Below are 131,756 nucleotides of genomic sequence, written 5' to 3' on the forward strand. Positions count from 1 at the left end.
GGAGAGAGTTATTTATATATTGTCTTTCTTAAGATTAATTGTTAAATGAGCTAACCCCCAAATATCTATTTTTTCCCAAACAGTATTGGTCCTGATGGTTTAATCAAGGTGAGTGACTTTACCCAAAACCCCAGTGTTCGGCTGGAATAAAAGCACAGTTTTGGCAATTTTAAAGGAAGATACAGAGACGACTGTGCTTCAGAACGACTGAACCGTACACGCCATCCAATGTCAATTTTCCTGTGAAACTGGTACACACTAATAAACGATTAGGCAAACATATGAAATCAGAAATGTGTGGAACTGTGATGTAACATTGTTGGAACCAAACACGTCCATTAACAGAAGATTAGTTTTCTTCCCACATGGATACTGAGTAAAGTGGCTGATGACGCATTGATAGAAAATGCATCTCAGGTGAAAGCCAGGCTGTCAGATTTTCAAAGGTAGAATGTTATCCAGACAGTTTTGATGTTTTATAATTGTTAGGCATAATTTACATGAGTGGCTTTTACATGGTCAATCCATGTTTTTACCCGTTTATTTCTTCATTTGTTGCTTTGAAGGTCATTCATTCATTCATTCACTCACTCACCAATATTAATTGAGGTTAGCTGTATGCCAGGGATAGGATTGCCAGACAAAATACAGAACACCCAGTTAAATTTGAATTTTGGATAAAGAATAATGTTTTAGGAATTTCTGTTTTATTCTTTTGCTACACCTAGCAACCCTAGCCAGGAACTATGCCGGCTTCTGGGCCTATACAAATAAATCATATGTGAATTCTGCCTTCTAGGAGCTCACAGTCTAACGTGAAGATAAGACACGAACTTAAATCACTTTAACGTAAGTGGCCCTGAGAGATACTAAAAAAGCATTTCAGAGATGATTATTGAAGTGTCCACATTAAGGTGCCTGACACCATATCCAGATGTAATGAGACCCTCTCAGGAAAATCCCCTGCATGAGCTTAAGACCTTCTGACAAGGTCACCAGAAGATTTTTCTTTCTCCCAGGAAGCAATGAGAACCACAGGCTGTGTGGTTATTGTTCTTAAGGCCAGGTCCCTCCTATCTGTAGTATTATCCCCTCTTCAGAGTTTTTTTGTATAAAAATCATGTTTAGGTTGCTTTTTTCATATATATGCATCTCTCTACTGAACTGGGGACAATTTTTGTCTATTAGTGTCTAACTAAGTAAAAGAAGATTGTGATAGGATATCACCACAGGCCCTTGATTTTGACCTAGAGTGAAACCGTAAAAGGGGCTGAAAGGAAGTCTACCCCCACAGTCACCTGTCTGTACGTGCAGGGGGCGGGGAACAACTACTCCTCCCCGCGGTTTGCCGTCAGCCAAAGCAGCCCATCAGTTGCATCCACTCTGGGACCTTTGGCTGTTTGAAAGGCTGAAGCACTGCAGGTGAAACCCTGAGCTGTAATTAACCAGGTTTAGAGAATGAGTAAAATACTTTAACCTGCCTCAGTCTCTCTGTTTCTCTCTCACTGCAGTCAAAGAATTTAAATATGATCTGGCCTGGGAGTGAGGAGTGAATGGGAGCAGAGGGAACTGCCCCAATGTGAAAGACCCTAAGACAACAAGTTCATAAAATAATAAAAGTTAAAAGATCCTTTGTACCTTTGAGAAAAACAGCTTGAAATTAGAAACCAAACCTCAGTAGTCCTGAGCATAATCCCTGAAGAGTGAAGCTAATGAAACCCCAGCTATCAGAGTGAATCCTGAACACAGATATGAAATCATTGATGATACTATAGCCATCGGTTGAGACTACGCGCAATTGGCAATACCAGCGGGGCACTGCCCATTGCTTGTCTTCAAAGCCACCACTTGGTGTCCGCCGTTTTCCTCCTCTCCTGCTCTGGCTCACTGTGGCGATGCTTCCTATAAGCCACTGATACTGCTAAGCCACAGATGCTCATCAGGTCCCAGCACGTCTCCCAAACCAGCCTGCTTCAGCAGTCACCCCAAGGGTGTAAAACCTTTCCCTCTACCTGCGCTATGCTGTGTTAACAATACAAAGAATACCGTGGTGATGATACTAGCCAACATTTATTAAGCACTTGCTATGTGCAAGTCACTGTGGACAACACTTTACATACATTCTCAAATTTTTCTTTATGACCTGACCTTACGAAGTCAGTACGATTATCCCCATTATATAGATGAAAAAACAGTCTTAGAGAAATTAAGCTATTCATTGTCACTGGTAAGAAGGAATTTGAATCCAGGTCTGTCTGATTCTAAACTGTGCTGCCCTGTATGCACACTGCCTATGTTAGTATGGAGGTTCCCCCAGAAACAGCCTCTGAGACAGGGATTTACGTGCATGCAGTTTATTTGGGAGGTAATCCCAGGAACAGTGGAAAGGGAGTAGGGAAAGTAAGATGGTGAATGGAAGAAAGCAAATAGAGGTGTGTTATCAATCCAGTTATCCCTGGAGCCCAATCCTGCTGGAGGACTCTGGGAGACAGTGCAGAACACACCTCAGAGCTACCCCAACCTGAGGGGTGAGGCAGTTCTCCATCACTGGCTAAGGGCTGCTTCCTCACCCTGTTCCCATCTGTCATTGACCGAGGGCTTCTTCCAGGGCCACTAACTTGCTGGCATTAACAGCCTGCCCAGCTCATGGCCTGAGCTTGCTCTTTTTGCTCCAGAAAAAAAGCTCTTAGGTAGGAAGTCACATTTGTACACAATAAGCAACCTTTTTTAGAAAAAAGTATTTATTTATTCATTTAATTTTTGGCTGCATTGGGTCTTCACTGCTGCGTGTGGGCTTTCTCTAGTTGCAGCGAGCGGGGGGCTACTCTTTGTTGTGGGGCACAGGCTTCTCATTGTGGTGGCTTCTCTTGTTGCAGAGCACAGGCTCTAGGCGTGCGGGCTTCAGTAGTTGTGGCTCGTGGGCTCTAGAGCCCAGGCTCAGTAGTTGTGGCACACGGGCTTAGTTGCTCCGCGGCATGTGGGATCTTCCCAGACCAGGGCTCGAACCCGTGTCCCCTGCATTGGCAGGTGGATTCTTAACCACTGCGCCACCAGGGAAGCCCCAATAAGCAACCTTTGAAAGCATGTGGATGGGTGCCAGCAATCTCTGCACAATGCCTTACAGAGATTTTAATAATTTTTAGCATTTTAATCACTACTGTTTCTCTCTTTCCGTAAGGGACAAGTCCATAGGGGCTGCAGGGCAATAAGTGACTGACACTGTGCTGTAGTAAAATCACACTTGACCTTCAAACCTGACACATTGTCCCAAACCAGCTACTTTGTGTAACTTCCCTAGATGAGATCATTCCGAAGGGGCTCTCTTGATCCTTGCTGCGTCAGACCCATCCCACTGGCCTTCCTATCATGACCAGAAATACCCGAATCCTAGGATGACCTCAGTTAAGCTGTCAAACTGAGACCCCTGCAACATATGGTTTGTATTTCTCCTTTAAAAAGAACAACACTCAGGAAGCAATAAAACCAAGATTTTTTTTTAAGAAAAAGAAGTGGGCTCTTTCTTTCCTAAATTAAGCTATTTTGATTAAAGTGAAGACTGCAGATACTTTTAAAGCTTCTGTTGGAAGTGCAAAGATTATGGCTCAATTCCATTTTCTCCATGCTCCATGCCCTCTCTCTCCTTGATGCTATTCAATCTGGCACCTCCTTCTCCCTTGTTAACCAACAGCTTCCAAGATCACCAGGGCCCTGTAGCAGAAGGCGCTGGACACTCAAGTGTGGAAAGCTGGTTTTGAATTATGTAAGAATAGGATGCTTAACCTGAAATTCTTGGAGAGGCTCCCGAATGCCTCTGATAAAATTGTATACATCGATATGTTTCATAAATGTGCACATTAGCATTTTTCTGAGGAAAAACTATACAGCTTTTAGCAAATTCTCAAAATTGAATAGGATTTCAAAAGATTAAGAACCCTTGTGTTAGAATTAATTCCAGATGTCACCAGATGGCTTGAGGAAAAGCAGTAGGGCAGTCTCAGATCTTTCCAAGCAGAACTGAGCTCGTGTTCCTAACATTTAATTTATTATTCAGTCCACAGCTTTTGTGAATCTTGTCTCCTAGCTACAGATCTTAACTGTGTTTTTAGTTTGGATTTTTATATACTTTGCAACTTTGGTGTTTTCCTATAAACTGGAACATGGTTAAACATGAACAAAGGTTTTCACACTTTAGAGGCGAGCTGATCGGATAAAGCCACTGGTCCGACATACTAAATTACAAAATACTGCCTAGACCAAGCTGAGTTGTTAACCATGATACAAAACTTCGCTATCAGGGGTTACCTGGTGGTGCAGTGGTTGAGAGTCCGCCTGCCGATGCAGGGGACACGGGTTCGTGCCCCGGTCCGGGAAGACCCCACATGCTGCAGAGCGGCTGGGCCCGTGAGCCATGGCCGCTAAGCCTGCGCGTCCGGAGCCTGTGCTCCGCAACGGGAGAGGCCACAACAGTGAGAGGCCCGCGTACCGCAAAAAAAAAAAAAAAAAAAAAAAACTTCTGTATCAGGCTCAAAGGGCTGAGTCCTGAATAATCCTGAGTCTTGGAGCATTCAAGTGGCTGGCAGCCCCAGTGCAAGAAAGCAGCCCAAGCGCTGGTTGGTTCATTTATTTACTCAACAATTTAAAAATTCCTACTCTGTGCGAGGCATTGTGCTACGTATTAGAGATGCTACACTGAATAAGTGTCCTGCTTTCATAGATATTAAATTCTACTTGGGAAGACAGACATTAAATAACTAATCACATAAGTGAAAAGTGATGCTGTAACAGCACAGTATAGGGGCACACGAACTAGGTTGCGGGAGTGGGGTGGAAGGAAAGGCTTTCTTGAGAAAGTAACCAGAGAGCAAACTCAGAAGCCTATGGCTTCAGTTACCACAGATGACTTGAGAAATGTGTTTCTGTAGCCCATATCTCTCCACCAAGCTCCAGACTCAAAGGACCAGTAGCCTACTTGATATTACTTGTATGACTCCAAGGCACTTCTAATCTACATGCCCCAAAATGAGAGTTCCTAGTTTGTAATCCTTTTCATAATAAAATGTTGGGGGGAAATGAGTTCATAAACTTCCCTCCTAAATATCATCTCTCCCACTACCCATCCAGATGCAAAACCTAGAAACCAAGGCCAATGTAAATACCTCCCCTTTGCCTTACTTCCCAAATTTATCACTAAGTCCTGTTCATTTTACCTCCTATGCTTCTCTCACATCTGTGCTCTCACATCTTCCCACACACCACCCTCCATTCTAGCTACTAACGTATTTCCTCTGGACAATATGGTGGTTTTCTATGAGTCTGATCGTGGTAGGAAACAGAAAACACTCTCAGCTAGACTTCTAAAGACAGAGTTGTGGATGAGGAAACCAACAAGGAGTGTTCAGACACCCAGAGAGTAGCAAAACATTATCACCCTGAAGGGACAAGGGGAGCAAATGTTTTATTGGAGCCTGGAGAGAACTGGAGCCCAGTGGCTTCTCTGAGTTGTAGTCTCAGAGAGCCAAGGCATCAGCCAGAATGGTGCTAAGAGGGGAGGAATTCTCCAATATCTCTCCTCTTTCCCTCCTATCTTCTGCCAGGTGGCTCCTATTGACTAAACAAAACCTGAAGCTGAAAGGCAATTCTGAGTGATGCCATCCTTGCACACAGCTTGTGGGAGCCAGGGAGGGCAAAAATCTCCCTGTCCTCCAAATACTGCATATCTATGCTCTGACCATTGATTGATGTTTCTGATCACAGAGGTGCAGACAAAGAGGTGGGTGGCCACTGTTGTTGCACATCCCTCCATTGTTGTAAGCCCCTCCCCCTCTGGTTGAAGTGACTCATGGGATTTAAAGGGCTGGCACCCTTTCTTCCTCCTTTCATTGTTCTCTTTTTCCTCTTTTGAGAGTCAGACATTAAAGACTGTGATATTCAAAAGCAACTATTGTTGCTATACAGGGAAAATTAGAATGTGACCATGCATGCCCAGGCAAAATCTTAAAGATTCAACACACACACAAAAACGTTAGAACTAATAAATGAATTCAACAAAGTAGCAGGATACAAAGTCAACACACAAAAATTAGTAACATTCCTGTACAACTAACAATGAATAATCTGAAAAGAAAATTAAGACATTTCCATGTATGTACAATATGGAAATTTCCACTATGTATAATATTATACATACTATAATTCCATGTATAATAGCCTTAAAAAGAATAAAATACTTAGGAATTAACTTAACCAAGGAAGCGAAAGACTTGTACAATGAAAACTTCAAAACAATGATGAAAGAAATTGACATAAATAAATGCAGCACATCCCATGTTCATGGATTGAAAAATATTTTAAGATGTCACTATTACCCAAAGTAATTCACAATTCCAATCCCTATCATAACCCCAGTGCCAGAGATGGAAAAACTCATCCTGAAATTCATATGGAATCTCAAGGTACCCTGAATAGCCAAAACAATCTTGAAAGAAAAGAGCAAAGCTGGAGGAGTTACATTTCCTGATTTCAAACTTACCACAAGGCTGCCATAATAAAAACAGTTTGGTACTGGTATAAAGGCAGATAAATAAACCAATGGAATAGATAGAGAGCCCAGAAATAAACCCTTACATACATGGCCAAATAATTTTTGAAGGGTGCCAGGACCATTCAATGGGGAAAGGACAGTCTTTTCAACAAATGATGCTGGGAAAACTGGATATCCACATGCAAAAGAATGAAGTTGGACCCTTACCTAACATCATATATGAGAATTAACTAAAAATGGATCAAAGATCTAAATGTAAGACTTAGAAGTATAGAAATCTTAGAAGAAAACATAGGGCAAATCTTCATGACATTAGATATGCCAATAATTTCTTGGATGTGACACCAAAGACATAGGTAACAAAAGAAAAAAAGGGACAAATTGGAAACTTTATGAAAATAAAAAAACTTCATTTTTCAAAAGACAGTATCAACAGAGTAAAAGGGCAACTCACAGAATGGGAGAAAATATTTGCAATCATATATATGGCAACAGATTAATACCCAGATATGTAGAGAACTCCTAAAAATCAACAACAAAAATACAAACAACCCAATTTTTAAAAGGGCAAAGGATTTGAATAGACATTTCTCCAAAGAAGATATGGAAATGGCCAATAAGGACATGAAAAGATGCTCAACATCACTAATCATTAGGGAAATGCAAATCAAAATTACGAGATACCACCTCACACCAGTTAGGATGGCTACTATTAAAGAAACAAAAAAACAGGGCTTCCCTGGTGGTGCAGTGGTTAAGAATCCACCTGCAAATGCAGGGGACACGGGTTCGAGCCCTGGTCCAGGAAGATCCTACATGCCGTGGAGCAACTAAGCCCGTGCACCACAACTACTGAGCCTGCGTGTCACAACTACTGAAGCCCACGTGCCTAGAGCCCATGCTCCACAACAAGAGAAGCCACTGCAATGAGAAGCCCACGCACCGCAACAAAGAGTAGCCCCCGCTCACCACAACTAGAGAAAGCCCACACACAGCAACGAAGACCCAACACAGCCAAAAATAAATAAATAAATTTTAAAAACAAAAAAATAAACAAAAAACCGAAAATAAGCATTGGTGAGGATGTGGAGAAATGGGAACCCTTGTGCACTGTTGTGAAGTAAATCAGAAAGAGAAAAGCAAATACTGTAGGCTAACGCATATATATGGAATCTAAAAAAAAATAAAATGGCACTGATGAACCTAGTGGCAGGGCAGGAATAAAGATGTAGACATAGAGAATGGACTTGAGGACACGGCGGGGGGGGGGCGCCGGGGGGTGAGGCTGGGGCGAAGTGAGAGTGGCATGGACATATATACACTACCAAATGTAAAATAGTTATAGCTAGTGGGAAGCAGCAGCATAGCACAAGGGAGATCAGCTCAGTGCTTTGCGAGGACCTGGAGGGGAGGGATAGGGAGGGTGGGCGGGACGCTCAAGAGTGAGGGGATATGGGGATACATGTATGCATATGGCTGATTCACTTTGCTGTACAACAGAAACTAACACAGTATTGTGAAGCAATTATACTCCAATAAAGATCTATTTAAAAAAAGAAAATATCATAAATCAAAGATGCATTTAATACACCTAACCTACTGAACATCATAGCTCAGCCTAGCCTACATTAAACATGCTCAGACACAGTACACTGTAGAGTATCCATCGTTTACCCTCCTCATTGCGTGGCTGACCGGGAGCTGAGGCTCCCTGCACTGCCCAGCATCATGAAAGAGTATTTTACCTCATATCGCTAGCCTGGGAAAAGATCAAAATCCAGAATTCAAAGTACAGTTTCTACTGAATGCATATTGCTTTCATATCATCATAAAGTTGAAAAATCCTTAGTCAGACCATCATAAGTGTGGACTGTCTGTACACAGTTGGAAAAAGTCTAGAAGGGAATGCACCAATGTTAAGAGTGGTGTTCCCTGGGTAGTGGGATCATGGGTGATTTTTATTTCTTATCTATAAGCATGTATTAATTAATACATGCTTTCTTAAAATAAGCAGGTATTAAATAAGAAAAATCAGAGTAAGTTTGTTTTTGTTTTTTTTGCGGTACGCGGGTCTCTCAGTGTTGTGGCCTCTCCCGTTGCGGAGCACAGGCTCCGGACGCGCAGGCTCAGCAGCCATGGCTAACGGGCCCAGCCGCTCCACGGCATGTGGGATCTTCCCGGACCGGGCCACGAACCCGTGTCTCCTGTATCAGCAGGCGGACTCTCAACCACCGCACCACCAGGGAAGCTCCAGAATAAGTTTTGACAAGTCAAGTCAACTAAGAAAAACATCTGAAACCTCAGGTGAATATGTTAAACACTTATAGAAGAGGGATGAAGAAGGGAGAGGTTTTCACAATTTAATCTAATTCAAAGCTAAATTTATTAAATACCTCGTTTCCCCAAATCACTCAGTATGAGTGTGCAATATATTGGTGGACAGATTTCAGTTTCTGGGTTATTTTAATTCTAATTAAGACTTTCAAAACGTAGATTTTTTTCCTTTAAAAAAATGAAATCAATTGGGTTATTAATTTTTCCCCAACTTGATTTAAAACATTAACCCAAAACTAAATGCCTTAAAAGAACAAAGCCATTCACATTAAAATTCGTGCAGCATGCCAATGGTAAGAATATTGTTATTCTTTATTAACAGTGATTACTTCCACTGAAGAGTAAACAACTATGCTTGGAAGTAAAACCAAAATCGCAACTAATGAGCGCCGTTCTGAGATCGAGGGCCACAAAATGAAAAATTTGCAACTGTCATCAGAATTACGCAGAGATAACGAGACCGAGGATTGATTTTTATTGATTATCAAGAACAAATACATTCAAAATGGTATACTAAACACCAACTAAAAATACAGTCAAAACCCAGAGCCAGAGGAATTCCTTCAGAAACCTGTTCGCCCTCTACAGCAGTCCCTTCCTCTGGTCCCGGCGGGTCCCCTTCGCCACTTCTCCCAGCTGATGCAGGGCAGCGCTCCTCCATGGAAACCCTCGCTGCAGGGACGCAGGACGCAGAACTCAGGTCTCCCAGGTGATCCGAAATCCCGCTCAGCCCAGCGCTCCAGCTGCTCGCCCGGCCCTTCCCGGCTCGGCCTTGCCCCGCCCCCGCCCCCGCCCCGCCCCGCCAGGCCCCGCCCCCGCCCCGCCAGGCCCCGCTCCGCCCCGCACCTGGCCACGCCGAGCTCGCCGGCGTTCTGTGCGTCTCTCGCCCTCCGCCGGAGTGTGACGAGCCGGGGTCCGACAGGGGCCTATTGCGCAAGCGCAGGGCTGCGGACTGCGGGTAGGAGAGGTTTGTTTGCGCGCCGGAGACAATGAGGCGCGGCGTTCGGCGGGCTCCTTCCCGGAAGCGGAAGCTTCGGGGGCGGGCCAAGGGGGTTCGGGAGTCCGCGGCGGTTAATTCCTTTTACAGTGCGGCTCTGCTTCCCTCCGCTTGGGCTTTTCTGAAGCTGCGAGGGATGGTCAGGTCCGGATCTCGACCGGGCCAGGTGAGGTCTGCGGACCTGAGGAGTCCACTGTGAGGGTGGAGAGGGACGGAGGGAGTCCTCGGGCCGGGAGACGTGCAGAGCTCCCTGGGACAAAAAGTAAAAACGGAGACAGTGCTGCCGCACTAAAAATAAATGCTGGGAGAGGAGACGAGGCGGGGGTGGGGTGGGGACCTAATCGTAACACCCTAACACAGCCGCTCTGCCCTTAGATGTATATTCTGTTGTAATCGTTGGGGTCCACCTGAGCGCTGGCTTTGGTGTGGGCCCCGGGTTCGTGTCCAGCCTCCGCCGCTGGGTGGGTGACTTGACCTCCTGGAGTCTCAGGACGTTGTTGCATCAACTACAGGTTCTCGGCTTTTCCAACAAGTGCCGCTACTAGCTGGATCTTCCGTCACAGTTGCTGGTATTTTACTACTAGTTAAAAAAAAAAAAACCACAACTCTCCCAGTTAGTGTCCCTGCATTTAGCCTTACCCCTCCTCAAATGCACGCCCCTCATCGATTCTCTTTTCTGCTTAAAACCCAGCTCTGGAACACTTCTTCCTGTTTTTTTCCCAAGATAAAATCTCAGTTCTTTGGCCTGTCCACACAGCCATTTTTCGATCGGGCCCGTGCATTCCTTACCAGCCTCCACCCCCATTCCAGTAATACCCAGAGCTCTTCACCTGTGTGTTCTCCAGTGCCCTGGGCGCCCGTGTTCTCTCAGGCCTCTGTGCCTTTGCTCTTTGTTCTGACTAGAATGCCCTTCTCTGCCTGAAATCTTCACTTTCCGTCTCTTGTCCCTCAGCTCAAGGACCACTTACAGAAGTCTTCTCTAACACTCTCACATTTCCATCGTTTGGGTGCCCCTCAGCGCCCCTTTTGTGCCCTTGCTAACCCTTATCAAGCCATTTTTCAGCCTAGAGACATTGCTCGGCTTCCTCCGCTACTAAACAGTTTATCTCTGTATTTTCAGGTAATCAGTCAACCAATAGGAATCAGTCAGTCCTCACTCAGACCCTCTACTTAGACTGATCTTACTCCTCCTTAAGTATATCCACACATGCATCCCTTTGTTTGGTCTTCCTTCATTTATCAACTCACTTTTAATGCTGTCGTCCCCATTAATGTGAATTTTACATTTTTTTTCAAAACCTGGCTCCAGATTTTCTTCCTGAGTACTTCCAGAGCAGCCCCACCCTTATAGATCTTTCTTTTATATTGAATGAATGCAGAATACGTGCAGTCAGCAAGGGGGAAAAACATGGTTTTTGTAGTCACAGTCACCTCTGGATTCAAATTCCAATTCTGCCACTACTGTCATAGTGATAGAAAGCAAAGTACTTTTTATTGCTCCGAGCCTCCTTTTCCTTATCTATAAAATAGGTGTAAAATTCTGCCTCAAAGAATTGGGGAGATTAAATGAGAGAACCTGATAAAACATCTGTTTCACACTTGGCATGAATTGTGCAAACACAATTTAGCCCCCTTAAAAACAGTTTATTACCATCTCAATCATAGTAATAGCAGCTAACATTTGGGTAGCACTACTACAGATATTACATGTAATTTCTCATTTAATCTTCACAACAATCTTAGGAGGTAGATAACACTCCTCATTTTATTGATGAGGAAATGGAGGGATGGAGACTTCAGATAACTTCCTTGCAATTACACAGCTGGTTAGCAGTGGAGACAGGATTGAGACCCACATAGCTGGTGCCAGAGTCCATTCTTTTAAACATTACTCTTTTAAACATCTCTTAGATATATGACTTTGAACAAGCCACCTTTCTGAAATTTAGGTTCCCATCTCACAGAAGTAATAACAACTCACAGGGTGTGGATTAAGTGGAAATGAAAGGCTTTAGTACACTAAATTATTCTACAAATGTAATTTTATCTTGCACTTGTTGGTAGGAGATATGACTCCTAAGAAATATTTACGATTTTCTCAAATAGCAAAGTAGAAAGTTTAATGATAATACTTAGCGGGAGTAAATGTGAGATAAAGCAAACTGATTCTGTCATGCATTGCCATTTGGGGCACTTGTTTTGGAAAGTGGTTTTGCAGTTTGTATCTAGGTCCTTTAAACAACTAATAACCTGTTACCAAATAATTAAGCTTTTAATCTTGAATGTGAAAGCCTATTTTCAGTATATGAAAACGTTTCAGGTTTGTTTTTTGACTGTGAAAAATATGAAGCAAACCAAGGGCATATTATATTACTTCCACTCAAGGAAATACTACACAACCATTAAAAAATTTGAAGACTATGTTAATATGGAAAAAGACTTAAAAGTAAAAACACAAGACTCAAAATTGCAACTATCTAGTCATATGAAGCCCCAGTAGCAAATAGCACAGCTATTGCCTAGATCTTGGTTTTTAAATACTGTTGTCCACTAAAAGGAACCATGACTTTTGGGAGAAATGGTCAACTCTAGAGCTGAGACCTAGATATATAAAAATAAAATGGAAACAACAGAGTGAAAAGGCAACTTATGGAATGGGAGAAGAATTTGTAAACCATATATCTGATAAAGGGTTCATAAACAAAATATATAAGGAACTCCTACAACTCAACAGCAAAAAACCAAACAACCTGATTGAAAAATGGGCAAAGGACTTGAATAGGCATTTCTCCGAAGAAGGCGTACAAATAAATGGCCAACAGGTATATGAAAAGATGGTCAACATCACTAATCAAGGAAATGCAAATCAAAACCACAATGAGATATCACCTCACACCTGTTAGGATAACTATTATTAAAAAAAAAGCACAAAACAACAACAGCAAAAAACAATCCAGAAAATAACAAGTGTTGGTGAGGATGTGGAGAAATTTGAATCTTTGTACACTTGTTGATGGGAACGTAAAAGGGTGCAGCCGCTATGAAAAACAATGTGAAGTTTCCTCAAAAATTAAAAATAGAACTATCATGTGATACAGTAGTCCCCCTTTGGATATTTATCCAGAAGAATTAAAAACAGAATCTTGAGGAGATATTTGCACTCCTGTGTTCATGTAACATTATTCACAATAGCCAAGATGTGGTAACAACCTAAATGTCCGTTGATGGATTAGTGGATACCCAATGGCATGTATTCAGCCTTAAAAAAAGGAAGGAAATCCTGCTATATGCAACATGAATGAGCCTTGAGGCTACTATGCTAAGTGAAATAAGCCAGTCACAGGGCAAATATTGCATCATTCCACTTATATAAGGTATCTAAAAATAGTGAAACTCATAGAAGCAGAGGGTAGAATGGTAGTTGCCAGGGGCTGGAGGGAGGAGGAAATGGAGAGTTGCTATTCAATGAGTATAAACTGTTAATTATGCACGATGAGTAAGTTCTGCTATAATCATCATACTATAGTTAACAATACTATGCTGTACACTTAAAAGTTTGGTAAGAGGGTAGATTTCATGTTACCACAATGAAAAAAAAAACTGGATCAGGTTATTGTAAGCATTAGCTCAAAAAATAATGGGGACATGTTGAAAAGATAGAGGAGCCAGTTTGAAAACACTCCTCCTGACAGAATCTGGGACAAGTTGAGCGTTAGTATAAATAATGATAATAATGCATCATAACCCGTTAAGTAAAATAGGAATCAGTAAGTCCATACTAACAAATGAAGAAGTACTTCACTAAGGTTGAATGCCAACTAATAAATGTAGAAGGAATGATGTAAGTTAGAAAAATCACCATTTGACAAATGATTAAGGCAAGAATCCTCAATGGATGCTACTGGACGAAAGTTTGATTAATAGGATGTCTGTGTAATTTCAAAGTATCTCCCCACAAAATGCTTAATATTTACAAAGGTAAAAATAGTAACCTTGTAGTGAAAACTCTGATAGGCACCATCTTTAATCAAACTTAACATCGCCAGTAATGGGACAAACTGACATCATATGCCTGCTCATATTGTATTGAGAAGGATACAACATCCCTTTTGTGGTATTCCTGCCAAAAAAGCACAACCTGAAACTAATCATGGGAAAGCAGACAAGTCTAAATGTCCAGAGGGACATTCTACCAAAGTAACTGCTCATACTCTTTAAATATGTCAAGGCTGTAAAAGACAATGAATGACAACCCGAGGATCTGTTCCAGATTAAAGGAGGCTAAAGAGATAGGACAACTTAAAATGCAACATATGATCCTCGACTGGATGGGGGCCAGAATTTTTTTTCTATAAAGTACAGTGTTGGGATAATTGGCAAAATGTGAATAAGATCTGTAGATTAGATTATAGTATGGTTTCAGTGTTAATTCCCTGATTTTGATAATTATACTTTGGTTATATGAGAGAGTGACCTTGTCCTTAGGAAATATTTAGGAATAAATATTTTTTAATAAATTTATTTTATTTATGTTTGGCTGCGTTGGGTCTTCGTTGCTGCGCACGAGCTTTCTCTAGTTGCAGCGAGCAGGGGCTACTCTTCATTGCAGCGCGCGGGCTTCTCATTGTGCTGGCTTCTGTTGTTGTGGAGCACGGGCTCTAGGCACGTGGGCTTCAGTAGTTGTGGCATAAGGGCTTAGTTGCTCCCCGGCATGTGGGATCCAACCGGACCAGGGATCGAACCCATGTCCCCTGCAATGGCAGGCGACTACCCAACCACTGCTCCACCAGGGAAGTCCCAGGAGTAAATATTTAAATATAAAGTGGTATCGTGTCTGTAACTTAATCTAAAATGGTTCAGACAAAACGTAATTATATACTTTTTTTTTGAGAGAGAACATGGCAGATGTAGTAAAATGTCAGCAGTTGGGGAATCTTGGTGACATGTATATAATTATTTGTACTATTATTTCAAAATAAAGAATACAAAATAAATTTGAAGGAAATGTGCCAGTGTGATACTGTTACAGGGTGCTTTATTTTGGTTAATTTTCTCTGCCTGCTTTTCTGTAATATAACCTAATGTGTGTGTTTTTTGGAGAAATGCTATATATAATCTTACAATTATGCCATTATTTATCTCAGATAGTATACTAATTTTAATTTTGAAAGATAATTATTGTGGTAGTTGTTTTTAGACCTAGCAGCACAATGGTTTGGCTTTTTATTGTGGTCCTGACCAGGACACCAACATAGATATTGTGAAAGGAAAGACCCTAAGGGGGTCATGCAGGGGCCAGTGGAGCTATGTTATATGGGATCTTACTTCCGCCAATGTTGGTTCTCACTGCTGGCTTTATGACTCCATCATATTCGAAGTTATCTGAAGGAGAAGTAAAACTTTTTATCAACCCAATTTAAAAAAATGTATTCTCAGTAGCATTCTTAGAAGGAGAGTGTACATATTCAAGCAAATAATAGAATATTGTATAACTCCAGAAAGTTTAATAGTTAGTGTTCAAAGCTGTCTTGGAATGAAATATGTAAACATGTCAAGAAAAATCCTAAGTGTAACTGCGAACAGTGACTACACCTGAAGGCTAAAATGAGGGAGTGAGTAGGGAATTTGTGTCTTTTAAAAGTTATATTTTGAATAGAGATTATATGATATAAAGTTTTTAAGATATAAAAAGGTATACCATGGAAAGTTTCCCTTCTTGCTCTGTCTCCCAGATTGTTTCCCTCCCCAGAGGCAACTACAATTAACTATTTCTTTTGTAACTCTCAAGGTATTGGATGCATGTAGAAGCAAATTTTTTTCTTTATTCTACACAAAAGGTAGCCCACCTAAGGTATTTTTTAAATCAAAAATTAAAAAAACAACATATGTGTTTAAAAAAGATTGAGAGAATGAGATATAGATAAAGAGGAATGGTAGAGTTTTCATGTGCTAGTCTTGTCAGGCATTCTAAAGAACGTGGATAAATAAAATCAGAGTTATGGACTCTGCCCTGTATCTTGAATTAACTTGTATGTTTTGAAGAACTGGGGAATGTAAAACATGTTCAGCGGTTGAGTATAGTCCAAACTTACTATAGTAGATACTTCTGATTAAAATAATATCTCAACTTCATTTTCAGCTTAAATAGACTTAAGACACAAATGTATGTGTTGTTTGCTTGACATTCTATATAGAACAAATTATAAGAGTTCAGTTGTAATTGTGGGTTTTATTAAAAATAGCATGGTACATATATAAAATGGAGTATTGGGGCTTCCCTGGTGGCGCAGTGGTTGAGAGTCCGCCTGCCGATGCAGGGGACACGGGTTCATGCCCCGGTCCGGGAGGATCCCACATGCCGCGGAGCGGCTGGGCCCGTGAGCCATGGCCGCTGAGCCTGCGTGTCCGGAGCCTGTGCTCCGCAACAGGAGAGGCCACAACAGTGAGAGCCCCGCGTACCGCAAAAAAAAAAAAAAAAAAGGAGTATTATTTAGCCTTAATAAGGAAGGAAATTTTGTACATGTTACAACATGAAGATATTGTGCTAAGCAAAGTAAGCCAGTCACAAAAGTACAAATAGTGTGTGATTACATTTATATGAACTTCCCAGAATAGCCAATTAATAGCAACAGAAAGTAGAAGGGTGGTTACCAGGAGCTTAGGGGAGGAGGGGATGATTAATGGGTACAGAATTTCAGTTTGGGAAGATGAAAACGTTCTGGAGATGGATGGTGGTGTTGGTTGCTCAGCAATGTGAATGTATTTAATGCCACAGAACTGTATACTTTAAAATGGCTAAAATGGTACATTTTATTTTGTGTATGTTTTACCACAGTAAAAAAGGGAACGGAAACAATGAATAACATTTCAGGTTTTGTCCAAACAGCATACTGAGAATGTAATAGAAAAAATATTTGTATATATACTACAATATAATGCATTATGTCATAGGTATTATCTTCAGGAAAGCACACTGGACCTGCTAAATTAACAAATGGAAAGAAAGGGTAAGTACGTAAAGAAGTTTACAACTTCAGGAAATCTCAAGAGATTTTCAAGTGTTTGGGCTAGACTAAAGTTTTCCTACCCTGGAGAACTAAATGGGTCTCTACCTTCACAAAAGTCTGGGGAGGGACTTTTCATATCTTACCCATGTTGATCATTTTAGTCTTTACAATCTTCATAAAGTCCTGCATAAATCCATCTTTTACATGGACAAACTTTCTTATCCAACCTTCACTGGAAAGAGAATGTCTATTTATAATATATTTTGGGAAAACAACTTTTTGTGTCATATGTAAAGATATTAACAAACTTGTTTTCTAGGACCCATTTGAGAAAGATAGCTCGTCTTAATGCAGATTCTGGCTATCCCACTCATTCTGATTCAGAAAGTCAGGTAAGATTAAACTGAATAAATACAATATATGCTATTTTAATTAGTTTTCAGGTAAAAGCTAAGAAGTGGGAATAAAAATTCAGAAGTAAAGTATTAATTGCTCTAATGAAGACTTTTTACTTTAAAACAAGTCTTCTACCAATAATAAATTGCTTCTAAATAGGGAAATTTTTAAATTACAGAATTTTTTTTCCTGCATTAAAATTTTGTGTACAAATTTCTAAGTGACTTTCTCTTTGCAGACTGAAACTGTACAAGGGCTTGATGGTTGTGCTTCTTTGCTGTGGGACATTCTGAGAAATGAAGATTCAGGTTTTATTTTTTAAATGCTTCTTTGCTGATCACCTTTTCTCAATTAAGTAGTTCTTTTAATGCTAATGAGTTTTTGTTTTCATTAATAGTAGGTTCAGAAATAGCATATTCAGAAAATAGATATAACCCCAGACCTGTAGAAAGCAAACGATATGGACCTAAAAAGAAAGGACATGAAAAACATACTGTACCTTCTGTAGTCTGGAAGGAAATTTGTAAGTATTTTTTTCTCTTATTTATTTAAATATAATACTTAATTCTGGGGGTTTTGATAAATTATTGGGATTATGCAGTTGGTTTCATTTTAATAACATTGGTTATTCAGGTGTGTGTGTGTGCTTGTGCTTTTTTTTTCCCTCTGTTCAGCTTCTAATCACTGAGTAGTTACTTTCCCAAGAAGAAAAGTAGAAAAAAAAGTGGCTAGGTTTGTAGGTGGAAAGGTTCAAACTTACTTTGACATTTGGGAGGTATATAGAGTTATCTTTGTTCTCCCTGCCCCTTGTTTTCATAGATATTCACAAATTGGTTGGGTTTCATGTGTACATTCATTGTTTTAAAAATACTTTATGTATATTTTTTTAAGTAGGTTCAATAGCTCAATTTTTGAGCTGCAGTTAGAAGACATGGTAATAGGAAGGTAAAATTCCAAGTTGGATAAGATATGTAAGGAAAGAAGGCCTGCCACTGATTGATGGTGACTGTGGCCAAGGATGTTTTATACCCTCACAGTTAATCTTGCTGACTTAATTAAGTGTAATAATTCAGCAAGCAGTTTAGAATAATCGAGTTTTGATTATGCTGTTCCGTAGAGGTCTATAGAACAAGATAGCCCAAAATGGAAATGAAAAAGTCCATAATGGGGCTTCCATGGTGGTGCAGTGGTTAAGGGTTCAATCCCTGGTCCGGGAAGATCCCACATGCCATGGAGCAACTAAGCCTGTGTGCCACAACTACTGAGCCTGTGCTCTAGAGCCTGCGAGCCACGACTACTGAAGCCTGTGCGCCTAGAGCCCATGCTCTGAAACAAGAGAAGCCACCACAATGAGAAGCCCTCGCACCGCAACTAAGAGTAGCCCTCACTCATTGCAACTAGAGAAAGCCCACATGCAGCAACGAAGACCCAACACAGCCAAAATTAAATAAATAAATTTATTTAAAAAGAAAAAATAAAAGTCCACAATGGGAATTCAGATGGTCAAGAATGGAACCAGCTAGTTCCACAGTTCAGGTGGGCCAAAAATGTTAACACAGCAGTGCACGCTTAGATTCAGCTTAGGCAAGGAGTGAAGTCTAGACAATTATCTACAGCAATAGCCCTGGGTATTAAGAGATCAGGATCCAGGCAAAGAGGCTGAGAAAACGAGGGCAGAACATTCATAGGACTACAGGTTGATGTTGCAGGTGGTCCTGAGTCAGAGAACTAAGGCAGAGGAAACAACTTACTAACCTATCTTGGAGGCCAGTCACATTTAGCCTCGTATTGTCTTGACCTGCTCTGCTCAAGATGGCAGTCTGTAGCCAAATGTGGCCATTGAACATTCCAAGTATGGCTAGTACAACCAAGGAGCTGAATTGTAAATGTTATTTAATTTTACTTAAATTTAATTTTAATTTGAAAACTGGTACTTGATCCAGTTATTAGAAAACTTTTAAGTATGTTTGGAATAACAGGTATGTGAATCTACTTTTTTCAACTGTAAATTTTATTAAATCTAATACAGATCAAGGATTTCTGATGAAAATTTACCATCCAGATTGAGATGTGCTTAATAGTAAAATACACAGTATGCTTAGAATATTTAATGCAAAAAATAACTTAATGTTAATTACATATTGAAATGTTAATATTTTGGCTATATTGATTTGAATAAAGCATGAAAATTAATTTTACCCATTTTTAATTTTTTTAATATTGCTACTGGAAAATTTAAAGTTGCATATATGGTTTACGTTATATTTCTATTGGACAACATTCATCTAAACCAGGGTCAGCATACTATAGCCAGTTTTGCTTTATAAATAATGTTTAGTCATTTATTTTGTAAATAAAGTTTTATCAGAGCACAGCCATACTAATTCATTTATGTATTTTCTTCTTTTTTTTTAAGTATTATTATTATTTTTTTTGGCTGCATTGCGTCTTAGTTGCGGCACACTGGATCTTCATTGAGACACGTGGGATCTTTTGTTGTGACGCACGGGTTCTTCATTGTGGTGCACAGGCTTCTCTCTGGTTGTGGTGTGCAGGTTTTCTCTCTCTACTTGTGGCACGTGGGCTCCAGGGTGCGTGGGCTCTGTAGTTTGCAGCACGTGGGCTCTCTCCTTGAGGTGCTCAAGCTCAGCAGTTGTGGTGCACAGGTTCAGTTGCCCGGCGGCATGTGGGATCTTAGTTCCCCGACCAGGGATCGAACCCGTGTCGCCTGCATTGGAAGGCGGATTCTTTACCATGGACCACCTTTATGTATTTTCTATGGCTACTTTTGTGCTGCAGTGGCAGAGTTGAGTAGTTGTGACAGAGACAATCGACCCTGATAAACGTAATATGTTTATTCTCTAGCCTTTTAAGAAAAAGTGTGCTAACCCCTGGTCTAATTCTTAAAGTAGAAGCCCATTTTGGGGGCCCAGTGGACAAAGAAAGGAGTGGTAGCGCCATCTACCTATTCCTCCAGTCTCTTACTTTTTTTTCTCAAGGCAGGTTACTTTTTGTCCAGGGCTCCCTTTCTCAGGGAACTCTCATTTAGAATGTACATGGCTGGCAATGGTGCCATGGTAGCAACTTGTTGGATCCCAGCTTAGCTGTTTGTTATCAGAGTTCCAACAGAAAATAGATGGCTACACTCAAATTAAGATAATTCTAAGATGGTTTATTTGCAAAGAAACTCATTACAAAGATGTGACTAGAGTATACGGAAACCACAAGGGATTGTGCTAGCCCAGTGCTAGCAGCAGGAACAGAGCTTTTATTATCCTTAGGCCTTAAGGAATGAGGTGAGGAAGAGGGTACTGGGACTCAAGAGATACTGTTGTGTAGAGTAGGCTGCCTTGAGAAGAGCAGTGACAAAGCCAGCCCAAGGTGGCCTCATAGAGAGGGAGTTGGGAATAAATACTTTGAATTCATGCTTCTTCCTTTCCATGATAATGCTGAGACTCCCATTGGATTGGACCCAACTGGAACCCTGTTGTATATCTGGTCTGGGATTTGATTTCATTCTTACAACTAATAATTTAGCCTTACTGTGTCATGCATGTTGACAGGAGACACGAGCCTCTGGGTCAGAGACAAAGGACTTTATCACTCATGCACAGCAGCATATTTGTCTTGGTTCTCCCTTGCTGCCGTTTCCCACTGGGATGATGGGATGGGCCCAGGTGGATACTGCACATGCTGTAGGTTTATGCTTCAGCTGACGACCGCTGAGCTTGGGGAATCCACTGATTTTGTAGTAAGTAGTGAGCAAGCCTGTACTTGTCTCAGGGGGAAACATTACCTTATCCCTCATAGTTGCTCAGTACAAACACAACCCTGAGAAATGGCCCAGGTACAGAGCTTAGGTCAAGGCCTTACTTTTTTGGTAGACCCAGCAAAACGTGTAGGAGCAGAAGAGACCCATGAAGGAATGTCTCTTACCAATGTAATCCACACAGATTAGCATCCCAGAGAGAGCAGAGCAGGGTGGAGACGGGTAGAAGACGGGTTTGGGGAAGCAAATGAGAGGGATCTAGCATTCTGGGTCCCTGGCATTAAATTCTTCTTTGGATTAGAGTCAGATCAGCAGTTCTGGCCCGTGATCAGGATATAATCTTATTGTCATTTCCCCTACACTTTCATCCTCGGAAAGACCTATATCCCATAGGACAGTCTCCTTTAGGGTTGCAGTATTAGAAGTGGTTCTCATTGACTTACTCCTAAAGTTGACTCTTCAGAAGCAGAAGCCTCTTTCCCTTTGCTTAAATTACTCTTTTTTAGTTTACCAAACTGTAGCACTGTCTAGAAAGGATCATCTTTTTTTTCTTTTTTGTGGTTAGCAGCTGTTAACCAGTACAAGGTTTTTGCTCTGTTGGCACAAGTGCTCAAAATACACAAAAACCAAACTCAGCACTTACTTTCTTTTCCATCTCTGCGTAAGTGAGATAATCATAACTAGAACTTTAGGAATCTATTACAGCATGTTAACTGGTATCTATGTATCATTTTAACTTTAGCATACATTATCTTACTATTTGGTGTTAACTGTCTTCTGGGGCTTGGGCTCCTTACTTACTTTCTGTCTGGTACCTGCCTGATCACTGAGCGTCTGTGGAGTCACGCTCACCCACCCCGTTGCATACTGGGAGGAAGGAGGCAGAAAGGCAGTTCCAGAAATGCGTTGAGAGCTTGCTTGAGAGTGCTCCTGACACTCAAAGAAAAAAGACATTTTTTAAATAAGCAACTTTTTACATTTTGATAACTGTGTTGAATGCTGTGGGCATGTGACCTACTTTCAGTATCATGTATATATTTCTGCCCTCACCTTGGGGAAATAAACTGCTACAGGCAGAATATTTTGAGCTTTGATTGCCCGTATCAAGGCCAGGTGTTCTTTCACGTATTTCACATTATAATAGGCATCCAGCAGCTCTTATCCGCAGTAGATGTCTGTTCTGTATTTGGGTGGCAGGAATTATCTTACCTGTCAGACAATGCTTGTACATCCAAGCAACAGTGCTGTACAGCAGCTAAAATTCAAGGACAGAAAAAGTTTTGTGGACTGAATAAATAGTTATCACCTGACACCAGTTAGGCATTGCTGTCCTAAGCTGTTTGGTAAAATGTTTATGTAGGGTGCTTTTTTATAGTGAACAGGAGCAAGAAAATATACTTCATTTGTATTTGTGTAGTAACAGGCTTATTTTGTTGTTGTTGGTGTTTTTTTTTTTTTTAATTTCAAAATTGTGTATCCATTTATGGTTTTTAACTTGTCTTAGATAATTTGCTTTAAGATTTTGTCTCTTAAATACAGATATACAACATTCTCAGTAGAGTTTCACATAGAGTGAGTTAATAAAGGAGCCAAGTAAGTCATGTTTCTAAAGCTTTGAATTTTAAGAAGTGTTTGAGGTTTATTAATTTATGTTGGATGATGCCATCTGCTGGCAAAGGCCTAATATTGTAGCTCCTCTTTATCAGAGATTGTGAAAACCATCCCTTGAAAAGTGAATGAGTGCCAGTGCTTGGGAACTATGAGTGTAAAATCTGAGAATTCCTCAAACCAGACAATTCTTATCTTATGGGACCAAAAGAAACCCAGGAGCAGAAGAGAGACCTAGGAATCAGGAGGAAAGGCCAGGAGCAGAAGAGAGACCTAGGAATCAGGAGGAAAGGAAGAGTAATGTGCTGGATGGCCGTGGGCTGCCTGTGATCTCACCCTTCATCATTTTAGATTTCAAAGTTAAACTATTTTAGGAGGATGCTTTTCCATTTGATTTATCATAAAATTGTATTTCCACTAAGAAATAATTTTTTTTTTACAGAAATGTTTATTAACCAATTTGTTGTAGCTCATATATTCAGGGAGTGAAGAATAATTGTTACTGCATGTCATCTCAGAGGGCACATGGTTAGAGATATTTTATTGATTGCAGTTGGGAAGATTTGTGAATATGAAATATTTATTTGTCCGTATTAAGACTTTGTAGCCATTTGGTAACAGATATAACATTTATTGAGTTCTCACTATGTGCTAGACATTGATACTTTACATGTGCTGTTTACTTTTCACAACAGTCTTATGAAATAGGTAATGCTCTTATCATCATTTTTCTGATGAGGAAGAGGAGGCCAAGAGAGGTTAAATAATTTGCCAGAAGTTATTCAGCTAGTAACTGTTAGAGCTCATATTCAGGCCAAGGAAGTATGTTCACAGCAATAGATTATCTCAAAAGGAAGAGTATAGCCCAAGTCAAAATGGAAGCATCCAATATCTCCAACCATTTTCATAGTCAAATATTAATTTAGTAGTATTTTTCTATCTTTATTGGTTATAATATTTCATCTGCCTTTAACTTTTTGCTTTTACTTGTAGGTTTTATGCTTTTAGCAATGTTTTTATTTTCAATAAATTGTATATGTATTTGGGGAATTCCATACCATTTAAAAAAATTTAACTGTTTTCACTTTTTAAATAATTAAGGAGTAACTTTCATAAAGCAAGTGCATAAATCTCAATAAATTTTTGCATATGGGGTACACCCATATAGTCACCACCCAGATGAAAATATAGAACATTTTCAGTACCCTACCAGGCTCCTACCCCTCAGTATTCTCACCACCACCTATCTCCTCATCCTTGAGTAACCACTTTTCTGACTTCTATCTCCATTGGATAGTTCTGTTATTTTTGAACTTCATGTAAATGCAGTTGTACACTATGTAGTCTTGTGTCTGACTCTCACACAACATCATATCTGTTAATTTCATATAGGTAGTTTGAGTATATCAGTAATTTGTTCTTTTCCATTGCTGTATATTTCAGATGACTATACCACAATTCATCCATTTCTACTATTCATGGCTATTTGGGTGTTTTCAGTTTTTGGCTACTGCAAATAAAGCTGTTGTGAGCATTCTCGTACACATCTTTTAGTACAGGGGTCCCCAGTTCCTCCGCCCACGGCCTCTTAGGAACCGGGACGCACAGCAGGAGGTGAGCCACAGGCGAGCCAGCAAAGCTTCCTCTGCCGCTCCGCATGGCTCCCCACCGCTCCCCATCGCTCCCCACTGCCCTCCACCGCTCCCCCTGGCTCCCCATCACTCCCCATGGCTCACATTACAGCCTGAACCATTCCCCCGCCCGCCCCGGTCTGTGGAAAAATTGTCTTCCACGAAACTGGTCCCTGGTGCCGAAAAGGATGGGGACCACTGTTTTAGTAGACATAAACACTCATTTCTGTTACGTATATACCCAGAAGTGTAATTGCTATGTCATAGAATATATATTTAGCTTTGGTAAGCTTTTGCCAAAAGCTGTATATTTTTCTGAACTTACTTTGTACTCTGATAACCTATGATCTACCAAGAACACTCTCATTTCTATTAATAGTCTTTAAAAAAACATTTGGGAAGGGGATCTTATTAGACAAAGAAATAGATTTTGATAGTGATCTATAGAGTAGTGCTATGTAGAAAACTCTTGTTTTTCATGTATTAGTGTATTCATACCAGGTTTCTACTTTGTACTGCTTTGTACATAGATTAATACAAGACTCTGTGGGAGAAAGTAATGAAGTATAAATACAGTCCTGCCTAAAGAATCTTATAGTTTAGTCAGGTAGACAAGAGAATGAAACATAAGCAATATAGTACAATATGCAAGTGATATATGATTTGTATAGACAATATGTGCTCTGGGATGGTGAAGAGCAGTCACTAGACTAGAGTGACTGGAAAAGGCTTCATGGGAGAGAGAAGCCTTCAGATGAGCTTTGGTGAGTAGGTAGAATTGAATTGGAAAGAATGGTTCATCATGAGTAATGTTTTGGGAAAGTGAGAAAAGCTTGTTTTAGGTGTCTAAAATGGCCTGACTGGAATGAAAAATTTCTTAGTTGAGAGTGTTGGGAAGATGGTTGGAAAAGTATGTCATGGTTAAGCTTTGGAGACTTTAAATGTCAGGTTAAGTTCTTGTCTGAGAGCCAATGTGTAGATTAAATCTACTTTTATTCTCACTCTAAAAGCTCTCATTTATTTATCTTTATCATTATTATTGTCAAAGCATCAGAATTGTACAAGGTATCTGTCTTTTCTATTGCATTCCCCCTCTCAAGAGCATGAACTGGACAAGGAGCAAGGTGAAAGAGTTTTACTGGATTTTAGAGAGAAGTAACCCCCCTAAGAGAGGTCTTCGTAATTGGAGAGATTTTATTAGTAGTGTTTAATAAAGATTTTAAAGACATAGTGTAGATGATTTTTGACTGGAGAACCTAATTCATTACTTACTTTAAAAAAATCATTTGAGGGCTTCCCTGGTGGCGCAGTGGTTGAGAGTCCACCTGCCAATGCAGGGGGATACGGGTTCGTGCCCCGGTCCAGGAAGATCCCACATGCCACGGAGCGGCTAGGCCTGTGAGCCTTGGCTGCTGAGCCTGTGCGTCCGGAGCCTGTGCTCCGCAACGGGAGAGGCCACAACAGTGAGAGGCCCGCGTACCGCAAAAAAAAAAAAAAATCATTTGAGGTGATTTTCTTTAGGGGTGATAGCTACTTCTGAGAGTCCTTTTTTCCCTAATATCTTATGGTAAAGGTTTTTGAAGAATCGTATTTCAAGAACTTTTTTCCCTTCTTCCACATTAGTATCTTCAGATAATAAGAAACAGATTCCTAATGATGCTTCTGCTGGAAGTGAAAGAGACTCATCAGATATACCACAAAATTGGTCACTACAAGATCATTATAGAATGTATTCACCCATAATATACCAAGCCCTCTGTGAGCATGTGCAGACTCAAATGTCACCGATGAATAACTTGGCTTCAAAGAACAACCCTAATGGAATTCCTACTGCACCTTGCCACACTGCGTCTGGTTCTGGTTAGTATGAATGACGTTTTAAAAGGCATGATTATAAGCTCTAATTAAGTTGCCTGGTAATTGTATAAGCAGTCTGAGATGTGAATGACTTTTTTTTCCCTTTTCCCTTTTAGAATCTCAGGCATCTCCATATTCTAATTATAGCTTATCCACCTCTACCCCAGTCCAGTTACCTCAGCAACCACCCTGCCCTCCAGTGGTTCATTCTGTGAGTACAGTTTATATACTATATAAGTAGTAATTTGCTTTCAGAAATTGTCGTCTTGAGAGAAAATTGAATTTGCTCATTGTATCTTAATGCCCTAGGATGTAAAGACCAATTATTTTTTCAAGTTATTTTGTATTAGAAAAGTTTTACCTATTAATTGGGGAAGGGGGAAAGGGAAAGAGATTACTTGAAAAAAGAAATCACCCATACCTACCACCCAGGCATAATTGCTGTTAACACGTTGATAGAGCATGTTCCAGTTATTTAATTCTCTGTGTAGGTTTTGTTTTCTGGTTTTAATTTGTTAAGTTAGTTTTCTTTTAAAAATATCATCATAATTAAATTTTATAACGTTTTATATACTGCTTTTTTCACTTAACATTTTATTGTAATTTACCTTTTTGAAATTTTTAATAAGTTGTTAATACTCTATGTAGTGAATATACCATGGTCTGTGTGACTACTCACCTATGGTTAGACATTTAAGGAAGTTTTTACCGCTATAACATTTCTCTAAATATATTTGTGCAAAAGCTTTTTCACCTTATTTTCTTACATTGTAATTTCCCAAAGTGGAATTTTGTTTAGTCCCAAAGTAGACTAATTTTTGATGTCTTTAAACCATGTGTGATATTTGTAAACGATCTATTTTAGTCATGGCTTTATAATGTTCCCATATTGCAGAGGCTTTAAAAAGCTAGAATATTGTGCTGAGGGGAAATTCAGTTTATTTACTGGTAATCTATAACTCTATCCTGCAAATGTCATCTTCTAACATTTTTCATTTGAGTTTATTATAGTTAATGCCTACAAGTCAGTGCTCACATTTTTGAAGGCTTAACTTGTTTTTTTCTTTCTTTAGGAAGTTCAGACTGATGGTGACAACCAGTTTGTATCACAAGGTAGAACAATTCCTGTGGACTGTACTGATGATGTTCTAAGGAATTCCTTCAGTACTAGTCTTGGAGTTCCATGTAGCCTGCCCCAAACTGACAAACCAGCTACTCCAACATTTCAGCAGCTGGGTCTTGCTAATGGAATTCTGCCACAACAAAGAGTTCCTAAGGAACCAAACCTACTAAAGTATTTCCAAACATACACGAAACTGCTGGGTTCTCATCCAGACGGTCAGACTTGCTGCAGCCCCACCCTATTACAGCCAGATTTCTTGGCTATTAAAGAAGAAAAATATGTTAAAGAACAAATTGGAGAGGTCAGAAGTGAAAGAAAGGATTTAAACATACCCATGCAAGATACAAGAATAAAGGATGTGCAGAATGCAAAAAATGTGAACCAGAGTGCTGAAAAAGTTAGAACTATCAAGTATTTGTTGGGAGAGCTCAAGGCCCTGGTAGCAGAACAAGGTAGATAAAGACTTTCTTTATAATTTTCTGTGACACATCATTTATTTTATTTTTTTAAATAATTTTAGCATTAATTAATTAATTTTTAAAGTTATTTTTTATGGCTGCGTTGGGTCTTTCGTTGCTGTGCACGGGCTTCCTCTAGTTGCTGTGAGCAGGGGCTACTCTTTGTTGCAGCGTGTGGGCTTCTGACTGTGGTGGCTTCTCGTTGTGGAGCACGGGCTCTAGGCACATGGGCTTCAGTAGTTGTGGTGCGTATTCTCAGTAGTTGTGGCACAGGCCGTAGAGTGCAGGCTCAGTAGTTGTGGCACATGGGCTTAGTTGCTCCACGGCATGTGGAATCTTCCTGGACCAGGGATCAAACCATGTCCCCTGCATTGGCAGGCAGATTCTTAACCACTGCACCACCAGGAAAGTCCCTGTGGCATGTCATTTAAATTCAGAATAACTGACATGGAGTTTGTGATATTTTCCATAGAAATATGTCTTGTGCTAATGAGGAAATGAATTTTGTCTGTTTTATTCTTATTTTTTAGGTTTTGCTCCTCTTGTTTCCTGTGGATTTGAAATGTGCTAGGGAATATCAAACAGTCTTTTACTTGAAAGTGTGTATTCATTCTGCTTGATTCAAAGGACCTTGAAAAGATTCAACCAGTTATAGAGATAAACTTTAAGGGGTTAGAGAACCCTAAACATGATTAACTCCCTAGAATAGAATGATAATTTTTTCCTATTTTAAAAAGGTGGAGAAAATTTCCTCTCATCATTTCTTTAATAACCAACTGTTATAATGTTTAACAAATCTCACTTTGAGAAGGAACCTAAAACTTTTTATGCCCTTTTAAATTCACTCTTGGGATTTTTTAATTAAATCAAGAAAAATGTCTTGGGTGGAGTTAAGAGACATTTGAGCCAGGTCATATTCATATGTTTTCATTATAGGTGTATATTCTAAATAATGGCTTTCATTTGGAGTGAGTTACAGATTTGTCATCTAGAAAACACAGTAATTAATTGTGGAAGCACTGATTGAATACCTAATATTTGCAGGCTGACAAAAAAAGTACCAAATGTTAAAATTTATCTAAAGGATTGTAGCACTGTTGATCCAGTGGTTTAATATATTAAAATCTCCTGTGGTTTTAGACTTTAAGTTTGTTACTATTTTCTTAACCAAATACTTAATCATTGGTAACAATAATAATAGTAACAATATCATTTACTGAGCGCTTACCACGTGCCCAGCACTGTGCTAAGTGTTTTATATGCATTATCTCGTTTAATCCTCACAGCAACCCTATGAGGTACTGTTGTTATCTCCATTTAACTATGAAGAAACCTAGGCTTCAACAGTTAAGTAATTTGACTAAGGTACATTGCTAGAAAATGGTGGAGCCCAGGTCTCGGCCTCCAATGCTTACAAGTAAAACCCCTCTATGGAGGATTGGTAGAAGTCTGCTCTGTAATTGGGCACAGTTGTTTACTATGTGCATGTAAACATTCCATCAGGGTGTTAAAATACTCATGGAGTTGAGTAAATTTTTGTAACTAGAATACTCTTTACCTCTTTTGGATATCAGACAGTTAATACTATATTTATCAAATGTTTTCAGTTCACAGAAAATTTGAATAGAAATGAGGGGACAAAAATAAAAGGACAAAAGATCTAAAATCTACCTTCTCCCTGTGACTGTTTGCCACCTCCCAAACCATCCACTCCCCACAATTAATAACAAAAATGATAACTGCTTTTGATGCTACATCCAATGAAGTGTAGCTGATTGTGTTAACCTACTTTATAAAATTAAATAATAAAATCTTATCTTAGTAGACCTTTCCTCAATGTGTTGCCAAATTGAATCACCTAAAGTGAGTTATTTGTTTATGCCAGGATCAAAGGTTGTATTATAAATGTTAATACTGTAATTAATTATAGGAAACCCTTTAGCAATTATAGGAGTCTAATATATAGTCTTTTGGTAAATGTGAACTAGGAGATATATATAAACCATCTTCCTACTAGACGTTTTAACTGAAAAAATCACTGATATAATTCTGTGACTTAAGATTAATCTTTAGTTTACTGAACTTAATGTCTTTAGAATTCTTTTCAGTAAGGAAATGCAGGTGGCAGGAAAGAGGAAAATAGGATTTGTATAATAAATTCATAAATAACTGAGTTGAGTTTGTTTATAGCATGTATGTATATTTCTGAAATATTTTCTTTTTTAGTAATACATATGAATAATCTTATCCAAAAATAATTTATGATATTGTCTTTACTCATTTCTTCTGCCTTTTATAGAAGATTCAGAAATTCAGAGGTTGATTACAGAACTGGAGTTGTATATATCTCTGCTTCCAACAGTAAATGGAAACACAAATATTCAGGTTGAAATAGCACTGGCCATGCAACCACTAAGAAGTGAAAATGCTCATTTACGCAGGTAAGAATTGCTCTTTGAATTTTTTTGTCTCCATGCAAAGATGTCCCGTGGCCAGAACAAAAGTGCCTAATGATATATCTAGGGCTTCATAAGGAAAATAGATATATACTGTCTTACTGTGCTGCTACTTTTTCTTCCCTGTTTTCCAAATATTGCTGGCATTCTCTAACTCTTCCGTTACTTCTGCCCACTAGTACATATTTTTTTACATCTGTTATCACTTGGTTGGTAGTGAATGGAGAGGAAAATGAACTACCTCAAGGTATTTATCAGGCCAGTCTAGGCCATACAGTAACAAACTCCAAAATCTCAATGGCATAGCACAGCAGAAGTTTATTTCTCCCTCGCACCAAGACCAGCATGGGTCATCTGAGGCTATCCTGTGACTCAGGATTTAGGTTCCCTCCGTCTTAGGATCTACTATCTCAGTATATGTTATTTAGGAAAAAGAGAACATGGATATGGCAAACCAACTCTTACATGCCCTGGCCCAGAAGTATGATAGTCTCACTTCTACTTGTATTTTATAGGCTAAAATGAGGAATATGGCCCTGCCTAATATAAAGATCTGGGACATGAAATTTTCTCATACTTCCATATACTCCAAAGGAAAGGCGAACCTAATATGGGTGAACACCAGTCGCCCCACTACATTCAGACATAGGAAAAAACTCATTTAAATTCTTAGATAATTTTTCTTTTGGCTATCTTAACTTATGTTGATATTATGGCCTTAATTTGTTTAGAAAAGATATAAACCAGGTATCTAATCTTGAAATACAGAAATCACTTACACGTTATCAATAATATCTTAACTTTGAACATTTCGGTGGTGATCACCAAGCCCCCTGCTCCAGTGTCTGTCAGTACACTTTGCAGAGGATTGGAGGACACTTTCAGGTGCTTCTGCAGCACTGCAGTGTGTGAGTGTGCCCTGAGAGGGCATTATAGTTGCGTGAGCTATAGACATTGTACCAGATGGGAACTGCAAGGACCTGCATAATTTTAAAAAACTGGAAAGCAACAAAATAGGATTCCTAGTTGGAGGATAGCTTAAATTCATGGATCTGGAGCCTGCAAAGGCACGACACTTAGTGAGATTTACTCGTTTAGGATTATTTCTCTAAAGGTCATTAGTCTTTAGATACTGTGGTATATGGTGGGGTTTCTGGTTTAAATTCTAATAATACTGTCTTTAATCCTGACCTAAGGGATCCCTATAATAGCATTAGTTTTTCAAAAGCAACACCAAGTATAAATAATAATAATGGTAATAGCCAATACTACTACTAACATTTATTGAATGTTTCTTATGTGCCAGGCCATAAGACATAATATAATATATGCCATATATTATTCTTTATATGTCATCTCTTTAAATTCTTACAGCAGCTCTATGAGGTAGGTATTATGTTATTCTTATTCAGATGAGGAAACCAAGGCACAGAGAGGTTATGTAACTTAACCCAAGGTCACATACCTAAGATGTAACAGAGACAAGACTCAAACCTGGCTGGGCAGTTTGATTTTAGAGTGCATTGATCTTAATTTCTACGCTTCTGCATTGCTTCTGCTAGGAAGTAGAGACTAACTTATTTATGCTTCAGTATTTATGTGTATTTTGTGGAACAAAAGAACGTACTGTAATCCATTTAAAATAAACACATATGTTTTTAAAGGTATGACTATCAAATAGTTTCTTAAACAAGCATACTAAAACTTAGTCTCCAGATATTATCTATTTTAACATTGTGACCATGGGAAATATCAGTAATTGTTATTTATTTATATTCCTTAGAACATTTTAAAATTGCTTTAGGAGCTAATTTATAAGCCACTTAAGAAAATGAGACTTAATACTTTATTGGTCACTGCTTGTTGTTAATTTTTTTTAAAGGTATTAGTTTAATGTCTCACCTAATTCTTCAGACTTGGCATCAAAGCTTTTTGGCTGTGTCCTTAGAGGACAAAGATTAAATAGCATGCTACTGCCATTGTTTACCTGACCTTCTAAAATTGAAATTATTGAAAAATGAGGAATTTGTCAGATACTCTTTTTAGCAGAATGAGATTTCCAGCACAAGTATAGGAATTTTTTTGCCTCTTTGGTAATCTTTATTTGGAAAGAAACATCCATAATCTCCATTACAAATGAAAGTTGGAATGCATAGGCTTATTCAAAAGTGTTTTTCAGCTTTTTCAATCAAAAAAATTTTTTCTTTCTTTTTTGGGCATTTTGAAACTTCCTGTTCCTTTATGGCCAGAAAACTAATCTTTAAGGACTTTCTTGGTGTTTATTGCCATCATGTGGCTTAAAAAAAAATAGCTAGGTGCATTATTTCTTTGGCATTTGGGTCTGGGCAGTTTTTATGTGAGACTCCTGACACAGTGCTCAACATTTAGCCTTCCTGGTCCCTACCCATAAAATGTTTGTAGTACCCTGTTCACTGTGACCACCAAAAGGCCTGGCACATTCCAAACTTTACTGGGTGAGGGCTGTGGGGGTTCCAGTTCAGCTAGAGAGGGACTTTAATATTCAAAGGGCAACTTAGAATTCACGACCATTTCCTGATATTAGACTCAAATATGAGACCATTGTGTACCCACACAGAACAAAAGCTGAAGTGGATGTCAATGGGAGGAGCTGGAGTGTGGCCTTCAGTCTTTTGGCCTGATAATTTGACAAATGGTAACATAATTCTTCCAGATGGAAGTTACTAGAGGAAGAATAGATAGTTTGCTTTTATTTCACTTTTTATTTTTAGCTTTTTATTTAGTTTTTGAATTTTATTTAATTTATTTTTTTATACAGCAGGTTCTTATTAGTTATCTACTTTATGCATATTAGTATATATATGTCTATCCCAATCTCCCAATTCATCACACCACGACCACCACCCCCTGCTGCTTTCCCCCCTTGGTGTCCATACGTTTGTGCTCTATATCTGTGTCTCTATTTCTGCCCTGCAAACCAGTTCATCTGTACCATTTTTCTAGGTTCCACATATATGCATTAATATGCGATATTTGTTTTTCTTTTTCTGACTTACTTCACTCTGTATGACAGTCTCTAGATCCATCTGTATCTCTACACATGACCCAATTTCGTTCCTTTTTATGGCTGAGTAATATTCCATTGTATATATGTACCACATCTTCTTTATCCATTTGTCTGTCAATGGGCAATTAGGTTGCTTCCATGTCCTGGCTATTGTAAATAGTGCTACAAGGAACATTGGGGTGTATGTCTCTGTTTAATTTCTGGTTTTCTCTGGGTATATGTCCAGTAGTGGGATTGCTGGGTCATACGGTAATTCTACTTTTAGTTTTTTTGTTTGTTTGTTTTTTGGTTTGTTTGTTTGTTTTTGCCGTACGCGGGTTTCTCACTGTTGTGGCCTCTCCCGTTGCGGAGCACAGGCTCCGGACGCGTAGGCTCAGTGGCCATGGCTCACGGGCCTAGCCATTCCGTGACATGTGGGATCTTCCTGGACCAGGGCACAAACCCGTGTCCCCTGCATCAGCAGGCGGACTTCAACCACCAGGGAAGCCCTATTTTTCGTTTTTAAGGAAACTCCATACCATTCTCCATAGTAGCTGTATCAATTTACATTCCCACCAACAGTGCAAGAGGGTTCCCTTTTCTCCACACCCTCTCCAGCATTTGTTTGTAGATTTTCTGATGATTTCCATTCTAACATGTCTGAAGTGATACCTCATTGTAGTTTTGATTTGCACTTCTCTAATAATTAGTGATGTTGAGCAGCTTTTCATGTGCTTCTTGGCCATCTGTATGTCTTCTTTGGAGAAATGTCTATTTACGTCTTTTTGGATTGGGTTGTTTGTTTCCTTAATATTGAGCTGCATGAGCTGTTTATATATTTTGGAGATTAATACTTTGTCCATTGATTCATTTGCAAATATTTTCTCCCATTCTGAGGGTTGTCTTTTCGTCTTGTTTGTAGTTTCCTTTGCTTTTCAAAAGCTTTTAAGTTTCATTAGGTCCCATTTGTTTATTTTTGTTATTTCCATTACTCTAGGAGGTGGATCAAAAAAGATCTTGCTGTGATTTATGTCAAAGAGTGGTTTTCCTATGTTTTCCTCTGAGAGTTTCATAGTATCCAGTATTACATTTAGGTCTCTAATCCATTTTGAGTTTATTTTGTGTATGGTGTTAGGGAGTGTTCTAATTTCATTCTTTTACATGTAGCTGTCCACTTTTCCCAGCACCACTTATTGAAGAGACTGTCTTTTCTCCATTGTATATGCTTGCCTCCTTTGTCATAGATTAGTTGACCATAGGTGTGTGGCTTTATCTCTGGGCTTTCTATCCTATTCCATTGATCTATATTTCTGTTTTGGTGCCAGTACTATATTGTCTTGATTATTGTAACTTTGTAGTATAGTCTGAAGTCAGGGAGTCCGATTCCTCCAGCTCCCTTTTTTTCCGTCAAGACCGCTTTTGCTATTTCGGGTCTTCTGTGTCTACATTACAAATTTTAAGATTTTTTGTTCTAGTTCTGTAAAATATGCCCCAGGTAATTAGATAGGGATTGCATTGAATCTGTAGATTGCTTTGGGTAGTGTAGTCATTTTTACAATATTGATTCTTCCAATCCAAGAACATAGTATATCTCTCCATCTGTTGGTATCATCTTTAATTTCTTTCATCAGTGTCTTATAGTTTTCTGAGTATAGGTCTTTTACCACCTTAGGTAGGTTTATTCCTAGGTATTTTATTCTTTTTGTTGCAGTGGTGAATGGGATTGTTTCCTTAATTTCTCTTTCTGATCTTTCATTGTTAGTGTATAGGAATGCAAGAGATTTCTGCACATTAATTTTGTATCCTGCAACTTTACCAAATTCATTGATCAGCTATAGTAGTTTTCTGGTGGCATCTTTAGGATTCTCTATGTATACTATCATGTCATCTGCAAACAGTGACAGTTTGACTTCTTTTCCAGTTTGTATTCCTTTATTTCTTTTTCTTCTCTAGTTGCCATGACTAGGACTTCCAAAGCTATGTTAAATGATAGTGATGAGAGTGGACATCCTTGTCTTGTTCCTGATCTTAGAGGAAATGGTTTCAGTTTTTCACCATTGAGAATGATGTTTGCTTTGGGTTTGTCGTGTATGGCCTTTATTATGTTGAGGTAGGTTCCCTCTATGCCCACTTTCTGGAAAGTTTTTATCATAAATGGGTGTTGAATTTTGTCAAAAGCTTTTTCTGCATCTATTGAAACGATCATATGGTTTTTATTCTTCAGTTTGTTAATATGGTGTATCACATTGATTGATTTGTGTGTATTGAAGAATCCTTGCATCCCTGGTATAAATCCCACTTGATCATGGTGTATGATCCTTTTAATGTGCTGTTGGATTCTGTTTGCTAGTATTTTGTTGAGGATTTTTGCGTCTATATTCATCAGTGATATTGGTCTGTCATTTTCTTTTTTTGTAGAATCTTTGTCTGGTTTTGGTATCAGGGTGATGGTGGCCTCATGGAATGAGTTTGGGAGTGTTCCTTCCTCTGCAGTTTTTTGGAAGAGTTTGTGAAGGATGGGTGTTAGCTCTTCTCTAAATGATTAATAAAATTCACCTGTGAAGCCATCTGGTCCTGGGCTTTTGTTTGTTGGACGATTTTTAATCACAGTTTCAATTTCATTATCTGTGATTGGTCTGTTCATATTTTCTATTTCTTCCTGGTTCAGTCTTGGAAGGTTATACTGTTCTAAAAATTTGTCCACTTCTTCCAGGTTGTCCATTTTATTGGCATAGAGTTGCTTGTAGTAGTCTCTTACCATGCTTTGTATTTCTGTGGTGTCTGTTGTAACTTTTCCTTTTTCATTTCTAATTTTATTGATTTGAGTCCTCCCCCTTGTTTTCTTGATGAATCTGGCTAATGGTTTATCAATATTGTTTATCATCTCAAAGAACTAGCTTTTAGTTTTATTGATCTTTGCTATTGTAGTCTTTGTTTCTATTTCATTTATTTCTGCTCAGATCTTTATGATTTCTTTCCTTCTGCTAACTTAGGGCTTTGTTTGTTCTTCTTTCTCTAGTTTCTTTAGTTGTATGGTTAGATTGTTTATTTGAGATGTTTGTTGTTTCTTGAGGTAGGATTGTATTGCTATAAACCTGCCTCTTTGAACAGCTTTTGCTGCATCTCATAGGTTTTGTCTCATGATGTTTTCATTGTCAGTTGTCTCTAGGTATTTTTTTATTTCCTCTTTGATTTCTTCAGTGATCTCTTGGTTATTTAGTAATGTATTGTTTAGCCTCCATGTGTTTGTGTTATTTCCCCCTGTAATTGATTTCTAATCTCATAGTGTTGAGGTCAGAAAAGAGCCTTGATATGATTTGAATTTTCTTAAATTTACCGAGGCTTGATTTGTTATGCAAGATGTGATTTATACTGGATAATGTTCCGTGCGCATTTGAGAAGAAAGTGTAATCTGCTGTTTTTGGATGGAATGTCCTATAAATATCAATTAAATCTATCTGGTCTATTGTGTCATTTAAAGCTTGTGTTTCCTTATTAATTTTCTGTTTGGATGATCTGTCCATTGGTGTAAGTGCGGTGTTAAAGTCCCCCACTGTTGTGTTACTGTCGATTTCCTCTTTTATAGCTATTAGCTGTTGCCTTATGTATTGAGGTGCTCCTATGTTGGATGCATATATATTTATAATTGTTATATCTTCTTCTGGGATTGATCCCTTGATCATTACGTAGTGTCCTTCCTTGTCTCTTGTAACATTCTTTATTTTAAAGTCTATTTTATCTGATATGAGTATTGCTACTGCAGCTTTCTTTTGATTTCCATTTGCATGGAATATCTTTTTCCATCCTGTCACTTTCAATCTGTATGTGTCCCTAGGTCTGAAGTGGGTCTCTTGTAGACAGCATATAGATGGGTCTTGTTTTTATATCCATTCAGCAAGTCTGCGTCTTTTGTCTGGAGCATTTTATCCGTTTACGTTTAAGGTAATTATCAATATTTATGTTCCTGTTACCATTTTCTTAATTGTTTTGGGTTTGTTTTTGTAGGTCCTTTTCTTCTCTTGTGTTTCCCACTGAGAGAATTTCCTTTAACATTTGTTGTAGAGCTAGTTTGGTGGTGCTGAATTCTCTTAGCTTTTGCTTGTCTGTAAAGCTTTTTATTTCTCCACCGAATCTGAATGAGATCTTTGCCCGGTACAGTAATCTTGGTTGTAAGTTCTTCTCTTTCATCACTTTAAATATGTCATGCCACTCCTTTCTGGCTTGTAGAGTTTCTGCTGAGAAATCAGCTGTTAACCTTATGAGAGTTCCATTGTATGTTATTTGTCGTTTTTCCCTTGTTGTTTTCAGTAATTTTTCTTTGTCTTTAATTTTTGTCAATTTCATTACTTTGTGTCTTGGCGTCTTTCTCCTTGGGTTTATCCTGCCTGGGACTCTGCGCATCCTAGACTTGGGTGGCTATTTCCTTTCCCATTTTAGTGAAGTTTTCGACTATAATGTCCTCAAATATTTTTTCAGGTCCTTTCTCTCTCTCTTCTCCTTCTGGGACCCCTATAATGTGAATGTTGTTACATTTAATGTTGTGCCAGAGGTCTCTTAGGCTGTCTTCATTTCTTTTCATTCTTTTTTCTTTATTCTGTTCTGTGGCAGTGAATTCCACCATTCTGTCTTCCAGGTCACTTATCCATTCTTCTGCCTCAGTTATTCTGCTATTGATTCCTTCTAGTGTAGTTTTCATTTCAGTTATTGTATCATTCATCTCTGTTTGTTTGTTCTTTACTTCTACATCTTTGTTAAACGTTTCTTGCATCTTCTCGATCTTTGCCTCTATTCTTTTTCTGAGGTCCTGGATCATCTTCACTATTATTATTCTGAATTCTTTTTCTGGAAGATTGCCTATCTCCACTTCATTTAGTTGTTTTTCTGGGGTTTTATCTTGTTCTTTCATCTGGTACATAGCCCTCCGTCTTTTCATCTTGTGTATCTTTCTATGAATGTGGTTTCTGTTCCACAGGCTGCAGGATTGTAGTTCTTGCTTCTGCTGTCTGCCCTCTGGTGGATGAGGCTATCTGAAAGGCTTGTGCAAGTTTCCTGATGGGAGGGACTGGTGGTGGGTAGTTGGCTATTGTTCTGGTAGGCAGAGCTCAGTAAAACTTTAATCCTCTTGTCTGCTGATGGGTGGGGCTGAGTCACCTCCCTGTTGGTTGTTTGGCCTGAGGTGACCCAACACTGGAGCCTACCCGGGCTCTTTGGTGGGGCTAATGGCAGACTCTGGGAGGGCTCATGCCAAGGAGTGCTTCCCAGAACTTCTGCTGCCAGTGTCCTTGTCCCTTGGTGAGCCACAGCTGCCCCCCACCTCTTGCAGGAGACCCTCCAACGCTAGCAGGTAGGTCTGGTTCAGTCTCCTATCAGGTCACTGCTCCTTCCCCATGGGTCCTGATGCACACACTACTTTGTGTATGCCCTCCAAGAGTGGAGTCTCTGTTTCCCCCAGTCCTGTCAAAGTCCTGCAATGAAATCCCACTAGCCTGCAAAGTCTGATTCTCTAGGAATTCCTCCTCCCATTGCTGGATCCCGATGTTGGGAATCCTGACATGGGGCTCAGAACCTTCACTCCAGTGGGTGGACTTCTGTGGTATAAGTGTTCTCCAGTTTGTGAGTCACCCACCCAGCAGTTATGGGATTTGATTGTATTGTGATTGCACCCCTCCTACCGTGTTATTATGGCTTCTCCTTTGTCTTTGGATGTGGGGTATCTTTTTTGGTGAGTTCCAGTGTCTTCCTGTCAATAACTATTCAGCAGTTATTTGTGATTCCGGTGCTCTTGCGAGAGGGGGTGAGAGCACATCATTCTACTCTGCCATCTTGAACCAATCTGTCACTTTATTTTTAGTTAGAAAATGTAATAGGAGAGCCAGTGAGTTAAGAATTAGATATGCTGGATGTATCATTTAGACCATCTGGAGACATGTATGGTATGATCCAGGATAGAAACAGACTTGGGAGTTATTCACTGACCACATTTTTATTGAGCATTTACTACAGGTCTGGCACTGTGTAGACACTGGAGACAATAATAATTAAAAGCAAGTGATTTGTTATCAGCATGTAAGTGGTAAATTACCCAAGAAGGTATAGAGTGTGAACGAAGCCAAAGGGGAATTGCTGGGGAACAACAGCTTTTTAAGGAAAGAACACAGGAAGAGGAGCCTGTGAAAGAAACCCAAGAAGGAACAAGTAGAGAAGGATCAGGAAAACTGGGAGAGAGTGATACCACAAAAGCTGGGAAGAAAGAATTTACGGAAGGGGAGAGATGTTTGTATAACATTCAAAATAAACAAATTGACAAAAGGGACAAAGGTAGGTCAAGAATAAACATCACAAGACAGATCACCCGAAGAAAACCCAGGAAAACTTGAAACAGTATCTATAGGTTCAAGGAAATTAAATGTAATAGAGTCTCTCTTAGAAGCAGGAAGACAGAGATTGAAAAGAGAGAGTGCTTAAAGAAGAAGAGACAGTAAGAGGAGAAGAAAACTGGATTAGGTGACCTTGGAAAAATAAAAAAGCTAAAAATTACAGAAATGAAAGCCCTGTTAGAAACAAATAAATTAACACCAAACAAACATCAAGTCAGGGATATTGTATTCCATTAGAACCTAAGCAGGGAACTTTCCTGGTGGTTCAGTGGTAACGAATCTGCCTTCCAATGCTGGGGACGCAGGTTTGATCCAGTTGGGGAACTAAGATCCCACACACTGCGGGGCAGCTAAACCCCCGTGCCACAGCTACTGAGCTCGCACACCTCAACAAGAGATCCTGCATGCCGCAACCTACAGAGTCTACACTCCCTGGAGCCTGCCCATCACAACTAAAGAGAAAACCTGCACGCCCCAACTAGAGAGAAAACCCCACGCACCACAACTAGAGAGAAGCCCACACGCCACAACAAAGACCCCGTGTACCACAACGAAAGATCCTGAATGAAGAGCCCATGTGCTGCAACTAAGACCTAATGCAGCGAAGAAAACTAAAGAAATAAAAAAGAAGCTAAGCAATATGAAGGCTGAATTTTGTTGTTGTTTTGTTGGTTTTTGTGTTTTGCTTCTCCCCCCAAATATTTCTGTTTCAGTTGCTACTAAATTCATAGTTCACTGTCTCCTGTAAGCCTTATCTTATTTCTCTTTATAAACCCCTTAAATAATTTTTATTAATTTATTTTTATTACGGTAAAATATGACATAATATTTATTTTTTAACTACTTGTAAGTGTACGTTGCATTAAATGCATTCACAATACTGTGTACCCATGACCACTGTTTGTACGTAAAACTTTTTCATCCCCAACATAAACCCTGTGCCCACTAAAAGTAACTCCCCTTCTCCCTTGCCCCCAGCCCCTGATAACCTCTATGCTCTTTTTTGTCTCAATGAATTTGAGAAGGCTAAATTTTTGTCTTTTTTGTTTGCTGCTGTATTTCTAGTGCCGAGAATTGTGCCTAGCACTCACTCTAATAAATACTTGTTAAATGACTGAATGCGTGGTGGATAAGCTTCAAGAAATCATACCAAAAAAATAGAAAAAGATTGATCTAAAAATTATTTTTAAGAACATGATACACATGGAAGAGAAACAGAAGAGATGCAAAATTGGCATAGTGTTCCTGCAAAAGAGAAGAGAACGAATAGATTAAATATTAAAAGATAGATAAATGAAGGGAAACTTACTAACCTAAAGATCTGTGTCAGCAGATCAATAGGGTATAGAAGTTCTCAGAAAAACTATGCAAAACGATCAGTACCAAGACATGCTGGTGAAGTTACTACACCTTGAGGCCAAAAAAATTTAGCTTTTACAGACGCTCAAAAGAAAAAGCAAATCATAAGGAGAAAAATGTCAGATTGGCCTCACCCTTTTCACAGCAATATTAATTGTCAGAAGATTATAGAACATCATTTACAAAGTTCTAAGGGAAAAGAAAATATGTGGTCCAGTGATCCTTTTAGTGTAAAGGTAATAGTCATATTCTAAAGTGTGGGAAAACTTAGGAAATATAGCATCCTTGGCCTCCTTTAGAAACAAAGATTCTTGAATGGCGAAGTCTAGTCAACCAAGAGGTGAGTTCAGGTAAAGGAGTAGATTAGAGATGAACATTGAATCTATACATAGATCTAAAACAACTGGAGTTATGGGCTCAGAATAGACTCTTAGTAATCTTGACAGTAAAAATTCCAAAATCAATGTTTTTCATATCCTATTTCCTTTAGGCTGTTTACAAATAATTTTTAAAAATTTATTTTACTGAGGTACAGTTGATTTACAATGTTGTGTCACTCAATGTTGAGTCACTGCACAGCAAAGTGACTCAGTTATGTATATACATTCTTTTTCATATTCTTTTCCATTATGAAAAGTAAACTTAAATATAATACATAATACTTTTAAATAGCACGTGTAACATTATCCATTTTTAAAAGACTTTTATTTATTATCATGTATCATTTTTATAGAACAATCATTTTTTAAAAGTCCGGCCCCAAAAACTGGGAATGAGAGGGAAGAGAGTAGCTAGTGGTACAATTAGGTTGGAGGGAATGTTTTCCTAAATATGGGAGCAGTTTTATTATGCTTCTCAGCTCAGGCCCATGAACTTGTAGAAGAGAAGAGGAGAGAAGAATCTGACCAGGGACATACAGAATTGTCAGGCAAAGCTTCTGTCACACACTTGGTGTGTACAGGGACCTGCTGTTTTTCTGGAAAATATCAGCAGAAGCATTCCAGTTGGAGTTATGTGTTACCAGTCTATGCTGCCTTTTCTGAATCTGCCCTCTTTGTTGTAAAGAAGAAACCTTTTCAGAAAAGCTGAATTTTATTAAAACAAAAATGAAATCATGTTATACTATTGTTCTGTAGCTTGTTTTTTTCACTATATAAGGTCTCTTGGAAATCTTTCCATGACAGTCTCTTTATTTATTTATTTTTAATAAATTTATTTATTTTTATTTTTGGCTGCGTTGGGTCTTCATTGCTGTGTGTGGGCTTTCTCTAGTTGCGGTGAGCGGGGGCTACTCTTCGTTGCGGTGCGCGGGCTTCTCATTGCGGTGGCTTCTCTTGTTGCGGAGTACAGGCTCTAGGCGTGTGGGCTTCCATAGTTGTGGCATGCAGGCTCAGTAGTTGTGGCTTGCAGGCTCTAGAGCACAGACTCAGTAGTTGTGGCGCATGGGCTTAGTTGCTCTGCGGCATGTGGGATCGTCCCGGACCAGGGCTCAAACCCGTGTCCCCCGCATTGGCAGGTGGATTCTTAACCACTGCGCCACCAGGGAAGCCAGTCTTTTTTTTTAAATACCTGTGAATTAGTATTTCATAGTATGGATATATCATAATTTATGTAGTATTTTGTTTCCAACTTCTATTAAATATTGCTGTTGAGAACATCCTTATATATATCTACAAGATTATAGATGATTTTGCACATATAGAACTATTTCTGAGGCTAGATAATTAGAGCTGGAATTATTTTGTCACAGATTATGAACATTTTACATTTGTTGGATAATGCCAAATTGACATCCAAAATGGTTACACCACTAGACTCCCACCAATTGAAATAATCCCTTTCCCTATACCGTCACCAACAAAAAGTGTTATTTCCTTTCATTTTTGTTAATCCTGTGGCCATAAAATATCTCCTGTTTTAAATTTGCATTTCTTCATATTAGTGAGGCTGAGCATTTTTCATATGCTTATTGGCCATTTCTGTTTCTTATGTGAATTGCCCATTCTTATCGTTTGTCACATTTTATTGCCCTTCTTCCTGATTTGTAGGAGTTCTTAAATGTTACAGACCCTTTGTCTGTTATATTTTGATGTAGTTAAATCCGTTGTTTTTTTCCTTGGTGGTTGCTGGATTTTGAGTCTTGCTTAGGAATGCCCTTCCCACTTTTTAAGATTATGTAGATTTCTACCTAAAACTTGTATAGTTAAGTTTTGTTCATTTTTATATTTTATGTTTAGCTCTTTAATCCATTCTGAATTAATACATACAAATGATGTGAGGTAGGATCTATAATTTTAGATTTCGTAACAATAATACTTTAGTTTTGATTATTTCCAGGTAAGTAATTCTGGAAAGATACCAGAGATACCTTTTTTTTAAGTATTAACTTCTTAGAAGTAAACACTTCCTTTCGTATGTTCCTATTTGTGAAGCAGCTACATATTGTGAAGTTCATTTTGGGAAAGAGTTGCTGCTTATTAGCATTCTCTTTACTTAATGACATTAACTTTTACATCTAATAAATTAGTAGAAGCATAAATTTGTGTTTTCCAATTTTTATAGTGCATGACAAGCCAAGCAGATAGATGTCTGATAGCAGGTGGTCCCTGTAGGTATTCTGGTTCGTAGTTATGACAGATCTTTTAAAAAGTAGATAATTACTACAGTAATAAAAATACTTCCTGGGAAGGAAGACAGAAGAAGAAAATAGCAAGAGGAGACAAATGAAAGAAATAGAAACAAACAACGAAATCACTGAAAAGAGAACAAAAAAGGGAAGGGGAAAAATAAGTTAACCTTTTTCTAGTGAGGGGTGGTTTTATGGTATCCCAGACAGTCTTTTAAAAATGATCTCAGGCCTTCTAATAATAGCAGTAGTGTGGTTTTGTTGCTTTGTTTATTTTGTTTTTGTCTTATATTTGGGGGATAAGATGGAATTCTGCTGTTCTAGCCACTATTTGTGTTGTCTATTTTAATAGGCTGTCAAATGTATACTGTTAAATGAGCTTGGGATTCTTGCATTCATGTTTCTTCATTATTTCATTTAGGCAGTTGAGAATTTTGAACCAGCAACTTAGAGAACGAGAAAAAACTCAAAAGTCATCTGGTTCTCTGGAGTGCAACCTTGAATGTAGGTAAAAGAACTTAAGAACTGATGGTAAATTCTTTGTGGCTCTGGAGGTGTTGATAAAGAATTGAACTTTCTTAATTACTTTGTGTTAAGTGGACTTTTTGTTAAGAATCAACATGAAAAAAGTAAGAATAATACTCATTAAAATTTAAAATAGTGCAGAAACACAAAAATAAAAGATTCGTGCTGTGACTTCCCGATAATACCCCTGTTTTTAAAATTTATTTATTTATTTATTTATTTATTTATTTATTTATTTATATTTGGCTGCATTGGGTCTTCGTTGCTGCTCACAGGCTTTCTCTAGTTGCGGCAAGCAGAGGCTACTCTTCGTTGTGGTGCGCGGGCTTCTCATTGTGATGGCTTCTCTTGTTGCAGAGCACGGGCTCTAGGAATGCAAGCTTCAGTAGTTGTGGCACGAGGGCTCAGTAGTTGTGGCTCAGGGGCTCTAGAGCACAGGCTCAGTAGTTGTGGCACACGGGCTTAGTTGCTCCGCGGCATGTGGGACCTTCCCAGACCAGGGCTTGAACCCCTGTCTCCTGCATTGGCAGGTGGATTCTTACCCACTGCACCACCAGGGAAGTCCCAATTCCTCTATTTTTTTTAAAAAAGACTTATTTCCTTTCACATATCTCCTGTTCATATATAATTGATTTATTTCATAAATACTGCGTATCTACTAACAGATGGGCACTAATAGAACTATATATGTACTTCTTTTGTGAAAATGAGATTATACTGTATATACTCCTGCAGCTTGTATTTATTCACTTAATATGTAGTGGATATTTTTCTCTATCAAAATATATAAATATGTTTCTTTCTGTTTAAGAACTGTGTAGATATTCTGTTTATGTAGTTCTGTCATAATGTATTTAAAGTCCTCCACCGATAGATATCTAGGTACTTTCCCCATTTTCCCAGTACAAATAATCCTGCAACAAAAATCCTTGTACAAATATCTTTGTGCACATGTGTGACTGTTTTTGTAGATTATAGCCGTAGAATTTCTGAGTCAAAGGGTATATACTGTTGCAGTTTTGACAGATATTGCCAAGTTGTCCTTATGGATCATAGAGCTTAAAGTAAAAGAAAAGAAAAAAAAAAAAACTAATAGTACTAGAGGAGAAGATAAGAAGTTTTTTTGTATTCTTAGGAACTTTTCCTAAGCCCAACAAAAACTCACATGCTACAAAGGAAAGATTGATAAAGCATGTCCCAGAAATCTTTTTCATTTTATGCACAACAAAATTATAAATACATTCAAAAAGCATCAACAAAATGGGGAAATTTTTTTTTTTTTTAAATAAATTTATTTATTCATTTATTTATTTTTGGCTGTGTTGGGTCTTCGTTTCTGTGTGAGGGCTTTCTCTAGTTGTGGCAAGCGGGGGCCACTCTTCATCGCGGTGCTCGGGCCTCTCACTGTCGCGGCCTCTCTTGCTGCGGAGCACAGGCTCCAGACGCGCAGAGCTCAGTATTTATAGCTCACGGGCCCAGCTGCTCCGTGGCACGTGGGATCTTCCCAGACCAGGGCTTGAACCTGTGTCCCCTGCCTTGGCAGGCAGACTCTCAACCACTGCGCCACCAGGGAAGCCCTGGGGAAATTTTTTTTGTGTGATATGACAAAGGCTTGATTTTCCTAATATATAAAAATTTACAAAGGAATTTTAAAAATATGAGCACCCAACAGAACACGCACTTCATAAACGCATTCAAATTCACCAGAGTAATTTTGGAAAAGATCACTCTGGTTCCATTATGAATAAACCATGGGGTTGGGTGGGAGAGAGGAGGCCAAGATGGAAAGTGAGATCAGTGGTTGCCATCCTAAGCAGCCTATCTCTTTTTATTCTCTACCATCTCCCTTCTTGTTGCCTTGAGAGCATGTATTACTATTCAAAATTACTTGTTTGCTATCAGCTCCATGAGAGCAGGAACCATGTCTCTGTTGTTCACCACTGTATGCCCAGATTCCACTTCACTCAAGGCTGCAACTGTTAAATGAAAGGTGCCATTTTATAGCCATCAGAAAGAATGTGATAGATCTGTGTGCTGATACATAACAATCTTATGGAGGGGGGAAAAGGGAAGGTTAGAAACTACGGGTATAGTCTGATTCATTTATGCTTAAATATATGTTATATGCAAAAGTATTTTCCAGAAGGATATCAAAGTTAATATTGCTTGCTTCTTGGGGGAGAGTGGAGGTGGGGTGGGAAGGGAGACTTTTCATTGAGACTCATTTGGTATCATTGGTATTTCATGGTGTTTGAATTTTTTTTACTTTGTATATATATTACTTTTTTGTTAAAAAAGGTAAATGAATTTTTTTTACTTCGTATATATATTATTTTGTTGTTAAAAAAGGTAAAAAAATTAATGCCTGAAATATCAATTGGAGAAGAAAGATATGACTTCTGCCAATCAGTTTTTTAAAATACATTTAGTATTTACATAGAACTGCTCAAGCATATAATTGTTAAGCAAAATCAATAAATTCCAAGCCTTTTCTTTAAAAAAACCCAGCTTTTCCAGGTTTGTAGTTTTTAAATTGGGGTAATAATTGTTTGATCTATCTTGTCTTACAGTGTTTTCTCTTCAATCATTGAACAAGTCACTGCAAAATCAATTACAGGAGTCACTAAAGAGCCAAGAATTACTACAGAGTAAAAATGAAGAGCTTTTAAAAGTGATAGAAAGTCAGAAAGATGAAAACAAAAAGTTTGCTGGTATATTTAAAGAGAAAGATCAAACTTTACTTGAAAATAAACAGCAATTTGACATTGAGACAACAAGAATGAAAATTGGTATGTGTTTGAACTACAGTTATGGTCACTTTTTAAAAAGTAATAGGGGGCTTCCCTGGTGGCGCAGTGGTTGAGAGTCCGCCTGCCGATGCAGGGGACACGGGTTCGTGCCCCGGTCCGGGAAGATCCCACATGCCGCGGAGCGGCTTGGGCCCATGAGCCATGGCCGCTGAGCCTGTGCGTCCGGAGCCTGTGCTCCACAGCGGGAGAGGCCACAACAGTGAGAGGCCCGCGTACCGCAAAAAAAAAAAAAAAAAAGTAATAGGGAAACTAAAACTTTTTTGTTGTTTTAGAATTGGAGGAAGCTTTAGTCAATGTGAAAAGCTGCCGGTTTAAGTTAGAAGCTGCAGAAAAGGAAAATCAGATTTTGGGAATAACATTACGTCAGCGTGATGCTGAGGTGACTCGACTAAGAGAATTAACCAGGTAATATTGACATCATTTGAATAACTTATGCCTTTTGTTAGATGTATTTATGAACTTCAAAATAATTTTGGACCTGCTTTCTTACCCTTACCCTTTTCTCAATGTTTTTGCTAATTTCTAATGATGTTTTCTTCTGTTCCAGTTAAGATAAATTCCAAACATGGCTAACTGCTTTTTTAAACCATGTGAAAAGGCCTCTGATGAGGAGCTAAAGACTTATTTGGCAAAATGGTTAAGAGCTCTCTGAAGCCAGAGAAACCTGAGTGGAATCCTAGCTCTACCATGTATTAGCTGTATGACTCTGAGCAAGATAGTTAACCTTTCTAAACCTTACCTGTAAAGTGGGGACATGATTAGGGTTGATAGGAGGACTAAGAAATCATTCATGAAAAGCACTTAGCACAGTAAGCCCTCATTCATAAGATCTTGGGTAAGTCATTTAGCCTCTTTGAGCCTCATTCGTTTCATCAGTAAAATGAGGGAGTTGGCAGCAACTTCTAAGATCCCTTTATTCCTTAACATGTCTTACATAAATAAAACCACCTCACTCAATTTTTAAATGATACGCACTTATAAAGTTCAGTTTTCTCTTGAGATGGTTCACGAGAATTAGATTTTCAACAAATTTTTTAAATCCTAGAGTAGTCAGTTATTTTAGGCCTGAATATCATCAGATCTGACCATACCTTTGAATGATCCTGGAAATTCATAGTTCTAAACATAAAGCAATCCTGAATATAAAACAATCTTCTTCGTACTTCAAATGAGAAGACCCATTTTGAATTACAAACTTTTTTTCCCAATTTTGAACTATAAACTTTTAGGGAAATAGATGAAATCTATATATAAATGATAATATATATAATATTAATTTTGCTTTGTAAACATATTTGAAGTGACTTTATAAAAGCTATTATTAATATAGAAATATCACTTTTTTCCTCATTCATCTTTCACAGAATAATTTCACTCAAATTTTGTTGAACAGTGAAAAAAACAAAATACACTTCTTGTATCCATGTAGTATTATAATTATTAGGTTCTAGGCAGAGTTTCTAAAAATTGGTCTATACCACTCTTGTTCAAAGTGAAGTAATTAGGAGAATGTCCCTTCTTATGAAAGTCTTTATAAGGTCTCCAAAGAAAAGCGTCTTCTTTTTTCTGAGGAGTAATTTGGGGTAAAAATTCTGTTATTTTTAAATATTTATGGTAAAAGAAGCCAATCACAATAAGCCACATATTATATGATTTTATTTCTAAGAAATGTCCAGAATAGGCAAACCCATGGAAACAAAAGGTAGATTAGTATTTGTCAAGGGCTGGGAGAAGAGGGGAAGAATGGGCAGTGACTGCTAATGGGCACAGAGTTTCTTGTGAGGGTTCTGAAGCTGGGTATAGGTTATGGTTGTACAACTCTGAATATACACAAAACCCACTACGTTGTACACTTTAAAATGCCGTATTTTATATTTTATAAATTATATATCAGTAAACTTTTTTTAAGTTAAAAAATAACTTTTTTAATACATATTTTTTAACATATGTATTAAAGTACATATGGTATATAGTCAGTTTGGAAAAGAAAAACAGGACAGCAAGGTAACATGGTCAAGTTCCATGAATGGTTGCTTAGGTGTCACTGGCAGCATCTCTTCATTCTAAGGGGCATGGTTGTCAGCCCCGAGCAGAAGATCTAGCTCCCTGGGAGTTTTCTTCCCTCAATTTCTTTTTCATACTACTAAACCCAGCTCCTTTATGGGCATGACATTAGAAGCTGATGTTATCTTTTATTTATAAAGCACTTGGATTTTTTTCAGAGTCCTCTCTTTATTATTTCATTTGTCCTCATCTATGGAGGGAAGATTTAAACATCTGCATTTTCATGGTTGGGGAAACTGGGGCCATGTAAGTTAAATATTAATAGAGAGTTAATAACGGAGCTGGGACTAGAACTCACATCTCTTAATTCCTAGCCAGGTTTTCTTTCACCCTCATACATGGCATGATCTTAACTAAAACAGTTTATTCCTGGTGACGACTCCATGCCTAATCTAGTCTACGTAAACCTTAGCATTTTTTCCCCGGGGAGATGGATGGATAAATGGATGGGTTCATTTGCTTATTCATTTATTCAACAAACATTTATTGTATACTGTGGTCCAAATATATGAGTGTGAAACACACACAAAAATATTTAATCATTTTAGTTGCTAAATATCCACATCGTTAAGCAAAAAACTATTCTAGTTCTTTGATGATGTATGAAGGGAAATAACATCTTTTTTAAAGGATAAACGTGTGGTACATTTGTGAAGAAAATTGATAGCAAAAATATAAGAACGGTTTTCAGAGTAAGTAATAGTACAGTTATTCTAGAAATTAGCATGAATGGAAGCCCAAAGAAATGAAGGCACATACCTGACTTTCACACCTAGTTGGGACATGAGCTGGACTTCAGCCAAGACATCAGATTCCCTCTTTAGCCTTGCTTCCTGTTTTGAAAAGGACAGCTTCTCTCTGAGAGAAGATGACCCATTATTAAGAGATTCTTCTGCCTTTTTAAGAAGATACCTTAGTGTCTGCTCATACTTCCCAAATAACACACAGTATGCCTTTCCCAGTGTTAATTAGGAGCAAAAATGGATTCGTTTGCCAATTGGAGCCTTTTCCTAACATTTACCCTAACATAGAAACTGAGAAAGGTCATTAATTCTTATATATTATCTGCTTTTAGAAAAGACTGTGTCTAAAATGTTAGATATAGACATTTTGTTCTCCTTTTCTTAAGACTCTCAAGAACTTTCCTGTCAGTTTTTTTCCATTGTTGTTAAGGACCTTTTCTTTTGATGCTGAGCATAAATCCTGCCTCATGACTACTATTTCACCTATTAGTCAGACTAACTAGACTCTAAATGATTATAGAAACATAGTAGGCAGGCTTAGCACAGTGTCTTATAGTTCTACCACTGCATTTTCTGAAGATTCAGTACTAGCTTCAAAATGCTAAGTATATATACCCACTGATGGCAATTTTTGTTTTGCCCTTTAAATTAAAGAGCAAAACAACAAAAAAAATGCTCTTGGAGCTCAGATGTCAAAATTCACCCACACTGGTGATTTATGATATATTTGGTGGTACCCTATGTAATTCAATTAATTAGGAACATCTCCAGTCCTATAGCTGGGCTAACTGTGACCATTTAAATTTTACTTTTGACATTAGAGTGTAAAGCAATGACATCTGACAATACAGATAAATCTTCATGTTCATCTATCCCATATCTTTTCCCTATAGCCATGCACCTCAGATAGGTATATATTTTTGTGTGTGTGTTAAATAGTCTCAGAGATTTCACAAAAATTTTTAATGCCTTTCTCAGACTACTGGGGAGGGATGATGGAACTAGGAGTTTCACATACAAGTTTTTAACAGATTTCCTAAACCATTTCTTTCTTCAACCTTCAATAGTTTTTTGTTTTGTTTTGTTTTGTTTTGCGGTACGCGGGCCTCTCACTGTTGTGGCCTCTCTGAGCACAGGCTCCGACGCGCAGGCTCAGCGGCCATGGCTCACAGGCCCAGCCGCTGCACGGCGTGTGGGATCTTCCCGGACCGGGGCACGAACCCGTGTCCCCTGCATCGGCAGGCGGACTCTCAACCACTGCGCCACCAGGGAAGCCCCCTTCAATAGTTTTGAAATACATCTTTATCACTTTTTAAAGATTTTACTAGAATACATGTTATAAAGCCATTAAAATGTGAGGAAAATTAATATATTTTTCAGTAAATAAGTAAAAAATATTCTTCTAATAGCTTCTGAGAGCACTCTTACAAGTGCTGATAGTTATTTAAATTATTATAAATAGCCAAGAAAGAACTTTACATTTCTTATTATGAAAATGTGCCAGTTTTCCAAGCATTAAAAATCAGTTTGTTTAGCTGAGTCTCATATAATAGAAACACAAATATAACTACTTTGTAGCTATCTAGGTGCTTGTATTGCTTCCTTTTAAATTTTGGCCTATTTTTACTTACAGAGATTTAATTTCAAAGACAATGGTGAGTCACATTTTGTTTACACATGAGAAGCTTAGTGATTGCTATTAATTTCCAGAGATTAAACTCTTATTACATTGTCCTTTCCTTCCTTTCTGTATTGCAGATTTTGTGCACAGCAGAGATAACATTTTTAAGTCTGGAAAGGAACTTCAACATAAGGATTTCTTTACTAAAAATAAATAAAAATCGCAGTGTGCAGTCTTGTTGAATTAACTAGTGGATCATTATTCATTACAGCATTTCTTTAAATATACATTTCTATAGCATATTTTTTAATCTTTTTAATAGTAGCTCATTAGCTTCTTGAAAGAGGTATGAGGAAAAAGTGGCTGGAGCCATTGCCGTTTGAATGGTAATCAGAACTCAAAACATAGCATATTTAAGATGACAGTGAAAGCCAGGTTGGAAAAAAACTATTTTTTTCCTTTTGTAGGAAAAGAATCACTCATTCTATATCCAAAGATATAATCACTGCCAACGGTTTCGTATAAAGATTCCTTTTAGTATTTTATTTGGATGTGTGTAACTGTTTTTACAAAAGTAATATTGTTATTGTGTTGCTTATGGTCTGTCTTTTAAATTTAACCTGGTATAATAAACATTTTCTTATCAATAAATATTCTTTACAACATGGCTATAGATGGCTGTGATGCAGTAAGACCATAGTTTACCTAAATCAGTCCACAGTATTTGAGGATATTAACCCCATTTATTTTCTGTTATAAATTACATCTTTGTAAATATATCTCTGGGTACAGCCTCTTGGTGAATATCAGTAGGGTAAAGTTCCAGAAGTGCAACTTGGTGGGTCAAAAGGTGTGGGATATACAAATCTTTAAGGCTTCTGATATATTGCTGGTCTGCTCAGAGAGTGTACACTCCCACTAGTAATACCTGCTTCTCCAAGCTTCTCTAACAATGGATATTTTTATTTTCCTATGTTAGCTTGATAGGCCAAAAAAAATCACATTTAAAAACTTTGAATTTCTCTGATAAGAGTTGAACTTTTAAAACATGCTTATTGGCTAACTGTAGTCTTTTAAAATTACCTGTTGATGTTCTTTGTATCTTTTTTTAAAATTGGTGTGTTTCTTTTTATCTGTATTTAAGAGTGTATTATGTATGATTCAATTCAAATAGACTAAAGCCTTGGTATAAAATGGTTTTAATAGGACTACTAATAAAAGCTGCCACGAAATAAAAACCCACTTAGCCTGAAACTGTGCTAGGCACTTTACCCTCATGTTTTATTATTTTATCTTTTTTTTTTTTTTTTTTTGGAAAGAACCTTGTTGGCTACTTTGTATGGGCCAGGAGCTGCTGTAAGCATTTACACAGATTTGCTCTTTTATTCCTAAACGCACGCACACTTTTTTTTTTTATTAATTAATTTATTTTTGCTGTGTTGGGTCTTAGTTTCTGTGCAAGGGCTTTCTCTAGTTGTGGCAAGCGGGGGCCGCTCTTAATCGTGGTGCGCGGGCCTCTCACTATCACGGCCCTCTCACTATCACGGCCTCTCTTGTTGCAGAGCACAGGCTCCAGACGCGCAGGCTCAGTAGTTTGTGGCTCACAGGCCTAGTTGCTCTGCGGCATGTGGGATCCTCCCAGACCAGGGCTCGAACCCATGTCCCCTGCATTGGCAGGCAGACTCTCAACCACTGCGCCACCAGGGAAGCCCTATTTTATCTTATTTAATGTTCACTCTAATTCTGAAGTAGTTACCTTCATTTTGCAATTGAAGAACTTGAGATTCAGGAAGGTTGAGTGACTTGCCCAAGATCACAGCTAGTGATAGTGTGAAGATATGATTCCATTTCTGTCTGACTTCAAACCCTGTGTGGTTTTCCTTATATCACACTTTTCCTGGAATCTAGCTGTTGCTACCTAATTATACTAGATAATTATCTCTATCCTTTTTTTTTTTACCCAGCATTATTCCAGCGTCCTTTGCATATATATTTTGAATGGAAAGTAATTTAATTACTAACAGAATCCACTAACAAATGAGTAGTATATTTACCATTTTGCAATGTTGCTCAAAAATAAAGCATCTCTGTACCTTAAGAGAGAAATTTTTCTGAGCCTCTATTTTTAGATATAATAATAATCGATTTGATGCAGACCAAGATCTTTTATCATTGCTTATTTTAATTTACTCTTTCCAGAGCATATTCTGTGATTTTGTGCTTTTAGTTGCTTTTTCCTGTATTAAGAACCAGGTGCTTGCCTCAAATACTTTCTTTTAAAGATGAGGTATATTTAAATAAATGTAAGAAATGGGTACAAAGAAATAATTACTGTACTAAATTCTTCTTAACAGAACTTTACAGACCAGTATGGCAAAGCTTCTCTCAGATCTTAGTATGGACACTGCTCGCTGCAAGTCTGGGAATAATCTTACGAAATCACTTCTGAACATTTATGAAAAACAACCTCAACACGACCGAATCCCTGCTCACACTTCCATAATGAGCTATCTAAATAAGTTAGAACCAGTTCACACTATTATTACACGTTCAGAGCCACTTTCTACAATTAGCAATGAGGAAAACACAATGCCAGATAGACCCTATGAAAATGTTCTGCCCTCTAAAGGCCCTCAACATACTAATGCTAGGAACATGGTGGAAGCATCAGCCCCTGGAATCATTTCTGCCCTTTCAAAACAGGATTCTGATGAGGAGAGTGAAATTACAACTTTAATAGAAGATGAGTGTAATTTGGATAAGACAATTTACATTCCGTTTGCTAGAAGCACTTCTAAAAAGAAATCACCACTATCTAAGAGATTATCCCTCCAGCCACAGATCAGTGTTGCTCCACCGCAGATGGTCAGTGGACTTGTTGCTGAAAAAGAAAATAAATTGTGTGCACCTGGAGTTTGTTCCTCTTCCAAAGAGGAAGGAGTTGCACCTGAGAAACTTTCCAGAACAGCTGATATGGAGGACAAGCAACTCCTCAAGAAAATAAAGGAAGCCATTCGCAAGATCCCTCCTGCCACTGAGGAGCCAGAGGAATTGGCTGCATGTCATGGCCCCTCCACTTGTGAGAACAGCAGCATTCAAGTGAAAAGTAGTGCAGTCTCTGATGGTAGCTTTTTTAATTCTGATTTAACCTCTGACTGGAGCACTTCTTTTTCAACGTTCACTTCTCGTGATGAACAAGACTTCCGAAATGGCCTTGCAGCACTGGATGCCAACATTACTAGACTCCAGAAGTCCTTGAGGACTGGTCTTCTGGAGATGTAAACTCAGAAGAAAAGTTGTTTTTAAGAATAGAACTTGGCTACATTGAATATATATTTTAAATGTCTTTAAAGTTTTATATTAATTATGTGTGAAATAATAAATTGTATGAATAGTAAATTTATTATTGGAATATATTGACACTGGAACTTTTAAAAACAAGTCATCTTAAGAAATTGACATTTGCTAAGAGAAGAAGGTGTGTAACTAAGAAAATATTGTAAGTATTGTAAGTAATCTTTAATTTAGTATTTATCAATTAAGAGTTTATTCTTACTCTGCTGGGCTAAGGGTGCAGGTTGGAAGGACTCTGGTAATTCTAAAGGATAACGGGAAGGGAGTCTCTGGGTACAATTTACTATATTAAAACTAGAGTTCCTTTTCTCTTTCAGGATTCCTGTTTGGTTTTTAATGGCATTGTGTTTTTATGTGGGATGCTCTGTGCTACAGGCTGGTGTTATTGGTGAGACATATAAACATTTATTTTAAGAGAAAAAGTGCCAGTATCTCTATTTTAAAAAATCATTGATCGGTCCAAGAAAATATAGATAACATCCTAAGTTAGCATATGATTTCTTAAAACTTTGGCACTTTATCTTTGTCACAAATGCATTTAAGACCATTAAAAAGTAAAAGACTGATAAATGCTAACAAAGAAGTTTTAGTTTTGGAAATTTGGTTTTTTAAATAAAGGAGTGTTTGTTTTTTGTCATTATATTTGAACATGATAGACTTTTTAAAAACAATATTTATTTATTTTGGCTGTGCCGGGTCTTAGTCAAGGCAGATGGGATCTTCATTGTGGCATGCGGGATCTTTTAGTTGCAGCACACGGACTCTTTAGTTGTGGCATGCAGACTCTTTAGTTGCAGCATGCGAACTCTTAGTTGCGGCATGCAGACTCTTAGTTGTGGCATGCATGCGGGACCTAGTTCCCCGACCAAGGATCAAGCCTGGTCCCCCTGCATTGGGACCGCAAAGTCTTACCCACTGGACCACCAGGGAAGGCTCTGAACATGATGGATTTTATAAATCTTGCACTGGTTGTAATTCTGCCTTTCTGGACCAATTTTTTCTTTTTTTCAGCACTTTCGCTGAGAACATTTTCTGTTCTATAAATAATATGAATTAGGTTGGTCTGTGCTTCTCTAAACTAGCACTCCCTAACAACTTGGTATCATTTCCTTCCATGTAAACAGCACATTTTAACTCTTAGAAAGCTGCGTAGTGTGCTATCACTGATGCGTCATACAAGTCACCTCCCTGGTGCCATTGTATTTAGTGCTTGGGCAGGCTTTAGCATTAAAGAGTGTTCTGCTGGTCCCAGAACCTCTTCCTGCTAGTTTTTAAGTGTTGGGGCTACAGATTCTAAAGGGCCCAGATATAGTCTCTTTGACATGTTCAGATTTTATAGAAAGAGATTTCTTAGGTCTAAATATTAAATGAATTCTAAGCTATTTTTACAGAATTGTCCATTAATATTTTTAATTTCTTACTTCCAGTATTTATAAATTAATTCCTTGTTTTATGTGGAGGTAACAGTTCACAACCCTTGAACACATAAGTTCAGAAGTACAGTTCAGAGATGCAAAATAATAAAGCAAGGGAGAAAATTGTGTCATCTGTGTATTCCTAAATATTCAGTTGTTATTCATATGCAGAAGTAAATTCTTAAGATTATTATATGATATCCAAGAAGATTGTCCTCTTTTACCCTTAATATAGGACGGGCATCGTAACATGCAAAGAAACATTTTTAATGTTTATGGGTTCAGTTAACTAAGGGTTAATAATTTGATTGAAGAACAAATGAGACCAGAAAAATCCTTGGGGGACCTTTACCAGGAGCTTACTGTTTATTTGATTAAAGACATACACATGGCATAGAAACATGAAAGAATTTGGTTAAATTTTAGGATGGAATATGACCCTAGCAAAATGGATGGAATAGACAGTGAGTTTCATAGAAGTTTAGAGTAGAAAGAAGTCCCAAAATGGTAGAGAAAGACCTAGAAGAGAAGAAACTTCATTTGGATCTTAAAGAATGTATAGGATTTGAATAATTCTGTAAATATCCTCAAAATGTTAACCCCCTATAAAGTCAGCGTCATCAGAATGTGGAGGCTGAGTGGTGTATTCAGAGGATGTTAGGTACAGCAACCTGACTAAAATAGAGGGTTGGCGTTCCTTTATGATAATGGTAGTAATAGGTGATGGTAACACAATTTAGAAGAGCTGGGGTCAGACTGTAGAACGTCTTGAGCTCCAGGCTGAGGAATGACCATTATACATTATGAAATCATTGGGTGTAAGGGTGTCCTGGGGGTGGTTTTTTTTAAATTGAGGATCACCAGATGAAACTGGATGTTCTTAAAACTGCATAGAGTAATGGTAAATAAGAAGGATTAGAGGAGAGAGAGGCTAGAGACTACTTAGAAAGCCATTGCAGTAGTCCAGACATAAATTGATAAGCCTTTAGCAATAAGAGTGAAAAAGGAGAGACAAATGGAAACGTTTTCAATAGGCTTGGTGACTTAATAGGAAATGAAAGAGAAGGAGAACTCAAAGATGACGCCCGGGTTTTTAATTTGATCAGTTCAAGTCTCACTGAGCAAGCACTGTCTAAAATGAAAAAGCAAGTTCTTGGTTAAGTTCAGAGTTAACAAATTCCAATGTAAGTCTTGATAACGGTAGTGATAATGGAGAGTGGGCTAAAAAGGAGAGGAAGAGGGCCCATTCTCAGTAGTTCTGATCTTCACACTAGGAGTCATTGTAACTGCCTCATCATCGTCTCAGTAGGGTCATTCTAGTCCCAAATCCCGGTGCTCTCACAAAACCTTTTCTGATATCCCAGAATGTGAAAAGCATATGGACTGTCCCCTAACCTCTGAAAGGATGAATTCAGCGTCTCCTGATAGGTACTGGCTGTAGAATAGGAAGGAACTATTCTCCAGCATATTGTCACTATTCTACGGTCCTTTCTTGGATCTGTGGAGATAATGTACAGGTTATTCATATGGATGTAGTATTTGTGAATACCACTGAAGATGGAACTTAGAATCTGATTCTATTTGACCAAGCGTAGGGATCCTAGGATCAGGGCTAAAGAAGCCAAAGAAGTACTTGGTGCACATTTTTCTCTTATTCTTGCCACCCTTGGAGTTTAGTGAATTGTCCAGAAATCTCTACTTTTTACTAATGGTGGCATTTATGTCAAGTGCCTTAAAAATAAAGGCCTTCAACCGCATGGAAAGTAGGGCAGAATTGCAAAGCCTAGTTAGGTAGAAAGAGGATATGCAGCCAAATCACAACTTAAGTGTATCTAGTGCTCATATTATGGGGCAATCCCTTCAGCTAAAGGTTCATTCATTCATTCAATGAATAAATGAAATGAAAGCTCTAATATGTGCCAGGTGCTATTCTGGGTTCTGAGAAAACAGCAGTGAGCAAGACAGGTATTCTCTACCCTCAAGGAGCTTATGTTACAGTGTGACACAAGCAAAGGGTAAGTGCTGTAAGAAAAAAATGGGGTAAGGTCACAAAGAATGACAGAAGTGGTTAAAGTTTTAATTATTAGAGTAAGAGGCCCCTTCTCAAAAATTATTTTTAGGAGTCTAGAATTTAAGCATTACACTAAAGTTGTATTTGATTTATGAGCTAACACTCCCTTAATCATTTTTCAAATCTGTTAATTCTTGCTTTCCTTTTGCCTAAAGTTGCTTAAACAAATGTGTTCTATGACTATATAACTTACATATTGGTGTTTTAGTATATCATGTGTAGAGAACTGGGCATATTTTATTTAAAGCAGTTGGCCCGAGTATGACCTCCCAGAGAATTATTATCAGAGATGGTAAGATCTTAGGGACTTCTGAAGGGCTTAAAATTGGTTTTTGAAAGCACTTCTATCTATAAAAGTCTTCTCTCTCACTCTCATACCCGAAGAGGGAATCTGTTTTACAGTGATACCTACTACTGGTAATATCCCAAATGTACCTTTTGCTTGGACCACCCTTTTCCTCAGGCTCCTGACAAATTCTTACTCATTCTTCAAACCCAGAGTACAACTTCTGCACCTTGCATATACCTCTACTGATGCATCAGTTTACATTTCAGCCTCTCCTACCCTGTGTACGTAAGAGCAGGGACCAGGATTTATTCATCTTTGACACCCCGTGACACTGGGTACCTATTATATAGTAGGCAGTTAATAACTACTGCTGGACTTAACTAAATCCCTGACAAATGGTCATCGAGGCTTCAGTTAATTTCCTCCTGGTGTGGGCAAGTTCATGCAACAGCTTGTTATAGCTTTATTACATACATCTAAGCTCCTAGCGTTAGCCTCCTTGTAACTTTTATTCTTTATACCTATTATTAACTTCTGAAGCAAAATTCTCTTGTTTAGCAAACAGTTGCACACTACTGCTTGTGCTGTGGAGAAGCCACAGATTCTTAGATCTTTAGGAGGGGAGATAGGGCAGAAACTTAAACTGTCACCAGTGCAAGGATAATTTAGAAATATGGAAATTGAAAACAAAAATATTAAAGACGTTTGCTCAAGGCCCCACAGCTAACACCTGAACCAGATATTGTGATTCTCAGTCTACTTTCTTCACTATGCTGTCTCCTTGATATCAGGTGAATCTCATGACCACTTGAACCCCTGGGTCCCCAAACCTGTCACCAGAATCTAGCTGTATGCCATTCTCTCTCTACTAGCATGGTCTAATAATAAAGGAATTCCTTCTGTAATTTATCATGAGGATTAGATAAGTAAAAATGCTTTGCAAACTGTCAGTGGTAAATAGTTGTTAATGATCACTAATTATATATAGTTGGTCTACATGTATATGGGCGTGTACTGTGCTAGACACTTAAGGTTTCATTTTTGCTTTATGAAAGACACACAATGTTCTTAAATTCTCTGTTTAACATGTGGCATAATGCTAGTAAAACAATTTTCCCACTTGGCCATTTCCATCAAAAGTCATTACCTAAACTTGCTTTTAAAGTGGATGGAGAAAGTTACATGAGTTTTCTCCCATCAACACTGGCATTCACAGTGAGTTCGGACATTTCCAGGACGCCAGCAATATCTTCTGTTCCGCTGGAGAGTAAGAGGGCTCATTTTCCATGGAGATCTCAAGGAGACATGCAGAAGTATCACAGACTCTCCAGCAGGAAAATGTGGTCCCCTTTGGAGCTGGAGACTGACACATTTGTTCAAATCTAAAACAAGGAATGAGGTCCACTGCCCAGCAGGGAGCACACAGCCAAGGTACATATTTTCACCCCACCATCCTTTCCAGATTATTCTGCACTTGGCTGTGAGCTCTAGCCCCAGAATGGGGTTGGAGACCAGAATCAAGTATTTTAAAAGTCAGCAGCTCCAAAACAAGCAGAACAGATCCTTCTGGAGGGTAGTAGTTTGTGGTTTGGCAAGACGAAAGGAGTAAAGGAAAAATAAAATTTAAAATCCAGAGCCTCAATAGATGGAGAGAAAATTAATCTTTTTTCTTTTTCTTTTTTTTAGGTCAATACTATCCGACTTGCTGTCTTAGGATACGGAGATAGATTGGTGGAAGATGGTACACAAACTAGAACAAGCCAATAAATATTTGGGTAAGTAGGTCTTCACCATTTAGAGCAGTGACCTCTATGCCACCACTCCACCCTTCCCCTGCCACAAAGCTAATGATCATTTTTTTTCACCAGAGACTCAGACCACTTGTCATCACCTCTTCCCTCCCCACCATCTCAACTGGTCTAAAAAGCCATCTGGTCAGATTTCTGTAATGATGGATGACTAACACATAAGGCAGCTCCTCTTGTCCCCTAACTTACCCATAAAGAGTATGAGAATTTAAATTGTCCTTTTGTATCTCTGGCCAAAGTTTGAGAAAAGGTCATGATAGATCATTGATGAATGTAACACACTTGAAAAGGCAATGATATTTAAGTCTATGGGAAAGTTCATTTTAATAATGGTGCATTAGAAGAGAATGAGCCCTGGATTGGGAGTCAGGTGACCAAGTGAGTCTGTGTTCATAGTCTTTGTGACCTTCAACCATTTATAATTCATTAGCTCTCTAGTGTGTGCCACACTGAGTATTTAAACACAAGACAAAGTGTGCCTCTGAGGGACCTAGAGCCTGAGGACCTGCCAAATGAGGAAATATGATCTCAGAGACTCTCCAGCTCAAAATGCTACAACTTCCAAGGAGATGGTTTGCAACCAAAGGAACTAGACACATAGCGCTGATGGACACTCACACCATGTTGGTGTCATATAGAATTTTAGCTTTGGGTTGCTGTTCTTTCTCTTTTCCTCTAATACTCATCTCTTAGGTGTCCTCCATATTTATTTTTCTTCTAGATGATATCACTTCTAAAGAGTATCTTTGTGTGGTGACTTTCTGAGGACTCGAATATTTTTATGTCACCCTCACATTTAAACTATAGTTTCCATTGGATTTCAATGTGAAGATGGAAGTGTAAAGTTGTCCTTTCCCCTTCTTTTGTAGAAATCAAAAACAAGAGAAGTACAAATGCCATTTGTGAGGAAAACTAGGAGGCAGCTCTAAAACCAAGTCACAGATGAGCTAGAAGAACTGCCAGAAGCAGTAGTTATCAAGCAGGGTACATATGATAAGAAACAGAGAGGGGATGCTATGGGTTCCAGGTAGCAGAAAGAGCTAGCAGAGTACGCTTCTTAATGATGAACAGCTCAGCCAGAGGGAAACGTTGTAAATCCTTAGTTTACGACAATGGAAAGAAGTTCCATAAGCTTTATGTTGGGGGAAAAATATAGATGCCTATTGCCATGTAGAGAAGTAACGCTAAACAAATCACTGCACAAAACTGAAGATTAAGGAAAATTCCAACCCTTCTTATACACAAGCATTCTGCAAATAGCTGATCCAGGAAAACTTTCCTTATCTGCTTCAAAAAAAAATCAGTCATCAAGAAGGACCAGCAGAGGATCTATACTAGAATATTTTGAGGAAAAAAAGAGAAAAGAAATAGAAAAATAAAACTAAATTAAAAACCTTATCAAGGACGTCCCTGGTGGCACAGTGGTTAAGAATCTGCCTGCCAATGCTCGGAACATGGGTTCAATCCCTGGTCCAGGAAGACCCCACATGCCACAGAGCAACTAAACCCGTGCACCACAACTACTGAGCCTGTGTTCTAGAGCCCGCGAGCACAACTACTGAGCCTGCCTGCCACAACTGCTGAAGCCCACGTGCCTAGAGCTCGTGCTCCACAAGAAAAGCCACCACAATGAGAAGCCCCCGCACCGTGAGGAAGAGTAGTCCCTGCTCGCCGCAGCTAGAGAAATCCCGTGTGCAGCAACAAAGACCCAATGCAGCCAAAAATAAATTTTAAAATAAATAAATAAAAACATCAAAAAAATGTTGCCATAGGGCTTCCCTGGTGGCACAGTGGTTGAGAGTCCGCCTGCTGCTGCAGGGGACATGGGTTCCCGGTCCGAAAAGATCCCACATGCCGCGGAGCGGCTGGGCCCGTGAGCCAAGGCCGCTGAGCCTGCGCATCTGGAGCCTGTGCTCCGCAATGGGAGAGGCCACAACAGTGAGAGGCCCGCGTACCGCACAAAAAAAAAAAAGTTGCCATAAAGTTTTGACTAAATATTTGGGCATGAACCTTTTTTTTTTTTTAATTTTTTAACTTAAAAAAATTTTTTTTTGACTGTGCCAGGTCTTAGGATCTTTAGTTGCAGCATGCGGGATCTAGTTCCCTGACCAGGAGTCGAACCCGGGCCCCCTGCATTGGGAGCACAGAGTGGTACCTGCTGGACCACCAGGGAAGTCTCTGGCCATGAACTTTTAAAACTGATTTTAACAAATATTTATTCAAATCAAGAACATTGAACAGAGAAGCAAAAACTTAGGGACAAGGTGATGAGACAGCAGGAGGAAATGAAGCAGAAGCTGGCAGAGTTTAGGAAAGAAATGGAAGGAAAAGATTAAGCCACCTCAGAAACGAAGGCAAAATTGACAGTAGGATGAGGGAATATCAGATTTAAAACATAGTGGCTTTGATATAAAATCCTAGGTTCAAACTTGTTTTCCTTCAGCACTTTGCACATTACACTGTTGCCTTCTGGCTCCCAGTGGCTCTGAGGAAGACTGTCATGGACCAGAGCCTTGTTGCTTTCAAGGTGATATAATTTTCCTCTCTGGAAGCCTTTAAAATTTTCTCTGGCTTTGATGATCTTAAATTTCACTCTAATGAATATGACAGTGTTTTGTTGTTGTTTTTAATGTCTCCTGTTAGTGCTCTATGAGCTCTTTAAATCAGTGATCTTACATCCTTTTCTAATTCTGGAAAATTCTAAGTCATTATTTCTTCAAATATTTCCTTGTAATTTGTTTTTCTCTCTGCTTTGATTCCTATTAAGCTTCTACTTCAAATCTATGTGTCGCTTAACTTTTATTTTGATCAAATAATGTACATATGTAAGATCATGTCATGCTTGCTTTTTTTCACCAACATTCATTCTACACCTCCTTATCCCCATATTAGCCTCTTTTGTATTCCCTAGCCACACACCTGTAACCTATATTCATAACCAGTATTTTCTCCATGCTCATAAAATCCTACGTGGATCCTTGTATTTATAGAAATTTCAGGGAGTTGATCATTGTTTTGCAAAAATGGGTCATAAGATACTCATTTTTCTGTATTTTTATTTTCTCACACTTAGAAGTACCTATGAAAATCCCTCTAGATGACTAGTATGTCATTTATATGGACCTAATTCATTCTTTTAATATTCTATGATATGGAGATGTAATACTACAATTTATTCAATAATTTGGATCAGTTGTATATAACAGAAACTAGTTATTTTAAGTAGAAAATGATTTAATGTAGGAAATTTGGGACTTAGTAAATCATTAGAGGGACCCATATAGCAGGCTCTAGGCTGGGCCTCCAGGGATGACTCCCACAACGGTCCCAAAGAATCTGCCCCCCAGGGGAACTACAACATCCATACAGTCAGGAAGTTGCTGTCCCAGCTGCAGGTTCCAGAATCATGCCACCCTACCTGCAACTTGGGGGGTTAGGAAGCTACCGCCAGAACTTTTGACTCCAGGCCCATACTGCGTCTGTCAGAGCTGCACTAGTACATCTGACTGGTGAAATTAAATCACAGTCTAGAACACTAGCTTCAAGGCAGTCTGGGAACCATGTCTTTAGTCTTTCAGCCTCTGCGAAATAGAAAGACACATAAGAAAAGGGTTAACTAGAGGGAGTGTGGACCAGTCTACCAAATCTGCTGTAGACTGTAGATGGCTGTAGATTGGGTTCCCCTATGAACAGTTTCACAGTAAACATACCTGTAATGTGGCTTTGTGGATTTCTACTTCTATTCCTGAGGAATAGGGCCCCAGGAGTAGAATTTCTGGGACAAAGGATATATGTATTTTAAAAAATAGATCTTGCCAAATTGCCTTCTGCAAAGGTTGTAACACTTTACATTTCTGCCAGCCATGTGTGAGAATTGCCTTCATGCATACCACGCAGTCAGCAATAGGAACGATGGCTTGGGGTGTGTGTGTGTGTGTGTGTGTGTGTGTGTGTGTGTGTGTGTGTGTTTTATTGTGGAGAATTTCAAACATGCACAAAATAGGCAGATAATATAATGAATTATCATGTTCCTATCTGGCAGCCTCAACCGCCATCTGCCATGGCTGATTCTGTCCCTAATTCCCCCTGTTTTATGTTATTTTAAAGCAAATTCCAGATGCCATATTATTTCATTTATAAATATAAGTATAAATGTATGTCTAGGGCTTCCCTGGTGGTGCAGTAGTTGAGAGTCCGCCTGCCAATGCAGGGGACACAGGTTCGTGCCCCGGTCTGGGAAGATCCCACGTGCCATGGAGCGGCTGGGCCCGTGAGCCATGGCCGCTGGGTCTGCGTGTCCAGAGCCTGTGCTCCACAACGGGAGAGGCCACAACAGTGAAAGGCCCGCGTACCGCCAAAAAAAAAAAAAAGTATGTCTAAAAGATAAAATCACACAATATTATTATAATATCTAAAAAATTAACAATAATTATTCATTAAATATTCAGCCAGTGTTTACATTTTATTTGAGTAAGGATTCAAATAAGGCCTACAAATTGCAATGAATTAAAATGTTTTATGTGTCATTTAATTTATAGTCTCTCTCTCCATCTTTTTGTTCCTTACAATTTATTTGTTAAAAGAACTCAGTTGTCAGTGCCGTGAAGTTTCTTGCAGTCTGAATTTTGTAGGTTGCATCCCTATGTTGTAGTGGAATGTTATCCTAGTTATTTCCTGTGAATTGGTAGTGGAATCTAGAGGCTTGGTCAGATTCAGGTTTGACCTTTATGACAAGAATAATTCATAGATGGTGTCTGTTCCTCCACTGGGACTCACATAATGTCTGGTTGTCTCTCCCTTTGTGATGTTAGCAACCACTGATTGTCAATGTCCAGATCCGTTAGGGTTGCAAAATGATGACCGTCCAACTCTGTCATTTTTCATTTGTGACACAGAATACATCTATAAAGAAAAACTCCCTCCCATCTGCTGTTTGGTTGCCCAACAGTTCATTTACATAAATAAGAAAAATGCTTCTTTCCGGTTACTTACCAGTTTTCAAAATAATGAATTGGTTCCCTAGTATCCTTCAGTGGTGAGTTGTTTTTCAGTATCGTTATGAATTCATGGATTAAATTTATTTGATGTGTTTTAATCCACTGTTGTTATGACTCTTATTGATACTTAAATTGTCCCACGTTTGATCAGTGGAAGCTTTGCTATAGCTGTTTTTGTGTTTGCCAGTGTGATGGGTGTCAAGCAGTTTTATGTTACTTTCATTTTTATTTCCCTGATTTCTACCATATGAATGAATTTGACCATACTCGTGTTTGTTGGGCCCTTTGGCTTTACTCACTAGTGAATTGTTTGCCTGTATCCTTTGCACAATTTTCTATTCCCATTGTTGGTTTTGTCTTACCAATTTTTAAGGGTGCTTTGTATAGAAAGTAATCCTTTGTGAGAATATAGTAGCACAAACATTTTCCCAGACATATTGATTGCAACTAACTGTCTTAGTACCTTTTGCCAAACCAAAAAAAAAAAAAAAAATTATTTGTATATGGTCAAATATGCTTGTTTTTATTCTATAGTTTCTTAGTTCTTGGTAAGGAAAGTCTCCCCAAACCATAGATTGTACATATAATCTCGTAGACAGTTTTCTTCAAGTTTAAAAATATTTTTCTTTTACATTAAAATCTTTAATCCATTTGTAGTTTACTTTTGAATTTAGTATAATATAGTAGTCCATTTTTATTTTCTTTCAGATGGGTAGCCCATTATGACTGCACTTTAAAAAAAAAAGAATTCATCTTTTTCCCATTGAACTACCAGTTTGGCACACAAACAACAGCCACTGTAATATAATTATCAATTATTTATTCTGTTCCACAAATACATTTTTATACACCCTTACTAATGCCATATTGATTTGAATACATAAACTTTATAGTACAACTGATATCTTAGTAAGCCCCTGTACATACCCACTCTGTCTTTTCTTACATTTTTATAGTTGTGTTAACTATTCTTTGGCATTCTTTTTCTATTGAATTTTAGAATCATTTTATCTAATTCCAAGAAAAACCTTGTTGGAATTCTAATTGGAACTACATTAAATTTATATATTAAAATTTGTAGAATTAACAGTTTTTTATTGTCTTTCCTTCTGGGAACATGATATGACTTTCAATTTATTAAAATCCTATTTTGTGTCTTTTAATAGTTTTTTCCCTCAGTTTGTTTCAATATAGATTTTGAGTCTATCTTGTTAAATTTATTTATAGTATTTAGAATTTTTGTCACTAACATGATTTGAATGGATTTTTATTAGCAGCATGAAGATTATAAAGGCATAAGAAAGAACTTTTTAGTTCCAGTCACTGGAACTTGTAATTGAATTGCAAGTTCCTTCTCATATTATCAGGAAGGAAAGGTGGATATGCATCTCTCTAAGATCATTTAGGTAAGGTCATGCTAAGAGGTTGGGGGAGGGAACCAGATGAGCCCTGGAAGACCCACAAAGAAGAGAAATCTGGAATGTTGCTGTTTTAGCCAACATCCTAATGTCAGCCCTCACGTGAGGGCTCTTGACTTAATTAGCCAGTTTTTCTAGTGGGTACATGGACATGTAGGAGACCATTATAAAACATGCTGGGATAATCCAGGGTAAAAATTTCCCAAGGAAGTTTTTCTTCTGTTTGTTTTTTTCCTCTTAGAAATGCCATTTTGCTGTTATGATGTTGTTTGATTGTTTTGGTTTTGCAATGAATACCTTTTTGTCGTTGTTTATTTCCACAGATAAATAATTACAATAAATATACTCCTTCATTCACTTTGTGTATTCATAAATAATGGAAAGAATTTTAGCCCACTGGAGGCCAGAGTTAATATGATTTGCAGTGCATCTTCTCATTCAAGTTTCAAAACAACACCATGAAGTAGACAGGGTTTATTTTGTTTGTATCTCATTTTTTAACAATTAGGAAATTAAGGCCCAGAAGAATTTACTTGTCCAAGGTCACACAACTAGTTAATGACAAAGCTGCCATGCAAACCAAGTGGCTGAATCAGAAGATCTTAGCACTAAACTATACTCCCTTCACACAACAAATTTGAGGTGGAAATGTATGACTTACTCTCTAACCTCCATTTCTACTTCTGAAAAACAAAGCATTTTTAATAGATGATATCATCTGGCCATAGATTCTCATTATGCAGAAAACTGAGTTTTAACCTTAATCCACTAATGCTGATCTATGTGGATTTAATGAATTCATAAACTAAGGTGAGCTATTTAATATTTGACACTTGTCAGAGATTAATCAATTATATTTTACCTTCTCTTTCTTCCCTTTCTTTCTCCTTTGGCTTTCCTAATAAGGGCCCAGCAACGAAGAGGACCAGGCCAGAGAAGGGATCCAAAGACAGGAAGGAAGTGCAGAGGATGTGCACAGACAGATGGAGGCCAGGACTTGCAGATTAAACTTCCTAGGAAGGCAGTAAAAATAAATGGAAACCCCATCCCCATCAAGCAAAGGAATATTTTCTACAACTAGTGTCTTGCTGTGGGGCGATGGGGCTAACTTGCATTATTTCAGGACATCAAAGGGGACAAACAGAAAAATTTCTCTCTGAAGCTGATTTATTTAATCTTGACAAATCAGCCATCATGCACTAGGTTTGTGTGTTTGGACCATGGTATTTTTCAGGTTAAGTGATATATTTCCAATAACTTTATGCAAACCCTCTTGATCTCTAGTCATTAGCCACAGTTTATAAGGACTGGTACAGTCCAGCCCCCATTAACTCTTAAAACTGACCAGCCAGGATTCCCTTTCAGGACAGGACTTCACATTAAGGATAAATTTTTGGAAGTGGAATGAAATTGTCCTAATAGGGCAGGATACAAAATCAATAAGCAAAAATCAGTTGCATTTCTATATGCTAGGAATGAGCAATCAGAAAAGTAAATTAAGAAGACAATTCCATTTTCAATAGCATCAAAAATGAATAAAGTAGTTAGAAATAAATTTAACCAAGGAGGTGAAAGACTTTTACACCAAAAACTACAAAACATTACAAAAAGAAATGAAAGAAGAAAAGAAAGAAAATAAATGAGAAGACATCTTGTGTTTGTGGACTGGAAGGCTTAATATTATTAAGATGACAATACTATCCAAAGCAATCTACAGATTCAATGCAATCTCTCTCAAAATCTCGATGTTTTTTTGCAAATATAGGGGGGGAAAGGTCCTAAAATTCATATGACATCTCAAGGGACCCCCAAATAACCAAAACAATCTCAAAAAGATGAACAAAGTTGGTGGTCTCACATTTCATGATTTTAAAACGTAATACAAAACTCCAATAATCAAAACAGTGTGGGATGGCATAAGGACAGACATATAGACCAATGGAATACAATAGACAGTCCAGAAATAAACCCTTGCTTATATGGCCAATGGTCTTGGCAAGACTGCCAAGACCATTCAATGGGGAAAAAACAGTCTTTTCAACAAATGGCACTGAGAAAACTAGATACCCACATGCAAAAGAATGAAGTTGGACCTTTACCTTACCCCATTTACAAATATTAATTCAAAATTGATTAAAGACCTAAATGCAATAGCTAAAACTATAAAATTCTTACATAGGAGAAAATCTTCATGACCTTGGATTTGACAATAGTTTAAGTATGGCATCAATATCACAGGCAACAAAAGAAGAAATAGATAAATTGAATCTCATCAAAATTTAAAACTTTTGGCATCAAAGGACACAATGATGTGAAAAGGCAACCCACAGCATGGGAGAAAATATTTGCAAATCATATATCCAACAAAGGATTAGTATCCAGAATATATAAAGAACCCCTAAAACTCAATGATAAAAAAAAACAACAATCTAATTTAAAAAGGGGCAAAATAATTCAAAGACATTTCTCCAAAGAAGATATACAAATGGCCAATAAGCACATGAAAATATGCTCAACATCATTAGTCATCAGGGAAAGGCAAATCGAAACCACAATGGGATATACTTCACAACTGCTAAGATGGCTATTATAAAAAAAAAGAAAGAAAAAAAAATCCCAGAAAACTTAAAATGTTGATGAGAGACTTCTAGTTTCTGGTCTGGAATGTAAGAAGTATGGACATCTCCACCCTGACAACACATAAAAAGCTGAACAAACTGAAAAATTAACAACACTTCTTAGATCTGTAAGAGAAGTGATCTCACAGGGCAAACCATTGCTTCCAATATTGGAGAGACAAACAGATGGAGGCAAGGATCACAACTTACTGCAAAAACCCATGAACAGACACCTCTGCAGGAATGAGCACCAGGGGAGGAAAAACCTGGATTGACAAATTGACAATTGTCAAATTGACATCAATTGACAAATTGATGGAAGCTCAGTGTAGATGAGTCTAAGAGTTAAAAAATTTAGAGACACCCAGACATGGAATGGGGAAGTGGCCTACACTTTTGTGCTTCACCTCCAATACCTCAAGTTGGTTCTCACAGTGAGTATCAGAGAAAAGAACAAGGATAACAAATAGAACATAGTAAGAAATATGGTAGCTTATTACCCAACTATACCAATAATCACTTTGAATGTCAATGGTCTAAATGCACCAACTTAAAAGACAGATATTGTCAGAGTGGATCAAAATACAGGACCCAATTCTATGCCGTCTACAAGAAACCCACTTTAAATATGACACATTCAAATTCAAAGTAAATGGTTGGATAAAGATATACTATTCTGGGCTTTCCTGGTGGCGCAGTGGTTGAGAGTCCGCCTGCCGATGTAGGGGACACGGGTTCGTGCCCCGGTCCGGGAAGATCCCACATGCTGCGGAGCGGCTGGGCCTGTGAGCCATGGCCGCCGAGCCTGCGCGTCCAGAGCCTGTGCTCCACAACAGGAGAGGCCACAACGGTGAGAGGCCCGCATACCACAAAAAAAAAAAAAAAAAAAGATATACTATTCTGACACTAATCAAGAAAAGCAGGAGTATTTATACTAATTTCAGACAAAGCAGATTTCAGAGCAATGAAAGTTAGGGATAAAGAAGGGCATTAAATAGTGCTGAAGGGGTCAATTCTCCAAGAAGACATAATAATCCTTAACATGTATGTGTGTAACAGCAGAGCAACAAAATACATGAGGCAAAAACTGATAGAACTACAAGGAGAAATAGATGAATCCACTATTACAGTAGGAGACTTCATCACCTCTCTATCAAAAATAGATAAGTCAGCAGGTAGAATCAGTAAGGACATAGTTGAATTCATGACACCATCAATCAACTGGAAAAAAATTGACATCTATAGACCATCTAACAACAGAAATATATACATTCTTCTCAAACTCACATGGAACATTCACCAAGATAGACCACATTCTGGACCTTAAAGCACACCTTAAATTCAAAAGAATAAAAACCACACAATGTCTGCTCTCAGACCACAATGGAATTAAACTAGAAACCAATAACAAAAAGATAGCTGGGAAATGCCCCCAAATACTTGGAGATTAAACAATATGCTTCTAGATAACACATAGGTCAAATAAGAAATCTCAAAAACATTGGTGAGGATGTTGAGAATTTGGAACCTCTGTGCATTGTTGGTGGGAATGTAAAATGGTACAGACACTATGGAAATAGTTTGGTTGTTCCTCAAAAAGTTATAAAGAGACTTATCATATGACCCAGCAATTCCACTCTTAGATATATACCCAACAGAGTTGAAAACAGGGACTCAAACAGATACTTGTATGCCAATATTCATAATGTCATTATTCATAATAGCCAAAAAGTGGAAACTATTCAAGCAGCCATCACTAGATGAATGGATAAACAAAATTTGGTTTATACATACAATGGAATATTATTATTCAGCTATAAAAAGAAATGAAGTTTTGATACATGGTACAATATAGATGACCCTTGTTTTATGCTAAATGAAATAACCACACCAAAAGGACAAATATTGTATAATTCCACTTATATGAGGTATCCATTAGATTAGGAACATTGATAGAGACAGGAAGTAGAGTGGAGGTTACCACAGACTGGAGAGAAGGGGGTATGGGGAGTTATTGCTCAATGTACATGGAGTTTCTGTTTGGGATGATGAAAAAGTCTGGAAATACATGATGGTGGTGGTTATACAACACTGTGAATGTACTTAATGTCACTAAATTGTACATTTAAAAATGGTTAAAATGGTATATCTTACGTATATTTTGCCACAATTTTTAAAAAGTGAAAAAAAAATTGACATGATAGGGAAAACAGAGTTGAAGGAAAAGGAAGAGCCAGATAAAAGTGAGTGAGAGAAGCAAAGCCAGGAAATCTCAGAAATCCAGCCACCAAAATTTTTTTTAACATTCTACAGAAACAACAAAATGGAGAGTTCTGTGAAGTTAAAAAAGCTATCTGGGGCTTCCCTGGTAGCTCAGTGGTTGAGAGTTCGCCTGCCGATGCAGGGGATGCGGGTTTGTGCCCGGGTCCGGGAAGATCCCACATGCCACGGAGCGGCTGGGCCCAAGAGCCATGGCTGCTGAGCCTGTGAGTCTGGAGCCTGTGCTCCGCAACGGGAGAGGCCACGGCAGTGAGAGGCCCGCATACCACAAAAAAAAAAAAAAAGCTATCTGGATTAAATCTCCTTCTAGAAGTTCAGGAAAATAAAATTCATGTTAAAATGAACAACAGAAAAGAGTCAAAGTCAACTCTCCGGCAAAACTAAGGGAAAAAAGGGAATAAGGATCAGATCAGATTAACATCCCTACAATGAATACCTGCCAGAAAGATATGCTCAAAAGACAAATCAAAGCTCTAATGTCCTAAGAGAGCTAAAAGTCATTGAGAAAGTGACATAAGAACAACATACATCAGAATTAGAGAAACTCAGAAATTGGATCAGAATTCAAAGAAGAATTAGAATAGTAAAAAAAAAAAAATTGAGAAATGAAGATTAAAGTATAAGTGACACAAAAGCAAAGAAACACAACAAACAAAACATTGAAAGAGAAGGTGAAAAGGAGAGAAAATTTTAAAATCAAAAAGAAATGAAGGGGGGTTCCCTGGTGGCACAGTGGTTAAAACTCTGCCTGCCAACTCACGGGACATGGGTTCGAGCCCTGGCCCGGGAAGATCCCACGTGCCACAGAGCAACTAAGCCCATGCGCCACAACTACTGAGCCTGCGTGCCACAACTACTGAAGCCCATGCACCTAGAGCCCGTGCTCCACAACAAGAGAAGCCACTGCAATGAGAAGCCCACGCAGCACATCGAAGAGTAACCCCCACTCACAACTAGAGAAAGCCCGTGCGCAGCAATGAAGACCCAAGGCAGCCAAAAATAAAAATTAATTAATTTAAAAAAAAGAAATGAAGAAGGAAATTCAAAGTATTTGAGGGAAAGGAACAAATATTGGAGACAGGCAAAAGAGGTCCAACATACAGATGATGGAAGTTCCCAGGGAAGCAAGTTAAAGCAAGGGAACAGAACAAATATTAAAAATTATAATTACAGAAAAACTTTCCTGAAATTAAATATGTAATGTAAATATAGAGAAATTTAATATATATGTTTAAAGCTACATTTTAAAAGAACACACTGTCTACCTGAGAAATAGCAAACCAGAATAATCAATATACATATTCTAGTAAAATTACTGGACTTTAATGAAAAAAGATAAAGTTCTTTAAGTATCTATGCGAAAAGAGCATATAACTTAAAAGGGATAGAAAAGTAGACTATCAGACTTTTTAACAGCAATTCTTTATGCCATAAGTAAGTGTCAAAACATATTTAAGATTTTCAAGGAAAGAAAATGCAAGTCAAGTAAAATATCCAGTAAAATTGACCTTCAAGTATAAATGGCATAGACATATTGTAATCAACATAAAAAAACTCAGGGAATACTCTTTCCATAAGCCCATTCTAAGGAATCTACAGAGGACAAGCTTTCAGACAACCAAAATGGCTAGATTAGAGAGACATAAGGAATTAATGATGAGGATTAAATATATATTTACCTATGGAACTAAGATTAAATGAGGGCTGGGAATTTCCTGGCAGTCCAGTGGTTAAGACTCCACGCTTCCATTGCAGGGGGCATGGGTTCAATCCCTGTTTGGGGAACTAAGATCCCGCATGCCGTGTGGCATGGCCAAAAAAAAAAAAAAAGATTAAATGAGGGCTAAATGAGGAAGATTATAGTACACACGGGCTAGCTATAGAGGCTGACAACTATTAGAGCCCAACTATAATAAAATGGATAATATATGCAAAAACTAACTATTTTCAACAATTAGAATTGGTGATGATAGTATTAATATTGTTACTTTGTGATTGTTGTGTGTTTAATATGAAATAAAACAAAGTAGTAAACTGGGATATTCTAATTGTATCATCCCATAAATTCTTTTTTTTCAATAGGCTTTATCTCCAATTGTTTATTGCTAGTAAATAAAAATAAAATTACCCTTTGTATATTAACCTATTGTTCTCCAATGTTGGTAAATTTATTTATTAAATATAATAGTTTTGGTGTATATTTCTTAGCATTTTTAAAATAACAATTATGAAATCTACAAATAAAGACACCTTTGCTTCTTCCTGTCCAGTCTGAATGTCTTTTAATTCTTTTTTACACGTTATTGCTGAAATGTTGAATAAGAGTGATGAGAGAGGACAATCTCGCCGTGTGCCGAATTTTAGAGCAAAAACATACAGTGTGATAACTAAGCATGGCGTCAGTGCTATATTTTTCTGTAGAAGTTCTTTATCAGATTGAGGAAGTTCTGTTCCTAATTTGGTGATAGTGTTTCTTATCAATTTGTTGTTAAATTTTTGTTATATGTTTTTTCCTGTCTCTATTTAGATGATCATATGGATTTTCTCCTTTATTCTGTTAATATGGTGAAATGTATTTCCAAATGTAAAACCAAATTTGCACTCCTGATATAAACATTACTTGGTCAATTACTTTATATATAAATCTTTTTTTTTACTGGATTTTATTTGCTAATATATAAAAGTTTTTTCTTTTTGATGATCATATGGTTTTTAATCTTCAATTTGTTAATATGGTGTATCACACTGATTGATTTGTGCATATTGAAGAAACCTTGCATCCCTGGGATAAATCCCACTTGATCATGGTGTATGATCCTTTTAATGTGTTGTTGGATTCTGTTTGCTAATATTTTGTTGAGGATTTTTGCATCTATATTCATCAGTGATATTGGTCTGTAATTTTCTTTTTTTGTAGGATCTTTGTCTGATTTTCGTATCAGGGTGATGGTGCCCTCATAGAATGAGTTTGGGAGTGTTCCTTCCTCTGCAATTCTTTGGAAGAGTTTGAGAGGATGGGTGTTAGCTCTTCTCTAAATGTTTAATAGAATTCACCTGAGAAGCCATCTGGTCCTGGGCTTTTGTTTGTTGGAAGATTTTTAATCACAGTTTCAATTTCATTACTTGTGATTGGTCTGTTCATATTTTCTATTTCTTCCTGGTTCAGTCTTGGAAGGTTATACCTTTCTCAGAATTTGTCCATTTCTTCCAGGTTGTCCATTTTATTGGCATAGAGTTGCTTGTAGTAGTCTCTTAGGACGCTTTGTATTTCTGCATTGTCAGTTGTAACTTCTCCTTTTTCATTTCTAATTTTATTGATTTGAGTCCTCTCCCTCTTTTTCTTGATGAGTCTGGCTAAGGGTTTATCAATTTTGTTTATCTTCTCAAAGAACCAGCTTTTAGTTTTATTGATCTTTGCTATTGTTTTCTTTGTTTGTATTTCATTTATTTCTGCTCTGATCTTTATGATTTCTTTCCTTCTGCTAACATTGGGTTTTGTTTGTTTTTCTTTCTCTAGTTCCTTTAGGTGTAAGGTTGGATTGTTTATCTGAGAGTTTTCTTGTTTCTTGAGGTAGGCTTGTATTGCTATAAACTTCCCTCTTAGAACTGCATCCCATAGGTTTTGGGTCATCGTGTTTTCATTGTCATTTGTCTCTAGGTATTTTTTTATTTCCTCTTTGATTTCTTCAGTGATCTCTTGGTTATTTAGCAACATATTGTATAGTCTCCATGTGTTTGTGTTTTTATGGATTTTCCACATAATTGATTTCTAATCTCATAGCCTTGTGGTCAGAAAAGATGCTTGATATGATTTCAATTTTATTAAATTTACTGAGGCTTGATCTGTGACCCAAGATGTGATCTATCCTGGAGAATGTTCCATGTGCACTTGAGAAGAAAGTGTAATCTGCTGTTTTTGGATGGAATGTCCTATAAATATCAATTAAATCTATCTGGTCTGTTGTGTCATTTAAAGCTTGTGTTTCCTTATGAATTTTCTGTTTGGATGATCTGTCCATTGGTGTAAGTGAGGTGTTAAAGTCCCCCACTATTATTGTGTTACTGTCAATTTCCTCTTTTATAGCTGTTAGCAGTTGCCTTATGTATTGAGGTGCTCCTATGTTGGGAGCATATATATTTATAATTGTTATATCTTCTTCTGGGATTGATCCCTTGATCATTATGTAGTGTCCTTCCTTGTCTCTTGTAACATTCTTTATTTTAAAGTCTATTTTATCTGATATGAGTATTGCTACTCCAGCTTTCTTTTGATTTCCATTTGCATGGAATATCTTTTTCCATCCCCTCATTTTCAGTCTGTATGTGTCTCTAGGTCTGAAGTGGGTTTCTTGTAGACAGCATATATATGGGTCTTGTTTTTGTAGCCATTCAGTGAGCCTGTGTCTTTTGGTTGGAGCATTTAATCCATTCACATTTAAGGTAATTATCGATATGTATGTTCCTATTACCATTTTCTTGGTAATTGATTTGGGTTTGTTTTTGTAGGTCCTTTTCTTCTCTTGTGTTTCTCACTTAGAGAAGTTCCTTTAGCATTTGTTGTAGAGCTGGTTTGGTGGTGCTGAATTCTCTTAGCTTTTGCTTGTCTGTAAAGCTTTTGATTTCTCCATCGAATCTGAATGAGGTCCTTGCCAGTTAGAATAATCTTGGTTGTAGGTTCTTCCCTTTCATCACTTTAAGTATATCATGCCACTCCCTTCTGGTTTGTAGAGTTTCTGCTGAGAAATAAGCTGTTAACCTTATGGGAGTTCCCTTGTATGTTATTTGTTGTTTTTCACTTACTGCTTTCAATAATTTTTCTTTGTCTTTCATTTTTGCCAATTTGATTACTGTGTGTCTCGGCGCATTTCTCTTTGGGTTTATCCTGTATGGGACTCTGTGCTTCCCGGACTTGGGTGGCTATTTCCTTTCCCATGTTAGGGAAATTTTGACTATAATCCCTTCAAATATTTTCTCGGGTCCTTTCTCTCTCTTTTCTCCTTCTGGGACCCCTATCATGAGAATGTTGTTGCGTTTAATGTTGTCCCAGAGGTCTCTTAGGCTGTTTTCATTTCTTTTCATTCCTTTTTCCTTATTCTGTTCTGCAGCAGTGAATTCCACCATTCTCTCTTCCAGGTCACTTATCCGTTCTTCTGCCTCAGTCATTCTGCTATTGATTCCTTCTAGTGTAGTTTTCATTTCAGTTATTGTATTGTTCATCTCTGTTTGTTTGTTCTTTAATTCTTCTAGGTCTTTGTTAAACATTTCTTGCATCTTCTTGATCTTTGCCTCCATTCTTTTACTGAGGCCCTGGATCATCTTCACTATCATTATTTTGAATTCTTTTTCTGGAAGGTTGCCTATCTCCACTTCATTTAGTTGTTTTCCTGGGGTTTTATCTTGTTCTTCATCTGGTACATAGCCTTCTGCCTTTTCACCATGTCTATCTTTCTGTGACTGTGGTTTTTGTTCCACAGGCTGCAGGATTGTAGTTCTTCTTGCTTCTGCTGTCTGCCCTCTGGTGGATCCGTAAATTCTTGAGAACTGGAATTCTCCATGTGGAATTTCTTCTGAGATCCTGATGTAATTTAGAAGGGGTTAATTGAAAACACTGTAGCCCTGAAATTGAATTAGAAATAGTAACATGAACTCGTGAAGTATTCTATCCCAATTCTACCTATTGAAAAGACCTAGAAACAGTTACCAACCTAGTAGCAATGAACACCCCCTAGTGTCCATATCAATAAAGGTATCAGTAAATAAAGGTAATTAGTGCTTCTTTTGGAGAAATGGCTGATTCCAGGTCTGGAGCAGCAAATGTACAAAATGAGCCTGGAACATCTTGTCATACTAGGTAGAAAGGAAGATACCTACTGGCCAAAGATTGGACAATTTGAGCTTTAATAAAGATTAGAATTACAGTAGATTGAAATACATCAACTAGATGTAAATCCATGAATTATAATGACACTAAGAAACCTAATTAAGTCACCTTTTGAGGATGACAGAGAACCAATTCATTATCTTGGAAACTGATAAATTAAAAGAAAAAAGCAAGTATTTACCCAAATTTTCTCTTAAGAACTTATCTCATGGTAACAAAATACTGGATGAGAGGAAATATCTCCTTTACCCAAATTTTCTCTTAAGAACTTATCTCATGGTAACAAAATACTGGATGAGAGGAAATATCTCCTTATAAACTTATTCAGCTAATAAATAAAAACAAAATTATAGAATTAAAATATCACCATTTTGCAACCCTCAATGACTTAATTCAGGGTTCTTGGAATTCAGCATGAACACCTGCTAGCCTCAAAAGAAAAAGAGCAAAACCAGACATTACCAACCTCCTGATGAAAGAACACACCACCATCTGCAGTTTTGCCAGACAGATGGAACCTCAGACTGGTGAAACCTCTGGGGCAGTTGCCAGTTTGCAAGAAATGCAGAGGACAGAGGAATATGCCAAAGTACCCTATTAAAATACAGTTCTCAGGGCTTCCCTGGTGGCGCAGTGGTTGAGAGTCCGCCTGCCGATGCAGGAGACTCGGGCTTGTGCCCCGGTCCAGGAAGATCCCACATGCCGTGGAGCAGCTGGGCCCATGAGCCATGGCCGCTGAGTCTGCGCATCTGGAGCCTGTGCTCCGCAACGGGAGAGGCCACAGCAGTGAGAGGCCCACGTACCGCAAAAAAAAAAAAAAAAATACAGTTCCCAGACTGTGGGAAACTCCACAGGTCCAAAGGCCTACTGTCCTTCAACAGATAAATTGTAATAAAAGGCTTAAAAGGCACATCAAGTTAAAAAAAAAAATGGGGAAGATGCAACTTGGGAGATAATTATGTAAAGAAACTAGCAAAAGTGATAGGGATAGGGATGGGGCACATGGAGAGGCTTCTGGGGTGGCTGGCAGAGGTCTATTTGCTGACTTGGGTGGTGACTGCAAGGATGTTTGCCTCATAAAAATTCACCAGTCTATATAATCTATATATTTGTTTTGTGTGGTTTTTCTGTACTTGTGTTTTATTTTACTATAAAAAGCATAATAAGTACTCCTTTACCTGGAATAAACAGTTTGTGGGGGGGGGGGAAGGAGAGGGTCCAAATGAAGAGATCAGGAAGCTCTACAAAATATTTCATATCAGATGCAAACTAAATATTAGGCAAGAGGAAAAATATTAATTTTGAAAAGGCTGTATAGTTATCCTCCAAACCAATGAAGGATTCTTAACACACAACAAAGGAAAATATCAGAGGAACCCTGGGGCTAAAGTTTCAGAGCTGGAAGATGCCTGAAAAAAACAAAAAAACAAAAAACATCCCAAGGAGCTTCCTCATTTTCCAGATTAGAAAACTGAGGGCCAGAGATGGTGACTCCCACAAGCTCCACGAAGCTAGTGCCAGAACCAGGTCTAACACTCAGGTCTCCCAACTGGGACTCTCCACCACAGAACAGACTTTGCTTCATTTAGATTCAATTTTTTTTTTTTTAAGAAGTAGCTGAGTTGAACATTTTTAATATTTATCCAGAACATCCCATGATAACGTTTCAAATTGCATTCACAGCTGGATCTTCTGAGGGGAAATAAGATATAGAAATGCTTTCTCAGAGCTGGGTCTGGTTAGCCTAACAGCAGAATTGGGTGGGGGAACCCTGGCCTGAACCTTTGAGAGACTGTCTCTAATCTTAGGCCGTTCTTTCTTTGCCATCTATAGCCTCCTCCCCTACCTCTCCCTTCCTCTTTCTTGCCTCGCTGTGGTCTGATTGCCTCTCCATTAAGTAGATATAGATCATACTCGCATGTTTAAAAGTAACTGTTAGGCGCTATCCTAAGCACTTTACCTGGCTTATCTCAGTGAAGCCTTTACATTCCTATGAGGCAGATTGTCCCATTTTAGAGATAAGAAGACAGAGTAACAGATTAGTAACTTGCCCAAAATTTTGCAGCTGTAAAGTAAGGGGTAGGGTTCTCAACTCCAGAACCCGCCTTTTTCTTTTTGCGGTACGCGGGCCTCTCACGGCTGTGGCCTCTCCCGTTGCGGAGCACAGGCTCCAGACGTGCAGGCTCAGCTGCCATCGCTCACGGGCCTAGCCGCTCCGCGGCATGTGGGATCTTTCCGGACCGGGGCACGAACCCGTCTCCCCTCCATCGGCAGGCGGACTCTCAGCCACTGCGTCACCAGGGAAGCCCCAGAACCCCCCTTTTTAAGGACTATGTTATCTAGGCAGAACAAAATTGCACCTTGTGTCCAATTTTGAAAATGAGCAAGTTTTTCGCGATACTTTGTCCAAAAACCAAAATCGCATTCATTTGGGGGAATCTACTCGATTCGTTGTTGTTTTTGATAGCCACATCAAAGAAAAAATTAATTTTAAAGTCTACAGAGTTTTTCCAGTGTGTTCTTCTTTTGTGTATCGAGTGGTCTTCCACGGGAAAACATGAGAAAACACCCTGAAGGCCACCAGTCCGGTGTGCAAGGAGGAATTGGGGCGGTGCGGGGGAAGGGCGAGGTGGACCGACGTCCAGCGCTCGGTTCCGCTCCGGATTCTCCTCTCCCGACCAGTGGGAGGAGGGCGGGTAGGCGTGGCGGAAGGACCGCAGGTCCATTCCCAGAGCGCTATGCAAATGACATGCAAATCAGCGCGTGTGAGCCAGAGGCGGCCTTTTGGGTCTGGACTCGGAGCGCCGTGCTCTCAGTCGCTAGCACAGTCGCGTTTGCTCTCCCACTTGCTCGCTTTCTCTTCGGCTATTCACCCTCGCCCCGCCCCGTCCCGTGCGGGACTCGCCTCGCGGGCTCCCAGCGCCGCCCGGTCCGCAGCCGGCAGCGGGTTGAGCGCTGAACCTGCGCTGCGCGCCGGTGGTCGGGACGCCCCCGCCGAGCGCCGTGCCTCGGCTCCCGGGCCGCTTTCGCCGCGCGGGTGAGTGAGCCCGCCCCACGCTTTTGTCCCGGCGCGGTCCCTGGGAGTCATTCCCCGAGGGCGGGGGTCCCGGGGTCGGGACCCTCCCTCGGGAGCCTGCCCCCGGCTCCACTGTTCGAGAGGAGTTCCTACGTGCGGCGAGGAGTTGGGGCGGGGTGTGGCGCGTAAGGCGGCGACCCCAGCGTTTCCAGGCAGCACGGTTTTCTTTTGAAAGATGAGGTGCTTGGGGACAGTTATGCCGTTGTCTCTATAGGCGTCATCCGAAGGGGGCGCTTTTGATTTGAGGGCTGCAAATCGCCGCTAGCCTTCAAGGAAGAGAGGTGGGCTCTTCTCCCAGCTGCGGGGGCGAAGGTGCCACGTGAAAGTCCTTCTAGCCTAAACGCGAGTCAGGGAAGATAGGGCAGTGGCGGCAGCCCCGGCGTCCTAGGCAAAACTGGGGCGTCGGGCGTCACAGTCTTGCTCTCCCTCCCTGCTCCTCACTGAAGCCCCTTGCCTGCTCTGCCTCCTTGTCTTCGACCGGAGTTTCATGGTTGGACCCTTGTTCGCAGATCATTGCGGTTGGAAAGTTTAGGCTAAACTAATTCCCAGGTGTTAGCTGTCTATGGTTAAGGCAGAGCTCCTCCCTGGGACTTGTGGCTACTTACACTCTTCAAGACCCAAAGGGCTGAATTTCTAGGAGTGGTATTGCAGATGTGAAGACGGGCTGATGGGGAGAGCATCTCGTTGTTGTTGGGAGGGCACATCCTCTATATAGTAACCTGAAGGAGAAAGACCCAGCTTCTTTGAGTCCTAGAAGGGGTAAAAATAGCCCTTGCAACTGAAGGAGCTGGGCGCTGGTGGGGGAACACCCGGGCAGTGGGAATAGTGCCAGGCCTCAGGCCGCTGGTTTTACCATCCCTCCTCTCTCCAAGTGCAAAGAGCAGAGTATGTGCAATCCGCCCCCGCACCGCCCAAGACCTCGGGAGCCTGCCTAGTGTTGCATCCCCCTTCCAGCTGGGGCTGTAGGTTCTTCCCTGCTTTAGTGCAATCTTTTGTGAAAATGCACAACTTGTCAATGAGTTATTTGCAAATGAGGGGCTTGAGAGAACCGTTTAGGGAACCCCTCACACTTCAAAGCATCAGGGATCCACAATGCAAGTCTCTGGGGGAAGTGTAGGTGCTTCTGGGTGCCTAAAAGGCATTTCAGGTTCTAGTAAAATATTTTTTGTTTTTTTCACTTTATTTCCCTCTTCCCCTCCATCTCTTTACTTTTAAATTCCTGACCCCCTTCCCTTCTCTCTTCGGTGATCCTATGTCGTAGTCTCTTTCCCTGCCCTGCGTACTGCAGGGATGTAAAAGGTGATGCTGCTGGCACCATAGTGCCCTAGGCTGGTATGGAATGTTCTTTCTTCATGCCCAGAGTGAGGTTGGCCCTTTGTCTCCCATCCTAGGTGGGCCAGTAGCCTTCATCCAGAGCAGGGAGGAGCCTGGGCACTTGGCCCTGGGTGGGGAGTGGCTGGACGCTGGCTACTGGATGGGGTAGTGGGTACTCTGGGGACAAGAGCCTTTCACCAAGATGTGCCTCTCTGTCCCTTCACTCATGATACAAAAAACTGCTGGTCCTCGTGCACTACTAGGCCTGAGCTCAGAAAACTACCCCATAGTGGCAAAGGATCTGTGTGTTTGGTTTCTTTTGTGCAGTAACTAAATAACTGAGGAGGGGGTAGCTGGGGCCTTGGAGTATTTTCTTTATATGAGGTTTGCTGATCCTCTTATCAGGAGACTTTCCTCAGGGGTTAGATCTTGGGGGACATGTACAGAGCAGACTAGGCCCTGGGGAAGTTCCTGGTCTAACTGGTAAGCTTAGGTGGACTCACCTGTAGCCTGGACCTTAGACAGACAGGTGTAGTCACCATAGGGCAGGGGCCTCTGGCTGGTAGCTGCAGGGGAGTCTGCTGGGAAGGCTTGTCAGAAAAGGAGGCTGGCTCCAGATGGTGCTGGGGTTGAGAGGCCCTTGCAGTGCCACAAGTGGAGGAGGGGTTTTGATCGTAGCTGGGGAGTTCTGCCCCAGCCTCAGAGAAATACACTGTGAATGCTCTGGGGTCACCATGTACTCAGTGTCTACAAGAATGACCCCTTGCTTCCTCCCCAAGATATGAGTCTGAGTCTGTGAAACAGTTGATTTATTGGCTCTTTGCTTTTTAAGAGGTTCAAGAGGTGACAGTTTGAGAATGCAGCCCAGCCTGGAGGTAGGGGTGCAGAGATCCCACGAACACGTGGACTTTTAGTATCTTTCTGAGAACAACACTTCTTCGTATTCTGGAAATATACACCAGGGCCGCTTGGAAGCCTAACTGCCCTTCCCCCAGTTCAAACCAACACACTCTGATTGGGAAATTGTTCATTCTTAAAAGCTTCCTGTCCTATCCTTTCTGTAAATGTAGGGAAATTTAGAGTACAACCCTTAGAAAGTAACCTTTCCCAACAGAAGGCGTTGTCCTCTCCCAACTTGACTATTTGTCATTCTCCTCTGACCTGCAGAGGGTGCACCCAGAGGACACGAGGCAGGACTGTTTGCATGTGGACATTTGGGTGGCATGGGGCTGGGAGTCCAGAGTGAGAGCAGCGCCGAAGAGTCACTAGGACAGGACCCTGTGCCATGTGACGTCTGCCCCCTCCCTTCTGCTCCCTTAGCCCCCTGCTCCACAAGCATTGAAAGGTGAGTGTGCTGGGCCAGGGTCTGCCGTGTGAGCCTCTCCCACCTGCGCAGTTCCGCAGATGAATGCCCTTGTCTCTTTATTGAGTTTTGGCTTCATACTTTTCCGTTTGTTTTAAGCCAACAGGTTGAGCAAATGCCGTTCTTACACTCTCAAGGTGGGTGGACCTCAGTATTTGTCACTACAGGTCAGCAGATGCATCCCTCCTGCCCTGTTGGATGCACCTGTTGTCAGGGCTGCAGCCCTTGTGAAATGGAGGCGAGCCAGTAAGAATTGCTCCCTGTTTGTAGCTTGTGGGGATAAGGCTGGATTTCCAGATGCTCACATTGTCCTGCTGTTCACTGTCCCTTTTATCTGAGGGTGAATGCGCACAATGGACACCCTACAAGGGAGCTGTGGCAATTTATGTATAGATCTGGCTTCTTGAATATCCCACTGTTGTCCCCTCCCCCCATTGTTGGTACTTCTGTCTCCCTTTCTCCCCTCCCCTCTTCTCTTGGGCCGTCTGGAGACAAAAGAAACGGGATGAGGAGAGGATTTACTTTTCTTTCGGATCTGCTGCTTGATTCTGCCTTCCTCCCCCCACCCCGGACCCTGGGCCCCCAGATCAGATGGATGCTGATTTGTTAACGCAGGACCTTATGAGTTAGTTCTCATAATCTTTCAGGAACCAAATAGCTACACTGTTGAGCTTCCGTCGTTGAGGATGCTGTTTATGGTTTTTGTTTTCAGAGACTGATATTTCTGGTACAGAGTAGCTCTCCTTCAGATTTCTGGCAGGACAGGCAGCGCGAGAGTAGAATGTGATCTTTGGAGTTAAACTTGGGTTCAGAGCCATCCTGTTCACTTACTGGCTGGATGTTCCTGGGTATGGTATTCAACCTCTGTGGGCTGACTGCAGTTTCTCCTTCTGACAATGAAGGTGGTCATAAAAATGAAATGAATATGTGGATATAAGGAGGCACAAAAGAAGGAATACCCGTTATTCTACATATTGAGTAGTGTTTGCTAGGTCTGTGGAATGACCTGTACATCGGCCAACAAACATGAATTACAGACCTCCTCTCCACCTAGCCCTGTGGAGGATTATAAAAGGAAGGTAGTATGCCCAAGAGACTTTGGGTTTTTGTGGGGAGACAGCTAACATGTATGAAGTATATAATTAGAAAACAGGGATAAGTTCTGTGGCACAGACTCATTTGGGGGAATTTCAGAGGCTGGCATGATAAGGAAAGGCCTCGAAGATGAGGAAGAGGGAGGGTGGGTACAGGCCCGAAGAGAAGAAGGTGGGAACACTTGGTTCCAGTGTCCAGACGCTCTCAGCTCCTCCTTTGTTAGAACCTGGTGAAGAACCTTTGACCCTGTGGTGAGCTCTCAACCATGCAGGACAGCTTGTCCTGAGATTTATTTTGGGGGTGTTTTCCCTCTGCTGCCCAGAATATTCCTGGAACAATTTTGTTTTCGCTTTATACTGGATCAAAAATTATGTGAGGCAAATCTATAGCCAGAGTGAAAGCCCATCCCATGAAGACTTGGGTTCCCGCAGCTCTGTGTTCTTTCCTCATGCTTCATTTCTGTCAGTCCACCTGACACCTGCATTATAGTGAGGTGGATGGCCTTGTCTAAGAGGCCAAGGCGTTGGTGGCAGAACCGGGAACAGCCAGAGTTATTGTCACTCCACCCTGGTGGGGGATGGTGATGGGGTGGGAAGGCCTGACCCCGGCCAGAGAAATGGATGCATGTTGGTTCTATCATCTGTCCCACCAGGTTCTCCGAAGTCCTTGAAGGCTGGCCTCTTCAGTCTGAGGGTGACCTGGGGAGCAGAGGTGAGTGTTCCTTATCTGGCCTGACTCTATGATCACTGCCATCTGTCTGCTGCCAGGGCCCCTGCGTACCTTATATCTGCCCACACAGCTTCCCCCCGTCCCTGAAGTCCTAGCCCGCATCCCACCTGATAGCTAGACTCGACACCTGTGGCTGACACTGTCTTCTGGGTCTGCCTTGACTCTGGAATGTACCATCTTCCACAGGAATTTTCACCCTATGAACAGTTGGAGGCTCTGGCCATCAGCACTGACCCTGGCAGGAATGCTTTTCTCCTTTTTTAGGGCTGGACTAGGTAGAATGTCTCCTGAGGCTGTGTGACAAACCAGGAAGAGGCCGTGGTTTGGAGTCAGCTCCAGCGCTGTCCAGGTCTCTGCAAGGGCATATATAAATGCAGCCCAGCCTGGAGTTAGGGGTGCAGAGATCCCATGAACACGGGGACCCCTTCTCTGCTTGCCTGAGGAGGCCGTGGGCAGATAAACAAATGCTTGGTAACTTTTATTGTGATGCAGTTATAAGGTGTGGTGGCCCACTAGGCCTCGAGTTCCTGAGGGCAAAGGCCATGGTTCATCTCTGTGTCCTTACTCTTAGACCAGTAAGTAGTCTTAGTACCTGACACACCACAGGTGCTGGGTTGAAGGCCTGGCTAGTGAGTGAGTGGGAGTGTTCAAGAAAGATCGTAAGGCATCTCCCATCTGCTCCCAGAGAAGGTACTTTCCACTCATCTACCTCATGGTTAGGCAGAACTGTTCTATTTTTCTCCTAAACACTATGCACTTTTCCTGCGGCGTACTAAGCCTATTCAGAGAATGTGCCAGAAGGGACCCGTTTCTACCCTTCCTCATTATCCAGGTTCAGTTCTCAGTCCATATTTTTGTTTTAGTGTCAACAGAGCATGGTCGCTTGGTTGGTAACCCTGTGGAAATGGATATGTTCAAGAAGAGGCAGTTGGCTGTTTCAGTGCCCGTAACCTTCCTCTTATTACTACCGAAGCGTCTGTCTTCATCGTAGGGCCTCATGCTGGGCATGAGACAGTTAACGCAGCTGCTACTGACTTTTCCCCATGGCGTTTCAACTGAAGTGTTTTAGGGAGTTCTCAGGCTTTTGTTGGGATTGGGCAGTCACCTAGGGCGCCAGCTGGTTGCAGATGACCACGGCCACGCAGCCCCTCCTCTTGTGGTTACCCCCTGCTCTGGTTATCCCAGGCAGAGAGAATCCCTGGGTTTTACTTTCATATTGCTGTTGCTCACGACCAGACCTTTGCTAGCTCACACTTGGACTACAGACGGGCTTCTCTGTGGCACAAATACATTTTACACTTGATTGCTTTGTTAATCTTAAAGCCCAGTCTGGCTGTGTCACTCCACCTTCAGAAACCTTCAGTGGCTCCCTGCTTTTCGCAGAAAAGCCTTAACCTGAAGCGCAAGGGCCTCTGTAATCTGACCTCCAAGGCAACAAGACTCATTAACTTATTGTCCTTGAACCCAGTTTCCTATCTCTTTGCCTTTATGAGTTTATCCTCTCCAGGAATATTCTTTGCTTGCCTCTTTGTCTGACAAGTTCTTCTATCCTTAAATATTTGTTCAGGGAATGAATTAAGTTCCTAATACGTGTCAGGCACCTGCCCCAAAATGGAGACTGCCTTTGACCTCCTGAGCTTCAAGTTCCCCTCCTCATTTGAACTTCCGTAGGAACCTTGAATTGGTCCCTGTAAAATTTGTTTGATGGTGACAAGTCATATATTATTATGGAAAGTTTACTTGTTTAGTTTTATTCACGCTAAAATTTTTATATCTACAACCACACAGAAAAAACTTCAAGGGAAAGACATGCCTAAAGCCTTTATCTCCTAATAGCAGTCTTCCAGATCCCACTAATAACAAAAATTCCTTTGGGAGCCTTGTTGGCAAAATAATCCGTGCCTCCTAGTCCCCAGCCTAGACCTGGGTGTGGTCAGGGAATCTGTTTTTACAAAGCTCCCCAGGTGTTTCCAATGTCAGCCAGATTTGAGAATCAATCTTGGCTGCTTTTTCACTATGTAATTATTTCTTTTTTTTTGCGGTACGCGGGCCTCTCACTGTTGTGGCCTCTCCCGTTGCGGAGCACAGGCTCCAGACGCGCAGACTCAGCGGCCATGGCTCACGGGCCCAGCCGCTCCGCGGCATGTGGGATCTTCCCGGACCGGGGCACGGACCCGCGTCCCCTGCATCGGCAGGCGGACTCTCAACCACTGCGCCACCAGGGAAGCCCGTAATTATTTCTTTGATTTGTGTATTAGGAAAGATTCTTCAAAATTAACAGAAACCAACTCAGGCTAGTTGAAGAGAAAAAAAAAAAGGTAATAGTTGTATAGTGAAAGGAGATAACATTCCCATATTTTCTTGATTTCAAGTTACCATAGGCTGTAAGATTCATATCACTTTCTAGATTCTTAGGGGAAAAAAACACTTCCTTTAATATACACAATTTTAGAAGAATTTCTAAATTTCAATATGCTTTTATTCATATTCACTTTCTTCATCATTATCACAATCAAAGTATTCAGATCCTTCTGAATTGTGTTTGTCTATCAGAATTACACAAGACTTTAAGATAAAATGCTGTATTTGGTAATCTGTGCTCATGATATTTGAATGTTGAGCCATCCTTGAATTCCTAAGATAAATTCTTGAATAAATACTTGGTCATGTATAGTTTTGGTAAACACCTTGTTGGCTTTGATTTTCTAATACTTTACTGGAATTTTTTTTTTTTTGCATTTATGGTCATAAGTGAGATAGAACTATTAACTGTCTTTGCTATCCTTGGCTGATTTTGTGTGTGCCCACGATTTTTACATCTTCAGCCCCTTTAGGATCGACAGAATAATTCTGAGGAGTACTAAAGTATACCAGGGTTTTATCTACGTTTCATTTAGGTTAAACTTTTAGCTCTGGTTTAAGTCCTATAAGAAAATAAAGTTGCTAAAAGTCTTCTTCTGAAAGTTAACTGGAAGCTTTGAAAAAAACTATTGTTCAGTACCCAGCTGATCATGTGTTGCACATGAATTAGTGACACCAACTTTTCCTATCTTTGAAAAGTCTATGCTTTATTCTGATACATGTGGCAGTGTCTATTGCCTTTGATTCCATTGCTTGACAAGAGGCAGGCGTTGTTTTAGTTACACAATAACTTTTCTTTTCCATGCTGCATCATGGCGGAATCTTCTTTTTTTTTAATTTTTAAAATTTTGGCTGCATTGGGTCTTCATTGCTGTGCGTGGGCTTTCTCTAGTTGCGGCGGGCGGGGGCTACTCCTCATTGTGGTGCACAGGCTTCTCATTGCGGTGGCTTCTCTTGTTGCGGAGCCCAGGCTCCAGGTGCGTGGGCTTCAGTAGTTGTGGCTCATGGGCTCTAGAGCGCAGCCTCAGTATTTGTGGCGCATCGGCTTTGTTGCTCCGCGGCATGTGGGCTCTTCCCGGACCAGGGATCAGACCCGTGTCTCCTGCATTGGCAGGCGGATTCTTAACCACTGTGCCACCAGGGAAGTCCCCAGAATCTTTTTTAAGACATTTTTTTCTCATTAAAAAAATTGAGGAATAATTTATGTATAATAAAATTAACTTATTTTAGTGTACAACTTTGCATTTTGACAAACATAGATAGTCATATAAGCATTACCACAATCAAGATACAGAATATTTCCCTCACTTCCAAAAATTGCCTTGGACACTTAAAAAATATTTTTTTTTTAATTAATTAGTTTTGGGGGTGCTGCATTGGGTCTTCGTTGCTGCGCGCAGGCATTCTCTAGTTGTGGCAAGCAGCGGCTACTCTTCCTTGCAGTGCATGTGCTTGTCATTGCATGGCTTCTCTTGTCACAGAGCATGGGCTCTAGGTGCACAGGCTTCAGTAGTTGTGGCTTGCGGGCTGTAGAGTGCAGGCTTAGTAGTTGTGGTGCACGGCTTAGTCGCTCCGTGGCACGTGGGATCTTCCTGGACCAGAGTTTGAACCCGTGTCCCCTGATTTGGCAGGTGGATTCTTTTTTTTTAAAATTTTTATTTATTAATTTATTTATTTTTAGCTGCATTGGGTCTTCGTTGTGGTGCACGGACTTCTCATTGTGGTGGCTTCTCTTGTTGTGGAACACCGGCTCTAGGCATGCAGGCTTCAGTAGTTGTGGCACACGGGCTCTAGAGCACAGGCTCAGTAGTTGTGGCTCACAGGCTTAGTTGCTCCACAGCATGTGGGTTCTTCCCAGACCAGGGCTCAAACCCGTGTCCCCTGCATTGGCAGGCGGATTCTTAACCACTGCACCACCAGGGAAGCCCTGGCAGGCAGATTCTTAACCACTGCGCTACCAGGGAAGCCCACCTTGGGCACTTTTATAGTCAACTCTTCTACCACCTGAAGACCCTAAGTGGGAATCACTGGTCTGATTTCTGTACCTATGATTTTGCCTCTCTCAGAATGTCATATAGTACGTAGCCTTTTAAGTTTACCTTCTTTCATTTAGCCTATATTCTAATATTCATACCTATATTCTAGTAGGTATACTTTTATCAGTGTGTTGGAGAGTTATCTGTGTTGTTGGGTATACCGTAGGTCATTCCTGTATGCTACTGAGTGTTAATTCATTGTATGTATTTCTCTATTAGCCAGTTGAAGGACATTAGGGCTGTTTCCAGTTTGGGGTAATAATGAATAATTCACTCTGAGTATTTGTGTACAGGTTTTTATGTGAACATAGATTTTCACTTCACTTGGGTAAATAGGAATGGGATTGCTGGGTGATATGGTGTATTATAATAAAATGGCAAACTGTTTTCCAAAGTGGCTCTACCATTTTGCATTCCCACTAGCAATGTACAAGGGTTATAGTTTCCATATCCTTGTCAGCACTTAGTATTGCCAGACTTTAAAAAATTTTTAGATATTCTAATAGGTATACTTTTATCATTGTGGTTTTAATTTGCAATTCCTTAATGAATAATAATGTTTAGCATCTTTGTTTCATTTTCATTGAGTTTTGAGATATAATTTTTCATTTTCTGGACATGAGTCCAGACATGTTTAGCAAATATTTTTTCATTGTCTATAGCTTGTCTTTTTATTCTCTTAACAAAGTCTATTTTTGCAGAGCAGAAGTTTTTAATTTTGCCGAGGTCCAATTTATCGATTGAAAAAATATATTCTTTTGGTGTTGTATCTAAGAATTACCTAATATGAAGTCATTAAGATTTTCTCCAGTACTTTCTTTAAGATGTCTTATAGTTTTAGGTTTTACATTTAGGTCTAATCCATTTTGAGTTAGTTTTTGTACATGGAGCAAGGTATAGTTAGAGGTTCTTTTTGCATACAGATGTCCAGTTTCTCTAGCACCATAGTGAAATGACTATCCTTCCCCTTGAAGGATTGAATTGCCTTTGTATCTTTGTTGGAAATCAGTTGAGAATATATGTGTGTGTCTGTTTCTGACTATTCTGTTCCATTGGTTTATGTGTATATCCTTTCAGCAATACCACGCTGTCTTGATTATTGTAGGTTTGTTTTAAGTTTTGAAATCAGGTAGTGTGAATCCTTCAACTTAGTTCTTCCTTTTCCAAATTGTTTTGACTATTCTATATCTTTGCCTTTCATATATATTTTAAAATCATTTTATTGGTTTCTGCATAAAATTCTGCTGGAAGTTTCATTAGTATTGTATTGAATCTATAGATCAGTTTAGGGAGAATTGACATGTTAACAATTTTGGGTCTTCTAATACATAAATAAACTCCATCTCTGCACTTATTGAGGTCTTTGTTTCTTCATCAGTGTTTTGTAGTTTTAGCATAGTAAATATTGGACATATTTTGCTAGGCTAATAGCTATGTATTTCATATTTTTGGTGTAATTGTAAATGGCACTTTCAGTAAAATTCTGTTTTCCAGTTGTTCATTGCTAGTACAGTTGACCCTTGAACAACTTGGGGGTTAGGAGTACTGACCTTCCTTGCAGTTGAAAATTCGTGTATAACTTAGAGCCAGTCCTCTGTATCTGTGATTCCTGCTTATCTGAGGTTCTGCATCTGCAGATTCAACCAACCGAGGATCATGTAGTACTGTAGTATTTACTATTGATAAAATTCATGTATAAGTGGACCCACTTAGTTTAAACCCATGCTGTTCAAGGGTCAACTGTAAATACAATTGACATGTTATTTCAGTGGATTTTAAAAAGATTTAAATCAGAGGATAAAGTGTACCAAAATATGTACCTATAGAATTTGGAAATTAATATAATTGGTATATAATTGTTTGAAGCTAACCAACACCATAAAAATATGTAATTTAGGGGCTTCCCTGGTGGCGCAGTGGTTGAGAATCTGCCTGCCAGTGCTGGGGACATGGGTTCGAGCCCTGGTCCGGGAGGATCCCACATGCCGCAGAGCAACTGGGCCCGTGAGCCACAGCTACTGAGCCTGCGCGTCTGGAGCCTGTGCTCCGCAACAAGAGAGGCCGCGATAGTGAGAGGCCTGCGCACCGCGATGAAGAGTGGCCCCCCCTTGCCGCAACTAGAGAAAGCCCTTGCACAGAAATGAAGACCCAACACAGCAAAAATAAATTGATTAATTAATAAACTCCTACCCCCAACATCTTCTTAAAAAAAAAATATGTAATTTAGGAGGCTGAGTTATAGAACCAATTTTCAACCCTCCTCTGCCTCTTAACTATTTCCCTGAGCTTTTCTCTTTCTAACAATTGATTTTTGTATATTGATCTTTGTATCTTGTGACCTTTCTTATAAATTTATTTATTTATTATTTTTGGCTTCATTGGGTCTTCTGTGCTGTGCGTGGGCTTTCTCTAGTTGTGGCAAGCGGGGTCTGCTCTCGGTTGCGGTGAGTGAGCTTCTCATTGTGGTGGCTTCTCTTGTTGTGGAGCACAGGCTCTAGGCATGTGAGCTCAGTAGTTGTGGCTCGTGGGCTCTAGAGCGCAGGCTCAGTAGTCATGGTGCACGGGCTTAGTTGCTCCACGGCATGTGGGATCTCCCAGGCCAGGGCTTGAACCCATGTACCCTGCATTGGCAGGTAGATTCTTAACCACTGCGCCACCACGGAAGTCCCTGTATCTTGTGACCTTTCTAAACTCACTAGTTCTAGTAGCTTTTTTTAAGATTCTTTGGGATTTTCTATGCAGATAATATGTTATCTGTGAATAAAGACAGTTTTATTTTCAATCTAATTTATTTGACTTGTATTTATTTTTCTTGCCTTGTTGTGCTGGTTAGGATCTTCAGTATAATGTTAAAAAGGAGTGGTGAAAATAAACATCTTTGTCTTATTTCCAATCTTAGGTGGCAAGCATTCAGTCTCATACCATTATGTTTGATGCTAGCTGTGTGATTTTTGTAGATATTCCTTATTATGTTGAGGAAGTTCCCTCTACTCCTAGCTTGTTGAGATTTTTTAATTTGAATGGATAATGATTTTTTTTTCAAGTGCTCTTTGTAGATCTGTTGAAATGACCATGTATATCTTTTTTTTTGTCCAAGAGTTGGCAGATGTTTTCTTAAAGGGCAAGTGTCTTTGTTTAGAATGCTATAACAAAATACCACTGAATGGGTAACTTATAAACAACAGAAATTTATTGCTCACAGTTTGGGAGGCTGGTAAGTTCAAGATCAGAGTTCCAGCATGGTCAAGTTTTAGAGTGTCCTCTTCCTGGTTCATAGCCAGCACTTTCTTCCTGTGTCCTCTACATGGTAGAATGGGTTAGGGATCTCTTTGGAGTCTCTTTTATAAGGGCACTAATCCTATTCATGAGAGCTCCATCCTTATGACTTAAGCGCCTCCCAAAGGTCCCACCTTTTAATATCATCATCTTTGGGGGTTAGGATTTCAACATATAAATTTTGGAAGGACACAAGCATTCATAGCATTCATAGCAGCCAGAGAGTAAATATTATAGCCTTTGTGGGCCATAAGGTCTCTGCTCGACTCTTACAAGGTCTCTAATCAATGACTCAGCTCTGCCATTGCAGCATGAAACCAACCATAAACAATACATAAATGAATGCGCATGTCTGTGTTTCAGTAGTTCTTATTTACAAAGACAGGCTGCATAGTTTGCTGATCTCTGCTTTAGTCTGTTGATATGCTGAATTACATTAATTAATTTCTGTATGATTAACCAGCCTTACATTCCAGGAATAAACTCCACTTGGTCATGATATATTATTTTTCTTTTTGTATATTGCTGGGTTGAATTTACTAACATTTTATCAAGGTTTTTTGTGTGTGTGCATTTATACTTATGAAGGATATTGGGCTAGTTCTCTTCTTATAATGTCTTTGTCTGATTTTGGTGTCAGGGTATTGGTTACCTCATAAAAGGAGTTGGGAAGTGTTTCCTCCACTTCTATTTCCTGGAAGAGCTGTACAGGGTAGCTATTCTTTATTTCTTAAATTTTTGGTAGAATTTTCCTGTGGAGCCATTTGAACCTGGTGTGTTTTCTGGGATGGTTTTAACTGCAAACTAAATTATTTAATAAGTGTAGGGCTATCTAGGTCATCATTTTTTCCTTGAGTGATTTTTTTAAACATCTTTATTGGAGTATAATTGCTTTACAATTGTGTGTTAGTTTCTGCTTTATAACAAAGTGAATCAGCTATACATATACATATATCCCCATATCTCTTCCCTCTTGCTTCTCCCTCCCACCCTCCCTACCCCACCCCTCTAGGTGGTCACAAAGCACTGAGCTGATCTCCCTGTGCTATGTGGCTGCTTCCCACTAGCTATCTATTTTACATTTGGTGGTATATATAAGTCCGTGTCAACTTGAGTGGTTTTTGGTAGTTTGTGCTTTGGGGGTAATTTGTTTCATCCAAAGTGTAGAATTTATGGGCAAATATTGTGGATAATATTTGCTTATTGTCCTTTTAATGTCTTTAGGGATTATAGTGATGTCTCTTCTTTCATTACTAATATTTGTAGTTTGTATCTTTTTTGCTCTCTGCCAGTCTGACCAGAGGTTTGTCAACTTTATTGATATTTTCAAAGAACCAGCTTTTGGTTTCTTTGATCATTCTCTGTTAATTTTCTGTTTTCAAGTTCATTGATTTCTTCTCTTTATTATTTGTTTTCTTCTGCTTGCTTTGGTTTAGTTTCTCTTCCTTTACTAGTTTGTTAAAGTGGAAGCTTAGATCATTGATTTGAGACCTCCAGAATTCTCCTTTTAGGGGGTAGTTGGGTTGGGAAGGTGAACACGGAGGTATAGAAGGAGTTTTTCTGCATCTACAAGCATTTATTATGAAAGCTTTAGTAAAAGCCTGTGCCAGATTCTTCCAGAGAGCCCTGAGGTTTTTACCTGCAAGTGGGACCAGTGGGAGGGAGGAGTGGAAGTCGTACCTTGGACTGTTTTCCTTGTGGAAGGCAATGGCCTGGTCTTCCAGCCCTGAGAGTCTGGGACCCTAATGCTTGCATCTGCTTCCCAACCTGGTCTGTAGAACAGAGAGTAGAGGGAGTTGGAGTTGCTGTAGTTTTATGGGTGAAAGGGCTCTTTCCCAATAATTTAGATCAAGGGTCAACAAACTTTTTCTGAAAAGAGCCAGTAGTAAAACTTTTCAACTTAGCAGGCTATATAATGTCTGTCACAAGTATTCAACTCTGCCACTTTTTTTTGTAGAATGAAAACAGCCATAGATAATATGTGAATGAATGATCATGGTTGGTTTCAATAAAACTTTATTTACAAAACCAGACAGTTTGGCCTATGGGGCATAGTTTGCCCACCCTTGCTGTAGTCTTTTAATATGGTGAATTACATTGATTGATTTTCAAATGTTGAACCAGCCTTGCATTCCCGAGATAAGCTTCACTTAGTTTAGAGCATCTGGTCTGCACCTATCCGTGTCTTTGTTTCTTAGCTTGTCACCAAGCTGGGAGCTTCTCAGGAGCAGGGTCATAGTATAGTACCACCTCTTATCTCCCATCAAGCGTATAGTGGATGGTTAGTAAATATTTGCGGCCCATGGAAAGAACTGTGCATGTCCATGGTGCTCCTGCTGACCTCCCTTTATGGTCCCCTCAGGGGCTCAGAGGGAATGGGGGCTGTGTGGAGGAGTTGGGCCCAAGTGCTGTCACTGCAGGCACGGGCTGATCTTTCATTTCGGAGTCTATTTTGGAAACATGGCTTAAGTTTGGTCTGTGGGGCGCTGCTTTCTAATTACTCTCTCCTTTTCCTAAGAATTGTGGTTGACACAGGAAGTCAGGCATCCAGATGCCAGCCTAGTGCTGGTGTTCTGAAGGGGCTTGACTGACCCCTACCAGGGCCCTGGTCTCCTTTTACAGAGGGTGTGCCTGTGTGTGGGAGAGCCGGAGCAGGAGGGGGTCCCGTCTGGCTCCTGAATGTGAACACGCCTGACCTTTGTGTCTCTGGCAGCTATGTGTTGACCACATAGTGCCATGGCAACTTGGTGCACCAGACAGATTTTGTATAGGCAGGTTGCAGAATCCATCTCGGCTACTTCTTCTCATTGACTGGGAGAGCAGGTGTGTGGTTGATGGGGAGGTCCAGGCTTTGCAGCTCACACACCTGGGTTTGAATCCCAGCTCAGCAACTTATTAGATGGGTGAGCCTGGGAAATTATTTAACTACTCTGAACTTCCCTTCACTCATTTCTAAAATGAAGATAATCACAACCTCCCAGCATTGTTGCGAGGGTTACATTAAACACCCCACCCCCTCTCCTGAGAGATGAGGGGGGACTCTGAAGGGTATTAAGCAGGGAGTGGTGGGCAAAAGAAATGCAAAACAAGTTACAAATATGATGGGAAAATCCACTAGACATCTAGGGTATGGAGAGGGGTGTTAGCTACTTTCTCCCTTCTCAGGTATTTTTTGACTGAAGGCTGGGGAGGGGTGACTCAGGGGCTGAGTGTCTGATTTTGCTCTGGAGTAGGGAGGGGCCGACTGCCAGGTCTGGGTGGGGCCTTGGATTGTTTTGGTGCTTTTGCCTTATTCAGCCCGGTTCACTGGGATGGGAACAGGGTCCTGGGACTGCGCCAGACTCTGGTGATGAGTGGAACCGGTTGCATAATTGCCTGGTGTTTGACAGTGTCAGACCCCTAGGACCTGGTGACAGTAATAACCCTCCTTTATCCATGTGTAGGCCCTCACTGTGGACAGAACACATTTGTACCATCCTTACTGCCCAGTGACGTGCGGGAGGGGTGAGGAGAGTTCTCCCCAAATGCCATCAGGATGCCCCCACCTCTTTGTGTGCTCTGGGGTCTCTGCTTTCCTTTGCTGGCATTCTAGACCCCTGAGTACAGTTGTTAGGGGATGAGACCCCTGTGTCTCCTGCCGGAAATCAGTGAATCAAGGAAACTGTTGCTTCCAGGCCCACCCTGCCCACCCTCTGGAGGAATCAGACCAGGGCTTTTACTAGAGAGCTCATAAAACTTGTTAGAGGATTGGAAATTAAATAAAGTTCCAGTTTGGTCATCCTGAGATGATTTTATATTATCGTACCTCAAAACAACATTAACGTGTAACATCCCTGGTTTAAAAACAGTGTTAATCTTCTACTACATGAAAGATAAAATTCTAACTGTTCTACTCGGCATGCAAGATAGGCTACAATTGGACTCCCACCACATGAGATATTCAGTTGTCATTGAGTCTGTAAGTACTTTTCATTTGGATAATGATTTTATAGTTTACTTAATGCTTCACACATTTTGCATTTAATTTTTTCAGTCTTACGATGTTATTCTTGTTCCTGTTTTATAGTTGAGGGCCTAAGGCTCAGGGAAGTTAAAAAGAACTTGTCCTATTTCACATGGCCATGGTAAAGTCACGACTCTAAGCAGAGGGCATAAAGTAGTGGTCACTTGCCACTTGCTAGCTGTGTGACCTTGAACAGGTTTATCTCTAAAAAAAGGGATAACACAGCTTTGTCATAAGATTTTTATGAGGGTGAAATAAGATAATCCAAGCAAAACATTTGGTGTATTGTCTGCCATATAGTAAGGGCTCAGGAAATGTTAGGTATTATTATGACACTCTCTTTTAACTGTTCTGCAATTAATGTTTCCAGTTTTTATTCCACAATTATGAGTAACACTGCTATAATTATCTTTGTCCAAATTGTTTGTTTTTTTTCTGTTGTGTCATTTCCTTGGTATTCCAAGAATAGCATTAGCAGGTTGAAAGGTACATTACGATCCTCTTTTTTTTTTTTTTGCTTTTGTTCCATATTGCCAAAGAGCCTATTACTGGGATGATTTTTGTTTAATAGGTCGCTATTGGACCCATGAGAGTGATCGGTCTTCCGTGGATGGTACTTCCCTGTGACCTCTCAGCCTGTCACAGGGACCATCAGTCGTTCTTAAGTAGGGTAAAAAGGCCAACAGATCCTAGACTGGTTGGAGCCAAACCGTATAAAACAGATTGTGCCCATAGCAAGACATAGACCAAAGTGGTCAGCAAATTGTACCCCAAACCCTAGGCATGACTGCCTTCTCACCTGCTTCCTGCAGGCTCCCTGGGTGGACTTGGTACATGCACTGTTGGTAGATATGAAGGATGAGGAGTGGTGAAGGGGGAGGTGGGAGCTGCTTCTGAGCACCTGTCCTGGAATTACAGGGAAAAAGCCTGCGTATGGGGACCACGGGTACCTCCAGACTTTTTATATACGCAAGGGTGCTAGTTTCTTAGGGCTGCTGTGACAAAACTACCACACACTGGCTTAGAACAGCAGAAATTTACTCTTTCACAGTCCTAGAGGCTAGAAGTCTGAAATTACGGTGTCAGCAGAGCCACACTCCCTTTGAAGGCTCTAGGAAAGACTGCTTCCTTGTCTCTTTTAGCATCTGGTGGGTTGCTGACAAACGGCTGGCATTCCTTGGCTTGCACGTGTGTCACTCTAATCTCTGCCTCCATCTGCACGTGGCTGTCTCTCTTCTGTGTCTCTGTGTATTGTGTATGTGTCCACATTTCCCTCTTCTTGTAAGGACACCAGTCATTTCATTAGGGAGCATCCTGCTCCCGTGTGAACTCATCTTAACTTGCAAAGACTCTATTTCCAAATAAGGTTATATTCACAGGTTGGATGGGAGGCGGGGCGGGGGGGGGGCGGTTAGGATTTCAACGTGACTTTTTTTTTTTTTTTGCTTTTATTTTTACGTATGTTTTTTTGAATTTTATTTTTTTATACAGCTGGTTCTTATTAGTTATCCATTTTATACATATTAGTGTATACCTGTCAATCCCAATCTCCCAATTCATCACACCACGACCACCACCACCCCCACCGCTTTCCCCCCTTAGTGTCCATACATTTGTTCTCTACATCTCTGTCTCAATTTCTGCCTTGCAAACCAGTTCATCTGTACCATTTTTCTAGGTTCCACATATATGCGTTAATATACGATATTTGTTTTTCTCTTTTTGACTTACTTCACTCTGTATGACAGTTTCTAGATTCATCCACGTCTGTACAAATGACCCAATTTCATTCCATTTTATGGCTGAGTAATATTCCATTGTATATATGTACCACATCTTCTTTATCCATTCATCTGTCGATGGGCACTTAGGTTACTTCCATGACCTGGCTACTGTAAATAGTGCTGCAATGAACATTGGGGTGCATGTGTCTTTTTGAATAATGGTTTTCTCTGGGTATATACCCAGTAGTGGGATTGCTGGGTCATGCGGTAATTCTATTTTTAGTTTTATAAGGAACCTCCATACTTTTCTCCATAGTGGCTGTATCAATTTACATTCCCACCAACAGTGCAAGAGGGTTCCCTTTTCTCCACACCCTCTCCAGCATTTGTTGTTTGTAGATTTTCTGATGATGCCCATTCTAACTGGTGTGAGGTGATACCTCATTGTAGTTTTGATTTGCATTTCTCTAATATTTAGTGATGTTGAGCAGCTTTTCATGTGCTTCTTGGCCATCTGTATGTCTTTGGAGAAATGTATATTTAGGTCTTCTGTGCATTTGTGCATTGGGTTGTTTGTTTTTTTAATTTTGAGCTGCATGAGCTGTTTATATATTTGGGAGATTAATCCTTTGTCCGTTGATTCATTTGCAAATATTTTCTCCCATTCTGAGGGTTGTCTTTTTGTCTTCTTTGTAGTTTCCTTTGCTTTTAAAAGCTCTTAAGTTTTATTAGGTCCCATTTGTTTATTTTTGTTTTTATTTCCATTACTCTAGGAGGTGGATCAAAAAACATCTTGCTGTGATTTATGTCAAAGAGTGTTCTTCCTATGTTTTCCTCTAAGAGTTTTATAGTGTCTAGTCTTACATTTAGGTCTCTAATCCATTATGAGTTTATTTTTGTGTATGATGTTAGTGAGTGTTCTAATTTCACTCTTTTATGTGTAGCTGTCCAGTTTCCCCAGCACCACTTATTGAAGAGGCTGTCTTTTCTCCATTGTATATCCTTGCCTCCTTTCTCATAGATCAGTTGACCATAGGTGCTTAGGTTTATCTCTGGGCTTTCTATCCAATTCCATTGATCTGTATTTCTGTTTTGTGCCAGTACCACGTTGTCTTGATTACTGTAGCTTTGTAGTACAGCCTGAAGTCAGGGAGTCTGATCTTGCAGCTCTGTTTTTTCCCCTGAAGACTGCTTTGGCTACTCAGGGTCTTTCGTATCTCCATAAAAATTTTAAGATTTTTTGTTCTAGTTCTGTAAAAAATGCCATTGGTAATTTGATAAGGATTGTATTGAATCTGTAGATTGCTTTGGGTAGTATAGTCATTTTCACAATATTGATTCTTCCAATCCAAGAACATGGTATATCTCTTCATCTGTGTCATTTTTGATTTCTTTCAGCAGTGTCTTATAGTTTCCTGAGTATAGGTCTTTTACCACCTTAGGTAGGTTTATTCCTAGGTATTTTATTTTTTTTGTTACAATGGTGAATGGGATTGTTTCCTTAATTTCTGTTTCTGATCTTTCATTGGTAGTGTATAGGAATGCAAGAGATTTCTGTGCATTAATTTTGTATCCCGCAACTTTACCAAATTCATTGATCAGCTATAGTAATTTTCTGGTGGCATCTTTAGGATTCTCTATGTATAGTATCATGTCATCTGCAAACAGTGACAGTTTGACTTCTTCTTTTACAATTCGAATTCCTTTTATTTCTTTTTCTTCTCTAATTACCATGGCTAGGACTTCCAAAGCTATGTTGAATAATAGTGATGAGAGTGGACATCCTTGTCTTGTTCCTGATCTTAGAGGAAATGGTTTCAGTTTTTCAACATTGAGAATGATGTTTGCTGTGGGTTTGTCATGTGTGACCTTTATTATGTTGAGGTAACTGCCCTCTATGCCCACACTCTGGAAAGTTTTTATCATAAATTGGTGCTGAATTTTGTCAAAAGCTTTTTCTGCATCTATTGAGATGATCATATGGTTTTTATTCTTCAATTTGTTAATATGGTTTATCACATTGATTGATTTGCGTATATTGAAGAATCCTTGCATCCCTGGGATAAATCCCACTTGATCATGGTGTATGATCCTTTTAATGTGTTGTTGGATTCTGTTTGCTAGTATTTTGTGGAGGATTTTTGCATCTATATTTATCAGTGATATTGGTCTGTAATTTTCTTTTTTTGTAGTATCTTTGTCTGCTTTTGCTATCAGGGTGATGGTGACCTCATAGAATGAGTTTGGGAGTGTTCCTTCCTCTGCAGTTTTTTGGAAGAGTTTGAGAAGGGTGGATGTTAGCTCTTGTCTAAACGTTTGATAGAATTCGCCTGTGAAGCCATCTGGTCCTGGACTTTTGTTTGTTTGAAGATTTTTAGTCACAGTTTCAATTTCATTACTTGTGATTGGTCTGTTCATATTTTCTATTTCTTCCTGGTTCAGTCTTGGAAGGTTATACTGTTCTAAGAATTTGTCCATTTCTTCCAGGTTGTCCATTTTATTGGCATAGAGTTGCTTGTAGTACTCTCTTATGATGCTTTGTATTTCTGCAGTGTCCATTGTAACTTCTCCTTTTTCATTTTTAATTTTATTAATTTCAGTCCTCTCCCTTTTTTTCTTGTTGATTCTGGATAAAGGATTATCAATTTTGTTCATCTTCTCAAAGAACCAGCTTTTAGTTTTATTGATATTTGCTATTGTTTCTTTGTTTCTATTTCATTTATTTCTGCTCTGATATTTATGATTTCTTTCCTTCTACTAGCTTCGGGTTTTGCTTGTTCTTCTTTCTCTAGTTCCTTTAGGTGTAAGGTTAGATTGTTTATTTGAGATGCTTCTTGTTTCTTGAGGTAGGCTTGTATTGCTATAAAATTTCCTCTTAGAACTGCTTTTGCTGCATCCCATAGGTTTTGGATCATTGTGTTTTCGTTGTAATTTGTCTCTAAGTATTTTTTGATTTTCTCTTTGATTTCTTCAGTGATCTCTTGGTTATTTAGTAACATACTGTTTAGCCTCCATGTGTTTGTGTTTTTTACATTTTTTCCCCTGTAATTGATTTCTAATTTCATAGCGTTGTGGTCAGAAAAGATGCTTGATATGATTTCAGTTTTCTTAAATCTACTGAGGCTTGAATTGTGACCCAGGATGTGATCTCTCCTGGAGAATGTTCCGTGTACACTTGAGAAGAAAGTGTAATCTGCTGTTTCTGGATGGAATGTCCTATAAATATCAATTAAATCTATCTGGTCTACTGTGTCCTTTAAAGCTTGTGCTTCCTTATTAATTTTCTGTTTGGATGATCTGTCCATTGGTGTGAGGTGTTAAAGTCCCCCACTAATATTGTGTTACTGTCGATTTCCTCTTCTATAGCTGTTAGCAGTTGCCTTATGTATTGAGGTGCTCCTGTGTTGGGTGCATATATATTTATAATTGTTATATCTTCTTCTGGGGTTGATCCCTTGATCATTATGTAGTGTCCTTCCTTGTCTCTTGTAACATTCTGTATTTTAAAGTCTATTTTATCTGATATGAGTGTTGCTACTCCAGCTTTCTTTTGATTTCCATTGGCATGGAATATCTTTTTCCATCCCCTCACTTTCAGTCTGTATGTGTCCCTAGGTCTGAAGTGGGTGTCTTGTAGGCAGCCTATATATGGTCTTGTTTTTGTATCCTTTCAGCGAACCTGTGTCTTTTGGTTGGAGCATTTAATCCATTCACTTTTATGGTAATTATCAATATGTATGCTCCTTTTACCATTTTCTCAATTGTTATGGGTTTGTTTTTGTAGGTCCTTTTCTTCTTTTATGTTTCCCATTTAGAGAAGTTCCTTTAGCATTTGTCATAGAGCTGGTTTGGTGGTGCTAAATTCTCTTAGCTGTTGCTTGTCTGTAAAGCTTTTGATTTCTCCATCGAATCTGAATGAGATCTTTGCTGGGTAGAGTAATCTTGGTTGTAGGGTCTTCCCTTTCATCACTTTAAATATATCGTGCCAATCTCTTCTGGCTTGTAGAGTTTCTGCTGAGAAGTCAGCTGTTAACCTTATGGGAGTTCCCTTGTGTGTTGTTTGTTGTTTTTCCCCTGCTGCTTTCAATAATTTTTCTTTGTCCTTAATTTTTGTGAGTTTGATTACTATATGTCTCAGCATGTTCCTCCTTGGGTTTATCCTGCCTGTGACTCTCTGAGCTTCCTGGACTTGGGTGGCTATTTCTTGTCCCATGTTAGGGAAGTTTTTGACTATAATCTCTTCAAATATTTTCTTGGGTCCTTTCTCTCTCTCTTCTGCTTCTGAGACCCCCATAATGCGAATGTTGCGTTTAATCTTGTCCCAGAGATCTCTTAGGCTGTCTTTATTTCTTTTCATTCTTTTTTCTTTATTCTGTTTTGTTGCAGTAAATTCCACCATTCTGTTTTCCAGGTCACTTATCCATTCTTCTGCCTCAGTTATTCTGCTATTGATTCCTTCTAGTGTATTTTTCAGTTCAGTTATTGTATTGTTCATCTCTGTTTGTTCTTTAATTCTTCTTGGTGCTTGTTCTTTAATTCTTCTAGGTCTTTGTTAAACATTTCTTGCATCTTCTCGATCTTTGCCTCCATTCTTTTTCCGAGGTCCTGGATCATCTTCACTATCATTATTCTGAATTCTTTATCTGGAAGGTTGCCTATCTCCACTTCATTTGGTTGTTTTTCTGGGATTTATCTTGTTCCTTCATGTGGGACAAATTCTTCTGTCTTTTCATTTTGTTTATGTTTCTGTGAATGTGGTTTTCCTTGCACAGGCTGCAGAATTACATTTCTTCTTGCTTCTGCTGTCTGCCGTCTGGTGGATGAGGCTATCTAAGAGGCTTGTGCAAGCTTCCTGATGGGAGGGACTGGTGGTGGGTAGCATTGGGTGTTGTTGTGGTGGGCACAGCTCAGTAAAAGTGTAATCTGCTTGTCTGCTGTTGGGTGGCACTGGGTTCCTTTCATGTTGTTTGTTTGGCCTGAGGTGACCCAGTACTGGGGCCTACCAGGCTCTTTGGTGGGGCTAATGGCGGACTCTGGGAGGGCTCACACCAAGGAGTACTTCCCAGAACTTCTGCTGCCAGTGTCCTTGTCCCCACGGTGAGCCAGAGCCACCCCCTGCCTCTGCAGGATACCCTCCAACACTAGAAGGTAAGTCTGGTTCCATCTCCTATTGGGTCACTGCTCCTTCCTCTGGGTCCTGATGCATTCACTACTTTGTGTGTGCCCTCCACAAGTGGAGTCTCTCTTTCCCCCAGTCTTGTCAAAGTCCTGCAATCAAATCCCACTAGCCTTCAAAGTCTGATTCTCTAGGAATTCCTCCTCCCATTACCGGACCCCCAGGTTGGGAAGCCTGACGTGGGGCTCAGAACCTTCACTCCAGTGGGTGGACTTCTGTGGTGTAAGTGTTCTCCAGTTTGTGAGTCACCCACCCAGCAGTTACGGGAGTTGATTTTATTGTGATTGCGCCCCTCCTACCATCTCATTGCAGCTTCTCCTTTGTGTTTGGATCTGGGGCATCTTTTTTGGTGAATTCCAGTGTCTTCCTTTCGATGATTGTTCAGCAGTTAGTTGTGATTCTGGTGCTCTCGCAAGAGGGAATGAGCGCACGTCCTTCTACTCTGCCATCTTGAACCAGTCTCTCAACGTGAGTTTTTGGAGGACCCAGTTCAACCCACAACAGAGCAGCTAAGAAGAGAAAGTGGAAGATGTCCATTTTCTGTGTCACTGACTGCATTGTGGAGGGGCTGTTGATGGAGGTGTTATAGGCATTGGTAGCACTATTGGTGGGAATGCTGGCTGTTGTCTTGGGCCAGTGCTGGTTCTGATCTTGGACTCCCTTACCCACCTACTCTGGGGACTGGTCTCAGACTATGTCAGTGACAGATGGGGAGGATCAGGTGCATCTGGCTGGGGTGATGCAACCAAGGGAGGAAGAGCTTAGTTCCCAAGGGAGAATGGTTTTCCAGTCATCAGTGGAGAGTAGGAGCAAGAGCACAGGGCTGGGCAGACGTGCACGTCTCAGGTTAAGTCTTAGGCCAGCTGGAACACCACGGCTTCAGTTTCTCCCCTGAAAGGTGAGGGGGTGAGAATGGATGGCTTCTGAGGGCCCTTCCTGCTTTGGCGTCACATAGTTCTTATTTGAGAGTTGTTGTGCTGGAGAAGCTCCTTGCCCCTGTGGATTTTTGTGAGGTCTGTCCAGCTGATGGGGTATTAGCAAGTGACATGGGAAGGGTGCTTAGAAGGAGACAGCCGTGGGGGGCTGGTACTCCCATCCCAGGACTTTCCAACAGGGCTTTGTTCAAGTCACCTTCTCCATGAGGCCTTTCCTGGCCACCCTCTCTAAAATATTGATCCCACACCTGATATTTCATAGCCCGTCTCCCGGCTTTATTTTCTCTCCTTATATTTAACCCCTATCCAGCATGGTTTATATTTTCCTTACTTGTCTCACTTACTGTCTGTTTCTCCACTAGGTAGTAAGCTCCCGGAGGGCAGGGATTTTTATCTAATACTAAACAGTAACTGTCACATCTAGGCAATTAATACGTTATTTGTTGAATGTTGAATAATTGAAGGTATTATAAACTTGACAAATGGGGTAAACATTTTAAAGGGGTGTTCCAGTTATAATCTTTGGGGGTGTCACTCTTTGTTGGATTCAGGGCCCCGGCTTAGGCTGCCCAGGGCCCTGCCATGAGTAGCGCTTGTTTTTGAAGGGATTGTTCCAGTTATCCATTGCTGGTAACAAAACACCCCCAGACATAGCAGCATAAAACAACATTATTATGTTCACCATAGTACTACTAATAACTATTATTCTTTATTATGCTCAGGAGTTCTGCAGGTCAGGAATTTGAACAGGACAGGGTGGGGATGTTTTCTGAAGACCTGGATGGCTCAGATGACTCAAATGCTTAAGAGCTAGAATCACTGGAGGCTTCTTTACTTACAGTCTGGTGCCTAGGCTGAGATGACTTGAAGGCTGGGGTCAGCTGGGGCCCGTGTAGCCAGAGTACCTACATGGGGCCTCTGCATGTGGCCTGGGCTTCTTCACAACATGGTGGCTGGGTTCCAAGAGGGAGTGTCCCCAGGAGCCTTTGGAGAATTAGCATTCCATGAGAGCCAGGTGGAAGCTGCCTGGTCTTCTATTACCTGACCTCAGAAGTCACACAGTATCACGTTTCCTGTACTCTATTGGTCAAGACAGTCACAAGCCTGCTCAGATTCAAGGGGGAGGGAACACAGATTCTCCCCTACCTCAGTGGGAGGAGTGTCCAAGATTTGGAGGCCATGCTTTGAAACTGCCACAGGGATCCCACTACACTTTCACCAGACTCAATCTGAAGTGAACCTTGAGTGAGATTTCTGGTACTGCCACCTTCAGGATAGGACTTACTATGCATTATGACTATTCTTCAATCTTACTCTCACTAACTGGGTTTCTTCAGGCTGGGGTCCTGTCACTTTACCTCCTTTGCAGCCTCTGGCAGATTATCTGGCCATAGTAAGTACTTAGCAAGTGAGTTAGAGAGTAAATGAATGAACGAACAAGTGAATAAAGGGAGTAGGTGCTTTCTGTGCTGGCGTAACACTGCTGAGTCTCTGTAGGAGGCCTTGAAACTCATACCTGTCAAGGCCAAAGTTTTCTGACCACCTTCTGTTCATATGCTGAACTGCTGAGACCTGTAGCTGGGCCCCTGGACACCCAGGAATAGATTCCTGTAGAGGAGGCAAGGGTGTTGGGATAGGAAGTGTGTGTTGTGTTAGGGGATAAGTAGTTATCTCGTTTGACGGTAGCCAAGGATTTCTGTGTTTCCATAGGGCAATCGTATTGATAGAACAAGGCCGGAATGCAAAGGCCTTGTTGCAGGCTGAGAGTTTTGAGATTGTTAATGGAGAGTCATCAAAAGTTGCTGAGCAGCCACGTTCACATAATAAGAGCTGTGAGTGAGAAGGTTGACATTCAGGATGGATTGGAGTGAGGGAACACCAGCAGTAGGGAGGACAGTAGGTCTGCAATCCAGGTATGAGTCCATGGCTTGGACCTGGCTGCAGATTGCAGAAGAGCCAGCGAAGGGAGGAATGTGAATGATGTCAAGGTAGCAGGTGTTGGAGACCATGTGAGTGGTGATAGGAAAGAGGGTAAAAGACGGTAAAGCAATCTTATATTGTAGGTACTATTTTCTGTTATTTCGTTATGAAAAGCTTCAAATATGCAGCAAAGTTGAAACAAATGTACAGTGAATACCTATATACTCTCCACCTAGATTCTAAAATTAACATGTTGCTGTGTTTGCTTTGCCACGAATCTATCCATCCTGCTGTTATCCATCCGACCACCTTGTTTTTGTGATGCATTTCAAATTAGGTTGCAGACATTAGTACATTTTCCCCTAAATACTTAAGCACACGTACCATTAATTAGAGCTCAATAGTTGTTTACATTACTTTCCTTCTGAGAAAAATTTACATATGTGAAATGCACAGATCTTAACTGTACCATTGTCTGACTTTTGACAAAAGCATGCAACTGTGCAACCCAAGCCCCTTTCAAGATTTGGACGTTACCAGCATCCCAGAAAATTCCTTCATGTTCCTTCTCAATCAGTCCCTGTCCCCACTCTTCAGAGGCAGCCACTGTTCTGATTTTTAAATCATAGATTCCTGTGCCTTTGCTAGAACTTCATATAAATGGAATTGTACAGTATGTACTCTCTGGTTTGAAGTTTCTGTCACGTGGTATAATGTTTCTGAGATCCATCCATGTTGTTGCGTGTATCAGTAGTTGCTTCCTCTTTATTTCTGAATAGTATTCCATTGTATGGCTGTACCACAGTTTTGTGTCTCCGTTCTTCGGTTGATGGACATTGGGCTGTTTCCAGTTTTTGGCTTTTCTGTATAAAGCTGCCATGAACATCTTGCACAGGTCTTTTTTTTTGGTGGACATATTTTTTCATTTCTCTTGGGTAAACATCTGGGAGTGGGTCATAGGATAGGTCTATGTTTAGCTTTATAAGGAACTGCCAAAGTGGTTGTACCATTTTTATGCTTCCACAATGTATCAGAGTCTGGTCGGTTACTCTGCATCCTCATCAACATTTGGCATTGTTAGACTTTTAAATTTTAGCCATTCTGGTGGATATGTAGCTATCCCCAAATGGTTGTAATTTACATTTCCCTAATGATACTAAGAACTTTTTCATGCACTTACTGACCGTTTCTATATCTTTCTTTCTGAGTGTTTTTCAAATATTTTGCCCATTTAAAAATTGTGAGTTTTGTCTTTTTCTTATTGAATTTTAGGGATTCTTTATTTATTCCGAATACTCCTTATTTGTCAGATATGTGATTTGCAAATCTTTTTCCCAATTGTGGCTTGCCTATTCATTTTCTTAACAGTGTCTTCCGATGAATAGAAGTTTTAAATTTTGACAAGGTCTAATTTATCATTTTCTTTGTAAGACTGTTCTTTTCTCCATATCCTAAGAAACTTTTGCTGACTCCCATGTTACAAAGATCATCTCTTATATTTCCTTCTAGAAGCTTTATAGCTTTAATTTCTATGTTTAGATCTATCATCCATCTCAAATTAATTTTTGTGTAGCATATGAAATGGGGGAGTCAAAATTCTTTTTTTCCCCTAATGAATATCCAGTTGTTCCTGCCGCATTTGTGGCAAAACACTTTCTTTTTTGGTAGGTGCTGTTTTTATCCTCATTTTGCAGATCAGAAAACTGAGACAGAGCTAGATTAAGTAACTCGTTCCTAGGTCCTGCAGCTGGTAGGGTCAGATCCAGAATTTGAACCCAGAGCCTGTATTTTTATTCAGTATGCTCTATTTGCTTCTCACGCTGATGGCTCTGAGGTTTCAACGTGAATACCAGGCAGCTAGGTGTAAAGCGTTGGCAGAGAACTCAGGAAGCAGGGTGAGTTTCATTTGGGGTTGAGCTGGGGAGCCCGTGGGATACCTGAATGGGTGTATTGGGAAGCAGATAGAAAAAGGAGAGAAGGACAAGGAGGGAAGGGGGAGGTGGACAAGGGAGGAGGGATGCAAGAGGTGCTGAAAGGCGATATTATTCGGCCCAACCTGAACTTCACCTTTTTTGTTTAGTGTCAGGGGTTTGATAACCTGTCACATCAAACCTGGTCCAGAAGAGCCCATGAAATAGGCAAGATCCAATTTGTTTAGATCTTTTGAATATAGGTGGTAAGGGTGACGTGAGCAAGAGTCATAAAGCTAGAGAAGAGAAATAGCTTAAGTGAGGCAGGGAGAGTCAGCAAGCCTCGTGATCAGAGCGCTTTTACTCTCAGACCGACTTGGCTTCGGGCCTTAATCCAGCCCTGCAGCTCACTGACCACGGGAGTGCAAGCAAGTTACTTCATTTCTGTGTCTCATTTTCCTCACCTGTAAAATGAGAATAGTACCAACCTCCCTGAATTCAATTAGACAATGGACTGAGGGCACTTAACACAGTATCTGACACATACTCAATATTCAGTAAATGGCATGTTAGTCATTTTTATTACGATTTGGTATTTTAAGAACGTGGTTAGTACCTGGAATATAGAAGACCCTCTAGGAAGCTTGCTGAATGAACAAATGACCTCCAGAGACACAGGATTCTCCAACTTAAATTACACAACTTGGCAGTTTGAGAACACGTGGCCCAGGAGGGCAGAGTACGAAGCTAGGATTGTGAACTGGAGCTGGTCTCTAAATATTCCAGGTGGCACAGGAGCCGGTCCAGCTGGCCGGGGCTTAGCCAACAGGGCCTTAAAGACTTCCTGGGGAAAGATGCAGACTGCTGCCCGGATTCTGCACGGGGTCTCTGCAGGCCTGGAGCTCTGCTGCGGGCAGGGAGGATTCTCCTGCTGAGAGCGACGAGAGCTCCCAGACAGCGAGTAAGAGAGCGCCCTGCCTGTGGCAGCGATGGCACTTTCTAGTGCTGTTGTCCAGTGGATCACAGAGACCCATCTCTATCTCTGGTTTTGATGAATGTATCCTGCAAAGTTTATTTGCACTTCTAGAAAAGCCCATTTAAATGGAGTTTGTGTGATTAATTTTGAGTCCAGTTCACTCTGCATATGAACAGCTAGCAGGGTCAGCCAGATATTTGTTGAGTGCTTACTGGGGACCAGACTCTGTGCTAGGTGAAGACACCACTTCTGCCCTCCAGGAGCTCACCATCTAGTTAGGGAGATGACACACACCCAAAGGGCTACGAGGTAAGTGTCAGAGGTAAATGGCTGAACACATGAAATGACCAGAGGACAGCTTGGGCAGAGCACATGAATAAATGCCTTCTACAGGGGTTGTCAAACCAGTGATAGACATTCAAGTCCTCCAGCATTCTCTCCAGCCCACCACTTCTCCCTTCCAGGGGTGATAACTAACATTTGAGTGCTTCCTTGGAGAGCAGCGCTTTAAATGGATTAACTCGTTGCCCTTTCTGATGACCCTATGTGGTGAGCTCTTTTAGCATCCCCATATTTCAGGCGAGGAAATGGGGGGACAGAGACGCCAGGAGACTTAGTCAGGGTCACCGAGCTGGAAGTGATGGTGCTGTGGAGGAAACCCAGCAGTCTCACCCCAGAGCCCACCTTATTAGGCCCACAGGACACAGCTGACTCTGTTTTATGGCTTTCTTCTTTCAGCTCTACAGCAGGAAGGAGGATTCTTGACATTTCTTTCATGATCTTAACATGTAATCATTGTGTCCAACTAGTTTTTAACTAAATACAGCCTCCTGTACATTTTGCCCTGGCACTAATTCAGCTAAAATATTCTTAATTTCAGAAGAGAAGGCAGCAAGACTGAACCACTGTGTTTATTGACCAATTTAGACTGTCTCAGGGCACAGCTTTGAGCATTGGAGCACGCCGTGGGTGAATATTTTAACAGGCTGTGGCAAGATGACAGCATCTTGGCCTCAGACACAAGAATTATTCTCAGACAGGGCTTTTTTCAGTGCCGTAACTTTAACCAGCTGGAATTCTTTTCCATCCGATTCAACCTCCCGAAGTCAAGAATTTTGCCTTTTATTGGGAAATCTGCATTTCATTGTATAGATAGAACACTATGTCCTTGGCTCAGTGGGTCTCCAAGAGAAGCTGAGTCTTTATTTTATTGCAGGCGCTGGGTGTCCTAAGGGCTCAAATACCAGCAAGTCTGTTTCAAGCATGAGAGGTTGGAGACCCAGCAATGTTCTGATCAAAGAATGTGAGAGGCAAACTGTCCACCCCAGTGCAACCCGAGCCTTGTACGTGAGAGAGTGGGGAAGAGAGAGAGGGGTGTTGCCGGACAGCATGGCGTCCTGTGCTGGGCCTGCTGGGGATGGGCGCTGCCACACCCGCCAAGATAGGCCAGCAGAGTTGGGAGATGGGTGTCACCACACTAGGAAGTCCTCGTCTAAATCACAGTAGTCCTCTTAGGAGGGTGTGTATTATCACCTCTTCATTTGGTGATGCCACATTGCTGTAAATGTTTTTCGAATTTCAGTTTTGGAATAGTGTTTAAGGTTTAGAACAGTTCCTTCTTCCTTCTGAGGGTGAATTTTGCTTTTTATTTAGCTGCATCTGAAAACACTGAAAATCCCCTTAAAAATGTATTTATGTGTATGAATTTATTGTTTCTACTACCTACAAGAAATTACTGGTAACAGTTTGATTGCCCATACCTTACCAAAACCAGATGACATCAGTCATTTAAATTTTTGTTAGTCTAATGGATAGTAAATGCTATCTCACTGTTAATTTAATTTTTACTTACCTCTGGTAAGATTGGGCATGTTGCCATGTTTTCTGGCTACTTGTAAATTGTTCTTGTCCTTGGCTCACTTTTCTATTAAATTATTTGTCTTTTTCTTCTTGAGTTATAGAACCTCTTTATATGATAGTGATATTTGGACAGTCTTTTTAACATCTTGTGTTATGACAGGAGATCTTGTATTATGACACTTCATCTTTTGAACATGGGTTAGATTTTTGGAAATGGCTGGCATTTGGTATGATTGAATCAGGCTGAATTATATGTGAATTCACTTATATAATCTAAGTAGTAAATACAATTGGAAAAAGTGGTTTTGGGGACAAGCCAGCTGACTCTTGCAAACAGCTTACCTGGAAGGAGCAGAAGGTTCAGGTATACTAGAGAATACCTAGTAGCCCTGAGCATTCAGCATGGTGGCATCAGGCAGTATCTGGTACAGAGGGAATGGAGAATGTTGCCTAAAAGGGTATTCTGGTAGGTTAGGAGGTTATTTAAAAGGGCTTCTACTCTAGCTAACATTTATTGAGTAGTGCTGTGAGTCAAATGTGCTGTGGGCCAAGAACCCTTCTGTCCACTCCAATTGAATGGGCATCCTTTAGAAGACAGTGTGTGGGAAGGTCACAGAGCCTAGCCCTTCACCAGTCAAAATATGGTGTTGACCAAGCATTGCCCAATCCCCCCAAATCCCTGTAACTAATTATAGACACATATTTTACATCCATCTTTTCGGTTTTTTCTATGAGGCTATTTCTGTAGTAGTTTAGCATACAGCCTCTGCATCAGACTGCTTGGTTTCAAATCCTAGCTCTGTCATTTACTAGCTGTGCGATTTTGTGTAAGTTATAAAGCTTCTCTTGCCCTTGGTTTTCTCATCTATGATATGGAGATAATAGCACCTATACCTCATAGGATGTCATAAGGATGAAATGAAGTAATGCCCACAAAGCACTTAGCACATTGGGTGTCAGGATGGAGTGGGGAGAAGCATTTTGGTGAGTTTGGTGAGCTGAGGCCCATGACTCTCCCAGGCTGTCCAGGGAATTACTAAAGAGGCCAAAGGAGTGAGTGGAAGGTTAGAGCCCATCCACATTTCTGGGAAACCAGCTCCAGTTTTCCTTTCCTTAGTACTTCGAGGCCTCTCCCTTTCTGGAGACCTATCAGTTCTTCCAAGTCCCACTGCATTTTTCTGCCTATTATATACCATCCTCAGGGCCAAGGCCAACACCACAGGATCTGGGCACCACTGCAAGTGATAAAAATAAGCTTGACAAGGAGACAAATCCCCAGAGCTTAGGCAGCAGGAAAACTACCAAACCTCGGGGCCCTGAATGAGAAGGGCCCAGAATCCAATACCAATAGCGACCCAGAAGTTCTTGTTGCCTCTGTCTGATTCTGCCTGTAGCTGAGAGTTGTTAGGTCATAGGCCACAGAAGCACAAATGGCAGAATGGAGGTGGGAGGGGAAAATGAATATATACAGGCCAGGGGACAGCTCCGGAGTAGGCTGTTTTAGGCTGGCCTTGCCTCAGTGTAGAAAACTTAGGGCCATAGCCTGGAACACAGAGTTTCTCTATAAGAAAGAACGGGTGTCCTCAGATTGCAATAACAAAAACATTTTTGGTTTTGGAGTCATATCCAAATTCAAGCTCCGGCCTGTGTGACTTTGAGAAACTACTAAACTTCTCTAAGCCTGCTTTCTCTATTGAAAAATGAAGATAACAGTGCCTACTTTGAATGACTAGCGGTCGTGAAGATTAAATGAGTTTGTAAAATTCGCTGTCATGCAAACAGAGGTCCCCATTAAATAGGAGCTGTTATTATCAGTAAATGCTCAATAAATATTTGAATGAGTCGTGTAGCTAAATGGAAAACTGGCCGTGTTACGGCAGACTTGGCAAAAAGCAAACCCCCAGATAAGCACACATACAAAAGTAAACCCCTGGAAGTTAGTGCTGAAATTGATGTGCCCCATCTCATCCCACCTGGTACCTTGATGAGACCAATTCGGGGAAGTTCCCAGTGGATAAACAGATGAGAGTTGTGGTGGTATGTTGTAGGGGAATGCCAAATTGAGTTGTTCCAACTGAAAGTGACATTTCTCCCTATATGCTTATAGGCAAGGAAGACGTCTCTTTCCAGGTCAGGGGGAAGGAAAGCTACTTGTGTTGTGCCTTCTCCGCTTATTGATTCCAGACTACGTTATATTCCTTTATTTGTCCAGTAACTGTAAGGACAACGTCACAGACACTGAAGACTCAGGTGCCCATGCCCCAGTGTAGCAAGTTCTGTTCCGAAAAGAATGGACTTGTAGTTTTGAATATGCCACATCACAATATTTCCTGTGTCCTCTTTCCATCCCATTCTTTCTAACTGAAGTTTTTGAATGAATGGGAAAGATTATATTAGTCTTTCAAGTTTTTGCCAAAGTCCTCTGTTCTGGTTCGTTTGATCAATAAATAGCTTAGATCTAAAAGGAGAAGTTCCCAGATCTCCAGGGTATATGGTAGCCAAGAGCAGTGGTTCTCTTTGCCGTCCTCACCGTGCTTGCCTTTTGGACAGAGAGGCTTTAGTGAGGTGGAGATGCTTCTCTGCCTCAAGAGAGAAAGGATTGGCATTCACGTATGATCCCCTTGTCCTTTTTTAAAGTTTCATTTTGGGGGCACGTGCAACTTTGGGAAGGAGGACCAGATTCCTAATGTACATTTTGTTTACATTTTGAAAACTGATTCCCCAAACTCATGTCTCTGAGGGACAAAAGGAAAGAGAAACAAAAAATGAACATCACCAGCCTCAGATGTGAAGTAACCATCTCTGTGGATCATAAAAGAAGAGAATTGCAAAAAGGTGATCAGAGACTGAAGTTTCTTGTGCTGTAGGTTGGTTGGAGGCAGTGGCTATGAAGAGTTTGGCTCCTATGAAATAAAGGGACCAGAAAAATAAGAGTGCTCTGCAGGCATTGAGAAACCAGAGTAAGGCTTGAAGCCAGGGCTGAAGAAGAGCTCACCAAGTCAGGAAGGAAGGCTGGGCGTGTGAGAGGGAGGGAGGAGACTGGGACAGCAGTTGTGGGCTAAGGAAGGCAAGAACAAGTACATAGCCTTGCTACCAGGAACTGAGCCCAGCTGCCTGCTGGTTCTGTGACCGCGCCTGCCATGTTCTTGTGGGACTGTAACACCCAACCTGCTTCTGCACTGGGGGCTCGGAGGGTCAAGGAGAAGTGGGGTCAGAGAGAGGGGAACAAAGTAACAAAAGTGAGAAGAACAGACTCAAAAGGAACTTGCAACTCCAAAATTGCAAATAAATCAGGTAACAGAATCAACTGTAAGAATAAGAAATTATCCCAAATGAAATTAATTTTATAGACTAGTCTGAAAATAACTTTATAATAAGTAGGTAGAGGATATGCCCTGCCCTAAGAAAAAAGGCATAACTTTCATGAAAAAACAAGAAATTATGAAAAAAAGCATAAATAAGATCAGATATATATAAAAAATTAAAATGTGAAATGAGAACTGTAGTTATTGAAATAAAGATACAATAGATAGGGTACACTGATTCCTAGATACCACTGAAGTAAGTTAACAGATTGGAAAGCAGTACAGAGAAACTTACCCTGTAAGTTTAGAGATATGAAAGATAAATTGACTGGCTTCAACATTCTATAATAAAAGTTAAAGAGAGAACAGAGGGAATGAAAGAGAAGCAATATTTAAATACGTGGCTAATAATTTTCCAGAGTTGACTGACTATGAATTCTTGGATCAAAAGTATCTCCGAATACTACGGAGGTTAAATAAAAGTTAACCCACAATTACACATAGTGCAGTGAAACTGCATACTATCCAGGGCAGGAGGGAGACCAGTATATGAAGCTGCTTGGGCTGCCATAACAACGTGCCATAGACTGGGTGGTTTAAACAACAGACATTTATTTCTCACAGTTTTGGAGGCTGGGAAGTCCAAGATCAAAACTGATTTCGTTTCTGGTGAGAACTGTCTTCCTGGCTTGTAGATGGCCGCCTTCTCACTGTGTCCTGACGTAGCAGGGAGAGAGAGAATGCGAGCTCTCTCCTGTCTATTCTTCTAAGGACACTGATCCTATCTGATCAGGGCCCCACTGTTATGACTTCATTTAACCCTAATTACCTCCATAAAGGTCCGGTCTCCAAATACAGTCACATTGGGAGTTGAGGCTTCATCATATGAATTTAGGGGGGACACAAATATTCAGTCCATAGCAACCAATTAAAAATCAGAGTTAAAAATATGTCATGGGGCTTCCCTGGTGGCGCAGTGGTTGAGAGTCCGCCTGCCGATGCAGGGGACACAAGTTTGTGCCCCGATCCGAGAAGATCCCACATGCCGCGGAGCGGCTGGGCCCGTGAGCCATGGCTGCTGAGCCTGCACGTCCGGAGCCTGTGCTCCGCAACAGGAGAGGCCACAACAGTGAGAGACCCATGTACCCAAAAAAAAAAAAAAAATCATGTATAAATAAATGACTAATAGATGTTTTAGCAGCAGGAGAAGAAAACAGACTTACAACTTCTAAGTGTTGGACCTAGAATACTATGCCTAGACAAACTATCCTACAGCAGTGAGAGAAAAATAAAGACCAAAGGTATAAACTCAAGACTCTCATTAAAAGAACTATTAGAAGATATACTTTAGAAGGAAAAAAATCAAACAATGAGAAAGGATGCACAATATAAGAAACAACAGTGAACACAGAAATTGATTAAATATATTTATATTCATTTAGCTGTTAACCTATAAAAAATTCCTGAGTGTGTGTGTGTGTGTGTGTGTGTGATTTTAAAATATGATTAAAATGAAAATTAGGCGACAATAGCAATATGGGGCAGGCTGTTCTGGAGGGGGAGGGATGTTAAAGCCATATTCAGAGTTAGGAAGATGATAATTATGGACTATGTAAAAAAAAATTATAATTGTAACAGTTGAGGTTTGCTGCATAACAAACCACTACAAAACTTAACGGCTTAAAAGAAACACTCTAGAGTCTTTGGGGTAGCTGTGTAGTTTTAAAAATCTGGGCCAGCTCAGCTGATCTTGACCATCTTGACCATCACACACGTCTGTGATGGGCTGGTGGCTGGCTAGATGATCTAGGATAGCTTCAGTGTCTGGAAGCTGACGGCCTGCATGCTGGGATGCCTTAGTTCTCTTCCAAATTGCCTCTCATCTTCCAAATTGTCTACTGAGGCTGTTCACATGATAGTCCAGGTTTCCAAATGCAGCCAGAGAGCAAGCCTCCTTTTGCAAGCACTTTTTAATCTTCTGTTTGTATTACATTTACTAATGTCCTGTTAGCAAAAACAAGTCACGAGGCCAAGCCCAGATTCAAGGGGTGGAGAAACAGACTCCACCCCTTGGTAGGAGGAAAAGAATTTGTGGCTGCTTTTATTTTGTTTAATTAAAAAATTTTTTTTAACATCTTTATTGGAATATAATTGCTTTACAATGGTGTGTTAGTTTCTGCTTTATAACAAAGTGAATCAGCTATACGTATACATATATCCCCATGTCTCCTCTCTCTTGCATCTCCCTCCCTCCCACCCTCCCTATCCCACCCCTCTAGGTGGTCACAAAGCACTGAGCTGATCCCCCTATGCTATGTGGCTGCTTCCCACAAGCTATCTGTTTTACATTTGGTAGTGTATATATGTCCATGCCACTCTCTTACTTCGTCCCAGCTTACCCTTCCCACTCCCCGTGTCCTCATGTCCATTCTCTACGTCTGCTGCTTTATTCCTGTCCTGCCCCTAGGTTCTTCAGAACCATTTTTTTTTTTAAGATTCCATATATATGTGTTAGCATACGGTATTTGTTTTTCTCTTTCTGACTTACTTCACTCTCTATGACAGACTCTAGATCCATCCACCTCCCTACAAATGACTCAATTTTGTTTCTTTTTATGGCTGAGTGATATTCCATTGTATATACGTGTGTGGCTGGTTTGAGAATCTACCACAGTTTGCTCCTTTGCCACAAATTATTCACATTTCTCCCGCTTTACATGTCTCATCCTACATATAGCATCAGGCTGGAAGGATGCGATCTCATGATCTTATCACATCAGGATGAATGAGGATCCTTAGATGTGGCTCCTTGGGTAAGGCACCTCTTGATTCAGAGATCTGTGAATTAAAATGACAAGTCACCTTCTCCCTGCACACCTGACATACAGTGGTGAGACAGAGACAGGTTAACTGAACAGACGCATCCCTTCAAAAGGGGGAAGATCAGAGGATACATAAAATCACTGGTCTAAAATTCCCCCTAGGCCCTGATTAGGGCTCAGTTCTGCTTTATGGGAGTCCCTTCCCATTCCATTGTTCTCCAAGGCCCTAGACTCCATTCTCTAGTCCCTTGGTTCCTCATCTTGAGAAATCTTTCCTTTCCATAAGAAATGGCCATGTTAACAGTTCAGCAGCTTTCTCATCTGGCTTCCTGCCCATAGGTAGTTGAGAGCCTAGAGACTTCTTTGCAGTTTAATCAATCTTAGTTCCCTCTAGTCCAAGCTGATGGTGCTTTTGCTGGTATAGTTTTGTTTTGTTTTTGTTTTCTTTAACATTTTGGGCTTTCAGTGTAACAGATTATAGTCTCCTTTATTCAACAAAAGCTATACCCACAATTATTTTTTCTCTAGATTTATTTGCTGTGATTTGGGATTAGGCTTCTGTCATGCCTTTTCGTCTAGTTGAGAAAGTATACTAAGGCACTTTCTTAAATCTTTCAGAGGTCTTAACAAGTGGCCATACCCTTGCTTTTCTCTTTGTCCTAAGGTCTCCTTTTACTTTAAGAATCTTGTGCTTGAAGACTATTCAGACATGGGGAGACTGGAGATGAGAGTTTCATTTTCCAACACAGCAGGCCCTGGGCCCTCTGTATTCCATCTAAATTCTGGTTGCAAACTGAACATTTCCTTCTTTTGCCCATTCTTCTGTCTTGTCATATTTTATCATATGCAGTTAAGAGTACCCAAGTGGCACTTTCCAAATTCTCTCTGGAGATCTACTTAGCTGTAACCGAAAGTTCATTAGGTTCATTTTTTTTCCTCTCAAGGTAGTGTCAACTTCACTTTTACCAACTGTTCTGTCTCTACATAGTAGGAGTCGTCATCTTCCAGACCTGCTACAGCAGGTGGGTTTTTGGGTTTGTTTTTTCATTTTTGCAACCTTTGCAGTCTGTTTCCTTACTGATTTTCTGGTCACTGCCCTATTCCAAAGCCAACACCACATGTTTTAGGATTTTGCTATGGCAGCACCCGACTCTTGAAACCAATTTCTGTATTAGTTAGCTTTTACTGTATAACAGACCAGCCCCAAATTTAGGGACTTAAACCATGGCCATTTTCATTTATATCACTACTTTTGGGGTTGGCTAGGTGGTCTTTCTGGTCTGGACCAGCACAGTTGATCTCTCAGTTTAGTCAAGAAAGCTTTTCTTTCAGGAAAATTTATGACCTTAAATACATTTATTAAAAATAAAAAAAAAATGGGCTACCCTGGTGGCACAGTGGTTGAGAGTCCGCCTGCCGATGCAGGGGACATGGGTTCGTGCCCCAGTCCGGGAAGTTCCCATATGCCGCGGAGCGGCTAGGCCCATGAGCAATGGCCGCTGAGCCTGCGTGTCCGGAGCCTGTGCTCCGCAACGGGAGAGGCCACAACAGTGAGAGGCCCGCGTACTGCAAAAAAAATAAAAATAAAATAAAATAAATAAAATGAAAGATGAATATTGTATTATTTAAAATGGCATTTGGCTATGTGTAAATGATCATGGGTTAAATGACCTAGAGGTTTAATCTTGTCATGTAGCAAGAAGTTTGTTTTGTCAAACTCAGGTTCCTGTACTGATGCACAGTGAGGCCAAACAAACTGAAACATCAGAGTTTGGAGCAGTTTATTGATAAGAGGGTGCCAACCAAAAAGATATGAGACATAGGTTTTTCTCAGATCCATCTTCCTGGCTGGCTGGACTATAAGGTTTTTAAAGGCAACATTTGGGCTGAAGGTTGTGGAGGGCGTGATCTTCTTCTGATTGGTTGGTGGTGAGGAAACAGTGTTGTGTTTCAGGAATCTTAATCACCAACCTTCTGGTTCCAGCCAGTCTGGGGTCTCTGTGCTTGTGGTCAGCATGTAGTCACCATCCTCCACCTGGGTGGGAGTCTTAGTTCCTGCAGAACAACTCAAAGATATGCATCAGATGGTTACTTATATCCCTTGAAGAGGAACTAGGACTCTGATTGCTGAACTGTTGTTTCTTGACTGCCTTTCCTTTGTTTCTGCATTCCCTCACTTCCCTAAATCATAACTGGCTCTGCTCTTTGGAAATCATGGAAGGCCTAGGACACTAAAGCCTTTTTCTACAAACAGGAAACAGGGGACACAGAAAGGCTTTTGTACCTGGGAGGGTGCTGCAGGGTCCTGCTCAGTTTCAGTCTCCCCTTTTCTTTGATACTCCTCAATCCTGAGGGAAACTGGTGCAGGATAAAAAAGGAAATAAAGTTTTGGTTGGAGAGGTTAATCATAAACTTTGCAGAGGTGAAACCGCACACCTCAGATTGGGACTTGAACCCAATCACACCTCAGATGGGACTCAAACCCAGCCAAAATTCAGACTTGGACTTGAACCCACTGTCTTTTCATTGAAATCGCACACCTGGTCTCAGGATTTAATGAAGCTTAGGTTCTTTATGCCTCATAGCAGAAAGAATTCAGTGAGAGACAAAGTGATAGGTAAGAAATGGATTTATTTAGAGAGATACACATACCATAGACAGAATACAGTCTTATCTCAAAAGGCAAGAGCAGCCCCAAAATATGGGATCGTTAGTTTTTGTGGGCTGGGTAATTTCATAGGCTAATAACTTGGAAGTATTCCAATTATGTTGGGGAAGGGGCGGGGATTTCCAGGAATTGGGCCACTGCCCACTTTTTGGCCTTTTATGGTTGGCCTTGGAAGTGTCATGGTGCCTGTGGGTATGTCATTTAGCATGCTAATTATTACAGTGAGTGTGTAATGAGGATCAAGGTCCACTGGAAGTCAAATCTTCCACCATCTAGGGCCTAATAGTTTCTAACCAGTTTATGTCATATTCTGTTCTTAATGGTTGTATCATTCTTTTAATGGTTGTGCCCTGCCCTCTTCCCTCCTGTCTCAGAGGAACACAGTTTTATGGGGGACTTGATTTCATTTGGAGGTAGACAGTTCAAATCAGATGTGGAGGTTCCATGATGCCATGATAGCCCAGGCTCTTCTAACTTTTGACTCATCTAAACTTAGTTTTCATACTCATGCTAGCTGCCTCATGGTTGTAAGGTGGCTGCTCTACTTCCAGTTTTGTATGCACATTCCAAACATGATGAGGAAGAAAAGGACAGGTTATGAAAGAGGCATGTACCAGCTGAGTCTGCTATCTGTAATTAAAGAGTTTTTCTGGAAGCCCTACCCAGTAAGTTCCACTTATATGTCATTGGTAACAAGTGTGTCATATGGCATTTCCTAGCTGCAGGGGAGTCTGAAAAACATAATTTGTTTGTCTTTTAGCTTGGCATATTGATTTCCCAAACTAAATAGGGGTTATGCTAATAAAGAACAATACATATTGTTCTTTACATATTGTGTAGACGACTATTACTGTCTATGCATGTCCATCTCAAGAAGATGGACAAGGAAGAAAATAAGCCTTTAGAAAAGTAAAAGTAAGGAAACTAAGAGGACAAACAAAATGAAATAGAAAGCAATTTAGAGGATCAAAAAGAGTTATAAAATAGATAAATCCCTAGTTAAGTTTCTTTTTTTTCAAAAAAGAGCTACAAATAATATTTTGAAAGAAAGGGAACTATAACTACAGATGTGTAATAGATAATAAAAATCATAAGATTATACTCTGAAGAATTTTATGATAAAATTTGGATTGGGAAAAGACATAGTTTTCTAGGTAAATATAATTTGCCAAAACTACTTGAAAAAATATAGAAAATACCAAAAAGCAAAAATCATTAAAGAACTTAAGCTGATAACCAAGACCTCATCTCTCCAAAATATCAGGCTTAGGTGGTTTACATCTGTACTTTATTCAACTTCTAAGAAGTAGATAATCCTAATATTAATAAACTGTTTAAGAGAATAGAAAATTGGGAAAAGCTGTCTACTTTTACAATGATAATATAACCTAAATACCCAAACCAGACAAGAAGAATACAAGAAAGGAAAATTATAAAACAGTCCAATTTATAAACACAGATGCTTATGGAATAGTTGCAAATCTATTTCAAATATTTACATTCTAAGTAGAGTTTATGCATGAAATTAAGAATGATCCAACATCAGAAAATATGTTAATGTAATAAATCATGTTAACAGATCAATAATACCTACAATCTGTAAGAAACAGAAAAGTTAGTTGTCAGAATTTAGTGCTTGTTCATGATTGAATAGACTTCTCAGGAAACTTAGAAGGGAATTTCCTTAACTTGATAAAGAGCATCTATCAAAATAGTCCAGCAAAAACTATCCTTAACAATAAGACTCTAGGCTTCTTTTCAGTAAAGACATGAAAAAGATAAAGATGCCTTTTCTCACCATTCATATTCAGCATTGTACAGGAGATTCTAGCCAATGCAACAAGATAAGAAAAATGTTGTGAATGTTGGAAAGATATGTCCTTATTTGCATACAATATGATTTTCTTGAGTTTTTTTAAGTAGAAAATATATAGGAAGAGCTTACCAGTTTCCCTAGACACAAAATCAATATATAGAAATCTTATTCACCGGTAATAACCAATTAGAAAAATTAATAAAGGGTCCCATTTTCAATAGTAATAAAAGCTTCAAGATACCTAGTGGTATGCCTAACCAAAATATGTACAAGAAATTTTTGGAGGAATTACAATTACTGAAAAGAAAAAAGTCTTAATAAATGGGAAAAAAGGCAGTGTTCATGAACTGGAAGACTCATTATAAAGATGCCAGTTGTCGCCAAATTAATTTATAAAATGAATGCCCTTCCAAGTATGGATAAGGACGTGGAACAACAGACTCATTCACTTCTGAAAGGAGTGTAGATCAGTACAACAGCTTTAAGAAACAATTTAGTTACACCTTTTTTTTTTAACGCTTCAAAGACACAAGTCTGAAGATTTATTGAGGACAAGGTTATATACAAATCAGAATGTTCCCTAGAAATGACACCTGAATAAAAAAGGACAAGTGGCCCCTGGATATAAGAGATCATTGGTGATCCAAGGAAATGTTTTAGGTTAGAGGGATTAAAAGTAGAAGTTGAATCACCGCACATTGTCACAAACTTGGTGAAGGGAAGCATGTTACCTGGAGTTAAAGTGCACAGGAAAGGTAACAGGCATTTTAAAGTGACAGAGAATTGAAATATTCTTTTGTAAGCTGAAAAGAAATGAGAGGCTCAATAATTGTAGTTTATTACATTAGAGAGGTAAAAAGCCAAAAAGAGGTAGAGGAGCCAAGTACAGTTCACCCCTTTTTCTCTGGTAAGAAGCAAAAGAATTTCTTAGAGGGCTAGGTTTTGAGTGCTTCAGCTAGATACTGTTAAGACCACACAAGATTTTAAATGCGGCGTCTGTCCTGGATGTATTAAATAACTATTATCTTCTTTTATTCTGCCAATGCGTAGATCAGTGTGGAGATTCAGGTGTCCTCCAGAAGTTCATGGGTTCTTACCAGATTTTCCTCTTTACCCTCTTTGCGGTGTTGGCATCAACAGCTTTCCTCTTTCTTGGTAAGGAGTCCTTATATTCAGCCCTGTGGACTTTTGACTTGGAAACTGCCTTCGTTTGATTTCACACATTGCCCCAACTGACTCTAGAGTTGCTCCTGAATACGTGAGGTAGGAACTTCCTAGCAGTAAAACAAGACAATAAACAGGATGTATCCAAAATGCGTTTATTGGGATGGTTTCCCATTCATCTTGATTCTGGGTGCTTTTAGTGCTGCTTCCATCTGAAGGAGCATCCTTCTGTAAGCCTTGCTTTTCCTCCTGTAGGCTGGCAGAGGACAATAGGGCAGCCAGGACACAAAACTACTGTTTGTGCATGGCTAAAGACGGTGGTGATTTTATAGCAACCTGGGCATTTCACATCCATGAAATAGGAATTGGGGCTCTGTACCAGGCACTTCTTCTTGTGTTTCTTCTTCTCACTCTTCTGGAGAGGGATGAATGAGATCCTTTGCAAGAGTCATGTTATCATGGGGAGGTCATCTCCACCAGAAAGCTGGTTACACCTTTTAATGCAGAAATTCTAGTCCTAGATGGAGAATGTTTCTTATGTTTCAGCAAATGCATTAAAATGTCTATTGCAGCAAAGAAAAGAAAAGAAAGAAACGGTTTAAATGTCCATCAGTAGGAGAATGATAATAGTGGTGTGCTCATAGAATGAAATGCTGTACATCTTACGTACAGGAGCAAAAAGAACTATCGCTATATTTCTTAACAGATGGATCTCAAAAACATAGTTGAGGGCTTCCCTGGTGGCGCAGTGGTTGGGAGTCCGCCTGCCGATGCAGGGGACGCGGGTTCGTGCCCCGGTCCGGGAGGATCCCACGTGCCGCGGAGCGGCTGGGCCCGTGAGCCATGGCCGCTGAGCCTGCGCGTCCGGAGCCTGTGCTCTGCAATGGGAGAGGCCACAACAGTGAGAGGCCTGCATACCGCAAAAAAAAAAAAAAAAAAAAAAAAAAAAATAGTTGAATGAAAGAAGCAGGGTATGGAAGGATATGAAAAGAATAATATTTATATCAGTTTTAAAGTCTGAAAAGCAATAATAAATAGCGTTTATGCTTATATTTTCTTTTTAGGAATCCATGCAAACATGCCAGGGAATGATAAACAGTGAGTTTGTGATGATGCTTCTCTAGGGAGAAAGGAAAGGGCTTGAAAATGGGAAGAGAGGGCTCAAAAATAGCCTCAGGTGTATCTGATGTTCTTTTTATTGAAGATCTGTTTGTCGCCATGTTGGAAATCTTTCACCATTTAAAAGTTGTTTTATCCTAAATGCAATGAGGTATCCTGGATTGGGTCCAGGAGCAGAAAAAAAAGACATTAGTAGAAAAATTGGTGAAATCCAAATAAAATCTGGAATTTAGTAAATAATGTACCAATGTTGGTTTTGTAGTTCTGACAAATGTACCATGGTAATGTAAGATGTTAAAATTAGGGGAAATTGGTTAAAGGAACTCTCTGCATCATCTTAGCAACTTTTCTAAAAATCTAAAATTATTCCAAAATGAAATGTTTATTTTAAGAAGTGAGGGCAGAGTTTAGAACACTTTAGAACACTCCTAGAGGGCAAGACCAGTCTCTCTGGTAAGTCTGATTTATTCCCGTTTCATGTTTGGTACTCCCTTAAAGTTCAGAGATCTTAGAGCGGGAAGGGGCTCTAACAGAGCACCCTATCCAGCCCCTTTCCTCTGGGAGGTAAGACAGGTAAGGTATTTAAAAAGAAACTCCTGGAGACCAGAGAGGCTGAGGAACTCAGTGAGCAGGGAGGACTGGAACCAAGTTTTATCTCCTAGCATGATCTTTGTTCCTACTTCATTGCCTCTCATAATAAAGACGAATGAGGTTGAACAGCCTCCCTTATTTGTTTGTTTTGAAAACGGGAGGAAAAGAATTACATATCACCCAGAAATGACCAAAGTCACAAGGTAGAGAGGTCAATGCGAGGTTGGTACATCATTTTGTCTCTTTGTTATGAACCTCCTTAGGATTTGAGACTGCCTACCCCCTGAGGGCAGAGTGGGCTGGGATGGGAGGGAACTAAGAATTGTAGAATGTATCTGTGTCCTCAGTCCTTCTCAGAACCATAGATGTAATTGCCCCCATCTTACAGAAGAGGTAACAGGCTTAGAAAGGTTAAAAATCACTTCCCCAAGGTTATAAAACTAATAAGAGGTAGGCCTATTGTGATACACTGATGTAATAAATTTGTCATGTTTCCTGGAAATAGCTCTTAAAACCTTTGTAATTTCTTAAGTGATAAGAGCTATATGGACATCTTTTGTTCCTAACTCCTTAAGTAGCACTAGAGCATAAAGATGAAATGGGTGTTTTTTGTTATTCATAAGAAACCTGTTTCAACCACTGAGTTTATATTAATGAGGTGATTTTTGGAAAGCCCCTAGAAAACCATAGGAAGGGGGATAGTTGCCAGCAGAGCCAGCCAGGTGATTAGAGAGTTGGAACTTTCAGTTCCACTTCCTGACCTCTGGAGAGGGGAGAAGGGCTAGAGATTGACTTAATCACCAGTGGCCAATGATGTATTCATTCATACCTATGACAGGAAGCCGCCATAAAAACCCAAAATAATGGTGTTTGGAGAGCTTTTGGGTTGTTTCATCTATGTGCCAGGAGGGTGGTATACCCCAGACTCCATGAGACAGAAGCCCCTGTGCTTGGGACTTTTCCGGACCTCACCCTATGTATCTCTTCATCTGACTGTTCATTCATGTTCTTTACTATCCATTGTAATAAACCATTAATCTAATAAGTAAACTGTTTTCTTGAATTCTGTGAACTGTCCTAGCAAGTGATCAAACTCAAGGAGGGGAGTCGTGGGAGCCTCTGATTTATAGCCAGTCAGTCAGAAGTCCAGGTAACAACCTGGACTTGCAGTTGCTACCTGAAGTGGGGGCAGTCTGTGGGATCTGATGCTCTCTCCAGGTAGATAGTGTCAGAATTGAATTCAATTGTAGGACACTCAGCTGGTGTTGCAGAGAATTGCTTGGTGAGGGGCAAACCTCTACACATTTGGTGACCAGAAGTGAAGCAGAATGTCATCACAGAGTAGAGAAAAGTAAAGGAGAGTTTTCCTTTTACATCTATGTTATAGGAAGCCAGGGCAGACTCTAAGAACTCATATTTAAGGAAGACCCCTCTGAAGTCAGGGAGGATAAATTCCCCAGAGCCAACAGCCACTCTTGGAACAGCTGGGGCTGGGAATGATGTAGAACATGAGCCAAGGGAGAACCACAGCCCGGAACAGACTGAGAAGAGCTTCAGGGGAGTGGGCATCAGGCCTGCCAGGGTTAGAAGCCACTGCAGATTCTTCCCTCTGGAAAAGAAAAAGTCATGTGGGTAAGCTCCCTACGCTCCCACTCCTCCTTCCTCTGTCCCATCTCCGCTGCAGGGCCTGTGTCTGCTAGCCTTCCGGGGAAGGGCTCCCTAAAACCAAGGGCCTCGTTTTGTTTAGTTGTAGAAGAGGCTCATGTGACTGAAGAGGACTCCTCAGGTCTTGATTGAGGTGATGTGGTTGAAAGTAAACTGTAAATCTCTATGTAAATATGGTTGTTGGCTGAACAGTGTAAACCTGGGAGGTTTGTGAGGGCAAGGGGAGAAAAGTGCCTCTTGAGAGAGGTCTCCCAGGAGAATATGAGATTAGTTGAGGTTCAGTGAATTCCTTTGTTGCTAACTCAAGAAGCATATTTGAAGGATAAGCTTCCTCACTTAGAGTAGAGCATCCCAGACTTGTCGCCATAGTGACAGTGCTCAAACGGAGGCTTTAAAACCAGAAAACACCAGGTCAGAGGGATTCTTTTGGAGCCATGATTCTCCAGTAGAGGACTCAGCTATTGTGTGCTATGGAAGAGAGGGACAGGGAGTTTGAATAGCTTCCCTTCCTTCCTGTCTCTTGCTGTGGGGCTTTTGTTTTGGTCTTTCTCTCTGAATTGATGTGGCCTTTGGAAAGGGGTGCCTCCCTGAAGAAGGAACTCGTCTTCATTAAAACCTGTGTCAGAAGCTGGAGGCACCAACAATAAACTATCCTAAAAAGAAATTAAGAAAACAATCCTATTTACAACAGCATTAAAAAGAATTAAATACACATGAATAAATTTAACTAAGGAGGTGAAAGACCTATACACTGAACACTATAAGACATTGATGAAAGAAATTGAATAAGACACAAGTAAATGGAAAGATAGCTCATGTTCATGGATTGGAAGAATTAATATTGTTAAATCATCTGTACTACCCAAAGAGATCTACAGATGCAATGCAATCCCTATCAAAATTCCAATGACATTTTTCACAGAAATAGAACAAACAATCCTAAAATTAGTATGGAACCACAGAAGACTCTGAGTAGCCAAAGCACTCTTGAGAAAGAAGAACAAAGCTGGAGGCATTACAATTCCTGATTTCAAACTATATTACAAAGCTATACTTATCAAAACAGTATGGTACTGGCATTAAAACAGACATGTGTCAGTGGAACAGAATAGAGAGCCCAGAAATAAACCCATACATATACAGTCAACTAATCTTTGACAAGGGGTCCAAGAATACACAATGGAGAAAGAAGAGTCTCTTCAACAGATGGTGTTGGGAAAATTTTGCATATCCATGTGCAAAAGAATGAAATTAGACCCTTATACTATACACAAAAGTCAAAGAAGAATGGATTAAAGACTTAAACAGAAGACCTGAAACTTTAAAACTCTCAGAAGAAAACATAAGAAAAAAGCTCCTTGACATTGGTCTTGGCAGTGATTTTTTAGATATGACACCAAAAACTCAGGCAACAAGAGCAAATATAAACAAGTGGGACTATATCAAACTAAAAAGCTTTTGCTCAGCAAAGGTAACCAGCAACAGAATGAAAAGGCAACATACAGAATGGGAGAAAATATCTGAAAACCATATATCTAAAAAGGGATTCATATCTAAAATATATAAAGAACTCATATAGCTCAATAGCAGAAACAAAACAAAATAAAAACCCACCACAAAGATATCATAACCCTATTAAAAAATGAGCAAGGGACCTGAATAGACATTTTTCCAAAAATGATATCCAAGTGGCCAATAGGTATATGAAAATGTGCTCAACATCACTAATCTTACTGATAGTGCTGAAGGACAGACAGAACAAAAAGTAATTCTGAAGGAACTGTTACTGTAACTGAAGCTTGTAGAAGGATAGGGATTTTATATATATATATATAATTTTATTCTGTTATATATCTGATTCTAAGTGTTGAAAACTGACCTAAGTATTCTTCACTAGTTCATGTCTTTATCCTTGCATGTGTTTTGTGAATTCCTATAGATAAAATGTGTTTTATGGTTATTAGTCTTACAGACAAAAAGTTCAAGTCATCTCATTGCTTTGAGTTCTCTCCAGGGTTCAAGGGTATCATAGGGTGTCTGACCCACTAATTGCTAATGTTATCTGGTAGTGTTATTCTTGGACTTTAATGACCTCAGAGTTTCCATATTACCTCCTTCTGTTATAATACAGCATACAAGTAGGGCCTGAGGAGAGTTCTCCAAACCGAGAATTTCAGGACAATTTCTCTATAGAGGGTTCACTAAGAAATCCACAGGAATCATGTAATGCCTAGCAGATGCTCCTTCTCTTTAGGGAAGGCACACATGTCTCTGGGGTGCTGTATGTTTCCAGATACTTGGAAGTCTTCTAGGTGGTTCTTGATATGTCTAAAATGGAATAATCCCCAAAATATATTAAGTGAAAAAAGCAAGGTACAAAACAGAGTGTGTCATATGCTATCATTTGTTTTTAAGAAAGAAAGTGGGGAGAAAAACATATATGTATTTTTATAACATATTCCTAGAAGACACTGATGACATGGCTGATTCTGAGGAAGGGAAGTTGGAGCTGAATACCTAGGAGCAGGGGAGGGTGAAAGACCTTTTACTGCATACCCTTTGAATCTTTTGAATCATATAAATGTATTGGCTATTGAAAGAGAAGTACAAGTTTGATTAAAAACAAAATCCTTCTACCAAGAAATAAACCAGCACACCTGTGGTCACTTTATCGACAGCAAAGGAGGCAAGAATATACAGTGGAGAGAAGATAGTCTCTTCAATAAGTGGTGCTGGGAAAACTGGACAACTACATGTAAAAGAATGAGATTAGAACATTTCCTCACACCATATACAAAAATAAACTCAAAAAGGGTTAAAGACCTCGATATAAGACATGAAACCATAAAACTCCTAGAGGAGAACATAGGCAGAAAACTCTTTGACATAAATTGTGGCAATATTTTGGGGGATCTAGCTCCTCATGCAAAAGAAATAAAAGCAAAAATAAACAAATGGGACTAATTAAACTTAAAACTTTTGCACAGCAAAGGAAACCATCAACAAAACAAAAAGACAATCTACTGAATGGGAGAAAATATTTGCAAATGATGCAACTAACAAGGGATTAATATCTAAAATATACAAATGGATCATACAACTCAATATAAAAAAAAACCAATCCAAATAAGAAATGAGCAGAAGACTTGAATAGACTTTTTTCCAAAGAAGACATAGTGATGGCTAACAGGCACGTGAAAAGATGCTCAACATCGCTATTAAAGAAATACAAGTCAAAACAACAAGTTATCACCTCACACGTGTCAGGATGGCTATCATCAAAAAGTCTACAAATAACAAACGTTGGTGAGGATGTGGAGAAAAGGCAATCCTTGTACCCTGTTGGTGGAAATGTACATTGGTGCAGCCGCTATGGAAAACAGTATGGAGGTTCCTCAAAAAACTAAAAATAAAACTACGATATGATCCAGCAATTCCATTCCTGGGTATATATCTGGAAAACATGAAAACACTAATTTGAAAAGGTACATGCACCCCAATGTTCATAGCAGCACTATTTACAATAGCTAATATGGAAGCCACCCAAATGTCCATCAACAGATGGATGGATAAAGAAGGTGCTGTATACAATGGAATATTACTCTGCCATAAAAAAGAACGAAATTCTGCCATTTACAACAATGTGTATGGACCTAGAGTGTATTATGCTAGTGAAGTAAGTCAGACAGAAAAAGACAAATACTGTGTTATCACTTATATGTGGAATATAAAAAATTAAATATGTCTAGTAAAACAGACTCACCAATGTAGAAAACAACCTAGTGGATACCAATGTGGAGAGGGAAGAGGAGACGGGCAAGATAGGGGTATGGGATTAAGAGATACAAACTACTGTGTATAAAACAGATAAGCAACAAGGATATACTGTATAGCACAGGGAATTATAACCATTATTTTGTAATACCTTTAAATGGAATATATAAAAATACTAAATCACTATGCTGTAAATCACTGTAAATGCTGTAAATCACTATCTGTACCTGAAACTAATATAATATTGTAAATCAACTATGTTTCAATAAAACAAAATCCTTCTAGGGTGGTTAATCTGACGTGAGACTTAAATTGGCCCCTGATAATTCACTCTTTGCTCCCATTTCTCATCACTTAGGTCTTCCCTCTCAGACCCTCTGCCTCTGATCATTTGCCTGCAGCAGACATGTTGCAATATCCCCCTCCCTGTCAGAGTCTAATAGAGACTCTGCACAGGGGTGAGCCAGCATTTCTAAAATACCTCTGGTGACCAATTGCCATGTTCAGCCCTAAACCTTCTAGACTGGTTATTCTCAAACTTGAGCCTGAATCAGTCTCACCTGGAGGGCTTGTTAAAACACACCTGGCTGGACCCACTCAGTTTCTTCTATTCAGCCGGTGTGGGGTAGTTCCAACAAGTTCCCAGGTGATGTTAGTTGGGAACCACACTTTGAAAACCAGAGCTCTAGACTAGTTTCTCCTGTGATGTGTTGATGTGCAGTTTTGATGTCCCAACTGTGTCCTCATTTAGACATTTAAGAAAAAACGGGAGAGGTTTGTCCCTTTCCACAGGCATGCTTATAGCTCACCATCATCCAGCGCGCTCTCTAACCAACAGTACTCATCAGGCTCCAATCCCTTTATAAAATGATCGGCATGTCACCACCAGCAGGACTGACACATCAGAAGCCTGCATCCCCCTTCATCTGTACTCCCAGAGCAGACATTCTTGTAGTCTTTGCTGTCAACTCTCTGTGAAGATTTAATTGGTATTTAAGGCATTAAAAGAGTCATGCTAATTACTGATTCCCCTTCCACTGTTTCTCAGCAGGGGTACTATTAGCATTTTAGATGAGATAATTCTTTATAATGAGTATTCTGTTTAATGTAGGATTTTAGCATTCTTGTCCTCCCACCCCCAAGTCATATGGGAATTAATAATCCCACCACATTTCCCAGTGCCCCTCCCCCTCGAAACTTCCTCTTCCCCTCTTTGCTATAGAATGCGTGGTGCGGTGCCCTGAGAATCACTGTGCCTTGTACTTAAGCTTCCAGACCCCTGCCCAAATGACATTGCTTTAGTTCCCTGCAAAAATCTCAAGTCATGTTTTAATATTTTTCTTACTTTCATAAGTGTTGATGTTAAAAAGGGGCCAAACAGTGAGCATTTCTTTCTGAAAACCCTATGGGTAGAATCGTTCATGTGATGTTCAGTTCCCTCTCTGCAGAGATTAGCACTGTTTCTTGATGAAGTGCCTTTGCATCCTCACAGCAAGGAGAATTATGTGACCCATTCTGTTTCCTTTTTTTTTTTACTATGAGTGTCATGAAACTTAGGGGACAGATGTAATGCTTGATACGTTTGTAAAATTAGTTTAGAAAACCATTTTCCGTATATTA

General features: G+C 39.8%; 2 protein-coding genes and 1 pseudogene across 2 annotated transcripts in view; 2 read left to right on the top strand and 1 right to left on the bottom strand.

Moving 5' to 3' along the window:
• The window catches only part of ROPN1 (rhophilin associated tail protein 1), a 26,503-nt gene extending 26,216 nt beyond the window's left edge, over positions 1-287 (top strand). Inside the window, exon 6 of the mRNA XM_065876526.1 lies at positions 84-287. Coding sequence (XP_065732598.1) covers positions 84-150 — 67 coding nt within the window. The 3' untranslated portion in view covers positions 151-287. The remainder of the gene's footprint in view (positions 1-83) is intronic.
• A 9,577-nt stretch (positions 288-9,864) lies between these two features.
• CCDC14 (coiled-coil domain containing 14) lies at positions 9,865-54,609 on the top strand. Its single transcript, XM_065875852.1, has 13 exons — positions 9,865-10,038; positions 16,824-16,879; positions 17,199-17,271; positions 17,514-17,583; positions 17,676-17,798; positions 25,907-26,143; positions 26,257-26,351; positions 27,214-27,715; positions 30,021-30,162; positions 43,986-44,068; positions 46,660-46,878; positions 47,172-47,304; positions 53,682-54,609. The coding sequence occupies exons 1-13, from the start codon at positions 9,865-9,867 to the stop codon at positions 54,607-54,609; spliced, it is 2,835 nt and encodes a 944-aa protein (XP_065731924.1).
• A 68,574-nt stretch (positions 54,610-123,183) lies between these two features.
• Positions 123,184-123,439, bottom strand: LOC136122527 (small ribosomal subunit protein eS27-like; annotated as a pseudogene).
• Between the last annotated feature and the right edge of the window lie 8,317 nt (positions 123,440-131,756).

Source organism: Phocoena phocoena, chromosome 4, assembly GCF_963924675.1.
Source record: "Phocoena phocoena chromosome 4, mPhoPho1.1, whole genome shotgun sequence".
In the NCBI taxonomy this organism is placed as follows: domain Eukaryota; kingdom Metazoa; phylum Chordata; class Mammalia; order Artiodactyla; family Phocoenidae; genus Phocoena; species Phocoena phocoena.

Excerpts from the sequence above, each read along its gene's own strand:
- CCDC14 (XM_065875852.1), top strand. The coding sequence starts at position 9,865 with ATGAGGCGCGGCGTTCGGCGGGCTCCTTCCCGGAAGCGGAAGCTTCGG. Across the intron at positions 16,880-17,198 it reads TTAACAAATGGAAAGAAAGG|GACCCATTTGAGAAAGATAG; the intron begins GTAAGTACGTAA and ends CTTGTTTTCTAG. Across the intron at positions 44,069-46,659 it reads TCTGGAGTGCAACCTTGAAT|TGTTTTCTCTTCAATCATTG; the intron begins GTAGGTAAAAGA and ends CTTGTCTTACAG.